Raw genomic sequence first — 123918 nt, 5'->3', positions numbered from 1 at the left:
GGGGGAAGACTGCATTATATCATAATCTAGCTAGCCAAATGATAGAGCCAGAGATGGTGGGCTTATTATTCTGAAGCCTCTTCTCTCTGTGTCTCCTGGGAAGGATCATGTCCCATACCCAATTTGATTTTTTTTGTTTTTCCTCTTTAAAGACTTATTAATCACAGGGGCGCCTGGGTGGCACAGTGGTTAAGCGTTTGCCTTCGGCTCAGGGCGTGATCCCGGCGTTACGGGATCAAGCCCCACGTCAGGCTCCACCACTATGAGCCTGCTTCTTCCTCTCCCGCTCCCCCTGCTTGTGTTCCCTCTCTCGCTGGCTGTCTCTATCTCTGTCAAATAAATAAATAAAATCTTTAAAAAAAATAAAGACTTATTAATCACAAAGTTCTATTCCCGTTCTTGCATGAATGAACACTTTCCTCGCCCCAGTAAACTTGTCAGTATTCTCAGAACAGCCAGTAAGTGTTGAAAACATGATGTTAACCATTGAAAGGAAATGGCTTTTGTTTGCCTATCATGCAGGACTCTGATAATGATGAATCCTGGGGCATAAACTCATCTAGTGAAAAGTCTACTTAAATGTATAAAATACATTGTGTAATATTATCTTTTCAAAGGGCTGTCTTACAAAAATAAAAAATAAAAAAAAATAAAGGGCGAGGCACCTGGGCCGCTCAGCCGGTTGGGCGTCTGACTCTTGATTTTAGCTCAGGTCGTGGTCTCAGGGTGGTGAGATGGAGGCCCGTATTGGGCTCTGTGCTGGAGGCTGTTTGGGATTCTCTCTCCCTCTTTCTCTGCCCCTCCCCCTGCCTCCCTCTCTAAAAGAAATTAAAAAAATAAAATAAAAGGATGTCTTACAAGGCATGTTTCTTGACTTTTCTGCAAAGCCGCTGGTGTGAGATAATCTTTTTGTCAGTGAAATGAATGTGGGTTTCCTATACTCAGCAAAGCTGTGCTCTATGTTAAGACTTGATCTTCAGAGATCGTTTCTCTTTTGTTTGGTAGTAGAGAAGCTGAGAACCCCACTATTCAAAGAGAGGCAGTGCTGCCTTGTCTCCTGAGCCAGCACGTCGTGCCGCACGTAAGCAGCGGCAACTGGCCCCTCATCCGTATTCCTTTCCTTAGGAGGAAAACGGGAACCTGGTAGGTGCTTTCTTTCATCTTGTTTGCAAAGAGTGTCCAGTGAGTCTTGGTATCCTAGGTGGTGGGTTTATATGACTGTTTAACAAATAATTAAGTATCTCCTTATTTGATCTATTTGAACTTGCTTTCTGAATTTAGAAGCTTTAATGTTTTATTCAAGGAATATGTGTATATATTCTGTTAATAGATAATTCAATTATTGCAAATAATCCGGAAATCCCTCCTTGCTAACTCCCATTTCCCATCCTCTTTTCCAGGTTGGGTTGCTGTTATCAAAATTATACGTGTACCCCTTCAAGTTTGCATACACGTGTTTACATACATACATGTTTCTGCAAAATTTGTAGTATTTGTGCATTTTACTTTTTTTTACATACATGGACTTTAGTGTACCTACTGTCTGCAGATTTCTTTCTTCACTTAATAACATATCTTAGAAAGTTTTCCATGTCAGTAAAAATAGAGAAATCTAATGGTTTTCTGTAACATGGATGTGCCATAGTATATTCAATAATTACTCTATTTAATGTCTATTTAAAGACATTAAGGTCATTTCCAAGATTTTGTATCCCAAATAATATGGCCACAAGCATCTTTATATGTGATTTGGGCACATATGTGAATGTTTCTTTAGCGTTCATACAGAAAAATGGAATGGTTTTGTCAAAAATTCTGGAACTTTCAAAATTTTTTGGCTTATTTATTTATTTAGTTTCAGAGGTAGAATTTAGTGATTCATCAGTTGCATATAACACCTAGTACTCATTACATCAAGTGTACTCCTTAATGCCCATCACCCAATTACCCCACACCCCCACCCATCTCCCTTCCAGCAACCCTCAGTTTGTTTCCTATAGTTAAGCCTCTTATAGTTTACCCCCTTCTCGATTTTCATCTTATTTTATTTTTCCTTCCCTTCCCCTGTGTTCATCTGTTTTGTTCCTTAAATTCCACATATGAGTGAAATCATATGATAATTGTGTTTCTCTGACTAACTTATTTCACTTAGCATGAGTTGGAACACCTAGTTCCAACTACGTCATTGTGAATGGCAAGATTTCATTCTTTTTGATGGCTGAGTAATATTCGTGTGTGTGTGTGTGTGTGTGTGTGTGTATACACCATATCTTCTTTAGCCACTGATCTGTTGATGGACATCTGGGCTCTTTCCATATTTTAGCTATTGTGGATATTGCTGCTATAAACATTGGGGTGCATGTACCCTTTCGAATCACTGTGTTTGCATCCTTTGGATAAATACCTAGAAGTGCAATTGCTGGGTCGTAGGGTAGCTCTATTTTTAACTTTCTGAGGAAACTCCATACTGTTTTCCAGGGTGGCTGCACCAGCTTACATTCCCACCAACAGTGTAAGAGGGTTCCCCTTTCTCCACATCCTTGCCAACATCTTGGCATTTTAATAGATACTTTTCATTTTAATAGATACTCTTCAATTTCTCTCCAAGTGACCAGATCATTACAGGAGAAAGGCCATATCCCACTATTTTTGCCATCATTTATATTAAGAAACTTTTATCTCAAAGGTGAAAATGATATTTTATTTGCACTTCTCCAATTAACAGTGAAATTAAACTTTTTATATTTTTATTTCTCTAAATTACTTCTTTAAATCTTTTCTCATTTTCCTATTGGACTGCTTATCTTTTTCTTATTGATTTATTGGCATTCCTTATATTTTCTGCATACTCTTCCTTTATCTGTCATATTCATTGCAATAATTTTCTGAGTATTTCTTTCAACGTTGTTTGCAGGGGTTTTTTTTTGTTTTGTTTTGTTTTTTCTGGATGCCTCATTCCCTCACTTGTTCATTAGTCAGGTTCTTGTATTCCTTGAGTCTGGTGGCTCTTTTTTTTTTTTTTTAAGATTTTTATTTATTCATTTGACAGAGAGAGAGACAGCCAGCGAGAGAGGGAAAACAAGCAGGGGGAGTGGGAGAGGAAGAAGCAGGCTTCTGGGATCATGCCCTGAGCCGAAGGCAGACGCCTAATGACTGAGCCACCCAGGCACCCCTGGTGGCTCTTTTTGAAGGTGTAGCTTTCCTCCAGTGTTTGATGTATTGTGACTGTGAGCAATTCTGTGTAGATGCTCTTGTTTGTTAACTGCGATGTGTGCGTTATCTGCTTCCTAGCCTGCATAGGACAGGGTGAGAGGTAGGAGAGAGCGGCACTGCATGCTGCTTGCCGTGTTCATACTTGAGCGTGCCTACGGCATGCCCAGGGAGGAGCAAAGGTGTGTTACCTTGATAGTTAGACTCTTAGGCAGAAGTGCTCCTCATACTTAATGGGGGCTGTGAGTTGCCCAAGGCGAGAGTCTGCTTCTCTCCCCAAGCATACATGCTCATTGCTCATCCATAAGCACAGAGAGCTCTGTTGTTTGCTGTCTGATCTGGTGGATCCATCAAGGTGGGAGGCATGGGCGGAACAAGGGAAGATGGAAGGAGAGGAAGGAGGAAGGATTCCATACGTTTGGTGGCTCTTACTGTGAAAGCTATGGACTCTGGGAAACAAACTGAGGGTTTTGGAGGGGAGGGGGTAGGGGGATGGGTAACCCGGTGATGGGTATTAAGGAGGGGACGAATTGCATGGAGCACTGGGTATTATACGCAAACAATGAATCATGATGGAACACTAAAAAACAAAACAAAACAAAAACCAAAAAAACCCTGTTAGTGATTGTGGGACCCTCCTTCTCTACCCGCCTGGTAGGTTCTTGCTTCACCTTTTGCAGGTGCCCTCTCCTGTGTGCATTTTGGTTGTGGTTTTCTTCTTCAATCCAATCCTATCTGTATTCCCTGTTTTAGTGACTTTTTTCCTGATTTCTGGTCCACTAATGGTCCATCTTATTTTTCAGAGTGGACAAGACCTTCTAAGAATTCAGGGTGAAAGGTTGCCATGTGAAATCTGTCAGCTGTCTTGAATTAGAAGATCAGAAGTCATCCTACCTGATTTATATGGCATTATTCTGTCAGATACTTCTGAAATGGTAAATGCTTCTCTCGCACACAAGAGAATGGGGGAAGATGGGAGGGTTTGGCTCATTAATGTAAATATTCTCATCTAGCCGCCCTTGCGCTAGACTATTTACATAAACAAAACAGTGTAGATAGAAGGAAGGAACCCAGACAGTGTTAAAAAAAAAAACAACAACCCAAGCCTATCTTCAGATTTATCTCTGACAGTATTGTCTACTGGAATTTCCCCAAAGGCCCTATCCTGATTTATGAGCTGCACGTGTCCATTGTTTTTGAATATAATTTACATATTCATATCCTAGTCAGTGTTCAAGTTGCAACACATCTACAGCCCTCACTAATAAGTCCCCTGGGAACAAAAGTGTCCTCCAACAAACCTGGCGGAGTGAAGTGGAAACGAACAGACCATAAAGCTCCCAGAGCAGCCTTGGCTTTGTGGCTTGTGGCTGGGGGCAATATTTTTGTAAGTTGCTCATGCCCATGACAAGTATGTGCCCTTGCAACTTTTCCTCGACTAGGCCTTGCCTCTGGTGACCAGGGAAAATCCTGCTCATGGACGGTGGGCCTCGGCAAGCAGCCCTTCCTCTCTTCTTTCCCTCGTCCTCCTTTTCCAGAGCCCTGGCTCTGTGTTCCCTCCTCTCACCTATGAGCAAGGGACAAGATGAAAAAGGACCAACTCTGTATCTCAGTGAATTTCAATGTGTTATTTGATCGTGGGTGACACTGGGTTTTGCCCCTCCCTACCAATCTACACAATCCTTTGGGAAAATACAGTTCACGTGTCACAGAGGGGCCACTACAAGGAAAAGTAGAACTGGCATCTACATTTATATTAGAAGAGAAGGTAGGTGACTGCAAGATAGTTCCCATTAATTTATCTGGAAATTTTCTCCTGTGCATGTTGGTATCTGTGTTCTTACGTGATGAGAAAGAGAATATGAACATGAACAAGGCTGACTTTACTTCAGGACTGTAGTTTGAGAGATATTTGAATAAGTTGAAGCAGAGAATAAAAGTTTATTTTATTTAATGTAGTCAGAAGAGGTTAACTGACTTTGTTCTTAGATGACCAGTTTGAGGAAATTGAATATATCCTGAGAGATCCCATTTATCAGGCTTTCAATGGCTCAGAGAATTTTACATCCTTGGTGAAATGACAAGACATAACACACTAACCTTGAAACTGCAGGGAGAAAAAGTCAAGAGGACCTCTAATTTATTGAAGGAAGTAAAGATTTAGATTCAAATTGGACATATTTTCCTTTATCAAACTGCCCTGAATTCAGAAGGAATACAGATTTGTGGAAAGTGCAGATATTTGATGGAAATGAATTCACAGTATTAAAGGAAAGTCTCAGGTTTTTAAAATGCATATGAATTACCCTTTATGTTTCTGTTGCTGCTTTTGGAATGGAAACTTCAAGATATTCAGAACTACTGAACATTAGCTCCCAGCGTCTGACTGTTTGGGGGTTAAAAGTGTATTGTATCCACTGGGAAGGAGTCATAATCCTGAAGTTTTGGAGACAAAGATATACATATTAGGCTGAACTACAAATATATTCCTTAGGTTTGATAACAACTAGCCTATTGATACCAGTTCCATAATTAACAGGGATGAAATTGAACTCACACTAGTAACAGGCCTTTAAATGTTTTATGGGAAACAAAATTTATTAAAATATGTTTTGAGGGAAAAATATGTTTTGAAGGGCACCTGGGTGGTTCAGTTGGTTACATGACTGACTCTTGGTTTCAGCTCAGGTTGTGATCTCAGGGTCCTGGGCTCTACCCTGCGTTGGGCTCCGTGCTCAACAGGGAGTCTGCTTGTCCCTCTCCCTCTGCCCCTCCCCTGCTCCTGCACTCTCGCTCTCTCTCAAATAAATAAATCTCTAAAAACTAAAGATTAAAAAAACAAAATATGTTTTGGTTCGTTTTGGTATTAGAACTAAAAAGCCCATATTCCTGGCTAACAAATGGATTATCAGTAACACTTGCAAGCCGTTCACATCCATCTGTGGCCCATCAGTGGGCAAAGAAAGTGCCCAGCTGGATGGGGTCTCTTCGGAGGGATTCTGACTCATGGCTGCTCGCCACAACAGTTTCAGGACTACTAAATGCCCAAGGATGATTGTGCAAGAGCTGGTATCATTTGCCCAGACTTTTCCCCATATAAATGGAATGATGCTCTCTTTCATCTCTGTGCCTGAGGTTTGTTTCCATCAGCCTTCTGTAAGGAGCCCGCATCGGGGGAATGACCGGCTCATCCCAGCAAAGGCTGTCCGTGATCCAATGCAATCCCTGCATGCTTTGTGCTCGGTGTTTTGCCTGTGGCATTTCAGCTCCCTGACTTGGATTTTTCCTTGGTCTTTTTGGGATGGTTGCATGACGCATTGCTGGTAATGAAACTTAAATCTTTGTTCTGGATAAATGCCATCCTTAAATATACGCTTTTCAGCTTGGATTAGTGCCACACTTATTTTATAAACATTTGTCTGCCCTAAAATGTAATTTTGGTTTTTTGTCCAAGATCTGTGACAGATTCTAATCCCCCTTGCCCCCGGCTTTGTTTTCCATCTTTATATATGGGACACTCCTCTCCAGTTGAGATATCTTTGGCATACTTTTCTATCTTCCTGGCTCTCTTGCCTCTAAGCCATTTGTGACTGCTTAGAAGCATGCAGACTTTTTTTTTCCAGCTCTAATGGATTAAGCCATAGTTCATGTTCTAAAAAAAAATCCTTAGGAGTGGTTTTATGCTGTGCAATCTTCAGACGTTAATTTGCAGCCCTTTGACATTCTATAGTCAGGCAAAGCCTGGGGGAGAGAGGGGAGAGGTTGGCCTCTAAACTGTTTACATAATGAAACTAGCTTAAAACTTTTTATGGAATTTTTTTTATTATGAAAGTAATACAGTACCTATTACAGGAAAAACTAGAAATAGAGAAAAAGAAAAAGAACCCAGTATCCAGAGAAAACGTGTATTCATTCTGAGTGTCTTTTTTTTTCTATTCACTTAAATTGCACAGCAGTTGGGGCTACAACTCAGATTTGTATCCGCTTTTACATTTCATATTACAACATAAATATTTCCTTATGGTAATACTAACTTCATAAACATGTGTAATGGCTTCAAGACATGTAATCATAGAGACATGCCATAATTCAACAGCTCTTATATTATCATTTCCAAATTTTCAAGAGTATATATAATGATGTAATGGACATCTTTGTTCATATGGCTTTTAAGCTACCCTATGACCCAGCAACTGCACTATTGGGTATTTACCTCAAAGATACAGATATAGTGAAAAGAAGGGGCACATGCACCCCAGTGTTCATAGCAACAATGTCCACAATAGCTAAACTGTGGAAGGAGCCGAGATGACCTTCAACAGACGAATGAATAAAGAAGATGTGGTCCATATATACAATGGACTATTACTCAGCCATCAGAAAGGATGAATACCCACCATTTGCATCAACATGGATGGAACTAGAGGGGATTATGCTAAGTAAAATAAGTCAAGCAGAGAAAGACAATTATCATACGGTTTCACTTATATGTGGAACATAAAGAATAGCATGGAGGACATTAGGAGAAGGAAAAATGAAGGAGGGGAATCAGAGGGAGAGATGAACCATAAGAAACTATGGACTCCAGGAAACAATCTGACGGTTTCAGAGGGGAAGGGGGTGGAGGGATGGGCTAGCCCGATGTTGGGTATTAAGAAGGGCACGTATTGCATGGAGCACTGGGTGTTATACGAAAACAATGAATCATGGAACACTACATCAAAAACTAATGATGTAATGTATGGTGACTAACATAATAAAAAAAAATTTAAAAAAATCTCAGGAAAAAAAAAAAAAGCATGTGACCTTTCTTCCATTAAAAAAAACAAAACAAAACACAACTATGTTCCTAGGCTGATAGCTTGCTGCCTAGAACTAAAAACTCCAGAAAAAGTCTCCCCAACATGAAATTCAAATATTTAAAAGAGGAAAACAGGGAAATCTGAATAAACCTCTTACAGACCCACAGTACATTTAACAAAAGAAACTGACATAGGTGACATACATTGACTAAAGTATAGACTTTTCCCAGATGTCTTTTTTTCTGTTCTAGGGTGCAATCCAGGACATAGCTTTTAGGATTCAACTTTAAAACATGGTGATAGTAGTTTATTCAGAAAAAAAGCTGAGTTGTATATTTTCTGGGTCGCTGCCTAATGCATAATAAACGTCTTCCTGACTGACTCATAAAATGTAGCCTTGTGGATGGGATTCTTGAGTCACAATTCCCTTCCCCTCTCCCCCCGTTTTCCTCCTTTATTATTATTTTTAAAAGATTTTATTTATTCATTTATTTGAGAAACAGAGAGCAGGAGCAGAGGGAGAGGGACAAGCAGACTCGGTGCTGAGCACGGAGCCCAACACAGGGCTCGATCTCACGACCCCAAGATATGACCTGAGCCAAAAACAAGAGCCGGACCCACAACCAACTGAGCCACCCAGGTGCCCCTGTTTTCCTCCTTTAAATATTTGGATATGATTATCATGTTCCTTTTACATTTCTTTTTCTTCAGTCTGATCCCTCTGAGTCCCTTGAGTTTTTCTCCTATGATCTGGTTCCTCATATGATCTCGCTCCTTGTGTGATCTTCGGCGAGGCTTCACAGCTCTGATTGCTTGCAGCTTCTCAGAATCTAACTGGTCGTTTTCCGTCTAGCACTGAATCGAAACTCAAGCAGTCTCACCGACACAAAACACGGTAAGGTCGCGAATACATCCGTCTTCAGCCCTTGGCTTCCTGACACAGCCCATGGTCACGATCCCTCCTTTAGCAGCTAGATCACTTTGTTGCCTCATGCTGAATGTATTCCAATAAAATGTTAATACCAAATAAAAAGTTGCTAATAACGTGAGGAAATGCTTATGGTATCATATGAGTTTGAATATTGCCTGTTCAGGTAAAATAAAATGCATGGGTTATTGATCTTAACCCCTGCATTCTCAATGGGAGGGATTAGTGGAAAGATCTCTACATTACAATGGTTTGTGGCTCTCCAAAGCTCAGTCTTACCCAATAAAATTTTATTCTTATCTCTTTTAGGGAGAGATTAAATCAAATTAAAATATTTTCCTTAGGGGAGGTGATAATGAAAGCTATACAGTTGTTATCTTCAACGAAATACAGATTTCCCCAACCTGGTAAACTAATTTCAAATCTAGGGAGGCCTAAATGTATAAATATCTTTCTATGAATTGACCCAAACCACCAATAAACAAAAAACTATTAAACAAAGCAGCACCTTGGTCATAGACAAAATTAGTGGCTTGGTACTGTTATTAACAGACCAAAGATTCCTCCTCATAGATAACATGGTATCAGTTTTGAATATAAACATACAGTATAATGAAAGACTTTGCTCTAATAAAATGAAGACAGATTTGGGTATTATCTTGGTTTATCAAATTAATGACCCAACTTAAATAGTAAATGAGATCAGTCTGGAAAAACTATTAATATATCTTTCCCAGTCCTTAATGATCTTTGCATTCTCTCTCAATGCTTATAAATAACCACCACCATCATCATCATCACTAATTTTTATTGAGCAACTGGTATGTGTAGATTTAATGCTTAATGTCTTGCATTTATTACCACTTATAATCTTCACAAAAAATCCTGTGGAATAAGTATTAATAACCTCATTTTACAGAAAAGGAAACTGAGACTCATGGAAGATAAGTTGATTTTCAACTTTATATTTCTCTTAAAAGGTGAAGCTGGCCTTCAAGCTCTGCTTGATTCCAAAACTCATGTGAACAGTGCCTTTCATTTATATTGTCATATTTTTATTTTCATAGTCACTAATAGGTTCTCGACTCCGTCTAATTGGTATCAATTTCCCCCTGTTTTAAAACTTTGGGTATTATCTTATCCATCTCCACTTCAATTTCTTGGGAACTACTAACTACTTCCGTGATCACAGCTTGCCCGTTCCTTCAGCACACTGGCATGGTAGAGATTTGGGCCTGGAGAATTAATTTTACTCAATGGAACCAGCTTACCATTGCTAGCGCAACTACTACTAGCGTTTAGTATAGAAAGAGTTTGGGAACCATCCAGATTAGGTAATGAAATCCCTTGGGGCTGAGCTTTTGCTAAAGAAAAAAAGCCCCCTTTACTAATCCTGGCTCTGAGGGAATTCTTCTGGGTGAATGCATGTTCTAAGTTTCAGAGTTAGTACGGCTGCGAATTTTATGAATCACTTGGCTCTTTCCTATATGAAGCTCTGGTCAGGTTTTCCTAAATTTTGCCCAGGGATTGACCTGGCCATGGTCAACGTGTGAGGTAGATAGGTTCTGGGGACAAGAAGACTCCTTTAAGGCAGCTGAAGTTGACAGGCTGGTGGCATTCAGCATGGCTCTTGCAGAATGTGGAGGCTTCTGACAACCTCTGGGTCACCAACTCCATTATGGTGGTCTTCTCTTACAACCGGGGCCTTCTTGGTCAGCCAGCTTCAATGCCTCTCAGTGCATCTTCAACATAGGAACATAGGAAAACTTTAACACATTTTGATGGATTCACATGTTCTGATAGAAAGGGCAATAGGTCTTTGATTTCTTAATTGGGGAAAAAATACAAAAGAACTACAGAAGGTGAACATTAATGTGCTGAACTCCAAAAACAAATAAATGGAAACTTTTCATCCTATTTGCTTTAGTTTCTTTTTCTTTTTAAAGAAATAAAATATGGCAATAAAGCTGGACTGTCTTCTGCTCACATCTCCAGTTCCATTTACCTCCTTTCCTCTCCAGAAGCAAGGACTTTCACAAATCTGTCATGCATAAATGTACATACATATATATCCACAAACAATATATAATTGTTTTCCATAAAGTGTACAGAAATGGTCTCGGGGCGCCTGGGTGGCACAGCGGTTAAGCGTCTGCCTTCGGCTCAGGGCGTGATCCCGGCATTCTGGGATCGAGCCCCACATCAGGCTCCTCCGCTAGGAGCCTGCTTCTTCCTCTCCCACTCCCCCTGCTTGTGTTCCCTCTCTCGCTGGCTGTCTCTATCTTTGTCAAATAAATAAATAAAATCTTTAAAAAAAAAAATGGTCTCATATGGTACACAGTGTTATACAACTTTCCCATTATATTGTTGAATTTTATATTCATTATATTGTTAAAATTTATTTTTGCTGATATATAAAATATATAATTCAGTCACGAATTGTCTTATGATATTTTATTATTTATATCAGTACTTATCTATTTTCCTTCTGATGAACAGTTAGGATGTTTTCGATATTTTATGATTGCAAACAGAGGTCTTTTCTAGAGCATAGGGGCAGGACTTCACCTGAGGTATTAACCTACAGTTAATATGACTGGGTTGCCAACTTCCAGGTTCCAATTTTTACAGAACAATTCTCCAAAGTGGTTGAATCAAATAGTATCTGGGTTAGCAGTTTTGACAATTCCTGTTTTTCTTTATCCTAGCCAACAGGAATATGTCAGACTTTCAGCTTTTGTCCTGTTGAGAAATGTTAAACGGAAGCTCAGTGTTACTTTGTTTCATTTTCCCTGTACTGGTATTTCATATGTTAATCATCCATTCATGTTATTCTGTGAATACAAGGAAGGAACGCTCGTCCCTCTCAATAAAGTGGACTTTATTATACTAAAGCTTTAGTTTTGACTTAATCAAATTAATCAGGCTTCTATGATTTTTGCTTTTTGTATTTTGTTCAGGAGTTCTCTCTTTTTCAAAGGTCATACAGATACTGTGATTTTTCAATCAATCTGGAATTTATTTTTTGAATGCTGTTAAATGGAGATTCAATGGTGTTGTTATGGCTATGAACATTTCCATATGGAAATTAAGTTGTCTCAGTTCCATTTATTAAATACCCTTCCCCCAGTGATTTATAATGCTTCATCTACTTTATACATCTACTTTATACTGAGCCTATTTCTGGGCTCTTTATTCTATTCCATTGATCTGTTTGTCCATCTCTGGGCTGTTACTCTTGCTGTCTTACTTTACAGTATGCCTATATAGCTTCTAAGGTAAGTTCTTTGTTCCAGAATTATTTGGGCTACACCTTGGCTTTTGTTTTTCCATATGCAGTTTAGAAATGGACAAATTTCAATGAAAATGCCTATTGAGATTTTGATTAGAACTGCATAGAATTTATAGGTTAAGTTGATAAAAAATATTGTACCAGATATCATCGACTTCTTCCTTCAAATTCACCCTTTTAAAATAAGTAAAACAGGGTGCCTGGGTGGCTCAGTTGGTTAAGTGTCAGCTTTCAGCTCAAATCATGATCCCAGGATCCTGGGATTGAGCCCTGTATCAGGCTCCTAGCTCAGCGGGGGAGCCTAGCCTGCTTCTCCCTTACCCTCTGCCATTCCCCGCCCCCCAATTTGTGCTCTCTGGTTCTCTCTATCTCTCTGTCAAATAAATAAATAAAATCTTTAAAAAAATAAAACAAATAAAATAAGTAAAACATTACAATAAATTTGAATTCCTTTCTCTCTTACTGTCTTCCTTTGGAAGGCTGACTTTTACTCAACTACCATTCCATTATAAGTTATAGATACCTTATAATAATATATGCTAGCCCTATATATAGGTTATTAAATAAATGAATACAATATCCAAAGAGTTAAGGAACAGAATAATATCCACAACGAAGAACAAGGAATTGTGAAATGAAAACAATTTAGATGTGAATCCTGAACATAAGAAAATCTTGACATAGAAAAAAAAGACTCAGAAATCCTGGAAATGTCAGTACATTCTTTGAAATTTAAAATACAGATCAATACATAGAATAAGCTCTAGACTGGGAACTCTTCAGAGATAATTGATGAATTGGGGTATAGTATGGGAGAAATCATGGAAAGCTATAGAGCTAAAGAGATAAAAAATATGAATGTGATGACATGGAAGGCAGGCAAAAAGGTTCCCACACAAATGAAATAAGATATAAAGAAGTACAAAATAAAGGAAACGTCATATGGCAGAAAATCAATATTAGACACAATAGTAACAGAATGTTAGAACTATAGAAAAATATGAGTATTAAGACTGTAAGAGCAGACAGGGTTCTGAGCAGGATGAAATAAACTCACAACTAGACATATTAAGGATGTAAAGGGAAATTGTTACCAATTAATAGAAAAGTAAAACCCAGTTAGACTGACAAAAGACATTTCATTAGTAGCAGTAGATGCCAGAAGACAGTAACACTTTTAAAGTTATGAAGGAATATTTCTGTGGACCTAGAATTCTATACCCAGTCAAGCTATTGCACAAGAGGAGAGAAAATAAAGATATTTTCAGAAAACTAAAAGGTATGAGCACTAACCTTTCATAGACCCTTGGAGAAAGTTACTAAAGGATGTACTTCAGCAAAAAGACATGGAAATTCATAATGAAGACATGGGATGTAAGAAATGAGGCAAAGCTAGTAAAATTTATTGGTAAATCTAATAAAATAATTTGCGGGAGTTAAGAAGATGAAACTAATCTAAGAAAGCTGTGGATTTCAGTGAGGAGATAAAACAAGGAAGGCCTTTTTCTTCTTCAAGATGTGGATGGGTGACAATCACTTGGAACAAGGCCATAGACATGCCACTTTAACAAGCCACAGTCCTGAGTGTGGTCTCAGCTTCCAGTAGCCTTCGTTCATGAGGTGAGCCCAGCTCTGGTCTCTTGTCAGGCATGGGGTACTTTTAATTCCCATCACCCTTCAGGAGTTGAAATTCCTTGTCTTAGCTCAGACTGCGATGTTAAAACACCATAGGGTAGTGGCCTAAACAACAGACATTTACTTCTCAGAGTTCTGGAGTCCAAGATCAAGGTGCCGGCAGATTTTGCTCCTGGAGAAGCCTGGCTTTCTGTCTTCGGAAGGCTGCCAGCTCATTGTATGCTCACGTGACCTCTTTGTGTGCTCCTGGAGAGACCGAGCACTGGTTTCTCTTCTACTTGTAGGGGCACTAATCCCATTATGGGAACTCCGCCTTCATGGCCTCAGCTAAACCTAATCGCCTCTCAAAGAGTCCATGCCTAATCCTATCACGTGGGGATTAGGGTCCTAACATATGAATTTTGAGGGGATACATTCAATCCTTAACATCCCTAAAGGGGTAGAATTCTAACCTTCTCTGTCCATTTCCGAATCCAGAGGTTTAGGGCTTCAGCCCCTGTTCATTGCTCTCTCATTCATGGAAATGTTTACATTGTTTGTGAGCATACCTTAGCTTACTTAAAAAAATTTTTTAAACTGTTTTTACTGTCTTTGAAGGAGAAGGGAGAATCTCAAGCCAAAATGCATACTATTATGCATGTTTCATTGACAGAAGCCCCCCTCCCCAAAGTTTCCAGAAGACTATCTGTGGTCAACTCAGTGTCACTATCACCTGCTCTCACCCACAGATTGCCTGCATCATGAAGGAGAGGCCAGAAATGACATTCCCCAGAGTTGCCTTCTCTCTCTGATCCCAGGGCAGTGTCAGTCAATGAAAGGCATTGGCATGAGACTGGAAGGCAGAGGAGTGGGGGCGGCCATGCTCACTGGAGGCAGGCGTGGGGTTCTCAGTAGCTGCAGGGTATTCCCCCATGAACGAACCTCCTGGAGACAGTAGTCAGCTGAAATAGCCGACAGTAGCCTCTAGAGAATCTCTTGCTTCAGAGTTGCTGGCCAAGCTGGACGGTAGAAATTTCTCAAAGGTTTCTGATATTTGTAGCAGTTTCCAAGTAAGCTCTTCAGACCCTCTCATGATGGTGATGCAGGCTGAGATCATTGAAAAATAGCCTCCTTGACCTTTGCTCCCTTGTCCTGCGAACAGATGGGAAGGCCTCAAATGTCCTGTTTTAAAGTCTTTAGTACTTAGATTAGATCAAGGAATGTTGTAGCCAGCCCTGGAGACAGCCCCAGTGATTGCGTTCTCCTGGTATTCATGTTGGTGGAGTCCTTGCCAGCCTGAATCAGGGATGGCTCTGTGTGACCCGTGCAGTCAGGTGGGAGGGATGGTGTGTGACTTCTGAGACCAGGCCATAAAAGGCGTTGTGGCTTCTGCCTTGGTCTTCTGGAAGACTTGCTCTGGGGAAAGCCAGTATTCAAGTCATAAGGACACTCAAACAGCCGTCTGGAAAGGACTGTCTGATGAGGAACTGAGCCGCCCTACCAGCAACCAGCAGCAATCTGCCCACCGTGTGAGTGAGCCGCCTGGGGGTAGATCCTCCAGTTCCAGGTGAGTCTTCAGATGACTTAAACCCCAGTCAGCCTCCTAAGAGACCCCAAGCTAGTATTTCCCAGTTGAGCCACTTCCAAATTCCTGGCCCTTGGGAACTGTGACAAATAATAAATGGTTATTGTTATTATAAGCCACTAAGGTTTTTTTTGGGGGGGTGATTATGCAGAAAGAGGTAACTTATACAAATAGCTTCTATTTTCCTGACCAAGCCCTTATTTAAAAACTTTTCAGTCGTATGCTTCCTAAATTGTCTTTTGTGCCTATGCAGTCACTGAATAATGGAGTTAGACTCACGGCCATTTTTTGGCCTGGATTTTGACCAGCCCACGCAGCTTGTGTGTGTGTGTGTGTGTGTGTGTGTGTTTTAAGTAGGCTCCATGCCCAACGTGGGGCTTGAACTCACAACCCTGAGACCAAGAGCTGCATGCTGTATTGACGGATCCTGCTAGGCGTCTCGGCTTGTGTTTTTCAAACTGGTTGCCAGTTTCCAGCTCGAAGTGTCGTTTGTATCGCCCCAGATTAGCAGCATGCCAATTGCCTATTCTTCCTGCAGCAAGAAGATGGCAGGTTTGAGGGTGGACAGACCGGACTGGTTGAGTCCCATCTTTACTATTTGATGGCTGTATAATCTTGAGCAAATTTCTAAAGCTTTCTAAATTTTCATTTGTTTGACTTTTAAATATGAATAATAGTACCTAACACACAAATTTAAAAACAGGTTACATTTTAAGACTGTTTTAAGAATTTATAATGTAGTGTCTGGCACATGGTGATCATTTACTAATAGTTTTGATGATGATGATGATGATGATGATGATGATGATGATGATGACAATGAAGTATATACACTCTGGTGTTTGACAGTCAAGGCCTCCCACAAGTACTTTCCTCTTTCAGTGATCTATTGTTATATAATATACCAGCTCCAAATTTGTATCTAGCAGCAAGGACCATTTTATTGTCTCTCACGATTCTGTGGGTTGACTGGGATCACTTGAGTGGATCTTCTGCTCCATGTGGTATCAACTGCAGTCATCTGGGGGCTTGACTGGGTTGGAATATGCGAGATGGCTTGCTCACATGGCTAGTCTTCATACTGTCTGTTGGCTGGGAGCTCTGTTGGGGCTTTGATCAAAGAGCCTACACATGGCTTCTACAGATGGCTTGGGCTTCTCACAGCATGGTGTCTGGGTTCTAAGAGACAGTGTCTCAAGAGCAAAAGTTCCAAGAAGCAGGAAGCAAAAGCTACTGATTCTCTTACAGGTGAAGTCCCAAACTGGCACCTCATGTTTCTGCTACATCCTATTTGTTAATCAGTCACAGAACCAGCCCAGATTCAAGAATAGGAGAAGTAAAAGTCTACCTCTCCCTAGGAATAGTGACATAGAATTTGCCATCATCATATTTCCCAATTTCCTTTCCAAATATCTCCCAAAATTCCCCTAAGGGGATCCTAAGGAGTGTAAGTCCTAAGGAGCATTAGCGTTTCCAAAATATCTCTGGTTGTTCTTTTCCTCTCTGTTCAGAGCAAGCCCATTCCTCTCCATAAAGCTTTCCCTCAGACACTTCTACGCTCTCGGGGACCCTTAGAACTGACTGTCAAGATCAGGCATTGATTAGTGTCTCCTGTACAGTTTTATGACAACACATGTACCTGTTACTTGACACTTCCAGACGTGAATACTAATGTTGTTCATAGCTTCCCAGTGAGTGGGTTTTTCTACTTTGTGGTTTTCTTCGTCAGCTTGGTACGAGTCTTACCATTATTCAGTGCTTAGTAAGTATTGTCTTATGTGAATGATACACAGTGTGGAGACAGTGGTGGAAGGAACGGACATTTACTGACCACTTAGAGTCAAGCGTGCTAGGTGTACATGCATCACTTCATCCGTGTTCCCTGACTAGCCTGTAAGGTGAGCATTATCATTCCCATCCGACAGACGAGGAACCCAAGTACTAACCTCACTTCACACCGAGGAAGTGGGAGAACCAGAACCCAATGCAAGTCTGTTTGACGCCAAGGCTTGCCTTCAGCTTTCATTGGTATTGGCCTGCCTACAACTCCCTCAAAATGAAGCTATCTGGGAAAAGAGGGGGAAACTATGTAACTACGGACTATGGTTTTGAGAGCATTTGAACCATAAATCCCCACGGCAAGGGCATGTTCTCAGCAGCCTCTCTGCGTGCAGGCATTTACCAGGCTAAACATTAACCCACACCAGCTCTGCGTGTTCTCTCCGTTTGCAAACCCTCACGGCTCCCAGTGGCTTTGGTCCTAGACCCTCTCCGTTATTATTCCCTTTTAAGCAGCTTCTGGACATCATGGTGACATGTTTGGAAACACCGCAGCGTATCTGTGGTGATTCAGTGTCACTGAAATGCCTGGACCCTCCGCTTCCACCGGCCTCGTGCTCCAGCAGTACCTGGGAGCCCCTGCTTCTGCCTCTGCTTGAGGAATCTCGAGAGAGTGCTTCGGGCTCCTTCTCCGCAGCCTCGCAGCCTCAGAGGGGAGAAAAAATGCTGGCCACGCATTTCCAGAGGGTTTCAGGGGATCAAAGAGAGAAAAGCAAACACTGAGGGAAAATGTGCTATTTATTCTTGGAACAAAGTTACATTGGCAGCATTCTCCTCGCCAGTAATGCTAGTTTTCCTGAAAGGATTACACACGCATTTGCTTCCTCCCATAGGATTTAACCACCACTCAGCTCCTGACCTGCAACTTCTATCTCCCGCCCCCTCCCAACCATGCTTTCAGTTTTCTCACAGGCTGGGCAAAAATTAAAGAGATTAAAATCATCCATGAGAGAAAGTGGGTTAGTGCAGCTGCTGTAAATGCCCGCGTCAGCAATCCAAGTCAGCAGCTCCAATAAACTTGGCCATGTGAGTGGTGTCCTGGGCCACAGATGGGAGGATCCCAGAGACTGTAGGCCTCCCTCCGGGAAAGGAATCAGGAGGCTTCGTCTGAATGAGGAGGGCTGCCCAGTGGAGGTGTCTTTCTTTGGGAGAGCAAGTTTATTCTTACTGTTTTTCATGGACAATTCTGCTTTTAATTGAGCGATGAAACAAATTCATTGAAGGTTATGTGGCAGAATAATTTATTGAGATATTCTTTTATACATTGTTCTTTTTGCTGTACTCTTCTCTCCTCTGCCTCAAGAAGGTAGGAAGACCCGGGGTGTGCCCTTGTTTTGGGGGGCCCTTGTCCTTGAAAACAGACTTTCCAATAGGAGAAGACATGCTTATTCCAGTTTTTGTTTAGCTATGTTCTTTGAGGGGAATCAGTGTTGTTCTGTGCTGGGCGTGGGGGTGGGAGGATGGGGGAATACGGTGGGGGGGAGTACGGTGGGGGGAGGGGTGGCTGTGAGTTTATGAGGCTGTGCAACCTAACTGGAAGCTAAGGGAGTCCCTGAACAGGAAGCAAAAGATGGGATCACTGGGGTGTTCATGAAGTGTGAACCCACGATGGGTGCTGCTTGGGGCAGGAGGGGTGAGGGGGGTATAGAAATAACTAGACATTCAGGGCTGTGGCCTTGAGAACATCTGTGGGAAAAAATTCCAAAGCCCAGGCCTCAACAGACAGAACCTGCCTCCTGGTTCCATGCAGGCTTGGGCGATAAACCTAGATGTGGGGACGAGTATAGACCGAGTCTGGAGGGCCCTCTTTGCATCCTCCTTATGGTCTAAGTTACCAGGGACCTTCCCCTGACCCTGGGGAGGTGGCATGCCCCAATAACTGAGATTACATATCCCCATGGAGAGAGTAGGAAGCTCAGAGTAAATCAAATTCAATGTAAAGAAATAAAAGAAGTGTGTGATGTCTCTTGCACCCTAATCATGTAGTAGCTCCTACTAGGTGCTAGGCACTGTGCCAGACTCTGGAGTCAGATGGACGAGCACCTACTGTGCTGGCAGGCCTGGGATTCCGGTGCAGCAACGGCGCAGAGCTCACGATGGAGATGTGGCCCCGATGCTGCAGGTTCTTGGGCGGGAGCACTGCCTCACTCTGGGGGCAGGGAAGCCTTCTCAGAATGGCTCACCTTTGTTCTAAGTCTTAAAAGATGAGCTGGAATTCCTCGGGGGAAGATGGGGGTGGAGTCGAGAACATTTTGTACAAAGGTACAGAAGCGTGAAACAGCAATGACATGTTTGGGAGATTGTGAAGAGGCTGATACGGTGGAAGCATGACAGGTTGTTACTGGATGAGTGGGAGAAGCAGGCAGGGGCCGCCCCGGAGGGCTTGGCATCCCAGCCTAAGCAATCTAGACTTCATCCTGGAAGAGGTGGGAGACCGCGCAAGGATTTTAGTGACAAGGATAGATGAGTTCGTGATGAAGCAAAGACAGCTAAGGAAGGTCACAAAGGAGGAAGGATCACAAAGGTAGGAGGGGGCAAAGGAGGTGGACAAGCACGGAAGTGAGAGGGGAAGAGTGTGCAGACGATGGAAGGGGCCAACAGTGGGCAATCCTGCAGGAAGGTCAGCAACATCAGCTCAGGGGCAGCCCCTGGAGTATGACATTTGGGGGCTATTGGTGACGTGCGTGAGGGCAGTTTCAGTGGAGGGCTGGGGACAGACCAGATGTCAGTGAGTTGAGGACTGAATGGAGGTTAGGAAAGTAATGATAGTAAACACACCCCTTTGATTGAGACATTCGGTTATGAAAAGAAACATATGGAAAAGTATCAATGCATGGGTACATAAGGTAGAAGGCTTATCTAATAATAATTTGTTTAAATGATGGGGCAGTTCAGGCATGTTCAGGGTTGAAGGGAAGGAGGCAGTGGGAAGATCAAAAACAAGGGAAGAGGAAGTTGCGTGAGGAAGAAAGTTCTGGCAAGCGAAGACCCCTGACCTGACCAAACTTCCCATGTGCCCAGGGGGTTGAGGTCACACATCTGTGTGGAAGCTCTGTCACCCTGCACATCTCGTCACAGTGCTTCTGAGAAGTGCAGTAAACCATTAAAAATAAAGCAAATGGATCGTATGGTAAATAACATTAATCAAACTCGCTAATTTAAAGAATGCTAGGTGTGGACTTTCAAGTGAAGCAAATGAATCAAGCCTTTCATTTATTATCTCTTCTTCTGTTAGGACCATAATCTTAGACTCCTGTTCACACCCGAAGTAGATCCCAAACTCCATCTGCTGTGCCCAGTCATGGAGGGCTAATGGGTCGCTGGTGGCAGATACCAGTTAATAATGGAAATCACTCTGATTTAAGCACCGGGGTAATGAACAACTGCCATCCCTTTTGTTCGATTAGATCTAGCACACCCGTGCATAAGGACACCATGTTCCAGAACCTGCTACCATGAAATTTATGACCAGAGAATGGATAAAATGGACGTGCTGTGGGCTGTGCAGAAGTTTGGGGCCCCCTCAACCATCCATCTGGCTAGTGCACTCTTTTAGGGGAAATGAATAGTTGGGTACGTTTTGTCGTCTGTCCTGTATTTGCCCATTTATCTTGCAGACCAACTCACTCTAATTTGTCTCTGAATTTCTCAAGCTCACACCTTTCAGTTACAGGAAACAAGTCTTGGAGGAATTTGGAACCACTGAAGGCGGTCTCGTAAGGGAGCACTGAAAAGAGGACTCAGTGTCCAGTTTAGTTATGCTGGTAGGTTGAGTACTTTCATTGAAATTTTTAAAAAATTTACTTATTTGAGAGAGAGAAAGAGAGCGCACATGAGCGGGAGAGGCAGAAGGAGAGGGAGAGAGAAACTCAAGTCGACTCCGAGCTGAGCACAGAGCCGGATGCCAGGCTCAACTTCATGACCCTGAGACCATGACCTGAGCCGAAACAAAGAGTCAGATGCTTAACCGACTGAGCCACCCAGGTGCCCCTTTAATTTAAATTTTATATTTTGTTCGGAACTCTAGTGTTTTCTATTCCTCTAAAAATGTGACTTTTTATTTGTCACATCTGAAGTATAATTTTTTAGTAAGTCACAAGAATAAAATTATAGTAAGATGTCTCCTTTTTATAACGAGTCCATGGTATTTTCAATAGAAAAGTAGAAAGATATTTATCTTCTAAATAACTTTTTAGGGTCATATATATTGTGGCCAAAAGATCTAACTTGCGTTTTCTTAGAGATTAACTATTAGCAATTTCATTAGGCATGCTTCATAGTTCCATCTTTTCACGTTTTTATAATTGAAACCTCTCACTTTCACAGGGGCTTCCTATTGCTTAGAGAGAGAGTGTTTGTATGGATGATTTATTAAAGTTCCGTTCATGTTTATTTAACCCCGTTGGCCGAGATGAAGAAAGGAAAGGAGGTGTCAGCCCGCGCGTGAGCATCTCCCTATGGGAAATGATGGGGGAAGAAAGACGCAAAATTTATACTAAGCTATGTTTATAGTTTAACTGGTGGGTATGTTTTGATTCAAGACCCATCATTGATCAGAGGTAAGGCTGTATTGGGCAGCAGCAACTGGCTAGAGAAATATTTTGATTTCTCCTCCAGTACTCTGAGTAAGATAAGCAGTTGAGCCAAGAGCATTTAGACTTCAACTCTCTGACTGGGGCCTGGGAGGAAATAATTCAATGAGAGATAAGCCTCCACTTTGAAACAGAAGAGAGACCATGCTTTTGAGCACATATTTTAAGAAAGGTGGGGGAGGTGATTAGCACGCTGGCGGAACTCATCTGTACGGCTTATATTCCCTGGGTTATTTCGTTCTATTAAAATTTATTTGAAACCCCTAACTGGTGTGCCCAGCATCCCCTCACATTCCTGGGTACAGGTAAACTTCACTTGGAGAAAAGGGAGAGGAAGCCTGGGAGCGTGGATATTATAATTTGGTTGTCTACATCTGGAAACTAGAATTTCAGAGAGGACATAACCGTCAACATTGGTTGATTTGGTGATTAAAGGTCTCCATTAGACCTTGTACAAAGTTGGTGAAAGGTTGGCCTATACATGTTCGGTACTGCATTCTCCGACCTTCCGTGTCTGGGAGGTGTTAGTAGCTAATACTATCAAAGGAGTGGTTACATCGCACAGGCTGTCATGGGATGAATGAATTCAAAGGCCAACTGGTTAAATGACAGTCCGTGGGCCTTCACAGAAATCCCATTACTTCGCCAGGGAACGTAATGGCAAAAGCGAGACTCTGAGTTCAAAAGAAAAGAAAGAAAGAAAGAAAGAAAGAAAGAAAGGAAGGAAGGAAGGAAGAGAAATTGTCCTGCTTCTCCAAACTAACATTTTAAACAAGTACACATTTTCTTTTCAAGCTCACTTTTGTGAGATGAGTAAATATGAAATGACCATAGGGCAAAGAATTAAAAAAAAAAATCTCGGCCTCCCAATTTTCCCGCAGTGACATCATTAATGGTGACGCATTGGTGTCTCTTGTCTGCACATCCATTAGCCTCTCATTGGGCCATGAGGCAATTTCCTTTGTCTTTCATTGTTCGGTTTACATGACTGCCTTGCTCCGATGCTCCCAGAGATCATTTACTACTTCTGGAATTCATAAGCGCTGGGCTTTTGAAGGCTTCTTGTAAATAGCCATGCTGTAGCAGAAGGGGCAAGGACTCTGGCTTCAGTCATTTGTACTTTCTTGGGATGGAACCAGATTTCCTACCCTTGACCATGTGGGGATGACCTCACTCACTCGAGGTGGAGATAAATCTAGGGATTTTTGTCCGTTTGGCATTGTCTTAACATGCTTCGGACAAGGGAGTGATTTCCATATTTTCTTTTCCTGATGACTTTTAGAAACCATCCACTACTCTACTGAGCTCCTTACTGTTTTGTAAACCTCTCCTCTGTTAGGACCTAGATTTTGTCTCCACATTTCCTACAGAAGTGGTTCTTGAAACTGACTGCATATTTTAATTAACTGTAGAAGTTAAAAAGAAAAAAAAAAAAGTCCCACCCCCAGAGATTCTGATTCAATTGGTCTGGTCTGAAGCCCAGCTTGTTATTTTAAAACACTCTCCGAGTGAGGACTGAGTGTCAAGTGTAGGTTGTCTACAGTGTCTGAACAATTTCCTGTGAAGGGCAGGTAGTCTCCAGGAAATGACAGTTAACTGAACTGCATTGATAAATGGGCTTCCTGGGGCCAATCGGTTTGGGGTGAGGACATATCTGGACATACTTCAGTGCAGCTCATTTTGGGGTAGAACCATAGGGGCCTGAAGGTCTCACCTTAGGTCAGCTGGTAGCTTGGCTTTATTTTGGTGTCTGCCTTTGGGTGTTGGGCCTTAGTTTCCTTATCAATAAAACTGGGATAATCAAAGTCTGAGGTCATATTTTTGTTTGAGGCAACACCAGTAGTAAGAATTTGTCACAATGAACTTTGTGTAAAACGGTCATATTGCTGTCATAGAAACATGGATGGGAGTTTGGGAAGTGGCCGCAGCAGGAACGTGTCTGCGGGCCTGGTCAAACAGAAGCGAATTCATGGGGCTCAGCGAGGACGTAGACATAGGGACCCTCCTACACAATCCTGGCATCACGATGTTGCTGAAGGAATGCCACGGCCCCCCCTCACTGATGGTTAAAATGACCACCTCTCCTCTGACCGAAGGGACCTTGTCTTGGTTGTGCTGTAGCCCACAACATCGGTGTGTGGGGTGGTGAGCACCAGCGCCGTGGGGACCCTGCATCCTCCGCAGGGAAGACCAGGCCTGCTGGCAGCCACATCAGCAAGGCGGCTGGAGCCCAGCTCATAGCCCTTGGGCCTGGACCACACCGTGGTTACTTCAGGTCCTGGTTTCCCGGGATGGGAAAACCTTTTTCTTTCTCTAACTCCCACCCCTGGCTGGAGCTAGGGCTGCACACTGTACCTTGCACACGGACTCCCTCCTGCCTCGCCCCTGCCTGGCTAGGCCTCTGAATCTCAACCCTGCCTGTGTCCTCATCCACCTCCACCCTTCAGGCCAGTCCAGCAGACCCTCGGGGACCAGGGGCAGCAGCTCTGCAAGGCAGCCATGAGGCGTCTGCCCTGGCCTGGCACTGGGACTTGAAGCCCCTTCCTTGAGTCTGATCTTAAGTCTGAAACGCTGTGCTGTGTCATGCTCTTCTTCTTCTTTTTAAAAGATTTTATGTATTGATTTGAAAGAGAGAGAGAGAGAGAGCACGAGTGCTGTGAGGGGCAGAGGGAGAAGCAATCCCGATGCGGGGCTCGATCCCGGAACCCCAGGATCATGATCTGAGCCAACAGACGCTTCACTGACTGAGCCACCAGGGTGCCCGGCTGTGATGCTCTTCTTTCATTATGTCCCCCTAGAGATGGAAAATAGAGCTCTTCTTTTATGATAGCTGTGCTATTAGTGAAGTTCTGGATCTTCTCAGCTCGGGATAAATAGCCCCAGTTACTTTCAATTTCTCTTCATCTGTAAGTTATGTCCCCTCACCTCCTCTCAGGCTAAGGGGTGTCAAGCCACACACACGGGACCTTAATAAGAAGACAATCACGGACAACTATTTTACAGGTGGGAAAACGAGACATAGAGAGTTTTGATGCCATGTAACCATACAATGAATGGGACTTGAAGTAAGGACTCTCTTTTCCCTGGAAGGGGCAGGGTGGGGGGCAGGGGCGGTGGGGGATGGGGACAGCGACAGTAGAGGAGCTGTAGGGACAAAAAGAGCTTCCCTTCATTATGCCTCAGTCTTCTCATTTATAAAAGAAGAAAACAGGAGCACTTCATCTGTCAAGATGCCGTGAGGATGAAAAGAAATGCATGTGAAAAGGCCAGGCACAGGGTCTGGCCACTGAGAGGCTAGTCCACATAAAATGCATGCACATGCAGATGCCCACGTGTGGCCACAAAGCCCACAGCTTCCAGAATCCATTTCCAAGGCTCGGCCATAGCCCATGGGCTGCCTGACATAGCTTCTGGGTGCATCTGTTTCTGTAGGACCCTGGGGCAGTCACTCCAAAATGATTCCTTCAAAGCTGGTCTCTATGCAAGGACGTATGTTCTGGAGAACGACCCACGGAAGATGCCCAAGAGGGCTCTGGAGCCTCCTACATTGAGCTGCACAACCAGAGGCAGGGGGGTGCCTTGGATGACAGCTCTCATCCCTCGATATCCCTCTATACCTGTGGTGCTGAAAACCAGCTGGGGTGCAGGGGCTCCACAGTACCTTCTTCATTATAGTGAAATGAGGTGATCCCAAGCAGGGTATTTAGCCCAAGGCCTTGTGTGCACTAAGTAGTCAACCTATGTTAGCCGTTCTTAACAGCAGTAGTTTTAAGTCCAAAGCTAGGTTCATGGGGTCAGAGCATTTCCAAATGTCCTTCCTCCAGTTTAGGGGGACAAATGGCATTAGGGCCAGAGTATGGTAAGTCTATGCCATCTCTTGGCATCAGTGTACTTAATTATTTATTCGTATATTTGGCACATATTTATTGAACACCAATTATGTGTGTGGCTCTGTGCTCAGCACACAATCCTTGGATACCTCGTGTTCATGCATGGCTGTGCACGGGGCCACCGTACATAATATTAAAACCAGGACAACCCACCGGTCAATACCGCCTTCCATCTGCCTGCTGATAAAGCTGGAGAGTTAGGAGAAGCTCTGACCGTGGCACCTCGCAAGCCAGGGGGTGGAATATGGAGTTACTCAGGTGTGTATTTTACAGATAAGGAGACTGAAGCCTGAGAGGGGAGTACGTGCCAAAGTTCAGAGCGTAATTTAGGGGCCATCTGAGGCTAGACTCTGCTTTTCTTTTTTTTTTTTAAAGATTTTTTAAATTTTATTTGACAGAGATAGAGATAGCCAGCGAGAGAGGGAACACAAGCAGGGGGAGTTGGAGAGGAAGAAGCAGGCCCATAGCAGAGGAGCCTGATGTGGGGCTCGATCCCAGTATGCTGGGATCACGCCCTGAGCTGAACGCAGACGCTTAACCGCTGTGCCACCCAGGCGCCCCAAGACTCTGCTTTTCTGATTAAGTTTAGGAAACAAAGGCCCTTTCCAGCAGACTACTCGCCTCTTATGAGAGTGAGATAACTAGTCTTTACGTTTTCATTTACACATGGGTATTCTTTTCCTCTCTGAAGAGGTGCATTTCAAGGTTAAAAGAAGTAGCTCTCGAATAAGTCTAGAACAGTGGTTCTCAACTCTGTATTAGATCATCTAGAAAGCATTTCAAAAATACTGATGTTGGAGCCCTACCCCAAACCAATTAAATAAGCATCTGTGGGGGTGCAGCAGGGGCCTCATATTGGTTTTTAAAGCTCCCTAGGTGTTTCTAATACATAGGAGGGGCTTCACAGTCTAATATACAGTCATTCCAGGATACGGTCAGTGGTCTAAAGAGCAATGCTTCCAAAATTCTAGTGCATATTTGAATCTTTGGAGATCTTGTGAAAATGCAGATTCTGATTCGGTAGGTCAAGTGGGACCAGCAAGTCCCTATTTCTAATAAGCTCCCAGTTGATGTTAATACTAGCCAGTCTCTGGAACACACTTGGGTAGCAGCACCAGAAGGCAACTTGGATTCTGTTCATCCACTGGTCATTGGTTATTCCAGCCTGAGGTCTGGAAGTTACGTTCCTTCATCCTCTCCTCATCTGCCCCCAGCTGCTCTTGTCACCAGGTCCTGTCAATTCCACCCCACTGGCTCTTTGCGGCTCCTATCTTTTCTTAACGGACTGAGTCAACATTCTCTTCCCTGTTTCCCCACCACCGCTCCCCATTCTGGCCATGTTCTCTGCCAGACGGCCTCCTCATGGGGCTTTCTCGTTCCTTCTTGCCTCTGCCCATGCTGTTTCTACTCCATAGAACGCCCTTCCAGTCCCTGATCTCTCTCTTAAGAGACCACCACAGCCCTGGACCTCCTCTGTGCTTGTACTCATCACGGACAACGACTGTCTAGCAACAACATGCCCTTCTGGTTCACTGCTGTGTTTCCAGCGCCCAGCTCAACACCTATCAGGCTCTCAATATATAGTTGTTGAATTTAACAAACAAAACCTCAACGCTGAACGAGCAAGGCCAAACAAAGACCTGAGCTGCTCTCCTGATCAAAATGAACATTCCTTAGAGATTATGTATCAGGCTTTAAACATCCCACTGGGAAAAAAAGTTGATCAAATTTAACAGAGTTAAGTACTTATATCCTGTCTGGGTTGGGTGGTTTAATAGGGGCTCAAAGCTGGCGACGGGACAGGAATGAGAGGATGGATGCTGGCAAGAGCTTGGAGATCTGCTTTCAACTCTGGACTCGTCCCAGCAGCGGGAAAAGGCTAGAGCTCTGGGACAGGGTGGAGACGGCCGATGGGGAATCTTCCGGGGCCCTGGAAAGGGTTGGAAGCGCCCGGAGGCAGGCAGGAGTTGGAGAGCGTGAACAAACTTGGCGTGGAGGGAGGCGCCACACGCCGCAGCCGTTCAGGTTTCGAGTCTTTCCAGCGCCCACATGGGCCGCGGGCTTGGGGAAGGGGGCGGGGGAGAGGGAGGGCAGGTCCGGAGCCGAGGGGGTGGAGGAGGGGGGAGACCGAAGGAAATGAGACAACCTTTTCCTCCCACTGACTCGGGCTCCTCCAGCGTCTGCGGGGCTCGGTGCGACCTCCCGTAAGCGCCGAAGCCAGGACCCCGCGCCCCGCGCCAGCCCCGGCGGCTCTTCCACTGGGATTTCTCTCCGAGGCGTCAGTGCCGGCCCAAGTCCCGGGCGCGGCTTTGCCGCTTCCTCCCCTCGGCGATCGGCTCCGGGTGCCCCGGCTCGGCCCGGCGCGCCCCGAGCGCAGCCCCCGGAAGTGCGCGCCGGCGGCCCCGGCGAAGGTAAGCGGCGCCCGAGAGCGCGCCCTGGGCGCAGGGGCGCCGGGCATCCCTAGCCGACTTGGGCCTCCCCCGAGCGCCCTCTCTTCGGAAACGCCCAGAGCACTTCTGACCTGATGCCGCTGCTTTGTTCCTGACCCCCTGCCCAGGTGTTGTAGGCTGGGTCCTCCAGGGAACTCTGCTTCCCAGCGCTTTCTTTTTTGCCTCTTCCTATTTTCCAGTTGCTTCCCCCGCCCCCAGCTTCTTTTTCTCGATCCGCAAACTTAGTTCTCTGCCTCTGCAGCCTGGCTTGGGAGAGCGGGTCCTGCCCAAATCTCGGCGCTTCTCTCCTCCTCCGCCTCGGGAGCCTGGGCTGAGCGGGCCGGCCCGCGGCAGTGACTGCCTTTGACCCCGGGCCTGCCGGGTGCGGACCTACCCGAAATTTCTGTGGCGCGCGTTGAACTTACGGATAGCGCTCCTTTCGGAGGCACCCAGCTCGCCGTGCGCTTTTGGCGACCCCCAGGACCCCGAAATCAGAGCGCATTGGGGGAGTGGAAAGGCTGTTGGCGCCCCCTAAAGCCTCAGTGGGACGCTTTGCTGGTGGAGAGGGGCGCAGTCAGCTCCTTGCCGCTCTGTCCTGGTTCCCCAGGATTAGAAGGATCCCGGGCACGAGTGAGGCGGGGAGGTAATGAGAATGGCTCTCTGAGGGAGAGGCGGGCCAACCACACGTGCTAGCTTCCCATTTTGCTCTTAATAACTGCCTGAGTTCTCACATCAAGCCTCTGAGTAGGGACTCCTCCCCCTGTTTTACAAACGGGCAAAATGAGAGGCAGAGAGGTTAAGTCAGGTGTCCAGGGCCACACAGCTGGGAAGGGGCCTAGCCAGGATCTGGGTACCAGCTGGTTTATACCACACATCCCATGTCCAGCCCTATAGAGGGTTCCTGGATCCAGAGTGAGCAGGAACCCATCATCTCCCACTGGCTCATACCACGGAGAATCAGGCTTTTTTCTTTTTTGAGCAAATGTATCTTGATTCTATTCAAATCCAAACGATTTATTTACTACTTGCTATCTTCACAGTTCAGTGGCAAGCCCTGACATTTCACCTTTGAACCTCATGCTTTCATTCTTTTCTCATCATCCAGTCTCTCAAAATATATATATAATTCTGCCCCAGAAGGCCGGCCTGAGCTTTTTTCGGAACAGGCAGTTCAGCTCAATGGCTAAAAGCCCAGGCCCTGGAGCCGGACCACCAGCATGTGCATCTGGCTGAGGCCTCCTGTACCTTTCCTTCTGCGGCTGGAGGTCCTCATCTGTAAAGTAGGGATGGGAGGATTTAAAGCAGTTGTTCTCAACTGGGATTTCCATTTTTGCCTCCCAAGTGACATCTGGTAATGTCTGGAAACATTTTTGGCTGTCACCATGTAAGGGGGGAGGACGCTGTTCATCTGGTAGGCAGGGGCCAGGGATGCTGCTATTCAGCCTATAGTGCACGGGACGGCCCCCCACAGCAAAGAATTATGCAGCCCCACATGGCAGTAGTGCTGCGATGCAGAAACCCTGGCGTAATGTATCAGTTCATGACGGGTGCTGTTATTCCCAGCTCTCATCCTCTTATCTGCTCCAGTTTGGCCGATTATACCAGCCTCTGTCTCCAAATCTCCTCTCAGTCCAGTGCCAGAATTCTTCTGTTCAAACCACAGCAGGCCATGCGACTGGATTGTCTTAATACCGTCGTTGGCTCCCTGGGGCTGACAGAAGGGATGGGAAGCTGTGTATGTTTTACAAGCCCCAAAGCTAGATCCTGCGCACACTCAGGTTTGAGCATTGCCGTCTTGCAGGGTAACATCCTACCTCTGATGTTGGATGTGGCTGTTCATGGTAGGGCCTCACCTTACCTTCCCAGCCTCGCCTTAGTTCACATCTTGAGATGCCTGTCATACCATCCAACTTACTCTTTTGGTATTCTAGGTCCTGACTTTTTGGAATGCCCTTCCTCCTCCTTCACAAATTCCCCATCGTTCTTTGAGACTAGATCTCCAGTTCCCTGCAGAGTGAGAGTGAAGCACTCTTCAGTTCTCACAGCAATTCTGTTGCTCCCTGCTGCCCCAGCTCGGGCCCTCCTCTGCCTTTTTCTTCCAATATCTCTTCCCTATGGTGGTGATTGCAGGGGGATCCCTTGCTCATCCTCACACTGGTCTCTGGGTACCTCGAACCTAGCACAATGCTGGACTCATCGTGGTGGTTAAGCTTGTGGGCTTTGGAGCCAGGCTGCATGTGTTCAAATCCCAGCTCTGCCACTTATTAACTCTGTGATGTTGAGCAAGCTGATTCAGTCTCTCAAAGCCTTTTTGGTAAAATAGGAAGAAATCATCTGTCCTCCCTGCAGACTGGTGTAGCGAACTAATGGGATAATACTGACTGCCACTCCATGCCAGGACAGGGTTCAAGTTTAGCATTTTATGTTTTTACTCATTTAATCTTCACAATGAACCTTTAAAGTTTGAACTGGTATTTCCCTGTTTTCTCAACAAAGAAACAGAGTCAGAGAGCGGCTAAGTGGTTTGCGCAAAGTCACACAGCTAATGCGTGGTAGGGCCAGGATTCATACTGACATCTGGACTGTATAGAGTAAGCTCTCAGTAAACAGGAGCTGAAGTTTGTGGTGTGCATTGATAAGAGCCGAAGTCCATCGGATTTCCTACCTCACCACCCCTGTGATCTAAGACTGTGCCATGATTTTCATGGCTCCTGTTCTTTTCCTCTCCTCCTTGCCCAGAGCCCAGACTCAGAGGGACAGCACATTGGGGTCAGTCCTCCGTCACAGCGCCAGGTCAGTACCAGTGAACCTGATGCTAAATGGAGCCTTAAGTGTGCTGTAGGTTAGGGTCAGAACAGCACTAAGGGGGCGCCTGGGTGGCTCAGCCATTAAGCGTCTGCCTTCGGCTCAGGTCATGATCCCAGGGTGCTGGGATCAAGCCCCGCATTGGGCTCCCTGCTCTGTGGGAAGCCTGCTTCTCCCTCTCACATGCCCCTTGCTTGTGTTCCCTCTCTCGCTGGCTGTCTCTCTCTGTCAGATAAATAAATAAAATCTTAAAAAAAAAAGAACAGCACTAAGTCTTTGGGAAGGAGGGCATGGAGTCAGTACCCCTGCCTGGGGGAGAGAGATGCTGACTTGGGGTCAGGAACTGTCTGACTCCAGCTTTGTCCTTTCCAAGCCCGTGCCCCTTGCAGTGTGCACCTAGCGCATAAGTATTGGTGACATCCATCAATGAATGTGTGATGTGTGGGTGAATGGCACCAGCTGGGTCTCCCACCTTATCTTGATCAGATGCAGAGTATGCTTTCTCTGCAAGTGTTATACGGACCATTTATATAGTGAAGGTAAAACCTGCTAAGAGAATTTAATGACCCATATGGGGTTTTGGAGAACCAGGTTTGGAACTGGTCACTGACCTCCTATTTGAGTTGTGTGTGATACTAGATACCAAGTTTACAGGTGATCGCTTCACCAACTTGGAATCTTTTATCTCCCTGAATGCAGCACTGCCTTTGAAAGCTGAGCCCCTTCCTTGCTGTTCCCTTGGCCACTTGTTCGATAGGCCAGATGGCCTTGTACAAGTACCTGCATGTTTGTGTATTCTGGCTTCTTCCACAGCTGACCCACACAGCTCTGGTCCCCCTGAGTTTGCTTGTTTTGGCAGGTTGTCCCCCAAACTTCAGCGGGATGAGGTTACCTGGTATGTGCAAGGCCTTGCATTTTGTTAGGGGTCACAGAAATACTCTAATAAGGTTGCTTTTGAGAATGGAGCAGGGTGAGAACCTCCCTGTCCATCAACACGTTAGAGACCACTCAGATCCCCTGTAGCACTGTCTTCCCTCCTTCAGACACCACACTCTTACTGCCTCCTGACATTAGCCCCTCTCTTGGGTCACCAGCTGGCTGATCTGAGAAACAGAGTCCCCTGGGTGCTAATGACGGCAGTAAGTCAGACCCAGGATTTTGGGGGCACCACCTGCATTTTCACTGAGGTGCAGAACATCACAGCCTGCCTGCCATCGTGAGCAGCACCTCCTTACTGACCAGCAGGCAGATTCTTCAGGAAGCTGGCTCTTGCTTGGGTGTCTGGTTCTAGGAAAAGATACCTCCCCCTGTTTAGGTCTTGGGCTGTGTTCCCTGTGAAATCTACCTCCACTGTTGGCCTCTAGGTGAAAATCTGTTTGGTGCTATAAGGGGCATTTGGTTTAGACTAAACTACATGGGATCTTAAGTGTCAGGGTGGGTTTGGACTACACGTGGGGTGAGTGGCTGGTGCTGGCCGCCAGAGACACAAACACAAAGGGGACATGTTCCTTATCATCATGGTCATAGTCCATGATGTGTGAGGGACACATGAAGAGTGTGTCAAGTGCAGAAGACATAAGAGCAGAGAATTGGGGGCCGAAAGGCAACAGCCAATATGGAGTCAGGAGGGGTTTCAGAGAGAAGAGGATATTGGAGTTGGGTCTTAATGGAGAAGTAGGAGCTTGCTGGGTTTGGGGGGACTAGTGAGCATGGGTGTGACAGACAGGAAACTGCATGTACATGGTACAAAACCAGGGAAGGGCCTCACAGAGGCCAAGATATGTGAAAATGGGTGCTGGTGCCTTGGGCAGGGGGTGTGACTAACTTTTCAGCATCCAGGAGTCTCTTCCTGTTTGTTGGGAGACAATGGAGTGGGCATTTTGAGCTCAGGTATACTGAGCTCTTTGAATGACAGCTCTCCCTCCTGTCTCTACTGGCCTGTTTCCTCCAGGGCAATGGGACCAGAGCCCGGGGGCCGTGGGAGGGACACTGTCTCCAGTAAGGGAAGAAACCGCAGTCACAAACAAAGCTGCAAAGTTGTGGGTTGTTTTGTTTTCTTTTCAAAGCCCTGGCTGATGAACTGTGTGGAGGGCCCCTCCTGTGTCTGGGCTTTTGAACGTTACCTTTAGAGCATCCAAAAGTCTGAAACAATCACTACATTGCTCTGGACTTAGAGAGGGAGGGAGGAGGAAAGGAGAGAGAGAGGTGGTGGGGGTTTGTTGATCAGCTCTGTTTTATATAAAATCTAGCACGTGGCCTTGTAAATCAACCACCTGGGCTGCCACGTCCTGGGGGGAACTGTCTTCACACTTGCAGTGGTTTTTGATGCCAAAGCCTTTTGCAGAAGGCTCACCACAGGTGATGGGTACATATGCTTGCTGACTGGACCATGGATATAGGTGTTTCTGTAGGTCATCCTAAGATTTCCCTCATTTACTCACCACTCAGTGACCCCCTGGCACGTAGGAGGCACTTAGTAAGTGAGAAACGAGTGAATGAATGTCCTAGCATGCAAGTCCCCTCCCGACCCGCAAGATGCTCATGCCTGAATGGAGAGACAGACAAGAAACCCAACAACGGCGCAGTGTGCTAGTGCCATGACACAGGAGACCTAGGGCAGAGGCAGGCTCCATCACGGGCTCAGGGGAAGGTGCCAGACGGAGGGGTGGGCCCTTCTGAGGAGCAGCATCCCTCCAGGGCAAGTGGCTAGTAGGCGATGATGATAGTAGCCCCCAGGGTAGGTGCCGGAACCGCCTTAAGGACTTGACTTGCCTTCGCAGCAGTGCTCCTCACAACCACCTTCTGAGGTGGGTGCTGGAGGAGGAATCAGGATCCCACCCACCACTGACAGGCAGACCTGGGATCCGATCAGGCCCCCAGACTCCGAGCCCTTCGCCACTGCCCCCAGACAGTTTTGGGCCAGTCAGATGATCATCGAAGATGCTTTTAGGAAATACAGTTTGCAAGAAGGCAAGTCCAGGTATGTGGGTTGTGGGGGGTGCGTTGGGGGTGGAAATGGCTATGACTTCCTGATTTTCCCCCCTTTCCTCTCTCCTGCCTGGTGTCTGAGGCCTTGCCTTGTTGGGAGTTTGAAGCAGTTGTGAGCTCTCTGTTCTGGGGCTCAGCACCTCTGTCCTCCTCCTCTCGCCTCGTCTTTGATCATCCGGGCAGCTTGCACTTTGTCCTCTAAGGTGAGAGGAGGCGGAAATGCTGCTCAGCAGAGAAGTAACCATAAACTTGTGTGGGAAAGAAGGCTTTTTACAAAACACCTGCTGTAACGTAAGCCTCTCCCCTTTGCCCTGTGCCCTCCTGTCTGTGTCATTCTGACGGTCAGTAGCTGCAGGGAACCAGATGTCAGGGATCTTGCTTCTGCACAGGGACCCCTGATCAAAAGGGCTGCCTAAAGCTGTTTTCTCCCAGGCACCTCCACAAACACAGCTGATGTGTCCTTTTATTTGCTCACCTTTTTGGGACAGCACAGGCCACGGAAGTCCATGGGAAAGGGTAGGAAGGGTCTCTTACTGGAAGACACGTGCATTATTTTCCAGAAGCTCCTATCCTCGTGCCACTTGGGTGAGCGCCCTCTGACAGCTGCTCCCTTCCTTGCTTCGGTGAGATGAGATGGTGAACCTGTGGGTGGGCAGAATGAGCATCGGAAGGGGAGTCAGCACTGACACTTTTCTGCTGTGTGGACCTGGTTCCCTCCTCTCTCAGTGGGTCAGTTATGTGGGGCAGGGACGGTTGGTCTGGAAATTCTCCAGCATTAGACCCTGCTCCATGTTGAAGGGTGCACTGTGAGGATGTTGCAGAAATAGGGAAAACAGTGACTTGGACATTTAGAGTCTGGAAAAGACGCCCATGAAAGTGAAGGGTGTCCCTGAGGATGTAGGCTTGCATGCCCACAGAGACAGCTTTGTGGCTTTGTGTCTGCTCAGCTGAGGCTGTCAGTGTTTGCTGACACCCTCTGCACCAGGCACAGTGCTTGGCCCTGGGGACACGGAGAAGAACAAGGTACTCTTTTTGCTCAAGAACCCCAGCAGTCCAGCGTGGACACAGGACACTCAGAGATAGGATCCCGGCATTTTGCTATCCATCTCTCTCATTAAAGCAAGTTCTCTGAATGCAAGGCATATGTCTTGTTGAGTCCCAAATCACTGGAGGCTACCCTGAGCTCTGGCAAACAGTAGGTGCTCCATCAATGACTGTTGCGCCACTTTAAACTTCTGAGCTAGACGCACTCACTGAGTGTGGTAGGCATCCAGAGGAGGGGCACCTACACTCAGCTTGGATAACAGGTGAGTCCAAGAGGACATGCATCCAGGAGGCTGAGATGGAGAGAAGGGGACATCATAGAGGGACCAGGAAGAAGTGAGAAGAGAAGGGGACATCATAGAGGGACCAGGAAGAAGTACCGCCCAGCCAGGTGAACAGGCAGGGTGTGCTCCAAGAAAGCCAGAGAGCGAGGGTGGATGGAAGGGCGGGACGCAGATCTGTAAATGGGCAAAGGGACCACATCAGGAAGAGTCTTGCTGAAGAATTTGGATTTTATTCTGTATGCACTGGGGAGCTACTATAGGATTTCACACAGAGGAGAGACTGGGTCCGAGTTTCATTGTAAAAATAGACCTCTCTGGCAGTAGAGCAGATATTGGAGAGGAATAAGATAGGCGGCAGGAAGACCAGTTAGGCCACCATTGTAGTTTTAAGGATGGGAAAAGCCCAGGATTTGGAGTCAGACAGACCTCCGTCTGCATCGCCGCCCCACATCTTTGCGTCTTTGTGTAACAGCCCATTTATTAAACCTCTCTGAGCCTCCATCTTCTTATCTGAAGACAGGGACTCCCAATTCCTCCCTCACGGATGGGTGGTGTTCAGAATTAAGTAGATAAAGTATGTCAAGTGTCTACTACCGTGACTGATCCATAATCAGTAGGCGATAATAGTGGTGAAAATTATTTTTAGCAGTATTGTTATTTATTGTCATCCAGGTGAGAAATAATGAGGCTCTAAGGACATTGGCCATAAGGGTGGGGAATTGGGCACAGGCTCAAGAAATACTTTGGCAATAAATTTGACAGAGTTTGGTGACTGATTGCGCGGGGGAGTAAGGGAAGGGCGGGAGTCTAGAATGACTCTGGGATTTTGGCCTAGACAACCAAGAGGAAAGATAGTGGGGCTATTCATTAGGAGACTTAATGGTGAGGAGGAGGAGGGGGGAAGAAGAGGAGGAAGTCAGGGAGGAGGGGGGCGGAGGAGGAGGAGGTAGATGGGGGATGGGAGGAGCAGCATTTTCAGGAAAAGATGATGAGCTCAGTTTCAGACAAACTGAACTTGAAGCACCTTAGGGATGGCCAGGGAGACTTGTCTAGTGGGCACATGGTTTGTAGGTTTGACATTCAGGAGAGAAGTCTTAAAGGAGGTTCAAGGGCAAACTTTTTTTTTTTTTAAAGATTTTATTTATTTGACAGAGATAGAGACAGCCAGCGAGAGAGGGAACACAAGCAGGGGGAGTGGGAGAGGGAGAAGCAGGCTAATAGCAGAGGAGCCTGATGTGGGGCTTGATCTCATAATGCTGGGATCACGCCCTGAGCCGAAGGCAGATGCTTAACCGCTGTGCCATCCAGGCGAAGGGCAAACTTTTAACAAGAGGTAATTAAGTCATGGTATGGCTCAGTTGCCCAAGGAGAGAGAGAGCATGAGAAAGGGAATTACAATGGCTAATGCTTATGAGTCTATACTGTGTGTTCTAAGTACTTTATGTGCCTTAATCCCCTCAACAACCATTGCCAGGGAAGACTATGGTTGTACCTGCTTTATAAATAATAAATGGAGGCACAGGGACAGTAAGTTACTTGCCCAAGGTCATACAGCAGTAAGTAATAGACCTGGGATATCAGCCCAGGCAGTCATATCTCGGCCTGTGCTCTCTGTCTGTACCAGACTGCCTCCCAGAGTGGGTGGCCTCCAAGGGAGGGAAAAGGGAGGACCTAGTGAAAGTGACAGGGAGGGGATGGGAAGAGAGGCAGGAGGAGATGGGAGACTGCCATGTGAAAAAGGACAGTGTCCAGGAGGGAGGAATCAATAACATCAAATGATGTGGAAATCCACTAAGAAAAGAAGTGGGATATTCTTGGATTTGGGAATTAGGGAGCTATTGGTGACTTGGTGAGGGGAGTTTGAAAGATGAGGTGGCTTAGGGAACAAATGTGAGGTGAGGAGGTGGTGATACCAAGTATAGGCAATTCTTTTCAGAAGCTTGGCTTTGGAAGTAACAGGAGAGAGGTTTTGGATAGAGGGAGTGTTTCAGAGATGGAGAGACCTGTTACTATATACAAGGGGAGGGATGGAGCCAGAGTGGGCCCCACAGAGTGGCCACTAATGCACTAATCACACTGGGAGAAGTATCTCTATGTTATTTTTCTTTTCCACACAGATTTTTACTATTTCTCCCCATGTTCTGGACAGCTTCTATGTGGATGGTTGGATATCACTGAAGAAGCTCCTGATAGGTGTTTCAGATCTTTAGCTTTTGTTAGGGGGAGTAGAGAAAATGTTTTTCACAGTGCCCAGTGTGAGTCATCATGTGTGGTTAAGTCCAGATCATATCGGATTCACATGAATACATCATCTACTGAATTTGTCTTTGAAATATTCTGAGAGAGCACAGTGTGCTGGGGCTCCACATTGCCTGTCTCTTGGCCATTTCAAAGCTGGTGCCCCTCTCCATCCCCACACATGCTGGGAAAGGAGACTGTGGATGAAGGTGAATCTGCAGAAGGAGACAGTTGCTTGGGTCTTATAGGAATTGGAAGACACATTATAAGGTGATTTGCTGGGGTGACAACCCTACACTTAGAATGACCCTAGATGATTTGGCTACTGCCATTGAAGTTCTTAGTAATGGACAAGACTGACATCTCCTTATAAATGCTTTGTTACCAGGCTTAAAGGACACAGGTCCAACAGGCCCTGAGAAGATAACATTTATCTAGAGCCAAAGACAATCTCTGTGTTTTAATACACAGGATTTTTTTGTTGTTCAGACCAGAGGTAGATGCCACAGAGGTTAAAAGCTTGATGGAAACAAGAAATTCAGCTCTGCCTTAGTTCACAGTGCTGACATCCCAGAGGCTCAAGGCTAGAATTAGGGTTCAGCTGCCAACTTCATAAATTTGCCTTGGTTGAAATGGCGTCTTTGCTCTTCTTGGATACATCTCAGAGAAATGCACTTACCTTCACAGAAGGCCTTTATGGATGGGGCTTTCAGAGAGACACTGTCCAGAATCAGAAAGGCCACACAGGAAATGGCCTTGGGATATTTTTTTCCCCACATGAAGCAAGAAGCTCAGCTGAATTATTTGCTTGATCTTGAGCTTTGGATTTCAAGAAAAGTGAACAGGATGTCTTTCAAGAGTCACATTTCAACCTTGAAGGTTCCCTTGGTACTAGAGGACATGGTGTGAGTGATCCAGGGAAGGATCATTCCAGCCTAACCCCCTCCCCATCCTGTCCCACCCGGGTCTCACCCTTTGGCTGGGTATGGGTATGATGAACAGACAGGACACTCTCCTTAGAGACAGAGGGAAAAAGCTCCCAGAGTCTTGCCCATCTTTCCTCAATAGACAAGGAGTAGAGGATGTCCTTCAGGAGGGTATGGCCAGGATAGCATATAGTTCAGTGCAAACATGGACTCAGTAATATAATTCTACATATGGCTTTCTTCCAATTGCCAGAATCTGAATTTACTGATATGGGAAGGGGCCATGTACACGTTGAACACTGATTCCAAGAATGAAGGTTTATATACATGTGCCAAATATCCACAGAGCTAGCAGTGCTGCTGTTGCCCATCCAGCCTTCTAGGCCATGGGAGTACCTGAAGGGTCTGAGAGGCAGGATCCTGCATGTTCAGAAAGTAACAGCTTTGATGCCTTCAGTTCTTTCATTTGTATTTGATTAATTAGCAAAATCATTTTTTTTCATTCGTCTAATCATTTGCTCATTCAACAAACTGAACAACTACTGTGTGGCCGGCTCCAGGCTACATGATGGTAATGTGGTGGTGAACCCAACAAGTCTTAGTTGCCGCCTTCTTAGAGCTCACAATTGTTAGGGAATAGACATTAAAGAGATAAAGACACAAAGAAATGCATTATTATAAACCTTGGTAAATGCTGTGCTGGGAAAGAACAGGGTGCTCCAGGAGAGAGAGAGAGAGGAGACAGTTTAGCGTGGGGGTGTCTAGTGAGGAAGATCCATAGTGCATACAATGTGCCATTTATTGGTGGGATATCATTTCCAAGGAAGGAGTGCCTTTGGATAGGGCTGAGGGGACAATGCTAGAAGGCTTCATAAAGGAAGGAATATTGAAGGATAGGTCGAAGTTTTCTAAATGGAAGGGGAATAGAGGTATTCTGGGGGAAGGGCACCTGATGTGTTTGGAGGATGCTCATTCAGTGAGGATGGAGATTAGGTTGCAGGGGGGAATAGTGAGAGGTGAGCCAGGAAAATAGGGAAGGGCCAACTCACACAACATAGATTTTCTCTTGGAGGCAGTTCACTGTAGGGAGTGGTGACTTACCGAGGGGAGTGTTCTTGAACAAGTTACCTTACCAAGGGTCCAGCAAAATTATTCTGTAAAAGACCAGAGAATAAATATTTTAAGTTTTGCAGGTCATACAATCTGTGCTATAACTACTCACCTCTGCCAGTAGAGTGAGTGCAAAACAGCCATAGACAGGACATAAACGAGTGGTGTGGCTTTATTCCAATAAAACTTTATACACAAAAACAGGCAGTGGCCTGGATTTGCCTGTGAGCTGCAGTTTACCAATCCCTGCTCTGGAATGATCATTCTGGTGGTTCACTGGAGGTTGGACTGGAGGATGGGGAGAGAATGGAGGTAGGGAGGCCAGTTAGGAGCCATTGCTTTAATTCAGGGCAACTAGATGAAAGAAATGGTTTGTGACATGCTTCGAGGTAAAAGCGACAGGACTACATGACCCATTTGATGGGAACATGTCTCATCATTTCTTTAATGCTCAATGGACTAATTCTTCCAGTGAAGAAAAAAAAAATCTCAGACATTCTGTGTGCATGACTCAGAACCACCCACATGTCCTGGGAGGTCACCTGCTGTTCACAAGACACCATGCTGGGTACATTACATAGATGACCTCATTGTTAAGCATAATTCTTAAGAATATTAAATTGTATTTCCTATTTTCCAAACTGAAGTTTAGAAATCCAAAGTTGTTCGCCCAGAGTCACAGAGCTGGTACATGGTAGGGCTGAGATTGAACCCAGGTCTAGTGTCAAAGCCCGTGCCCTTCCTAAATGTAGTCTCTCCCCTCCTTGCTAGGTGTGGCGTGAAGCCCTACTCCCTAAGTCTCCCAGCTCCCTCCTCTCCGTTCCTTCTGTCCCTGTGAAGACCCATTCCACCCTTTAAGGCTCTCAATTAGCCTCTGGCACAGCAAGGACTGGATGTGTGTTTTAGCTGCAGAAACTGTTAGGTGTGAGCTGCTTTTTCTGTGTTTGACAAAGGACATGCAGCAAAACTCAAACCCAGACTTGCAGTTCTAGCCTGATGATTTGTGCATGTTCCTGTATGGAGAAGACGGTATGGCATTAGGTTATGGATGAGGAAATCCCTGAATTTAAGTACCTTGATAAGAAGTTGTGGTCCATATATACAATGGAATATTACTCAGCTATCAAAAAGAATGATTTCTCAACATTTGCTGCAACATGGACGGCACTGGAGGAGATAATGCTAAGTGAAATAAGTCAAGCAGAGAAAGACAATTATCATATGGTTTCTCTCATCTATGGAACATAAGAACTAGGAAGATCGGTAGGAGAAGAAAGGGATAAAGAAAGGGGAGTAATCAGAGGGGGAATGAAGCATGAGACACTATGGACTCTGAGAAACAAACTGAGGGCTTCAGAGGGGAGGGGATGGGAGAATGGGATAGGCTGGTGATGGGTAGTAAGGAGGGCACGTATTGCATGGTGCACTGGGTGTTATACGCAACTAATGAATCATCGAACTTTACATCAAAAACCAGGGATGTACTGTATGGTGACTAACATAATATAATAAAAATAATAGTAAAAAAATAAAGTCATGATTGTTTACTCTAAAAAAAAAGAATATTGTCTGATTCATTGCCTGATGTAGATACTCAGGAGACGTTTGTCACATTGAGGTGATAGTATCAGATAAGGGACACCTTGTAGGTTTAAACCCTAGAGGTCAAGGTTAGCCTCTGAAAGGACAAACCTGACAAAGTGTGGTCAAGGAAATCAATTCAGTCACCAGCTCCATCAGGTTGTCTAGAAACCCCACAGATCATTAATTTAGTATCTGTCCAGATTCAGCTAGAGACAGTCTCTGCCTTGAATATTTTAAACAGGACTTTGGAGACAGAGAGATATCTAAGAACAACTGAATTATGTCATGGATACAGCAGTCTTTTAGTGAGACCTAGTGACCGGAATTGGGTCACATGGTAAGTGGAATGGCAAAAGACCACCATGATTAACATGGACCAATCGCATGACCCAGGCCTTGGACCCCGGTGGATAGACACGATCTAAAGTGGGAATCCTGCAGCAAGGAGGAGAGGCAAGTGCCTTCTGGGGATAAACACAGGTGTCTGCTGCAAGTGTTGATCCATTTTGACCACCGGCCTGTATTACTTTGCTAGGGCTGCCATAACCAAGCACTACAAACTGAATGGCCTAGAACAACAGAAATGTATTGTCTCACAATTCTGGAGGCCAGAAACTGTATCAGCAGGGCCATGCTTCTTCTGAAACCGCCAGCGAAGTATTTGTTCCAGGTTTCTCCCTGGCTTCCGGTAGTCAGGTAACTTCTGGTAGCATTTTGTCTTCTACCTGTGTCTTCACATCTTCTTCCCTTTGTGTGTATCTGTGTCCAAATTTCCCCTTTTTATGAGGACACCAGTCATACTGGATGAGGGCCCACTCTAAGGGTCTCATCTTAACTTGGTTAAACCTGCAAAGACCCTATTTCCAAATAAAGTCCTATTCTGAAGTAGTGAGGTTAAGACTTCACCATCTCTCTCTTTTTTTTTTTTTTTTTTTTTTTTTTTTTTTTTGACGAACACAGTTCAATCCATAACACAGCCCAGGAGTTCAGAACTGCTTCCCAAGGTCAAGGTGACTGATCCTACTCCAAGGTATCTTCACCTGTGATCATCTTTCTGTCCACTTCCTCTATGTGCTGCTGGGGACATGGATTCTGTGTCTAGTTACTCCTCATTTATCACATTTCAGATGGTTTCCTGTCCTGACGTCTCAGTCTCTGCACTTGGCAGTGTTCTCTAGGCTGTATTCAACTGCATTTGTCCTCTTAGGCTCTGCTTTCCCTACTTTGCCCTTTGCTCATTCGTTTACTGGTTCATATGATGTAAATATTGAGTTCCTGTTGCATTCCAGGCATGACACTAGGCTCCAAAGATGTAAAGATGAAAAAGGTGACAGACAGTTTCTGCTTTCAGGGAGTTCTCGTGGGAGGCCACACAAGCAAATGGAGTGAAACAACTGCAAAGGGAAGTATGTGTGCAGATTCTGAATACTGTGCTGTCCCCAGCATAGCATCTTCTTTGGCTCCCTAGTGCCAACAGGAAAGAGTCCAAGCTCCCTAGCAGAGCACACCAGGCCCGTTCAATAGCATCATCTCTTGCTGTTCCTTTCCTTTCACTTTGTGCTTCATTCCTTTTGATCCTCCTGCTGTTCCCCTTCTCTGTGCCCCCATCCTCTCTTTGCTCCTTGTGCTCCCCTGGGGAACAATACTCCCCTCCCCCAGAGAAACAGTGACTGAGGCTTGTGTATCTCTGTAACCCCTAGCCTCTAGCATCATGCTTGCGTTACTAGGTGCTTAATCAATGAATGAGTGAGTGAATGACTCAATGAATGATTCCTATTCTGTGCTTTGCTTTGCTTACTTCCAGCTGCACTTTTCCTTTGGACTCCTTCCCCCTGCAAGTCATATGTCTGACCACCTCTTCTACCATAGGTCCAGAGACCTCACTGCTCCTGACCTTCTTTCCTTTATGCCGACACCTCAGCTCTGCTGGCCCTGAAGGTCAGTGCCCACAGGTAGCTACCTCTTCACTGTCATCTCTCTGGTCTGCCCTGCCTCAAACAAAGAAAGGCCTGTTTCCTTGCCCTTAGGAAGATGGTTCTTCTAGGACAAGCAAAACTGCCTCCATGGCCTTTTCTGTGTCTCCATTTCCAAAACATCTCCCTTTCCCAGTATTAGGAGTGAGGGATATGCCATTTCTGCTACATTGATTAATTCAACAATCATCTTTTTGAGCCCCAAGTTTGTACCTGGGGCTCTGTGGAAGCACTCCTACTCTCATCTAGTTTCTGCCCTTCTAATGAAGAAGATCTGTTTCTTTAATCCCTTCCTACTGAATATATTGGGTTTCTCCTATGTATGGACTGACAGGGATTTAAAAAAATTTTTTAGCATTAAAACTCTTTAAATGAAATCTTACATGGCATATCAATGAGTGAAACAGAAAAAAACCAATATTTTGTCGTATATGTTATTTTATTTGATAATTGTAGCTTATAATGTACAGGTAATGAATGAAAACAATGAGACTGTTACGATGAATGAACATGAAAATTTGAAATGGAAGGTTTGGAATGACGGTTGAAGCCTCAAAGCATCCTCACTATTAATGCATCCCTGTATTTCGTATTAGCTGTACGGCCTTGAGAAAATTGTGACTGCCTGCCATTGGAAGTAATAACACTTTTAAACAGGATACCTTGCAGATTCAGGATATTCTGATTAAGATGACCCAGAACCTTGAAAGAGGAATATAGGAAACCGGTTTTAATGTTGACTCCCTAACACTATACGACAACTGTTTGCATTCCTTAATTATAAAGGATCTAATTGAAAGGAATAGATAAACAGGTTCTTCAACCAATTTATATCTTTGTTTGACAGAAAATACTTCCCCAAAACATATTGTATCATTATGAAATATTGTTATTAAAATTGTTCTCAGAAGCTTCAGTGCCTGTTTCTCTCTAGTATCACTTAAAGCCTTTAACAAAACAAAAAGGACAAAAAAGAAAGAAAAAGGAAAGGATTAATTTGGCGTGTTGAGCCCAAACTTCATTTATCACTTTCGCTTTGCCAGCTATAGGAGGAATGGTAATAGCGTGGCCCCACATTGCTGATTTGGAATTTTATTTTAAGATTTTATTTATTTATTTGAGATAGAGCGAGAGTGAGAAAGTACAAGCAGGGCAGAGGGGCTGAGGGAGAAGCAGATTCCCCGCTGAGCAGGGAGCCCGATGTGAGCCTCCATTCCCGGACCCTGAGATCAGGACCTAAGCTGAACGCAGATGCTTAACCGACTGAGCCACCCAGGTGCCCTTGAGTTGGAATTTTAAAAGGCTGCCAAGCACTCTGAGAATAAAACAAGCACTAAAGCTACCAGCGATCCCTGGTGCAGCATGTTGTGTGGTCACTCGTTACTGCGTGGTGTATTATTATATCTTTGTATGAGCGTGCACTCAATGGATACTCCTGACGCTCACCTGGCATTTAATTGAGTATGGCCCCCGTGAGCCAGGGTGGTGGTAGCGTCCTTGCATGCATGATTTTACGGCATGAGAAGACTTGCTTGGGTCTGAATTGTTAAAAGACATTTTTGGAACCATGGCTTTCCTAATTAATTACATGTGTTCCAACATACACATGGTTTTGGCAGGAGAACCTTTATTCTGAAGTGGGCATATTAACCTGCAACTTATGGGGTCTGTGATGGCTCACTTTGGCATATCACACACTTGACTGCTTATGGTTTAAAAAACATTTTTAAAAATATAATTGGACTCAAACATTTGTAGAACCTTTGAAACACATCGGTTGAGCTCTAGTGTATTGGAGTAAGGCATGAGACCGTTGGGATTTCAGGGAGGCTGCGGAGCTGGCTGGGGCAAGCCCTCCTTGTTGCAGTCGGATAGATGTCTGCCCAGCTCAGGAGTTTTCACCTTCCTGATGCTCAGCATTTGTCTGTGGGGACTTGAATTCACATAGAGCAGGTCGTCACTTGTGGCTGTGGAACTAGCTCCCCCTGGCGAAGAGCCATCAGGAGGGTCTCAGGTATAAGCTGCCCATGTCCCCAAGGATCAACACCGTTCTTGCCAAGGAAGGCTGGCACACCCCCTTCCTCAAATTTCTCTTTCCTGCAGCTCCTTGAGGGACTACACTGGACTTCCAGACTCCCTGTCATCAGGGTGTTTGCTCCACCCTTCTGACTTATGCTCTGGTTTTAATAATTGTAGTGGACAGAGAAGTCAGCTTGGGGCCAGGAGACCCAGACAGACCAAAGTTAGATAACTAGGAATGCTTCCTGTTCCCATTTGCGTGCTCCTCGATGCGGCATCGTTACTGTGAGTCCCCACCTTTGTGGATGCTTCAGAGAGACCGGACTTGGGGGACCCCACCGGCGGTGGACCAAAGTCCCTGCTTGAGGAATACTGGTTGGGAATGCAATGGCAAGTGGATCGCCTTTAATGGCCTTGATTAAGAAGCCACAAGTCTGCCAGCCTGTCCGCCCTACTTGCAATTCTCAAGAGAAAGCCACACAGAATTTGGTCAGAATTACTCAAGCACATGTGGTGTGGCTGACCCACAGGGCTGGAATTCTTTTCATGCCCAGTGTGGTACGCATGTAGTGATTCTGTCTGTCCACTTCCTGCCAGTCCCCATGACCACTTCTTCTTTCTCCAGTGGACACTGGGAGGCTGGTTTCCTCCAGAGTTCAGTCATGGGCCTTCTGCTCTCCATTTGCTACGCTCAGTCAGGGCACACATCAGCTGAGGCCTTCCACACACCTGCAGTTAACACTCCAGGATCACAGCATGCCTCCAGCCTTCTTTTCCAATGGGATCCCCCCCAAACTTCTTCACGTGTCCTGCAGTCTGGCCAAACTCAATATTCCTGGGTCTTCCTGTGCCTCCTCCATGAAGGAGAGTATGATGTAAGGCCCCTCTTTTCAAAGCGCGTATAGCCTAGTGCAAAATATAAAAAGCACACACTTTTGGTATATGCAAAAGATTGGCACGCAGGGTTATAGGAGTCCAAAAGAGGGAGCAATTATGTATGCAGGGGCAGATCAAAGAATGTTCTCGCAGGAGGTGATGTGATGTCGATCTTCAAGGATGGGTAGGACTCAGAAATGCAATAATGTGGAGAAGTACCTTCAGCAGAGTGAAACCCAGAGGTAGAAGGAGTTGGGAAGTATACAAGGAAGGGAGTGATTCTGTTTGCTCGGATGTTGGGCTGTATTGGAAAGAATGTGACTCAGTAGGCAGTGATTTTAGGACAGACGAGTGGCATTATTAGAACACTGTTTCCTAGTGCTCAGCCTGGCACCAGTATATGACGTTGGGTAGGGGGTGGGGGCTGGTGGAGAAAAAGGAGGCTTTTCTGAGTTAGGCAAGTGGCAGAGGGCATGGAGAGACACAAGGGATAGGAGGTAGCATTTTCAGGGCAAGGGAGAGGAAGGGACCATGATAGCCCCCAAGTCTGACCCTGAGTGATTGGGAGGCTCAGGCGATTGTGCACACTGTAGAGAAAAGAGGAAACGGGTGGGCGGGGGAATGAATTTAGGACCCGCTGGGCTGGAGAGATCTCTGGCAAATCCAAGTGCAGACTCCCATTTCCCCTCGTCCAACGCAGCATTCCGGACTTCCCTTTGAGGTCAGGCTCTCAGCCCCACTCCTCCTGGTTAGGTCTAGCCCCGCTTTGGCACCCAGGCTTATCTGATCTGAGGCACTAAATACTGACCCTCTGATGGGCTGACCTAGGCCTGATGATGAGCACCTTGGTGTCCATCTCTAGCCCCTCACAGGACCAGGCTTTGCTTGTCTTCTTCTCAAATGCCTGTCCTCTTTCTTATGTTCTTATTCACATCGGCCCTCCTGGGACAGAAGCCCCTCCCCCAGGCTGGTGCCAGGGCCCTGGTATCCTGGTCAGACCAAGCCAGTCTCTACAGATAACTTCCTGGGTTTTCTCTTTGTCTCACCAGCCTAGGGGACACCTTGCTGCTTCCAGTCAGTGACCATTTTTAAGGCCCATAGGACTGGCTCAACTCTGCTGTCCGCAAGGCCCAGTCCTCAGGGTGTGTGTTGTCCTTAGGGCTGGGTCCTGGCCCTCTTTCCACTCCCAGGTGCTACTTCAGGTGCAACACCACACCTCACCAAGTGACTTCTAGGAAATTTGAGGTGTCCAGCAGGTGCACAGCACACTCTGTACCTTGCACCCACCTGGGACCTTTGATGAAAGCATCTTGCATCCTGCCTCCCAGGGTTTGAAAATCCTTCTGGATTCTCACCCCTCCCTCTGTTCTACCCTGGTTATCCTCCCACAACTGGACATCTGGCCTTCATGCTACCGGGAGGTCTCCACGCTACGGGTGCTGATGTTTCCTGTCTTGGTGGTTTGCCGGTGGTCTCATCTGAGTTCTGGCAGTGCCATCATCCAGTTTCATGGGATCTTTCTCTGTGTGTATGGTTTGGGGCCTACAGAAATAAACTGAAACTGGGGAGGGAGCTGGGAGCATCCTGAGCCTCTGTGACTGATTTAGCCAAACATCTTCAATCACTTTCTTCTCATTCCGAAGACTTCACATAATTAAAACCATTCCTGGCCAACACTAAATAAATTTTGCACATGCTGCTTGAATTACTGTGCAGTCTTACCCGAGTGTGCCTTTCTCAGAGATTAATATTTCACTGAAACTATTCCTCTGGGTAGGCTGAAGCCAGCAGCTGTAGAAATTCAACATTTGCCTTATACAATGAAACTTTAGGACAGGGCTGCTTTTCACATTTCTCAGATATGTAGCTCATTTGGAGGGGAAAAAAAAGCATTCTTGGCAGAGTCCATGTGGCATGAGCCAGATATCCCAGCTTGTATTGCTATATATTTAGATATAAAGTGATGAGAAAATGTCCTTTAAATGCTTATCATATAACATTGGTACACAGAAATTAGAATGACCATTTATTGAGTACCTACTATGTGCCAGGCATTGACATGCTCTGTACCCTCACAAACACCCCAGGAGTGGACCAGACCTGGGCCTATTTGCCTTGTGATCCCTGTTCTGCCCTGGATAGCAGGGGCTGACCTGGAGGCTGCCTTTCTCAGACTCCAGGGTGCTCTGGCTTCCTGCTGGGTTTGGCCAATGGAGGCATCAGTGGGAGGTTAAAGGATAGAGGAAAGGAGGAGTCCAAAGTATTTCTTCCCTCTCTCTCTTCCTCAGGCATCTCCTCTAATAGTGCCCACATTTCTATGGTTCCAGATTCTTCCTGGTGACCTGGCTCCCAGGTAACACTTCCTCCTCCCTTTGTCCCTTCAACCGTCTGCTGCCATGGTTGCTGATCTCTTGGTTGCCTCATCCTTACTCCAACTAATTTCACCTTTTTAAAATGATGTCAATTTGAGAAGTTCTTTAAACTCTTGACTTTATCATCTATCATGTCAGGCTTCATTCCTCAGCTTCTCCATCACCTTCCACCTGTACTTCTATCTTTATCATTGCAATCCATTCCCTGCATTCAATTCCTTGTTGCAAATACTTGAAACAGTTTCTATTTCTCTGCTTAGATGTTGATTGATGGATTGAGGTAGGAATCAGCCTCATTTTAATGATGAGGAAACAGAGGGTCAGGGAAGTCAGCTAACTTGCCCCGTCTTAAAGATAGGGGATGATGGAGCTTGGGTTTAAATTCAGCTTGGGTTTAATTCTGATCAGTTCTGAAGCTTGTGAGCTTTCTCTGACATTAGCCTGTGTTGTTTACTGGCGCCACATGAAACAAATCTAATTTCTCCTGCATAATCCCTTCGTATTCTAGAAGAAGAAAACTCTCACCATCATCTTCTCCTTCCCTTCAACTGTTGCTCATAAGAAAGAATTTTGAATTTCCCCTGATGTCCTGGTTGAGTCTTTTAAATTTGTGCTTCTTAAACTTTAATGTGAAGATTATGATTCAGGATGACTCTGGAGGCAATTTCAGATTTATATGCCATCGTTATAAATAATACAGAGATCCTATGTTCCATTTAACCAGTTTTCCTAAGTGATAACATTTTGCAGGACTGTAGTACAATATCACAACCAGGATGTTGACACTGATGGAGTCAAGATGCAGAACATTCCCATCACCACCAAGATCCCTCTGTTGCCCTTTTATAGCTGTACTCACTTCCCTTCTGACCTCACCCCCTCCTTAACCCCTAAAACCACCAATTGGTTCCCCGTTTCTATAGTCTGACATTTCAAGAATGTTATATAAATGAAATCATACAATACGGAACCTTCTGAGATTGAGTTTTTTTCACTTGGCATAATTTTTTGAAGATTCATTCAGGTTGTTGCATGAGTTAAAAGTTTGTTGTTGTTGTTGTTGTTCTGATTAGTATTCCATGTCATTGATGTACCACAATTTGTTTAAACATTAACCCATTGAAGGAAATTTGGGTTGTTTCCAATTTGGGGCTATTATAAATAAAGCTGCTATAAATAAATATGTGGGTTTTCTGTGAACCTAAGTCTTCATGTCTTTGAGATAAATTCCCAGGACCAATGCAATTGCTGGGTTGTATGATAATTGCATGTCTAGTTTTTGAAGAAACTGCCAAATTGCTTTCCATAGTGGCTGTTTCATTTTACATTCCCATGAGCAATGTATGAGTGATCCATTTTTCCACATCCTTGTCAACATTTGGTGGTGTCACTATTTTTGAAGGTTCTTTATATATTCTAGATACTATTCCTTTTGGCAGATAAGTGATTTGCAGATATTCCCCCCACCCCTGCCTCTATAGTTTGTTTTTTCATCCTCTTAACACAGAAAAAAAATGTTTTTAATTTTGATGATGTCCAAATTATCAATTTTCCCTGTTTTGGAATGTGATTTTGGTGTCAAGCCTAAGAATTCTTTTCCTAGTCCTTGATCCCAAAGATTTCCTTTATAAGAAGTCTGAGGTCTCAGAGAGATTCTTTGATTCCAGGGGTGAGAGAAGTAGAAGATAGAAGGTTCTGATGGGAGAGTGGGATTTCTGAGTGTGAGCCAGTCACCCACAGTCATTCAACATTGGCTCTGTGCTTTAACTGTGGGAGGCCCTGGGAACAGAGAGCAGAAGGAAGACATGGTCCCTGCCCTTAAGGAGCACGCAGCCCAGATTTCAGAGGTGGCACCTTTCCAGGTGACAACAAGGTCCAGGATGTGTCCCTGGAAATGGTTTGCTACAGTGGGTTGGAGGGGAAGTTTGGTGAGCAAAGGAAGCCAAGTGGCTGGCAGGCTAGCATGTTGGATGTGTCACCCACCAGTGTTTATCATTCCTGTAGAGAAAAGGACGTTTCTTTCTACTCAGTGATTTCTCTGAGACCATGTGTATCCTCTTCCCATCCTGTGGTCTGGGAGCTCTTTTTCCATTCAAGCCTTTGCCTCTCACATGCCATGTGACCACATCAGGATCAGCTCTTGCATGGTTTTCACTAGTGTAGAGGGGAGGGTGAGTGGGTCTCAAAAACCTAATTCCATGTCTTGGCGCCTGAGTCTCTAAAGAACTATCGATCCTGTGCTTCAAGTTTCCTTTTAGTTTTTGCCCTTAATTTCTTCACCAGGAAAATGGACATAAGAAGGTGCCACAGGGGCGCCTGGGTGGCTCAGTCGTTAAGCGTCTGCCTTCGGCTCAGGGCGTGATCCTGGTGTTCTGGGATCGAGCCCCACATCGGGCTCCTCCGCTGGGAGCCTGCTTCTTCCTCTCCCACTCCCCCTGCTTGTGTTCCCTCTCTCGCTGGCTGTCTCTCTGTCAAATGAATAAATAAAATCTTAAAAAAAAAAAAAGGTGCCACAAATCCTTTGTGAGGCTGAGGCAGCTGGGATACGTATCTGTAAGATGTAGAGAAGCAAGCAGAAGTCAGATGCTGCAGGAATCAGCAGGAAGTGCGTGCAGACAAATGACTGTCTGTGTATGCATGGAGCAGGGGACCACTTAGCGCTCCAGGAGCTCCAGGACGGATTTCATTCCTTCTACACACTTTGCAACGAAGCTGGCAACATAAAGAAGCTGTGTGGGATCCTATCTTTCAGAGGTCCCTGCTGGCTTCCCTAGCTGGGTTGAACGTAGCTTGAGGCCTTGAGACTCTGGCTGTGGGAATCCACACATCAGCACTTCTTGGTTTTTTTTGCCTACACAGAGCTGTGTGAGACTTCATTTCATGGCCCATCAGGGCACTGCTATCTGGGAGCCAAATTCCCTCCCTTCCTGTTCCAGAGAGACTGGCCTGAAAACTTCACTGATGAAGGGCCACGTGGACACATCCCACTCTAGCTGTCTTGTGGGCTTTGGCTGCAGGGGGGAGGAGGAAGCATGCATCTCTGATCTTTTACCCCTTGCTTCCCTTTCTGCTATGAACTTAGGGGTTTGGTTTCTCTGGCTGGGCTGGTTCGCATTCCATATGAAACTCTGGCAGCAGGCTTTATCCTCTCAGGAGATGCTATCGCATCTTTTCAGAGGTCCAGGTAAACCTCGCCTGGGCTTCTCTGCTAGGTTCACGACGACACTAAGTCTAAGGCATGACGTGATCTCCTGTGCATGTGATGGCTTTCTGATTTTTTTTTTTTTTTGGTGCCATTTCTCTTTTCTTTCAGAGCCTGAGAAGCCAACTGGGGCCAACCAAGTTTCAGAACCTCTACTGCTTGAAACCAACATCACCAGGGATGAACTGTTTTTGCCAGATAATCCTTTGTTCCTGACAGCACATCTCTCCCCAGGTAGCTAAGGGGATAATGAGTTTTTACCACCCTCTGCACACTGTGTGATGAGATAGTCCCCTGCACAGGGGCTTATGCACCAGGGGCTACTCACTGCTGCTACTGAAGTATAAGATGAAATCTGTCATCCTTGGGCACATTTCATTTTATACATTCAGTGATTACACTCAGTATAAATGAGTGGACTCAGGGTTCCAGAGAATATGATTTTGCAGCACTGGGAATGAGGTTACCTCTAAAATGGAAGCCAGTGAGAATAATGTCCGATGCATATAATTAGCCATTCTGTCTAAGAGATGGTGCTGATAGACAGGCTGTCATCTTCATCAAGAGACCAGCATGTGTTTAGGGAGACAAAATTATGGGAGGTAAGTGATGGACAGAAGCTGTGTTTTTTCAATTGTGTTGCAGCTTGTCAGTTATTAGTTGAAGGAGCTTTGAGTCAGGGATGAGAGAAAGCTGTCAGAGAGTAAGATTTATAAGAATTGGTGGGTTCTGTCCAAAAAGAGTGCACTATGATGCTGGTTGGCTGGCCCTGGAGTGTCCTCTAAACACAACGTCCCCTAGAGTAGTGTGGGGCTAATCCAATGGATTATCACCAGGAGAAAGCCCTGGCTTTGCAAGTATGCAGCTCTGTAGTTGTAATTTTGTCCTTGCCAAGATCCCCAGGATCCAGTTGTCTAGAAGAGGACCTGATTTAGCTCTGGCGCCAGCTGACTCGCCAGTTATGAGTTAATAAACTTCAATTGGTTGATGTGTTCTCTTGAGAGGCTTGGTTAATGTGAGCTGTTCTCTTGGTTCCTGGGAACATTGAGTTACTGGTCACTTGGACTCGTGTCCTGATCAAGGCCTGCCAAGCAGACCCTCTCCCTGACACCGTCCTAACGTACAGGTGATGCATATGAGCTTCACAAGCACTGAGAACCACTCACACAGGTAAATGAAGTAATGATGTTTGTTTTAGAATAGGGTTTCTCAACCTTGATGCATTCACATTTTGGACCAGATAGTTCTTCGTTGTGAGGGACTATCCTGTGTGCTGTAGGATGCTTAGCATATCCTTCCCACCTACCCACCAGATGCCAGTACTAACCCCCACTGCAACTGTGACAATCAAAAATGTTACTACACATAGCCTAATGTCTCCCGTGGGGGACACACTGCCCAAAGTTGAGAACCACTGATTCTAGGAGCTAGCCAGTAGTAAGCGACTTCCTTGAGGAACAGACCACAAATTGTGGTCTTGGGGATGGATGAATGCTTCATGCCCCTTACTTTTATATTGGTAGGTGTATTGATCAGGGTTCTCCAGAGAAACAGAAGCAGTAGGGTATATATCCTACCACTAGGATATATATGTGTGATTATGGAGGCTGAGAAGTCCCAGGATCTGCCATCTGCAAGCTGAACACTCAGGAGAGCCTATGGGATCGTTCAGTTCGAGTCCAAAGGCCTGAGAATGAAGGGAGCGAATGGTGACAGTCCAAACTGAGGCTGGAGAAGATGGGATGAGATGTCTCAACGCCAAGCAGTAAGACAGGAAAAGGGGGGCAAATTCCTCCTCCCTCCACCTTTCATTCCGTTAGGCCCTGAGCAGACTGGACCATGCTCACCCACATTGCGGAGGGTGGTCTACTTTTGTGAGTCCACTGATTCAAATGCTAACCTCATCTGGAAACATGCTCACAGACACACCCAGAAATAATGTTTAATCTGGGCACCCCAGGGCCTGTCAGATTGACTCATAAAATTAATCATCACAGTAGGAGATGCAGAAAGGTTTTAATGATAGGGCAGATCACCAGTGGGAGGTGTCCGGAGCTACTTGGACTCTTCCATCTCTATTAAGGGAGAGTCGGGGAGAAGGGTTTGGATTTAGAATTTGGCTCTGGGGTTCATCACTCTTCTAACTTCAGCAGTCCATGTCTCATTGGCAGCTGTCCTGAGCAGAATTTCCTCTGCCAAGCCCTGCCCTCTGTCTCGGTGTCCTCACTAAGGTGCCCTGTAACCACCTGGAGAACCTGGCAGGGCCAGTGAGGACTCACCCTCATACCCTAGGTCAGATTTATAAAGGAGGCACTAAGTGCCTCCTGGGCTCGTGCTGTTATAGTATCTTAGTGTTCAGGCTGAAGGGGATCACAGAGGTCAGGTAGCACAATTTTCAAACTCTACTGGGTATTTTATAAAACGGGAATTTGATTCCAAAGGTCTCGGGTGGTGTCCAAGATTATGTAGATCCAACAAGCTTCTGAGTGATGTCAATGCTGCTGGTCCTTGAACCATACTTTAAGTAGTAAGACTTTAGGCCAGAGGTCTGCAAACTATGGCCCATGGACCAAACTGGATCCACCACCTATGTTTGCAAATAAAGTTCTGTTGGAATATAGCCACACTTGTTCATTTACATATTGTCTATGCTGGCTTTCATACCACAATGGCCAAATTGAGTAGTTGAGACAGACTCCATGGCCCCTGAAGACTGAAAGATACTCCCTGGCCCTTATAGTAAAGAGAACTGACCCCTGCTCTAGGCTGACTTGTAGCCATGTGGAGGGACCATGGAGGATCTTCCCGGTCGCTCCTTTGGATGGGCCATCCAGAGGTTGTCTTTCCTTACCCTTGGCCTGTCTTTTTCATCGCTCTTCTTCTCACCTTTAACTCCTGCAACCCTCTCCATTAGTGCCAGGGGCGTGAGGAGACTTGTAGGAATAATTTCTGTGTCTCAGTGAAGTTTCTACCTTGTATGTGATCCTCTCATTGTCCTGACAAAGTGTTCTGCCTGGCGCCCCACTCAGAGCCAGTCAGCCCTGGTATCCGTTGGTCTTCTGGGTGGCTCATGTTCAGAAACACCCTCAGAGACTGTTTAGAAACACCCTCAGAGACTTAATGCCTACAGAACTCATGCCTGAATGCTCTATTTGTTTCTCAGCCAGTCAGCCTTTCCTGAGAACCTTCTTTCATCAGGCACCATGCCAGATTTTTAGGTAACAGGGATACGTCAGATGCCTTTTCAGTCTAGGAGAAAACCTGTAAACTGATCATTCCAATTCCAATATCATGGGTGCAATATTAGAAGAATATTTGGATACTTTGATAGCCAAAGAAAAGGGTCTCAGTGATGTGGAGCTTCACTGCAGTGGACTTCTCATTTTTTCCCCCTCAATCATGAATTTTTATTGAATTTTACACAAACACATTTTTGCATCCAATGGTGTGATATGTTTTTCCTCTTAATTTCTAAATATGATAGATTACAATTATTTACTATCCAATTTTAAAAGTGAAATAACATTTTTTACTTAAAAGTAAGCTACATTTATAGTGTGATATAAATTGGAATTTTATTGACTTCAATTTTAAGGTCAGTATAAAATAATTCTACTACCATTCCTGTTAACTTAAAACCAAAATTTGTTTGCAGGATTCTCTAAATGGAGTAACACTTTCAGAATTCACTGTTGTACCTCATTAACACCTTATTTTTATTATTATTTTAAAACTGTGCTAAAATACATACAACACAAATTTACCAGCTTAACCATTTTAAACTTAGAGTTCAGTGGCATTAAGTGAATTTACACTGTTGTGCAACCATCCATTTCCAGAATACTTTTCATCTTGCAAAACTGAAACTTTGTACCCTGTACCCACTAAACAATAACTTCCAATTCCTCCCTTCCCCAGCTGCTGACAACCACCATTCTATTCTCTGTCTCTATGAATGTGACTACTTTAGGTGATTCGTATATGTGGAATCATACAGTATTTCAGTTCATTACAGTTCTTTTGTGACTGGCTTATTTTACTTAGCGTAATTTCCTCAAGGTTCATCCATGTTGTAGCATGTGTCACAAATTTCTTCCTTTTAAGGCTGTGAGTAATACTCCATTGTGTGTGTGTGTGTGTATGTATGTGTGTGTGTATATATACACACACCACATTTTGTTTATCCATTCATCTGTGGATGGATACGTCAATTGCTTCTACCATTAGGCTACTGAGAATAATGCTTCATAACAATTGGTGTACAAATATCTGTTTGAGTCCCTGCTTTCCATTCTTTTGAATATGTATGCAGATACAGAATTGCTTGATCTTATGGTAATTCTAGTTTTCATTTTTTGAGGAACTGCCACCCTGTTTTCCTTAGTGACTTGACCATTTTACTCTCCCATCAATAATATGAGGGTTCCAATTTCTCTAAATCATCTCCGACACTTGTTATTTTCTTTCTTTCTTTTCCTTTCCTTTTCTCTTTCTTTCTCCCCCCTTCCTTTCCTCCCTGCCTTCTTTTTTTCGCCATCCTAATGGGTATGAGGAGGTATCTCATTGTGGTTTTGATTTGCAGTTCCTTAGTGATTAGTAATGTTGAACATCTTTTCATAAGCTTATTGATCGTTTGTGTATCTTCTTCAGAGAAATGTCTGTTCAGGTCCATTGTCTATTTTTTTAATCAGGTTGTTTGTTTTTTGTTGTTGTTGAGTTTCTAAGAGCTCTTTTTATAATCTGGATATTAACCCCCAATCAGATATATAATTTGCAAATATTTTCTTCCATTTTGTGGGTTGCCTTTTCACTTTGTTGACTGTGCCCTTTGATGCACAGAAGTTTTAAGTTTTGATCTAGTCCAATTTATTTTAACTTTTGTTGCCTGTGCTTTTGGTGTCATATATAAAAAAATCATTGTCAAATCCAATAACATAAAGCTTTTCTCCTGTGTTTTCTTCTAAGAGTTTTATAATTTTAGCTCTTGCATTTAGGTCTTTGACCCATTTCTAGTTAAATTTTAATATGGTATTAGGTAAGGGTTCAACTTCATTCTTTTGCATGTGGATGCTCACTTTTCTTAACACCATTTGTTGAAAAGACTGTTCTTTCTTCATCGAATGGTCTTGGCACGCTTGTTGAAAATCATTTGACAAGGGCTAAGGGTTTATTTCTGAGCTCTCTGGTCTATTCCATTGGTCCATATGCCTGTCTTTATGTCAGTACCACACTGTTTTGCTTATTGGAGCTTTGTAATAAATTTTGAAATCAGAAAGTGTGAGACTTCCAACTTAGTTCTTTTTAAAGATTCTTTTGGGTATTTGAGATTCCTTGAGATTCTATATGAACTTTAGTACGGATTTTTCTGTTTCTGAAAAATTTCATTGGGATTTTGAGATTGCTATAGGACTTTTGAATTCTCTTTTAAAGGAAACATTTGCCAGACAGATAAGCGAAGGAGGGGGCATTTTTGGCAAAAGGAATAGCATGATCGAATACATGAAAAGATAAAAGAACTTGGTGTGTTTGCGCAACTAAAAGTAAGCTGGTAATGTTGAGGCATTAGGCGTACCTACATTTCTGTGTATATGTGTATGGGTGTAGGCTTGAGTAGGAGATGAATTAGGAGCTAAGGTAGGGGTCAGATATTATGGAAGTGGCTGTGTATTGTGCTAAGAAGTGTAATGGGGATTAGCTGAAGGGCTGGGCTATGGAATGAATTAGATTTGTACTTTATAAAGATGACCCTGTTGGTGAGAGTGTGTGCTAGATTGAGCAGGAAGGTGTGAGCAGAAGGATTAGGTGTGGACTGTTGCAAAACATTGAGAAATGAAAGAGTGAAATATGTGCTATAGAATTAGTGGGGATAATAGGAGGGAATGGATCTGAAATAGCTTTGCACCACCACATACTCAGACATTTTCCACGGACTTCACTCTCTTCCTGGGTCCTGAAGTCCTCACATCTGCAGAATAGTCTCTGAACTCAGAGTGGTGGTTCCAACTCTTCACCTGTATCATATAGTTGTGACCTTTTAAGAACTCAGATGTTTGTTGAAAAAGGCCCAGGGCTCTGGCCCAGAAGTGCAGAGTCCCTCAGCAGTAGCCAGCCCCTTCTCGGAGCACCTGAAACTCTGACTCCTCATCCTGCTACTCGTGGGCTTCTGGCTGCTCCAAGGACCTTGTGGTCATTTCTCTCTTACCTGTGGGTTGGGCTTGCTTTCCTTGCTTTGGTTTTCCCCGAGCCCATCGGAATCCACCAGGATGTGAGTTGTCATCTCTGTTGCAACCCAGTCCCTTCACCTGTGGAACTGCAGCTCCCCAAGCCCTCTGGTGTGGTCCATGTTATTGAGACCATAACCCACCTGAGAACCTGTTTCTTCTCCAAGTACTGGAGTCTTCTGCTTCTTTAGGTTTCCCCAACCGGACATCCCTCCACCCACTGTGACTCAGTTCCCTGTCCTCAGCTTAGAGCAGCATTGAATAGGAGTTGTCAGGGCCTTTGCCACTTCTTCCTCCCTTCATCTCAGCGAGAGCATCACTGAGTGAACTGGGTAATGGTAATGCCAGGTCTGAGCCGTAGCAGCAGCAGCTGGGGAGAGGATGTGCTCCATCAGCCAGAGGCTGAGCTGCCTAACACTGAGATCCCCAGTCCCTACTGTGAACCCTGGTGGGGCAGTTCTGCTGGTAGGCAGGCTATGGCAGTGTGTGTGTGTGTGTGTGTGTGGTTGCCCATCGTGGTCACAGGTGGAGGCATGGAACTGGGGGCAGACAGTGGGCTTAAGCTCCCAAGCTCTTGTGGGCATTTAAGAACTGGAACCACTTTGGCAGTTCTGGGACTGCCAGCTCTGACCCATTGCCAAAGACACACAATTGGTGACCTGTGGGATGAGGCAAACTGATCAAAGTACACCAGTACTGTCAGTGCTGGAGAAAGCAGAGCCAGGCAAAGACTGGGCTGCCACTTGGGGGAGTGACTGAAGTGATGATGGGCTGTGCCTCCAAGATGAGCCAGACAGAATGCAATAAAAAGTTCCAGGGAAGGTGAGGGGAAAGTGTTAAAAGGGAACTGGGGAGGAGATGGAGAAGAGAAAGGAGAAAGTCCAGGAAAAACAGAAAAGGAAGGAGTTGCTGCTTCCTTGAAAGTCAAGAAGCTGGCTAGAACAAAGGGGACAAGACCCCGGGTCCCTGGCTGGGAAGTCTGGCTGGCATTTAGGAGACTAGTTCTTTGTTCTTGAGTCCAGTCTACCTGGAACATGGCCTCAGGAAAGGAGAATGTGTTCTCATCACTCACTTTGTGTTCCCAAACAGAAGAGAAGAGAGGAAGGTGCCACCTTGATCCAGCTGAAGCATTTTCGGGAGGCTTCCTCTGGATGCCACGTCGAGGCCGCCCTTCTGCCATAGCACGGAACTGGTGATTACTGAGTGCGTGGACATGGCTTTGCTCAGCAACATCCTAGCGGCCTATTCCTTTGTCTCAGGTAGTTGTCCAATCTTGGCTGGGTCAAGGGCTGAGGGCTGAGGCTCTCTCCTGGGTGGCCATCAGTGGCCTTATTCCCAGGAGAGAAATGCTACTTAGTCATAGCGGAGGGATTTGTCTGTGCTGAATTTTGAGATGAAAGATCTTCTGGTTTGAAGGTTAAGCTTGACATTCTCTAATTTGGCAATGGGTGGTGGTGGTGGTGGTGGGGACTCTAAAAGCTTTATGTTGCTAAAAATGTTTGGTTTCCTTGGGCTCAGTGAGTGAATGAAGTAGCCTGGGGCTACTTTGTATTATGCATTTGACTCCCTGTGAGAGAGGCTCTTGGAGTATCCTCAGCCTGCTCATTTCTGTGCAGTGGTTCTCAGTCCCACCCAGGTGTGTGTGCCTCTGTGTGTGTGTGTGTGTGTGTGTGTGTGTGTGTGTGTGTGTGGTCTGTGTTTGTGGGACTGTATGAGGTGTGTGATAACCTCCAGGGAGACATGAAGACACAAAGCATGTGAGTCTCAGAGAGGCTGATATTTGTCCTTTCCTTAATTCAAAGTTAAACTCTTAGGAAGATGGCTTACTGTCTCCTCAAGATACTTTCTTGAGAACAGATGCTGTTCATGTAAGAGGAGCCGTTTAAAAATACATGAAAATACACCTCAATCAAGGTGAAATTTAAAAAATACTTGAAAATGCTCAATGACCAAACCAATTTTCTGCTGCTTGAATGAGTTTTACCTTTTTTTTTTTTTTGATAGTTTGCTTTCACTATGTTTTGTTTTGCCTCTTGTCTCAGGATGTTGTATAAAAAGGAAGGGGCTGAGGTTCTGATTAGAATTCCTCTAATCAGAGGACTGATTTTACTTTCTGGTTCTCTAGCCAGGGTTGATATGTGGTGACCTCTGAGTTCAGATATAAAACCTGACATTTCTATTTACAGTGGTAAATCTGAGCCAGGGTTAAGGATAAAGGAAGCTCATGGCTTCTCTCTGAGAGAGGATCTTAGATGACATACAACCTGATTTTAGAAAGGAGGACTTCTCAGGGGCGGCAAGATGCAGCATGTGGTCTGCACAGGCCTCAAGGCCAGGCTTCTCCCTTCCTGGGTCAGCAAAGGCCTGGGTCATCGGTCAGCTCCTCACCTCCCAGGGAAGTCTGGTGCCTGGGGCCTCCTTCCCCGGGCACCACACATCAGAGGAATCTCAGCTTTGTTCTTTCTTCAAGGCTGTACTGGCATCATGTTTCACAAACAATTGAATGACGATCCTCTCAACTCTCTAGTGAAGATGTCCCCCAAATGAAGTGGGTGGTGGCAGGGAGGGCCTGGAGGTTCCAAGGCCTCCAAGAACATTTGCAAATCAACTATTGCAAGAACATATCTTGGGTGAGAGCATACAGGCTCCTGGACTTTGGAGTTCTGCTTGGCACAGGAAGTACCTGGCAGTTTTCCATTTCGGCCAGCATGACCCTGAGTTGTGACCATTGAACGTGGTAATTCATTGAATGGTCTGGTGTTTACTGTGTGTCTTGTGATCTTGCTAGGGCTGAAAGAGCACATGACCCTGTTTTTCTCCCCCCCTCCAACCTTTCTCCTTTCCACCCCATATTCTGGAATTAAATATTGGTTGGGACACAGGAAGACAATGCTCCTTTTAAATAAATATGAGCTGAAATAAAAAGAGAATGCAAGGAAATGGAAAGTAAAGTGGCTAAAATAAAATGGGTTAGATCCAGTAAATAGACCTGCTGGCTGAAAATGAATTCTGAGTGTGATGGGCAACAACCCCTGGCTGTAAAGAAAATGAGTTAAGAGAATTTACAATATGAAGGTGAATATAACAGATACAAAAATAATTGCTTTAAAAGAAGAAAATGGAACAAGTGGATTGAAGGCAATAAAAAGTATGTTAGAAGAAAATTGTAAAAAAATGTCCTAATCTTGTAGCTCGCTCATGTTTTCATTCAGCTATATCTGGTCTTCAGCTACACAGGGGCCCCTGATCCCTCCTAATTTCTTCCAGAGCATCAGTTGCCTCTTATTTTGTCCATGTGGCCCATCATTTCAGCACCATATTTGCTAATGCACACAACTCCCTTCTTCTTTGTCCAGCTCCTGATTAAAACAAGAGGCAAAACACTGACTCTAGGTAAATCCCACTTTCTCCCCTTTCGCCCTCTGCACTGAAATAACCAAATGCTGCTGCGGTTTTGCAGATTGAAGCCATTAGAAATTCATGGTATAAAACCTCAGCTGAGCCTTTCAAGTAGTACTTCAGTCTCTATTTGCTTTTGGAAACATCTTGTTCCCATGCTTCACAATAGCCATTTCAAACTTTGACAATTCAAATGATTTTAAATACCTGTTTATCCAAATGTACCCTAAAATTAAATGGCAAATGAAAACTAAGAGAAAAATGCAGCATTAATGAAGAAGGGTTAAAGTTTATAACATATAAAGAGCTTTTACCAATCAATAAAAGATCAGATGTCCCAAAGAATAGTAGACAAAGAACAAGAATCAGCAGTTTGCCAAGGAAAAATTACAATCTCTGAGAAAACATACATGGCCCGAATTCTAGCAATTAAACAAATGCCAAATAAAAACAATGAAATTAACATTTTTATTTTATAAATTTCTCAAAGATTTGAGTGGTTATGCATATAATTTCAGTTTTGGAGAAAGTGTGGGGAACTGAGTACTTACCGTGTTATGGGATTGTAAATTGCTATAACCTCTCTAGAGAGTGATTTGGGAACATCTGTCAAAAGCCTTAAAAACATGTATACCATTTAGCCAGAAGTTCCATATTTAGGAATTTATCCTAAGGAAATAACTAGGGATAAGGGCAGAAATTTCACTATGAGGACAATTGATCTTAAAACTGTTTATATAATAAAAAATCAGAAAAATGGGGGACTATTAATTGAAGTAGAAAGATATTTATGATGTGTTTTTAAGTGAATAAAGCCTGTTAGCATATAGCATATGCAGTATAGGGCCATTTATGTTTGTATATTCACATGTATACGTAAGTACATTTTATTGCAAAGTATATCTGGATGCTGGGATTTTATGAGTATGTCTGTGTATTTTTAAATTTCTTTTGCTTAGCTGTATGTTTAAGTATTTTATACTTCATTGATACCACTTTTGTAATAAATAATATTATTTTATTGGAATTTAAAATTTAGAATTAGGGCACTTGGATGGCTCAGTGGTTAAGTATCTGCCTTCAGTTCAGGCCATGATCCCAAGGTCCTGAATCAAGCCCCACGTTGGGAAATCCCTGCTCAGTGGGGAGTCTGCTTCTCCCTCTCTCCTCTGCCCCACCCCTCTGCTTGTGCTCACTCACTCTCTCAAATAAATAAATAAAAATCTTTAAAAAAATAAAATTTAGAATCATACACATATTTTAAAAATTACCAGTCGCTTATTGTTTTCTGACTTCTAGACCTGTGTATCTAAATGCCCTGAACATTACAATTTGGGTATGCCACAAGCATTTCAAATTCAACCTGGCCTGCAATGGAATATTGTCCTTCTCTGTCAGTTGTTCCTTCTTTCATGTACCATGTAGGGCATCACCTACACCAGAAGTATGATTTCTAGCCTTTGATGTATCTTACTCACTGCACATATTCAATTGCTTAGGGTCAGTCCACATGCCTCTCAATGTTTCTCAGATGTGTCCCCTCCATTTTATTCCCACCATCATTGAATTAATTGATCCAAGCCCCATTCCATTTTTGCTTATCTTGCCATAATAGCATTTTCCATGGTCTATCTGCCTCCCATCTTGCTTCATAGCAAAGATTGTGTTTTGTAGCAAAATGATTTTTCCAAACTGCAGGTCTGATGATGTAATTCTTTTTTATTTTTTAGAATACTTTAGTGAATCCCCATTATGTCTGGGATGAAATCCAAACACTTTTGTATGGTTTAATAATTAGGATTGCTTTCAGCTGAAAATAATAGAAAACCTCAACTTGGTGGCCTAAACACATAGGAGTTATCTTACCTTCATAAGAAGAAGTCTGGAGGTAGGCGGTGCATTGGATCAAAGATGTAGGGACCAGCATCTATGTGATTCTCACGTCCTTTCTTTTATGCTTGTCATCAAATGGCTGCAAAGTGGCTGCTGTTGCTCTTGCCCTCATTCAAGATGGTTGAAAAAAGGAAGGACGATCCAGTATATCTCATATTTCATTGGCCAAAACTGTGTTACATGACCATCTAGCTGAAAAAAAAAATGACAAAGCTTTTTCAACCTTTAGACCAGTGGTTCATAACCGGGGATGATTTTGTCCTATGGGGGACTTCAGGAAATATCTGGAAAAATTTTTGGTTGTCACAACTGGGGTGGGGGGTGCTGCTATTGGCATCTAGTGGTAGAGAAACATCCTACAATGCATGAGAAACCCCTACAACAAAGAATTAATGGCCCAAGAGGTCAATAGTGCTAAGGCTGGAAAACATGCTGTAGAGGCAAGCAAGGAAAAAGAGATTTGGGGATAGTGTGAGTTCTTCAATCTGCAGTTTCTTATGTGGCTTCTCAGGGCTTTTAGTGTCTGAATTTGACTTCTTGGGGGCTCTCGTTTAGTTGTAGAGTTCCCTGATCAAGATCTCACTCCAATTATTCTAAACCACTTGCTGCTCCTTTTCTCACCTTTGCTTTTTGCAGCCATTTCCTTTTCCAAGAATTCTTTCGTTTGGTTGTGGACTGGCTAACTCCCTCACAGTCCTTGGGGTCTGCCATCTTCTCTCCTCACTTCCCCACCCTGGCTTAGATGCCCGCCTATGCACTCCTCACACACGTTTTGCTCCCTGTATCTCAGTACTGGGATTGGAGCAGTTAACATTTCTTGTTTCAACTCTGTGCAGGCAACCCCTTGGGATCATAATATAATAATTTATGATGAGGATAATAATCTCATTAATAGTAATAACCTCATAAATAACTTCTAATAAGGTTGTTAGAAAGATTAAATGGAATGATTGCTCTTTAATTTAATGTTTTGAATTGATAATACATTCTCCTGATCACTCTTCCATTTCATTTCTTCCTTAAAAGTCACTTTCTTAGTTAGAATCCCCCTGGTCACTATCCACCTGCCTACTCGAGTCCCTCCAGCACACATCTGACACTTCATATCCTCCTTCCTATTTTTACTGTTTTCTTCTCCTTATCACCTTATTACCATCTAACATACAAACTGTTTTATTTGTTTATCTTGTTTATTTACTATTTCTCCCAGTAAAATATAAGCTCCCAGGACCACTGAGACTTTTGTTTTTTTCCTCAGCCTCTAGAATAGTGTCTGGCACCTATTAGGTGCTCAACTAATCAGTGACTAAACATGGCTCAATGATCAAACGATATAAAAAGACAAACAGTGAGAAGTCTTAACCTCAGAGCCCCCTCCATCCAGTCCCCATGTTTGAGCCATCATCAAGCCTTTCTGCAACCTTCCAGAGTTCTTTGTGCACAGGTCAGAAAAGATGAACATTCAGTCTCATCCTCGCCCCTTTTATACACAGGTAGCACATCATACATACTCTTTTGTACTTTGCTTTTTTTCACCAAACAATGTTATCATGAATATGTGTTATATCAGTGTATAGAGAGCTTCCTCCTTTCAAATGACTATATACTGTTCCTTTGTACAGATGAACCATAATTTAACCAGTCCTCTGTTGGCCAGTGGGAGTGGTTCAACTTTTTCAAATAGGGCAACAGAGTTGCAATAAAAATAACTGTGGGCACACATACATGTTCAAGCACATTTGTAGAATAAGTTCCCAAAAGTGGAATCGTTGGGTCAAAGTGTGTATAAATTATTAGTTAAGGTCAGTATCACCAAAGTGCCGCTTAAGGAGTTTTACCCATTTACTCTTTTTAAGATGCATAAGAAGGTCCTGCAACACTATTTTCAAACTGTTGGATTTTCGACAATCTGATAAGTGAAAAATAATATCTAAATGTCATTTAATTTCTGTTTCTTTAGGTCACAGGTCAGCAAATGTTTTCTGTAAAGGGTCAGATAATAAATATTTTTGGCTCTGTGGGCCATACAGTCTCTGTTCTAACTATTGAACTCCTGTGTTGTTAGCATGAAAGCAGACATAGAGCATAGATGAATGGGCACCGCTGTGTGCCAACAACAAAACACATGGTGGTCAGGTTTGGCTTAGGAGCCATAGTGTGCCAAGTCCCGCTTTGGGTGAGCAGCTTTTCATACACTGAAGGTCCATTTGTATTTCTTTTTCTGTGAACTCTCCATAATCTTTTGTCCATTTTGTTTATTAGTTGTTGGGTCTTTTTTCTTAATGCTCTTTCTAGGTGTTCTTTATATACTAGCCCCTTGTCTCTGTGGCATATTTCAAATATTTTTCATAATTTTGGCATTTGTCTTTTAACTTTGTTTACAGTAATTTTTTTTAATGCAGATATTTTGGGGGATCATTTATTTTTTTCATTTAACCAATATTCTTTGTTTTTTTAAAATTTAAATTCAATTAGCCAACATAGAGTACAACATTACTTTCAGATGCAGTGTTCAGTAATTCATCAGTTGTGTATAACACCCAGTGCTCGTCACATCACATGCTCTCCTTAATGCCCATCACCCAATATCCTTTGAATGTGTAACTGTAAGTACAGCGGTATGAATTATGTAGTAGTCAGCCAGAATTTGAATCACATTTCCTATGAGATTGGCTTGGGGGAGGTGGTCTCTTAGCAGTGAGGGAGCCTAACCCAGCATAACTCAATTGATAGTCACAAATTTGGGGTTTGGAGAAAGTACTATAGTTTCTGTTTCATGTTATTCCCCTTTATACTGTGAAAGTTGAGAACCTTTGTGTCTTTAGCCCCAAAGGCACTGTAGACTATCAATAAATTTTTGTGGAATAAAGAAACCATTTATTGACCTATCAGAACAAATTTTAAAAGTTGGACTATACTCTCCTGGAGAGTAGTACTTTCATACGTAGATACATCAGCTGATGGCAAGAAAATTTAATGTACTAATTTTGAAAAGCCACTGGCAATATGTATCAAGAGGTATAAAAATATGTATCCCCTCTAACACAAAGATTCCTTTTTTGAGAATGCATTGTAATGTAACACATGAAATAAAAAAGCAGAAAAGAAAGTAGCATTACAAGCAAAAGTACTCTGACTACACATTTGTCCAAACCCATACAATGTACAACACCTAGAGTGAACCCTAGTGTAAACTATGGACCTTATGTGATTATGATGTGTCAGTGTAGGTTCCTGAGTTATAACAAATGTATTGCTCTGGTAGGGATGTTAATAATGAGAGAGGCTATGGGTATGTGGAAGTGGGGGTTATGGGAAATCGCTGTACTTCCCTCAATTTTGCTGTGAACCTAAAACTGCTCTTAAAAATAGTCTTAAAAACAAACAAAAGAAGTATGCAGATAAAAATATATAAATTATATAAATACAACCAAGTAAATATAAATAAATATGTACACATTTATATGATAGCAAGAAAGAACAGAAGAAAATTCACTTCACTATACCACACAATGTGTAGTTATATTCAGGTTATGGGATTATGGTGATTTTATAAATTTTTTTCATCCCTTACTCTTTTAATGTTGTACCATTATACACACACACACACACACACACACACTTATATGTATACACACATACATACACATACATACTATATACATATTTATCCACATCTAATGAATTTATTAACTGGACTTTTAGAAATTGTGTATTCATGATTTAATTCAATAAATATTTGTGAAATACACACAATGAGCAAGGCAATGCACTGGATGTTCTGGAAATCCAAAGTGAATCAGGTGGATTCTGCCCTCAAATTCCTCACTGTTGTATGGGAAAGATACTATATAGCTAATTATAATACAACTATATAAAGTGCTGCCCAGATCAGAGGGGCTAGTTAATCACACTCTTCCTCCCTTCCAGACTCAAGGAGTCAGAAAAGCATCAGAATAGGGTATCAACTGCAGCAATGGTTAAGCCAGAGCAGAGAATATTCAGGGGCTTGTACGTAGCTCCCCTTAGTCCTAGGACCATAGGTCTTTCCTGCTGTAGATGAAGAAAGGTGAGCAGGGTGGGTTAGGATGATGGGTAAGGAAATGGAAGGCCTCTTTTGGGGGTACTTATGGCCTGGACAGGTGGTAAGGGAAGATGAAAGAGGCGAAAGAGAGGGAGTATACTCCAGAGCCAGCCTAGTGGGGCAGCGATTCTCCCACACCCCCTCTTCCTGAGGAAGAACAAGTCAGGGATGCAAGAAGGAGGGCAGCTTTCTCCAGCATTTCAGAGAGGGCAGAAGTGTTACTGGGAGTTTTTGCTTTTCTATGGGGAGGGGCAGAATCCCATAAAGAGAAATCCTTGCAATGCTCTAAGAGTTTGGAGAAGAAATTATGCTGAATACTCCCTGATTCTACAAAAGCCCCACTACTATCTTTAAAACCTAAAATTTGTTAAACATTTTTCTTTCCATTGGGGAACCTGGGTGGCTCAGTTGGTTAAGCAGTTGCCGTCAGCTCAGGTCATGATCCCAGGGTCCTGGGACTGAGTCCCGAGTCAGACTCCCTGCTTGGCGGGGAGTCTGCTTCTCCCTCTCCTTCTGCCTCTGCCTTGTCCCTTGTTCCTGCTCTAAATAAATAAATAAATAAATAAATAAATAAAATCTTTTTTAAAAAAGGGGATTGCAAGTTTTGAGGCCAAGAGTCGAGGCAGAGGAACCAGTTACACTTGCACGGAGACCAGCTGATCTGGCCTAGGCTGATGCTGCTCTTCTCCTATAGAGGCTGCTGGGCATGATCTGGCCTCGAAGGGTGCAAATGAAATTAGCCCCAGGACCTCCACATAGAGCCTCTTCCTGCCCATGAAAACAATGACCCTGCAGGAAGCAAGATACTGCAATACATTTATTTTTATTTACTGAGGGAAAACAACCGACAATAGCCCTCCCCACTCTATTTCCTGGGCAATTAACAGCTGTCTGGATCTGGCCAAGACCAGGGTGGATCATTGGCCAAGAGGAAGTGACCTGGAGCAGAGACTAGAAAAAACAACCACGATAGAGCTACAGTTTCGATTTTTGCAGAAGCATGATGAAGAAAAACAAAACAAATTATATCAGCTGTGAAAATCAGCTGTGAGTCACCTCCTCAGGAACCAGTGAGGCCCAGTAACCCCCCTTGCCCTCTCTCATTGCTTTTACTGGCTTTTCTGGGAATCCATGTCTGAGAAAGCTGTAGGCAAAAGAGTATATTTTCTGGTTGGAGTAGCAGGATAGGATGCATTAGTTAAGCTAGAGGAAGAATAGTAGTTCCCAAGATAAAGTTCAGTAACCATCTTCAAAGTTAACCTATGTAATGGGGGGGTGGTGAGGGCAGGGTGCAAAAAACATGGAGATGCATTCACAGGGAAAAAAGGATGGGATGAGAAAGGAAGGAAGGGAAGAGGAGGAAAACAGATTAGATGGATGGAGGGATGGATGGGAGGGAGGGAGAGAACATGTAAGGAAGGAAGAAAGGGAAAAGGAGGAAGGAAGAAAATAAATAGACTTATCATTTATTGAATGCCTATCTTTGCCAAGATCTTGGATAATCCCTTTATGCTGGTCATCTGTAATACCTTTAACCTTTACCACAATTCAGCAGGGTAGGTAAGTAGTGTTTAAAAGATGACTGAGGGGCGCCTGGGTGGCACAGCGGTTAAGCGTCTGCCTTCGGCTCAGGGCGTGATCCCGGCGTTGTGGGATCGAGCCCCACATCAGGCTCCTCTGCTATGAGCCTGCTTCTTCCTCTCCCACTCCCCCTGCTTGTGTTCTCTCTCTCTCTGGCTGTCTCTATCTCTGTCAAATAAATAAATAAAATCTTAAAAAAAAAAATAAAAGATGACTGAGATGAGACTTCAAATCGATGCTGGTCTGCCTGATGGTTTTCCACCCTGGTAAAGCATGGATTTGGGTGTCTTTTCTAGAAAGCCTTCTCAGATCCCCATTACTGATCTTTAGCTTTTCCACTCACCTTTGTGTTTCTGGAGATCCCTCTTCATGCCTCTATAGAAACTCTTCCCTTTAGTACGGGAATGGGTAGGTTTGCTTGCCTGCTAGACTAACTCCTCAAGGCAAGGACTTATTTATCTACAGGTTGCAAATTTGTAGCCTTAAATAATACACCCCCAATTCTCTCACTCTCCAGCTCTTATTAACCATCACTATACCCTCTTTTTATGAGGAGGTCTTTTTTAGATTCCACATATTAGTGACATATACAGTATATGTCTTGCTTTGTTTGACTTAACCTCAATTAGCATAATGTACTTAAGGTCACAACACATTTTCTTTATCCATTCATCTGTTGATGGACACTTAGGTTGTTTCCGTGTCTTGGTTATTGTGAATAATGCTGTTGCGAACATGGGAGTGCAGATATCTCTTAAACACAGTGATTTCATCTCCCTGTTTCCTTGATCATCTTAATAGATGCAGGAAAAGCTTTTGACAAAATACAACATCCTTTCATGACAAAATCCTCAACAAACTCGGTATAAAAGGAATATACCTCAATATAATAAAGGCCATATACGACGAGCCCACAGCTAACATCATGCTCATTGGTAAAACATTGAAAGCTTCTCAACTGCATACAAAAACTCCACCATTTTATTCCCTTTATAGTTTTGATGTCACCATTTACCTCTTTTTATATATTGCATTCATTAACAGATTGTAATAGTTATTTTTAGTACTATTTTCCTTTAACCTTTATACTATAGTTTAGTGGTTAACACACCATTCTAGTACAGATTTAGAGTTTTCTAAATCAGACTGCATACTTACCTTTCCCAGTGTGTTGTACACTTTCAGATGTTTTCATGCCACTAATTAGCATCTTTTCACTTCTGCTTGATCCTTTCAGCATTTCTCGTAAGGCAGGATCCCTTTAACCTTTGTTTCACTGAGAAAGTCTTTATTTCTCCTTTCTATCTGAAGAATAACTGCCATATAGAGTATTCTTGGCTGGTAATTTTTTCTTCAACATTTTGACTATGTCATTCCACTCTTTCCTAGCCTGTGGGGTTTCTGCTGAGAAATCCACTGATAGCCTAATGGGGGTTCCTTTATAAGTTATCATCTTTTTTTCTCTAGATACATTTAGGATTCTTTTTCTTTGATTTTTGACAGTTTTCATTATAATGTGGCTTGGAGGTCTTTTTGCATTGAGATAATAGGGTGATCTATTGGTTTTGTGAACTTTGATGTCAAAGTCTGTCCTCAGTTATGAGATGTTCTTATCTATTATATTTTAAACTTTCTGGCCCCTTGCTCCTCTCTTCTCCTTCTGGAACCCTGATTATGCTAGCATTTGTACATTTGACTGAATCCCATAGATCACAAAGGCTTTCTTTGCTCTTTGTCATTCTTTTTTTCTCAGTTTGCCTTGCACTGGGTTATTTGAAAAGCACTGTCTTCTAGGTCACTTATTTCGTCTTCCATTTGATCTACTCTGATACAGATTCTCTCTATTGCATTTTTCACTTCAACCATTGAATTCTTCAGCTCCAGAATTTTTGCCTGGTTCTTTTTTATGGTCTCTATGTGTTGCTAAAGTTCTCATTTTGTTAATGTGTTTTTTTCCCTGATTTCATTGAATTGTCTTCTGTGTTTCTTTGTAGCTCATTGTTTCCTCAAAACAGTTACTTTGAATTCTTTATATGCTAGATTGTAAGATTTCATGCGTTTGAAATGTTTATTGAAGGATTATTATCTTTTGATGATGACATGTTTTCTTGATTCTTCATGTTCCTTGTAATTCTGTGTTGCTGCTTTGCCTTTGAACTAAAGACACCTCCTCAACTCTTCACTAGTTGCCTTCAGATGGGGTATTTTGTTCGTTGGTCCTGCTGTACCTGGGATTCTCTCTGACCTTGTATTTATATACCTGCTCTACACTTCTTGCTCCCTCTTGTGGCAGAATTCTTAAGCTTTTATGCCTTTTCTGGATATTACAGCTCACCTGACTGGCTGCTGGAAACCTCTCTTTTGTTTTCCAGAAGGTGGTGCTACAGCTCAAGTTTGTGGGTTCTCTCTTGCCTACAGATCCAGGTCTGTTTTTCTGAGAGCACTACATTTTACCTAATTTGTTTTTGCTGCCAATCTTGGAGCCTGAGTAAGGAGCCACTTTAGAGTGGAAGAAGGTATGGGTTTAGCACTTGGGGTGTTAGGGGTGTCTGCCAGCTGGTAGGAAGATCCGTGGCTGAGGTTCTCCCAGAGGTTTGTGGGTGGACTTCCTCCAGACATCCTGAGCTCAGACAGCATGAACTGTGTCCCTTTATAATGCTCTTTGATATTCTTACTTGCCTCTTTCCCAGTTTCTTCCTTCCACTCAATCATGGAGGTCCTGCTTCAGTACTCTGGATGTTGCTGGAAGGAAATGGGTTTGCTGTGCAGCATCCAGCAAAGCTGGGGTAGCTAGGCACTCACACACTTCTCTCCTTTCCCCCCACAGGGTGGTGCCATGGAATAGTTCAGTTCTGTGCTGTGTCAACTTGGGGGGCACTGCTGGAAGAGTTCCTTCAAATTTGTTTTGTTTGCTTGTTTCCTTCAGTGATGTGCTGGAATTCTGTTTCATCCATGGGTGTTTGCCCAAGTCAATACTTTTCAAAATTTTCCCAAAACACAGCTGTGAAAGGTCAGGGTTGGGGTTGCTAGTTCCACAGTCCAAACCGAAGTCTGTCTGCGGTCTGTCTATTATTGGATGATCTGGTGGGCTGGTGGGCGAAACTCCTCCTGGGGTTTTTTGGCCTATGCTGTTGGATCATAAGACTCCCACAGAGACACTTTTGTTTGTGGATGGCTGCTTAATTAGCAGTTTAAAAAAAAGGGACACAAAAAGTTAGGATATCTTACACCGCCATGATATTGATATCACCCCCCTTTCACCACATTTACATTGTTTGTTAACTACTCTTGTATCTGCTATTAGTGTCTTCTATTTTCTTCTCTCCTCTCCTCTATGTACCTATAATTTATATCTATTGCATTCACATCACTGTCATTTTGGTAGAAGTTTCAGAGGGAAAGAGATATCATAAATACATGCATTCGATATGCTGTGTTTAGACTGATAGAACCTTTTTTGGGGTACAATTTAGAATGCATAAAACTTCAAAATGTCCATGCCCTTTGATGCAGTTGTCCTGTTTCTATATAACTAACCTGTAGAAATAATTCTACGTGTATATAAAGAGATGTGTACAAGGATACAAGCACGTTGACACTAGCATTGCTCATAATAGTGAAAAATTGTAAACCATTTATGTCATAGTAATAAGGAAATGGTTAAATAAACTTTGACATGTCTATGCTACAGAAGACTATGCAGCAGTCAAAAAGAATGCTGTTGGCATATCTGGAAATCTCACTAACAAATATCCTTAAATTTAAAAAACAGATTAAAAATTAAATTAAAAATTAAAAATAAATAAATTAAAAAACAGATATGTATTATATATGATCCCACTTATATTCTTTAAAAACTCACAAAACAATATATGTTTTGATTCATACTAACCAGTGAATAGAGATTATGGAAAACGAATTTGCTGATGGTAACTCAAGATTAAGTCCTGTCAGACTGACCATGCCTTGGGACCCAAGGCCAGGTACGCCCCTATGTTCTCGTACTTACCCACAAAGGGAAGGCTGTTCACCCAAAGACTCTCATCCTACTGAGCACATCATACAGGGGTCATCACCGGGCCCACGAAACATACTGCACATTCACAGAATGATTATTTTCTTTTCTCGCCAAGGAAAACCTCAAATTTCTTCCCCACAAGTCACCTGATGAGGTCATCACAAAATACCTACATGGGTTTTCCATCCGTGATTGTATGAGTTATCGATTGCTGCATAGCAAATTACCTCAAAACTTAGTGACTTGAAACAACACATATTTATTATCTTGTTGTTTCTGTGGGTCACGCCAGGGCTGCACCAGGAGGGCATGATTCACTTCCAAACTCACGCACATGGCCATTTGCACGAGTCAGTTCTTTGCAGGCAGTTGGTCAGAGGCTACTCTTAGTTCCTTGCTATGTGGGCCCCTCTGTAGAGCAGCTCAAAACATGGCAGCTGGCCTCGTCAGAGCAAGTGAGTGAAAAAAGCCAGAGAGAAGGCATAGGCAAGTTGGAAGTCAGTCTTCTGAAACCTAACCTTAGACTCACTCATCATTTTTCCCATATTGTTTTTTAGAAATAGATCACTGGGTCCAGCCCACTATATCCAGCCCTCAAAGGGAGGGGCTTATGTAAGAGGCTGAATACTAAGAAATACTAAGAGGTGGAGGGCATCTCAGGAGCTGACTACTGTGTTGACTTAGGCCTGTGATGGTATAGTTACAATACAGGAGGCACTGGTCCTTGGTTTTATTTATGAATTTGTCATCAAAAATAAATAAATAAAAGAAGCTGCTTACATCTGTGATTAAAAGGGTCTTCAAGGGTTGCAGGAGCAAATTCAGAAGCCAAGAATCTTCCGCTATAGGCAAAAATAGGCTTTAAACACATATACACCTCCTAAGCAAATGACATCCAAGTCGTTGGTTGCTTATAATACATCCTAAACAATAATTGTCTTTCTTTTTATCTTCTCATGTTGAAATTATTTCAAATTTAAAGTTGCAGGAATATAGGGAAAAAATCCCATATGCCCTATACCCAGATTCACCATTTGTTGGTAATTACGTTTTGAATACACTATACAGATTGTCACATGGGAAGGCAATATTTGTAACTATCGGAGCTTTGAGGTGTGATGAGAGCTGTGCAAGGGGGGCGGGAGCCCTATTTGCTCTCCGCATATAGGGTCGTCATCTCTCACATGCCTCTTCCTCCTTCTCCTGCAGAAAATCCCGAGCGAGCAGCTCTGTACTTTGTCTCCGGCGTGTGCATCGGGCTGGTGCTCACCCTGGCTGCCTTGGTGATGAGGATCTCTTGCCACACGGACTGCCGGCAGCGTCCCCAGAAGAAGTTCCTGCAGGACCGAGACAGCAGCTGCGAGAGCAGCGACAGCGAGGATGGCAGCTCAGACACGGCGTCTGACATCTCGGTCAGGAGACACCGCCGCTTCGAAAGGACTTTGAACAAGAACGTGTTCACCTCGGCCGAGGAGCTGGAGCGCGCCCAGCGGCTGGAGGAGCGGGAGCGCATTATCAGGGAGATCTGGATGAATGGCCAGCCTGAGGTTCCCGGGACCAGGAGCTTGAACCGCTACTACTAGCGGCAGGAGCCGAAGCCCGCACTCTGCGGGAAACCGCCGGCAAGGGCCAGGGTCCGCAGGGAGGGTGGGCACAGAGCTGAATGCAGTTCTGCGGGAGTCCTGGGGGCAGGGATAAGCAGGCCACGCCCATTTTCTAGCCAGGAGGACTGAGCTTTCCTTTTCCACTAAATTTATGGAAAAGTAGAAAAACCAAGTCAGTTCATCAACCTTTCCAGGTCGTGGAATGGTGCTGAAAAATCCTCTCCAACAATGTGGATGGAGACTAGAGAAACGGGACTGTGGTTTCTCTTGATTTCTGAGGATCTCAGAAGTTTCTGCAGACTTCATTGCTATGTGTTATTCCTTTACAAAAGGAAGATTATCATGGCATGAGGGCTAGGAATAGCAGGGTGAACTTAACCCAGTAAATGCAATTTTCTAAATGACCCGATGCTATGGAGGTGATTCTCATCCAGATAGCATGATTTATGATTATTATTTAAGGCTGATTTTTAAAAATCTTGTGTTGCAATGGCAACCTCGTCCATTTTAACTGGCACCTCAGGGATTAAAATCCTATTTTTTAGTATAGTTCCCACCTCATTCATGAAAATTGGTAGAATTAATGTATTATGTGAGATGTGTCAGTGAGCTAGAAAATATCAATAACCTCAAAGGATGAAGGGTTTTATTTTAAATAGTTTATAAAATATATATTAATGTGCATATTTGAAGATGCTGCATAAGAATAAAAGCTGTGTTCTCCCCCTTTTTGGAGAGTAGAAATTTTGTTATGACTCTAGATAATTATGATTTTAAACATTTTGTTAAAAAAAACAAGTTTGGATTTCCAAGAAAAGAATGGGAATGGGAGATGAGGAATAAAGCCAAAGTTAGGATGACATAAAAAAAATAAATGCTACATAAAATCTTTTTTGTTTCATGTCCATCTCTGTGGTTATACTTACTTTAAATGGCAGACCTTTTACATAGGTGGCTACGGTCTTTTGCCAGGCCCTTTCAACAACTGGAGAACTGGGAGAAATGGAAAAACTAAAGAATAAAGAAAATGGCCCTGTGTGACTTAGTAGGGACCTTTCATTTACTCTGTGTTGCATGTTAACAGTTACAATGTAGCTGAGTGGTTGTTAAGTAGGGGATAGACTTGCCCAAGGCTAGAAGTTAGACGGTGGCCCCCTATGGAGAAGGGAAGTAAGTAGGGAAGGAAGAGAGCAAGGCTGAACCACATTTAGAAATGGGTTACAGAGAAGGAAGTAGCATCCTCCAGCCTTCTATCTCTGTCAGCTACCTTTTCTTCACATGCAGTGGGTTCCTTAGTCAGCCTGTCTGGACGCTCCTGAGCCTTCCTACTGGGAGCATCTCCATTGGCGTCCATCGGTGTCATCACCATGCCTGAAAGGACGGTCAGGAGACTTCCTCTGCTGGGATCTCTATTGCTTTAGCAACCCACTATCTGTGATAAGGGCTTGGAAGGCTGTCTTAATAAGCGAACAATCACAAATCTCTGTTTGCCCAGGGGGCAATACACTTGGCTTGAAACCTTGGTGGCTGGTCTTATTTTACCATTTTGGGTTGCCTCATTGGCTAGTAATTACTGCCAAAAATCTTGTTAAATCAGTGTCTTTGAATCTGGGTTCCCACCCTTGTGATTTCAGTCCCTAGGCAATAATTGGATGAATGGCCAGCCCGAGGTGATTAATATCATCTTGGTCTTAGAAAAGTGAAACAATAAGGTGTTGCCTTCATCCCCAGGATTCATCCAAAGCTGATAACAGGGAAGGATATGACCCTTGTTAGGCAGGGGCTAAGGGGGCTGCAGTGATGGAGGTGTTTGGGAAGTTGCCAGGTCATCTGGCTTTCTCACCCCAGTATCCTAATGCCCTTCTACCAAGTCCATAAAGTTCCCATTTTTAGGGTGGTGGTGGCTTTCCCTAAGGCACAAAATACTAGATAATAGTTTAACCCACTGCTTCACTTCCATATACCAAGGATTCCAGCTTTCCAGCCAAAGATAGGGAGACCTCCACTGTTACATTCCTTATCTTGACCCAAGCACTTCCACATTTAGGTCTGTCACTCTGCTTCCAGTTTCTGCATTAGGTCACTTCATTTGCAACAGAATAATACCCAAATTAAGAGCATTTATTAGTTCATATAACTGGGAATAGTAGGGTCGGATTAGGTTTCATGGATGACGGGGTCTAGATGCTGAAATGCTATAAAAAGTTTGCTCTTTCTCAGCTCTCATCTCTGCTTCTCTCTGTTGCTGGTCTCATTTTCTTCTACTTCATTTGAAACAATGACCTATGTATACTGCTACAGTGCTTTGGATTAATTGCTACTAACCAAGCTCCCATACACCTCACAGGTTGTGTGTGTGTGTGTGTGTGTGTGTGTGTGTGTGTGTATGTGTGTGTGTATGTGTGTTGGACAGTTTCACAGTTTACTTAGCTCAGAAGACAGCATGGAAAGGATGCTTCTGATCCAACTTCCCTGGTCTGGTTCCTCAGAGAAGCACTGACTGACAGTTAAACATCTGAGAAGATGTTTGAAGTACAGTTACCCTAGGAAGTACAGTTACCCTAGAAGTACAGTTATCCTAGCTCCCACCAACTTCCTTGAAGGGCCTCTTCCAGCACTGTGAGGCACAGGTGGTCACCATCCACTCATGGCATATCTGAACCCCCTGAGCTGAACCTTCACTACTGGCAGGGAGTGCACCCTAGGCACTTTTAGACTTAACATCATTCCAATATAAGGACACGAAGGAAAGAGACCTCGTTTCAAGGTCCAAAATTAAAATCACAGGGAAGGACTATTTGGCCTGGCTTGTATAGTGCGAACTTCTAGGAGTTTCACCATTTCAGATTTTACATTTAAGTCTTTTTAAAAAGGATTTATTTACCTACTTTAGAGAGAGAGAGAGGAGCAAAGGGAGAGGGAGAGAGAATCCCAAGCAGACTCTGTGATAAGCGCAGAATCCGATGCAGGGCTGATGCCACGACCCTGAAATCGCTACCAGAGCTGAAACCAAGAGTTGAATGCTCAACCAACTGGGCCACCCAGGCACCCATACGTTTAAGTCTTTAATCTATTTTGAGTTAATTTTTGTGAGTGGTGGATGATGGGGTTCAATTTCCTTCCTTTGCATGTAAATATCCAATTTTCCTAGCACTATTTATTGAAGAGACAATCCTTTTCCTATTGAGTATTCTTGGCTCCCTTGTTAAATATTGCTTACCTATATATGTGTGGGCTTACTTCTAGACTCTCAATTCTGTTCCATTGATCTATGTGTCTGTTTTTGTGCCAATACCAGACTGTCTTGATTACTATAGATTTGTAATACGACTTGAAACCAAGAAGTGTGATGCTTCCAGCTTTCTACTTCTTGCTCAAGCCTAATTTGACTATTTGGGGTCTTTTGTGGTTCCATATAAATTTTGGGATTTTTTTTCTATTTCTATAAAAAATGCCTTTGGAATTTTGATAGGGATTGCACTAAATCTATGATTGGCTTTGGGGAGTACAGACATTTTAACAATATTAATTTTTCTAATCCATGAACATGGGATATCTTTCCATTTATTTGTGTCTTCTTCAATAGCTTTCATTAAAGTCTTACAGTTTTCCAGGAATAGATCTTTCACCTACTTGGTTAAGTTTATTCCTAAGTTTTTAATGTATTCAACGCTATTGTAAATGGGATTGTTTCCTTTACTTCTTTTTCAGATGGTTCATTATTAGTGTAGGGAAATACAACAGATTTTTGTATTTTAAATCCCGCAACTCTGCTGAATTTATTAGTTCTAAGAGCTTTTTGGTGGAGTCTTCTTGGTTTTCAATATATAAGATCATGCAACCTGCAAACAAAAACAATTTCTTGTTTCTTATTTGGATGCCTTTTATTTCTTTTTCTTTCCTAATTTCTCTGGTTAGGATTTCTAGTACTATGTTGAATAGGAGTGGTGAGAATTTGGCACCCTTGTCTTGTTCCTGATCTTAGAGGAAGAGTTTTTGACCTTTCACTGTTGAGTATGTTATTAGCTGTGGGCTTGTCATATGTGCCCTTTATTAAGTATTTATTGAGAATTGTTACCATAAAAAGATACTTTTAAGGTCTTATGCTTTAATTGGACTTATTCTATAGTCATTGAGGATATCCATCCATCTCCCTTTGCAATAATTCATTTTAGACTCAAAGTTAACTTGTTTCTGCCTTTCCTCTCTTGATGCTAAGTATTTTCACATTTATTTATGTTTCTCATGGTACTTTTTCCCTTTTATCCTAATATTTTATTTACATGTATACATTTCTAGTATTCACTGTGTTGAAGTAAAATGGCAGTACTTCCTGCCTGTTGCCATAGCTTTCACAGCTTCAGCATCATTCTTATCAGAGTGGCTGTTCTGATAAAAACAGCTATACTTACTCTTCTAATCGCCGTGGACAGAGCAAAATTAGCCTCATTTATTATGTCTTTCCTCATATTCTCAACCTATATTGAGATAGCACATATTAAAAAATGGACTCCTCTTAAAAATTGTGGTAAAAAAATTGTGGTCAAAAAGGGGTGTCAATCTTCTAATTGCCTGCCAGCCCAAATCAGTCTTTATAGATCAGGATACATTCTTTCTTTGCCCTAAATATTGGATTTAATATTTAACAAATTTAGTACTGGTAAATATTAGGCTTCAGGGTAAGAGTCTCCCCAGATCTTGCTTGAGAATCTGCATCATGACCTCACTTTATCCTAATTGTAGATTTGAAAATTCACAAATTTTTAAGTTTTAAATATATGACTTGCTCTTTCACCCTGGGATAAGACTATCTTCCTTACATTTTCCAGATAGAATCAAATCTTCCCTTGTGTCCCCTCTGTTGCTTGCACACTCACACTCTATGTGATTTTTCTGCACCTGCCTCTGTGCCCTAGTCTTTAAGCCCCTGACAGCTGTACGATACCTTACTCACCTCTGTATTCTCAGTGTGCATGCAGGACCTGGATCATTGTAGCTTCTCATTAGCTTTGAATAATAAAATAACACAAAGCCTCAGAGAATGGGAAATAGGGCTAATTGCAGTTTGCTGTTCTACAGAGCTTCAAAGCCTTAACTGTTTGCAACAAAGATGATTTTTCTTAAGTTTATGAAGGTCTGCTTTATCTGCCTTCATTTATTCTTTCCTCTACTGTTAACCATTTTCTTGTCTCTTGCCAATTTAGAATCTCTCCCATTTTCTTTTACATTAACTCAGATGTGACCAGGTGGTAGGGCTCTCAAGACACTTTCCACATTTAATCCAGCACTGAGAGTCGTACAAAATTTTCACAGGTTTATAAGGAATGGGCATTCCTTCTTGAAATTGCAATGGCTATTCTTAACCTCACTGATGACCAATTTTCCAGTCCCTCAGGCTTGAACCAAATAAAGGGAAATTTTTATATTAGGCTTAACCACTGGGAGTGTGCCTCTTGTGCCTCCAAAATCGTTACATCATCTATCCTTTATTATTCCCACTTTCAAGATCATCTTGGCCTCACTTGATCTGAGGGACTTGACCCTCAGATGCATTTTAAAATCTCCTTTCTGTAGGAAAAACCATCATTCAGTCCCTGAGAGAGGGAACTGTCACATGAAAGTCTCTTTCCCTAGCTCTCTGTTCATTTTTGTTTTCTTTCTTTCAGCAGTAGGCAGAGATCAGGGCCTAAGAGTGGCATCAATGGAATTAAAAATGACCTTCCCTTCCAAGCTTCCATCCGAGGAACACAAGGAACTTCTGAGACTCGAAGAAGAAAGATCTCTCTGGCTCAAGGCCAGGCCCCATATTTGGGAGTTTGTTCAGATTAAGAATTGTGCAACCAGCTCCACATAGTCAAAAAGACCAGGTGATGAACCAGAATTTGTCCTTCGTGCTCCCTCAAATTTGTGTTTTTATCCATAGTCTCTGGTTTTTTTCATGGAGAATATTTGATGCTTTAGACTGTGCTATGACACAAAGTCTCGTGTATGTCCTCAGAATGGAAAAACTGTTATCACTCAGGATAATATGTAGATATACCCTAATGAATTCCTTGAATGGGAAGAATACATTTCTGAACCAGGAACTTGTGATAGGAAGGAGAGATACATAAACAGAAAGGTATTTTCTTTTTAGGATATTAGTGTTATTTTGCAGAATTGGACTTTTGCATATCCAGGACTCAAGTGTATGTTCCTACCTTTTTGAATACTTCTCCAGGTAAGCAATTCATCAGTGGGTATTGAGGAATGACCGGGATATCTGTAAGTGACAGAGGCAAGATAAAGTAGAATTGATTTAGCTGAATGGAATGAGTACTTTATAAGAGATTGTAAAGCAGAATTTTGCAAACTTCGGCTCATGGGCCATATCCAGCCTACCACCTGTTTTTGTACCACTCGCAAGTTAAGAATGGTTTTTACATCTTAAAATAGTTACATTTTAAGTTGTTAGTTACGAAAGTGCCTACATAATAGCCTCCATGTTGCCTTGACCCACAAAGTCAAAAATATTTACCATTTGGCTTTTTATGGAAAAAGTTTGCTGACACTCTTGTAGACGAATGGTCTAGAAATATTGATAAAGAATAGGATAAATGCAGAATTCTATCCTCTCCTCAACTTGTGGCAGGCTGAGTAATGACTCCTGAAAGATATCCATGTCCAAATGCTTGGAACCCATGAGTATGTTACCTTACATGACAAAAGGGACTTTATAAATGTTATTAAATTAAGGAACTAACTGAGATAGGATATTATTCTGTATTATCTGGGTAAACCCAATGTCACAGGGTCCTTATGAGAGAGTCAGAGAGGATTATGTGATAATAGAAGCAGAGTTTTCAGTGATACAACCATGAACCGAAAAAACATGAGAAGCCTCTGGATGCCGGAGAAAGAACAGATTCTCCATGGGAATCTTCAGATGGAACCAGCCCTGCTGACACCTTGATTTTAGTCCTAAGACCCATTTTGGAATTCTGAACTTCAGAACTTATAAGAAATAAATATGTGTTGTTTGAAGCCACTGCATTTGTGGTAGTTTGTTACAGCAGCAATAGGAACAACAGGAAATGATCTGTTTATCAACCCTGTGCTCCTTGGGTTGTAGAAGAATCATAGGCTTCACCATAGAGTCTCAGAAAATATAGGAAATTCCTATAGACAAGCTGGGTATGAGGGAGAGGGGAAGTTGAAGAGGAAGTTTAGCACATAGAACATGTAGCTGATTGCAGATTGATGGTTTTAGAGAACATTTGGCAAAGGCACCCAAGGAAGAGCTCAATTATAATTAGTTAGGGAAGGAAGAACTGCCAAAGGGAATGTGACTGAAAGTCAGGGAGAGGTAAATGATTGGCAGACCTGGGAGATGAGACACAGTTGCACTAGCTAGCCTCAAGTTTCAAATGGCCTCCACCCAGGTATCTATCTGAAATCTAATGATGTCTCCATTGGCAGAAGAAGATAAAGGACCGAGGCCCTTAAAATGATGTGGGTGTGTTTTTATGTCAGCCATATAAGCTCTGTGACTTCTTTTCCAATCAAAACATTTATCTCCACCTGCCTCTTACGTTCAGATCAATTCTCCTCCCTCCAAGAATCCATCTGTTCATTATGTTTTCTGTAATTTGCACACCGTGGTATCCTTGGCAACCAGTCATTTGTCGTAGATACAGCCCTTAGAGTTCAAAATTGGGTCCTTATTTCAAAAACTATTCACTAAACAAAAAACTATTCACTAAACACACCAATATCTGTTAAGATAACTGTTCTCAAATTATGTTCTGCAGTTCACCAATTACCACTCCTTGGACCTAAGGGTCCATAGAACACACTTTGGGAAGCACCTCCTTTAAATCAATAAAACTGAATGCAAAGCACAGATTAAAAAAAATTTGGAGCTCCTGCTTGTATTCCAGGCCTTCAAAGAGCCACCAGTACATAGAATTTCTGAAGCTTTCTCAGAAATTTGGGTCCATACTGAAATCGACCCTACTATTCAAAAATTTTTATGAACCATGTGAATATAAAAGCATGAAAATCCAAAGCTACTTTTGAAGGGTCTCCCAAAATATCTTAGTTTTTAAACTTTTCTGAACCACCTTGCATGTGAGTGCAGTGACCCACGATGTCCCCTTTCCCAAGACGCCTGCAGCTCACAATCACCATTTCCTTCTAGGTGAAGGGGACCATTGGCAAGATTTCTCTAGGGACCAGGAAGGCAGCAGGTGCTGCTAAAGGTGCCCTTGACATACAGGATGCCCAACTCTGCCTTTTTGCCTAACCTAAAAGTGTAGAAAATTATAAGAATGCTGATTTCCTTGGCTGGATTTGAAACGAAGCCCCAAGGATCAACCTTGACATATTGCAATAAAGAGGCAGGCAATTTGTTCATTGAGTTTAACTGCTCTAACATACTCAGTGCTTAAAGGGTATTTGGCAGGTAATTTCTTGTTTAATTGTCTCTCTCCTCCTAGATTCTGGGTTTTATGAGGTCAATAAATCTGTCTTTTCAGTATCCCTAGCACAATGCCATTCCTTAGTATGTGCTCAGTAAATATGCATTGAACGAAGGACTGAATGTTAAGTTTTTAGCATCCAAAAGCTCTTTTGAAATTCAGAGGCAATTTTGATGTTATTGCTATTGCTATATCAGGTGGCAATACTAATTGTGTTGATGTTATTTTCTGCCAGGCTCTTTGAACTGCCAATAAGGGAAAATTTATTCTTTAGTAAAAATGAACAAATAAATAAAATAACCTCTGATTATATCTGAAGATTTTATTAATGTGAGGAAAACCTATGAAAGAGCAGAATGTTTATAAAGCACTTTTTTTTTTTTTAACCACTGAGATTTCTTGGCATAGAGTCTGGACTTTCCACTGGTATCATTTCAGCTCGTGTTTACTGAGTACTTATTATGTTCAAGACACCAAGAGAATTGTGTCCTCTATCTTAGTCTTCAGAGGAGGTAAGAAAGTACACAATGGCTGCTTTGCAAAGTATAATATGATAGAAGTAAGACTGAAAGACAAAGTGCTAGAACTTTCCAGCTGCTGGGGAAAATAGCCATGGAGCTGCCTCTATTTCTCTGAAGCATTCAGTCTTAGGGAGAATGAAGACTCAATGACACAAGAAGGAGAACTGAATTCACAAGTTAGATACATGTCCATTAGCCATCTTTCCTTAAAGCAGAACGCCTCCTAGCTTTTGGGGAACAGCATATACACATAGTGTTTGCTTTCTTCTGTGGGAAGGGCAGCCTTATCAGTACATTCCAGTTACCAGTAATACTTAACGCCACATCTTGTTGGTGCTTCATGCACCAGCATACTGGGTTATTTCTTGTTTATCAAAGACTTTTGTGGATACATAAGATGTTTTCATATATGAGAGAATATTATAAGCCAGAAATAAATCATCCAAGTTTAGCAGAAACTGCCCATCTAATCCAGCCTCCTGTCTGTTCAAAATCATTTAAAATGACTACATAACAAATACTTTCTGAACATCCACAGAGGTCCTGGAGTTGGGCCTAAAAGTGGTGAGGATACTGACAAAGGAGAGGAGGGACAGCATCCGGGTTGTAGACAACAGCCAGAGAGAGCTTCAGAGGCAGAATGAGGGGCAAGTGGTAGGGATTCAGTCCTAAAAGGTAGGTTAGATCTAGTTTCCGGAGTGTTGGACTTTGAGAACTGGCTAATAAGACTGGCCATTTGTCTTTAGGCAATGGAAAGGAGAAAGCAAGGAACGATTTATGAACCAAAAGGTTATATGATCAACACATGCTTCAAAAAAAATGAATCTGGGGGGCGCCTGGGTGGCTCAGTCATTAAGCATCTGCCTTCGGCTCAGGTCATGATCCCAGCATTCTGATCAAGCCCCACATCAGGATCCCTGCTCAAAGGGAAGCCTGCTTTTCCCTCTCCCCCTGCTTGTGTTCCCTCTCTTGCTGCCTCTCTCTCTGTCAAATAAATAAATAAAATCTTAAAAACAAAACAAAAAAATGAATCTGCATTGGAGAAGGTAGAGTCTTGTGGAAAGGGGTTTAGGTAGAGGACTAATAGCTTGGTTACAGAATCAAGAAGATCTAATAACTGATTGAGTGTTGATGGGGGACAAGGGAGAAAAAGATGAAGTCCAAGGGGGTCTGAGGGTTGAAATCTGAATGATATAAACTTGTGATATCAATTAAATAGTAAGATTAATAGCATTTAAAGAATACAATTTAGTTTAAATAATGTTTTTACATAATCACCTCTTTTAAAAGAAAAAGTGAGTCAGTGGGGAAAACTTGTTTTTGGGGGAGTAGATTATAGTTGACATCTGTTGCTTTTGCCTATCCAGCATATTTTCTCCTTTTTCTCACTTTTTCTATAAAAGACTACAGTTCATGTGACTGAAGCCAATCAATTGCTTCCAAGGACTTAGATCAATAGTTAGCGTATCTCTACATTTCAGTCATGTGATTGGTTACAGGATGGTCAGTGTCCCAAGTTAGCCCAATGAAATTCAATTGTAGGATTTTTGATGGAATTATTGGGAAAGAGAAGTTCTTTCTTTCTCTAGGTTTACTAAGGCAGTGAAAGTAAGCCTGGTGCTTATGGTTAACTAAAATGAACATATTCTAAAAGAGATACCCCGACTTAGAAAGAAGGGAGTGAACACATACACACACATAAAAAAGAGAGAAAAACAGAGACAGAGACAGAGAAACAGACAGAGAGAGGAAGGGAAGGGAAAAAAAGACAAGAGGATGAGATTCAATTATCAACAACACTGAGTTCCTGGATCTAGCTCAGGACTCTTATAGCTACATAAGGAAATATATTCCTCTTTTCCCCGTTTCAGCTTTCAGTTGGATTTCTGTCATTTGCAATACAAAAGACCCTGGTGAATGCAGTGCAAACATATAGAATCTCAAGTTCCAGAGTGGTATCTTGGTGGACTGTAACTCCGAAGAGAAGCCATAACCAGGGATACATATTTGAAACTCACTTGTGTGAAAGCAATGTTAAATCTCTGGGAGTGACTGAGGTCCCCAAGAGAAAGAATGTAAAGAAAGATGGGAGGGAACAGAGGGAGGAACAATGCTTAGCCATAGGAACTGAGACACACAACTGGAGAGAAAAAAAAGAAATGGTCCTCAGGGTTAGGTAGAAATTAAGCAGAATGAAGATTGTCACTGGGCTGGCAACTAGCAGTCATTGGCTATCATTAAGTAGGGATCTGTAAGGTCATGGGTCTTAAAAATGGTTATGAGAGGATAAGATTTGGATTTCCCGGGGCGCCTGGGTGGCACAGCGGTTAAGCGTCTGCCTTCAGCTCAGGGCGTGATCCCGGAGTTCTGGGATCGAGTCCCACATCAGGCTCTTCCGCTATGAGCCTGCTTCTTCCTCTCCCACTCCCCCTGCTTGTGTTCCCGCTCTCGCTGGCTGTCTCTCTCTCTGTCGAATAAATAAATAAAATCTTTAAAAAAAAAAAAAAAGATTTGGATTTCCCCCTATATAGTACTTTACTTTATCCTCCATCGCATCTGTAGAAATTTCAGTTAGACGTTATGTGTCTTACCCACCTTTAATAACGCTCTGTGCCTGACAGCCAGTGGGTGCCCAATAAATGAATGAATAAAAAGAAAATGGGCCGATGTATGTATAAAGTGTTTTTATTTAGGAAATGGATTTTTGTCAGGGAAAACATGTTATTTACAATGTGCTTCAAGTTGAGGTCTGAGAATGTGTATCCAGCATAACAGCACCCACAATTTAAGGCTAGTACATAGGATAAATCAGCCTAGGTAGCTGCAGAACCCTATGATATAGTACATGGGTCACAAATACCAGAGTCTTGAGTCATAAACTCAAACATACAAAGCAAAGATTGCAAAAGGATGGAAACATCTTGCATTTATGACAAGAAAATAGAAGAAGATAATTGATCTTACATCATTAGGCTCTTAATGATGGGCAAAGCCCATCCCTAGGTTCATTCTCTATTTTACATTTCCCTCCTTGCTCTAGAAAAGGAAGGGATTTTTGGAACAGGATGGAAAACAGGCCTAATCATGCATGTTAACACCAACCAACTGGCAGTGATAGTTTGGACTGCTAAGAGGATTGTATGGCTCCATGGAAAAGAGTTGATGGTGCTGATTGATTATTAATGTCTGCCATGGGCAAGAGAAGGGAGAAAATCTCTATTTCACTCAGATCTCTGCTCAAATGACACCTCAGAGGGGCCTTCCTTGATCATACTATCAAATATTATCTTCTTATTTTTCTTTATAACACTTAGCACAATCCAATATTACATCATTTTTACATGTTGGACTGTCCATCTTCTCTTCACTGGATTACAAGATCCACAAGGATTTTGTGGCTGTGTTCCCAGCTCCTAGAACAGCCTCCTCAACATTTATTGAATGAATGAATGGTTTTCATGCTCTGTGTTAGTCAAACTGGACTAAGATAAGCTTCATTTTTGGGACTGGAGAACTCAGAGATAGTATCATATACAGACAGTTGCACCCCTTTCAAATTTTTTACTGTCTCTTAGTGAAAGGAAAGGAGAGTAGAATCCCTATAACCCATGTGTACAAGCACAGACATCCACTGAAAGTTAAGTTTTCGGAAAAGATAAACAAGCATAACCTTCCTTTCTTCCCCTTCTCAGAGCTGTATTTGGAACACAAGGCTGGGACCACCCACAGAGCTGGGGATTTGGGCGGACATATGTGTGTGTTCTATGCTGGCTCTTCCACCTTAATGGAAGAGCTGCTTAAAAGAAACAGTCACAACCTTGAGCGAGAGTTAGAGCAATGAATCATAACATTGTAGTGACATTAATTTAAGATTCAAAGGGCTTGGGAAGCACAACTGTCAAACAGTGGGATGAGCGTAGCCAGGCTTGAAAGCCTTAGTTGTGAATGAGTGAGCACGCATTTACCAAACAGCAGGATGGAAATACACAAAGGGAGACCTTGCTTAAGTTATTTCACTGCTTGGGATGTGGGCCCAGGGCGTTAGAATCCCTGAACCAAGTGAATGTTCGATCTCCCTGGGGGAATCATTCGTGGAAAGGAAGGTGGGACTGATCCCTCTCCAGTGGAATGGGTGTCACGTGGTCAGGATCGGGGAGGCAGAGTGAGGCATCGGAGCCACGGAAGAGCAATGAACGCTAACCTTAGGGGTCAGGGTAGAGGTGGGAGCCAGAAACAAGGTCAGCAAGGGGAAATCAAGGCAAATATGAAGGGAATGAGAGGTTCCAGGGGCAGGTTGGTGCCTGCAGTGAATAGTAACTATGGATTATTATGAGGACTGGGGAAAGGCCAGAGAAGGGGCAATGTAGTCAGAGTGAATGTTACGGGATTGCTGTATGGGAGAAAATGGACACATGTGTTTGATTTATTCATAATTTATGTCTGTATAAAACTTCCAAAAAATTTAAGGCAGCTTTCAAGAATAGACACAATTGCACCACAGCTGTTAAAATAAAAGAGAGAAATATTTTTTAAAAAGGAGAAGTAACAGGAAACAAATTTACTAAATGCTGAGGACAAATCTGGTTTTTTTTTTTTTTTTTAAAGATTTTATTTATTTATTTGACAGAGATAGAGACAGCCAGCGAGAGAGGGAACACAAGCAGGGGGAGTGGGAGAGGAAGAAGCAGGCTCACAGCAGAAGAGCCTGATGCGGGGCTCAATCCCATAATGCCGGGATCACGCCCTGAGCTGAAGGCAGACGCCCAACCGCTGTGCCACTCAGGCGCCCCAATCTGGTTGTTTCAATTGGACTTTGACTTTAGCTCTGAATGTCCTAGTAGCCAAGGAAAAGAAGAGGACAATTTTCATAACTGGCAGTCAAAGAAAAGAAAGCAGGATTAAATTCCAGTTTTCTCTTTTATTCAAAATGAAGAGAACAGAATCTGCCTGTAGGAACAGATGGAGTACCAAGTGAAAGGGAGCGGGAGAAACTAAGGATGAGGTGGACAGGACCACACCATGTCGGCTGCTTGCGGCTTGGGCCCCTTTCTCCCTCTCATGCTGGCTCCACACCCCCGCTGACTTCTGGCCATAAGATTCTCACCCACTGTCTGTCTTCTTTCCACCTGCCTAGCTGCTTGGGGCACCAGGGAATGAATGCAAACCTCTCACCCCATTTTTGCTATGTTCTGAAAAAGCCCACCCCCTCTTTCACTTTCTGGCTTTTACTATTACTTTGGGTGAGGCTTCAGATGCCACAGACAGTGGAACAGTTTCCCACCTCCTGCTGACATTGAAACAGACTTCGGTCCTTACCAACTCATTCCGTGGAGGGGGTAGAGCTCTTCCACACCCTATCGCATCCCTCTTTTATTCCCACAGGGGGCACCCAGCCTGCCTCCCACCTTCGCTGTCCTCTGAGTCCCTTCAGGTCTGACTGGCTGCCTGAGCTCTCATGCATCAGTGCCGGGGAGGGGGAGGGAGCCAACTGCACCTGAAGGATAAAGAAGGAGTGTTGGACCTTGCCCTCCCTTCTGTGCTCCCTGAGTCACAACCCCAAACCCTGATCTTATTCTCACCACCCCTGATCATAACACTCCTTACACTTTATTGTAATTGCTTGTTTAGTCTCCAGCCTGTCTGCTGCTTGCCTCCCCCTATCCCAAATACCAGAAGCCAAGAAGGGAGAGGCTCAGCCTCTGCTTGTCTGGTTTCCTGTGGCAGGCGTAGCACTTAGCCGATGCTCACAAAGTGAGCGTTCAAAAAACATTTCATTTATTTAACAAATGTTTATTAAGCAACTGCTACACAAGTGGCACTCTTCTAAGAATCTGGGATACGCCAGTAAGCAGACAGACACATCACCTTTCCTTGTAGATCTTACATTCTCATGGGTTTTAGTAAGTGAATGACTAATATTATGGAGGCAATAAGGATCTGTCAGTTAAAGAGCCAGGAAAGGGTTCAGGACATTCCGATAGTGGTTCTCAAACTGGAATGTGCCTGAGAGCGCATTGATAAACACGGAGATTCCCAGCCCAGCTCCAGGGAGTGCAAGGCTGGCGTGCAGCAGGGGCTCTCTCCTGTGGGTGGTCTCAGACCACACTTAGAGCCATCTTGCCTGGCCTCCTGGTGGTAGAAACTTGAGAGCAGAATATTGATGAATGGGGTCAGGTTCCACGGTGGTCGGGCCAAAAGCGACATTCTCGACAGAGCACCAAATTGTGGAACAGTTTAAAAAAATAACAAAAGCAGGTGAGGCTGTCTTTTATCACAGGTGAAAGACTGGCCGACTTCTGCCCTAAATCAGCACAGCACGTCCGTCCTGCTCTGAGGCATTAATTAAAGTGCACCTGCACCACCCCCTTTGCTGGCGTAAAGAACCCAGGTATCGGAGAAGGCTCTGGGAGGACACGGGAAGAGGCCTATGCTATATTTTACTGAGAGGCCAGGGTGCCCCTACAAGCTTCTGGCTCAAACTGTCTGCCTTTTACTCATATATGAATATAGACATACTCATACAGTGAGTAAAGGGCAAATCTGTTTTCTTGCTGTTCACATTCTTTGGAATTTGGGTGGGCAGCCCAAAGGCACCATTTTCCCCTGGGCTTTCTCTACCTCACACAATTTCCCTGTCTCACCCTAATTCCTTCCTTCAGTTCTTGGAAAGAAGGCACGTTGGCGTTCTGGGGCTGAAGGACAGAAGCATCCCCTGGGGCCCCAGGCAGCCCCCACCTCAGCTTCTGCAGGCCTGATGCCAGCACCTGGAACCTCAGCCTAAACTAGCCAGGACAAAACCGTGCTCCAGAGCCCCAGGGATCTGTAGGGCACCAAATGCCTCTAAAGCTCGCAAGGCAAGCCCCCGGGTGGGCTACACTCTCCTGGCCTCTAGGTCCTGCACACCTCCTACTTTCTTTTCTCTCACTTCCAAACTTTCCTACACCGCCTTGTGGATGCCTCATTATAAGGTAAAAAAAGAAGATTATCTTATATTATCCACCTCTTTCCTGAGGGTTTCCTCCAGATCTTGTTTTAATGGAAACCTGACTTCTATGTATGCGTCACTTCTCCCTGCGGCCCTCTGGGTTGGAGGCTGCTTGTTCCCCCAAGTTCCATGAAGTGCAGGACAGGGAAGAAGTCCTAGCATCTTCCAGATATATGCCATCTGCTGTGTACCAGTCTGGAGAAACCCAACTGCTTTTCTTTCTGTTCTAACATATAGGCCCCTTGATGAAAACAAAAATCATCCAGTGTGCAGAACGGCGCTTCTACGGAGCATCGTTTCCCGGTGCTGTCCTGCCATCTCTGAGATCGCCACTAGTTCTCTCTCTCTCAGTTCTCCAAGTTCAGCATTTCAAACATTTACCAGACTGGCCAACCTGCCTCCCTTCACTCCCAGCAGTTGAGTTTATGCCGTACTGTGAGGTAGGGCCCTGGAGTCCAGCAGGAGCCAGCAGAGATCAGACGTAGGATCTGCCTGGCTCTGAACCTGGGCCCCTCTGCTTCTTGGCTACATAGCACCAGGTTAAAAAAAAAAAAATTCTTCTCTGTGCTTCAGCTTCCTTCTGTAAAATGAGGGTGATAACATTTACTTTGTAGAGCTATTATGAGAGTCAAATGAGTTAATGCATAGGAAAATAAGAACAGAATCTAGAATATGATACAAACTCAAGAAATATTGCTGATAGTCTCCTTTAATATTTCTAGGACTCCTCCTTTCACTAAGAGTGTAGGCTTCCAGACAGAACCTTCAAGGTGGAGGGCAGAGATGGGTCATGTTCGCAGAAGAGGAGGAAGCTTTATGGATGCCTGCACTTATCATAAGAGCAGGCAATGTGACATCTCAAGTCCAAGTCAAAGGACATTTGCACAGAAGTTTGTGTAGCTTATAACCTCTCTCCCCATTGCCCAATCCCCTCCCAGTTTAATCTTTGCCTATCACTAACAACTCATATCTCTTTATTTAAAAAAAGTCTATTTTTATTAAGTTTTTAATTTTAATTCCAGTATAGTTAACAACTCATATCCCTTAATAAGGGGAAGAGGCACTTAAGAAAAAGCCAGAGTTGTGTCTATAAATGCGATCTCTGCCCTGATTCAGAATTGTTTGCCCTCAGGGGTGTAATTTTGGCATTTTGTGGCATAGAGAACCTGTTCATGAGCACTGGAATATCCTTGTGGTGGATCCAGGGGATTCTAATGTCTTGGTAATGGCAGTATTAGAAAAATCTATCTGAGTCACAAGAGGAGAACATGGTGCATAGCAAATAAGCCATCACAGAGGCTCTGTTCTAAGTGGTGGATGGGGTTATCAAGCGCAGAAGATTTGGCTCTCGATACCTAACATAGTTCACCTTCACCCCAAGTGCATTTGCATTTGTTATAAATCTACCTAACATTTACAGTTTGTTTTCATAATAAAAGACTTAGGCTTCCTCTTCTATATGCCCAGATGCCCTTTACATTGAAGTGCAATAAATTCCAAACACTCCAACTTGGCCTCAGGGAAGACCACAGTGAACCACAGTTAGGCACAGATCGTGGATGTGGGGATGGTGCCGGCCCTACCACACACACAAGCTGATGTTCCCACTGGCAGACTCACACAGAACACCTGAAATCAAACAAGCCCAACTTTCCCAAGATGAGAAATAGCCCAAAATACCAGATCTGCAAAGGGAGTCCCTAATCTCTTCATAAAAAACAATCAGAAAAAACAAGAATAAGGAAAAAGTCTTATTTGAAAAATCCCTCCTTACCACTTTTCACATAATCTCAGATAATTTGCCATTGCTCTGCCTCTTGTCATGGGCAGTGTAGAACCACTTTCTTTCCTCTGTCTCTTCAGGCCAGGTTTATTCCAACTTCCAACAGTATCAGAAGGTTCCAGGACCTAATCTCCATCCCCAGGAGTTCTGAATCCCATTAGTGAGAAAGATCTTCAGGTCTGCCTCAGGTACAGCAGGACAGATACTGAGAACCTATGGTCACAAGGCAGTTTGGTTTTCATTGAGGTGACCTTCATCAGGGTTTGCCCAGGACTATCTTGGACTTAGTACTGAAACCCCTCAATCTGAGACATACCAGGACAGTTAGTCACCCTATGATACCTGGGAACTTTATAAAAAACACTGATGTTGAAGGCCCCTCTCCAGACAACATCTTTTAATTGACCTGGGATGGGGCTGTGCATCAATGTTGTTCAAACGTTCCACAAAGTGGTTCTGATGCTCAGTGAAGGTTGACAACCACACCTCTAAGAGATAATCAGTCAGTTTGGATCAGGCCAGTGAAAAAAGGCTTCTCTTAGGCCATGATGTGTCGTCTAATAGAGTTCTAGCCTGACCCAATTTTTCAGAGGCCTTTGAGAATATGGTACTTACGGTTTAGCACTCTCCCAATCCTCAAACAATAAAAAAGTGCCAAACAGGGAAATGAAAATATCCAACAAAGTCAAATATCTAAAATCATCATAAGGATACACCTGACATTGCTCTTCAATTCCCCCGACAATTAGATGAGGACAATTTCTAAGAGACCATGTATCTTACACCATATCATCCGGTTCCTCAAGAATCCAATGCCAATGAATTAAAAATTCAAACTGAAAAGGCCACCACTCAGGCTCAGCTGATGCCCCAGTGGTGAGCACCTGCCATTGCTGACTATAACATATCCAGCTAACAACCACATTCTTCTTATATTCAGATAGCCTTTCATACATGCAAAACTGAATCTGGAAACCCTTGGCAAAATCTGAGGATGCTTTTCAAAAAGAAAAATCAAATTAAATTAAAAAAAAAAAACAAATGAACCAAACCAAACAAAAAAATTAAGAGCAAAAAAATATTAAAAAATTATTTAGTACTTCTCAATAAACTTTGCTGCAGCATGGGTGAATTTTCTCTCTGTAATTTTCAGCTTACCCTCTTAGAAACCCAGTAGGAACTGGCATGAGGCCTTGGGAAAGGAGTCCACTTTGGCCTGCCTCATCAAGACAGCAGGATATCTCTACCCAATGACCAAGGCTGGATTTTGACATGAGGGTTTGGACTCCAGTAATGAGGAAGTATTCCTTGACCTGGCATTGTTCTCACTGCACTCCTGGATGCTTCCTCATCAAGGCTAGGAGAGAACACGGCCACCATGTTCCTGACCCTGGGTCCCAGCCCTTTTTTTTTTTTTATAATGATTTTTTATTATATTATGTTAGTCACCATACAGTACATCCCCGGTTTTCGATGTAAGGCTCGATGATTCATTAGTTGTGTATAACACCCAGTGCACCATGCAATATGTGCCCTTCTTACTACCCATCACCGGCCTATCCCATTCCCCCACCCCCCGCCCCTCTATAGCCCTCAGTTTGTTTCTCATAGTCCATAGTCTCTCATGTTTCATTCCCCCTTCTGATTACCCCCCCTTTCTTTATCCCTTTCTTCCCCTACTGATCATTCTAGTTCTTATGTTCCATAGATGAGAGAAATCATATGATAGTTGTCTTTCTCTGCTTGACTTATTTCACTTAGCATTATCTCCTCCAGTGCCGTCCATGTTGTAGCAAATGTTGAGAACTCGTTCTTTCTGATTGCTGAGTAATATTCCATTGTATATATGGACCACAACTTCTTAATCCAGTCATCTGTTGAAGGGCATCTCGGCTCCTTCCAGAAATGGACCCTCAGCTCTTTGGGCAACTAATATTTGATAAAGCAGGAAAAAACATCCGGTGGGAAAAAGACAGTCTCTTCAATAAATGGTGCTGGGAAAATTGGACAGCTACATGCAAAAGAATGAAACTTGACCACTATCTCACACCATACACAAAAATAAACTCCAAATGGATGAAAGACCTCGATGTGAGACAGGAATCCATCAAAATCCTAGAGGAGAACATAGGCAGCAACCTCTACGACATCAGCCAAAGCAACCTTTTTCATGACACATCCCCAAAGGCAAGAGAAACAAAAGATAAAATGAATTTATGGGACTTCATCAAGATTAAAAGTTTCTGCACAGCCAAGGAAACAGTCAGAAAAACTAAGAGGCAGCCCACGGAATGGGAGAAGATATTTGCAAATGACACTACAGATAAAGGACTGGTATCCAAGATCTACAAAGAACTTCTCAAACTCAATACACAAGAAACAAATAAACAAATCAAAAAATGGGCAGAAGATATGAACAGACACTTTTCCAATGAAGACATACAAATGGCTAACAGACACATGAAAAAATGTTCAAAATCATTAGCCATCAAGGAAATTCAAATCAAAACCACACTGAGATACCACCTTATGCCAGTTAGAATGGCAAAAATAGACAAGGCAAGAAACAACAATTGTTGGAGAGGATGTGGAGAAAGTGGATCCTTCCTACATTGTTGGTGGGAATGCAAGTTGGTACAGCCACTCTGGAAAACAGTGTGGAGGTCCCTTAAAAAGTTAAAAATTGAGCTACCCTATGATCCAGCCATTGCACTACTGGGTGTTTACCCCAAAGATACAGACGTAGTGAAGAGAAGGGCCATATGCACACCAATGTTCATAGCAGCAATGTCCAGCCCTTTTAAAATATTAATAGTGGAGACTCATCCACAAGAAGGGACTGATTGCAAGTGTATATAACGAGACTAGAAAATCATTATGTTAAGGCAAGAGATGAGGATGGGTTATGACAGATACCTGCAGATTTGAATTGATATAAGACTAGTTATCAGTAATAAGTTGCTATTTAAAGTAGCAGAACTGTTAGAGCTCTGGTATTCACAACAAAATTGTGTGGATCTAACCAGAGTTACCTGAAGAGTGGAGAAAATATGGATTCTGTGGCCACAACTGTATAGATCTCAAATCAGTAATCTGGTATTAGAATGTAGAACTCTCCATTTTTCAAATTTTTGCTCACGCTTGGTCAATGAGCTAACTCTGTAGGCCTTTTTACTTCATCTGCCATGTCTCTGAGAAAATTAGAAGACTACAGACTGATGTTCTAATCTGACATGATTCTAAAAAAAAGGTGAGAACCTTGGGGGTCTTCAGTTTTCAGATAAAAGATCCATTGAAGACTGGCTACTACTATTGTTCTTCTGAATTTCTCTTTTTCCAGCTCTTCATTCATCTAATGAGCCCCTCTGGCCTTACCAGGCAAGCCCCGTATCTGGTACCCATCACCTGCCAGGCATAGCAGCTGAAGGTGCCTTATTATCAGGTGATCATATCAGTGATCTTTTGAAAGTGAAAGGGGGCACTATTAATAATCACTCCAGCCAATAGGCATAGACTGGGACTGTCTGAGACAAATCCTGATGGGTGTCAATCCCGTTATTTCTTACTAAGCTCCTACCACAACATGGTAGACCCTTGTTCCTTGAATCTGTTGATTAGTGACAAAATCTGTCTGAAACTTCTTCCTCCTCCACCTACTACAAAAGCTTTGGACATTCTGCTGTTTGATTGAAGGTTTGTAGCCTTACATCTAACCCTAGTCTTCTTTTAAATTCTCTTTATTACAACATATTTCCCTCATACACAAAAGTACATAGAATTACAGGATAAATAGCACCCAACCTTATCAGATTCCCGATAGAAAGAGGTAGGACTCCTCATATTCCCTTCCCCTTGCCATCCCTCCTTCCTTCACCAGAAAACCACCATCCTGAATTAACTTTCCTAAATTTATTATTCATCTGCATGTTTTTTCACTTTACCACAGAGGCATGAAACCACAAATAATGTCTGGCATTGTTCTCCCTATTTTATTTATTTATTTATTTATTTATTTATTTATTTATTTATTTATTGAGAGAGCACAAGCACATGCACAAGCAGGGGGCGGGGAGGAGCAGAAGGAGAGGGGCGAGAATCTTAAGCAGGCTGCATGCCTAGTACGGAGCCTGATGTGGACCCTGAGTTTATAACCTGAGCCGAAATCAAGAGTCAGACACTTAACCGATTGAGCCAGCCAGGAGCCCCTATTCTGCCTATTTTAAAACTGTATGTATTATTCTACAATTTGCCTGTTCTCACTAACATTATGTTTATAGAAACATCTCACTCTACTTCATCTACTTTAAACACTGTGTGAAAGTCCATTCTAACAGACCACGATTTAGGTATCTATTCTCCTATTCATGTACATTTATGCACATGCAAGTTTTTTGCTGTTACAAATAATGCTGCTATAAAAATTCTTCCATATATTTTCTTTTGGAAAACGTATGAGAGTTTTTCTAAGGTATATTCCTAGAGGTTGAATTTGGGGTCATAGTTCTGTGCCTCTTCAACTTTAGCAGATATTGCTAAATTTTTCTTTAAAATGATTGTACCAGCTTACACTCTCAGAATCTGCCCAGAAAAGCTCCCCTTTCACCCCAACCTTGCCAACACATGGTATTATCAACTGTATTACTTCTATCACTCTGGTATATTAAATAGCACTTGGTTATTTTAAATTGCATGTCCCCGATTATTAGTGATGTTGAACATGTTTTCATATATTTATTAGCCATTTAGGGTTCCTTTTCTATGAAATACTCATATTCCTTGCCCTTTCCCCCCACTGGTTGTTTTACTTGCTGAGTTGTGGTAGTTCTTTATAAATTCTGGGTATAATCCTTCGTTGGTTATATGCTTTGTAAATCTCCTTGTCTGTGGCTTGAATTTTAATTTTGTTTTTGGTGTCTCCTGTTGAACATAAACTTTTATTTTACTGGAGCCAGTTTTATCAGTCTTTCCCCTTATGATTTATGCTTTATTTGTGTCTTATTTAAGATTCCCTCCCTACCTTGAGAGCAAAAATATATTCTCTTATATTTTCTTCTAAAAGTTGAAAAATTTTGTTCTTCATGCTTTCCTCATGTTAGAATTGATTTTTATTGTTAAGATGAGTTAGAGATCTAACCTCATTCCTTCCCCCCCAGGGATAACCAATTGTCCTGGTATCATTTATTAACTAGTCCATTCTTTCTCCCCCTTCTCTGAAAGGCTGTCTATGTTACTTATTAGGAATGTCTTTTCCTCTTATTTTATCCCATTGATCTATTTGTCTAACCCTACACCATTATCACAGTCTTAATTAACATAGCTTTATAATCAGTTTTGAGATCTGGTAGATAAATATCCTTAGGTTTTTCCTCTTCAGAATTGTCTTTGCCTTTCTTGTTAGAGCCTGGAATATTTGCTATCTGGCCTTTTGCAGAAATAGTTTGCCAACCCTTAGTCTAGCAAGGCTGTTATTTGGCCAGGGAGGAAAGGATGGCGCTTGCACAGAAGCCCCAAGTGTGGGCAGTGAGTTCTCTCCCATGACTCTCTGCTACTTTATTCTCCAGGGCTCCACTGAGGCTGGTGGGGCTTGGAGGGCGTGGGGTCAGAGCCACTTTAAGCCATTTGAAGGCTCTAGCCCCTCCTCTCTACTACATCAAACTTTACTAAAATGTACTTCAGTTGACCCTTGAACAGGGGGTAGGGGTGCTGACTCCTCACACAGTAGAAAATCCACATACACTTCTCGACTCCCCAAAAACTTAACCCCATATAGCCTACTGCTGACCAGAAGCCTTACTGATAATGTAGTCAATTAACACATATTCTGTATGTTATATAGATTATATGCTGTATTCTTACAATAAAGTAAGCTAGAGGAAAGAAAATGTTACTAAAAAAATCATAGAGAAAAGAATGTACATTTATAGTACTGTACTGTACAAAACCCATGTATAAGTGGACTTATGCCATTCAAATTTGTGTTGTACAAGAGTCAACTGTACATTCCTCAGTAAATGTAATTTATGTACAATTATAAAAGTTAAGTTGGAAAGCAGATTTCTAGTCAACAGGATGATACATTTCGTAGATACTAAAATTAAAGATGTATTCTTTAGAGAGGTGTCCTGGCTTAGAGATCCAGAATTGAGGTCAGGAACCAGATGCTTGGGTTCAAATCCTGGCCCTACTACTTACTAGTGGAGTGACTACTATGTGCCTCAGTCTCGTCAGCTGCAGCACGGAGATGGAAATAGTACCACAGGGAGGCTGAGCAACAACACATGAGTTAGTATGAGAGAAGTGAGCGCTCAGAACGGAGCCTGGGGCATACCCAGAACTAGATAGGTGTTTGCTGATATTACTGTTTCATTTTGTAGCTTTCATATTTCATAGGCTATGTCATTTTAAGTTGATTCTAAAGCACTTTTAAAGAGAATAAGCACTTGAAAATCCATTAGGCCTCAAGCACTATCTCTACAGCCCCTAGTGATTTAGATAAGCTCCACCCATCTTTAGGGAGCAGCCAGTCCCTGCTACTCTGGGTGTGCTTTTTTCTCAGGCTTACCTTTTGTTTGGCCTACCTTTATTTGCCATCAGAGAAGCAAGACCTCGAAGGCTAAATTTAGGGTTGAGCCCTTTGGGAGAAAGGACCAGGAAAACCACAAACCCTGTTTTGGTTCTAAACCTTAGCCTGGGACTTCATGAAGTTAGCTTAATTCATCAGGATACAGTGTGAAAGGGGTCATATGATGAGGGTAGAGGAGAACCTGCCTTTGTTGGGCCTCTTCTTCATACTGGTTGTGGTGTGGGTTGCATAGGTCCAAAATCCTGGGTGCTAGCCAAGACATCATTACTCAAAAATGTTTATTCACAAGATCTATTCTATAGTAAAATAATGCAATTGTCCACACCAGCCCTGAATGTAGAAATCCTCTACATCTAACTAGCTTGAACTTCTTAGGGTGGATTCCCTGAGTCCTTTGTTAACCATTCTGTTCTCAGATGGGGCTATGTGTTAATATCTTTCCGCAAATCAGACAGCCTGGACTGAAGAGAACTTTGCAAGAATCTCCAGGAGCTTAGTTGCTATGTTGTTCTGTTTCCCTTTTCTGTCTGTTATATTTAGGCAGATTTCAGACCACTAATAACCCTGGTTGGCATGATTTTATATCAAACCATTTTATAAGTTCTTATTCTCATTCCCCGTCCCCCCATATCTGAGCATTACTATGTAATGAATATTGTCTTTGTAAGTTGGTGAGAGACCTCCCTCTACTGGGCAGACACACAACTGCTGCCCAGACTTACAATGAGTAATACTAATCTTCACATTATATACTGAAAAACAAAATAACTTTTCTCTTGGTTAAAAAAAAAGTTTAATAATGCAGTTGATCTTGACCTAGTTTGACCTAAGATGAATTGTCATCAAGTCTCTGTTTCTTCTGCTTTCCTCCGTCCTTTACCCAAAGCGGCTGAATGAGTGCTGCTGTGACCTGCCGTGGTAATGGCTGAAACAACACCAGGCTGTTGGCAGCTTTTTCACTGCAGCGGTGTGAAAAACTGATGCAGAGCCAGCAGGCAAAACCAGAGTACTTTTAACTTGGTCCTGTATTGGAGAAGTTTACTTTAAAGCCAATTCTATTGAAGATTCAGGCTATTCACCATTTTGACACAGAAAGGTACTAAGTTCTGAGGCTTCCTAATGCAGGGCAGTGTTTCTAATGCCTTGTCTGGGTAGAAATTCTGTAGCCTTTCTGCAACTGGTTCTCATAGCTTCCCCCCCCACTCCACCCCTGCAAATCCTTCATTCATTCTTATTTTTCTTTTTTTAAGATTTTATTTATTGATTGATTTGTTGATTTCACACAGGCAGAGGGGCAGAGGCAGAGGGGAGAGAATCCCAAGCAGACTCTGTGCCAACTGTGGGCCCAATGAGGGGCTCAATCCCACAACCCTGAGATCATGACCTGAGCTGAAACCAAGAGTCGGATGCTCAACTGACAGAGCCACCAGGCACCCCGCTTTGTTCATTCTTAATAAACAGGTACTGGCTGGGCAGATGGGGCAGCATGTTCATGGGGTGAGAGATAGGAGTAAGCAGGGTCTATTGTGACTGGTTTCCATGAACTCAGAAAAACTAGAACACTGGGAGGCAGATGTAATGGTGCTGGAGTGGTGAGCTACGGAGAGATTGAATAGGTCTGTGATGCCGACTTGCCGACTTTAGACTTTATCCTGAGACAAAGGGTCACAATCTTAAAAGCCTTCAGGGGTAGGTAGATCTGAAAGTCACTGAAACAGCTGAGTAGGGACAGGAGAGAAACTGACCCATTCAGAGAGGACAACTACAATTTTTCCAGCCAAAAGTTGCCATGTGCAAATGATTTTTCCCCCAAGTTAATCTGTACTTAAAAAGTTCAGCAATTAATTTTTAAAAACTCTTAATTTAGGCTACCTTGTGAAACAAATTAGTAAGATCATGGAACAGAAAAATGATGAGAGTCTGGACCAAGATTAAGTCAATGAGAATAAACCCATCTCTGTTGTTTTGTCCCTGGAGTCATCATTATCTGGCTGGTTCTCTTTATAGCAAATTCTCAGAATGATGAGGGTTGAGTTCCTAGTCTGGTAAAAAGCTATTCAGCTTCTCCACAATATGCCTTGTCTAATTCATAGAAGTAAGTCTAGTGTTTATGACAGACCCATTTATTAGCTGACCATGGACCAGTGACTGTGCTTACAGTAGGTGCTTACTTCACACTAAATAAATAAATGGATGCAAGAACGTTTCAGTTCCTCTCACAGAAAATACAATTCCCTGGATTGGAAGAAATGCTATGTCCTCCATAATTGATAGCAGATAGCTTTATTATAGGGTTATAAAATAAAAACTTACCGTTTCCAGCTCATGGTTGACTTCGTTATATGCCAAAATAGGGTGCTGAAGCCTATTATTTTTATGTGAAAAGTGTAGATGCTAAGGGGAAATTTCAGGATATGTAGCCTTTGTAGGCCCTTAAGAATAGACTTTTAGTACTAGAGTACTAAGTACTACAGTTGTAAGTACTAAGAGCACTAAAGAAAGTAAATCTTCCAAGGAAAGTGAGGGAGATTATCCTCCAAAAAAGGAGGTTCCATTGTTACACCAGGGCCACTTGTGGGGACACTTTTCTTCAATCACTCATTCAACATCCTTTATGAAGAAAATACTCTTTATAGGGTGTTGGGAGTAGAGCAGTGAAAAAGACATCGCTTTGGCTCTCATAAGCAGATAATCACAACACAGAGTTGACAAGTGCATGGAAGGGAAGGTGCAGGGTGTTTGGGGAACACTTAGGAACATGGGATGGGGATCCTGAGGGTGTTTTGTGGAAGTGATGCCTGTATGGATAATTATTAGATGAGTGGAAGTAATCCAGGAGAAGATACATCTTTGGGGGCTGGGGGGGATGGGCAGGGGAGAGTACCAAGAAGAGCTTACTCAAAGCCCAGGAGGAGAGAACAAGCTTAGTATGTCACTAGAAGGGAAAGAAATTTATTCTAGCTGGAGTTTAGAGTGTGAAAGTGAAGTGGTAATATCTCAGTCTGGAGCCATAATTAGAGGATAGACAGGGCCTTATCTTTCACGTAAGAACAAAGGGAAACCATAGAATTTTAATCAAGAAACTCATCAAGGGATTCGCATGATCACACTTACATTTTAGAAAGGTCACTTTGAGGGAAGGAGAAGGATTGAACTGGAGCAGACTTGAAGCAGAGGGATCAATTAGGAGCCTGTTGCCATAATCCAGGAGAGAGGTGACAGTGGCCTGGAGTGGAAGAAGGGCAGTGTGGCCGGAGAAAACAACGTAGAAGTGAGAGGTCCTTAAGAGTCTTCTCTCTCTCATACATGCACAAGTCCCTCAAGAACTGATTAGTGATGGTGGGCTAAGAAGAAATTGGGGATGAAGTTGGCTGTGTTGGGCCCACTAAGATAAGAGACACGAGGGGGAGTAGGCTGGAGGTGGGGAGCAGTGGGTGAATATGGTTTGGGATATTGGGTTGATTTTTTGTATACCCAAATGGAAGTATTCAGTAAAAACTCTCCTAAAAGGGTCTTAAAGTAGGAGATTTGGGAGACGTCACCATTTTGATGATAACAGAAGCTGTATAAGGGGTGCTCTCTCATTGGTTGTCATGGGGACCAGCACGCGGACAGGTAGTCAAAATTTTGGCTAAGGTCAAAGACAAAAAGGCCACATTTGTGTGTAAAATGGTCAAACATTTTAGGTTGACTTAAAATGTAAATACATTCACATGGCAATCTTCAATATAAAATTATGGCTTTTAGGGGCACCTGGCTGGCTCAGTCTGTGGAGCATGTGACACTTGATCTCCGGGTCATGAGTTCAAGCCCCACACTGGGTGTGGAGCTTACTTAAAAAAAATAAATAAATAAATGATGGCTTTTAAAAAATTAGATTCAGTGATTAGAATTCTACCCGGTCTTTTTGCTTAGATCACACTTCGAATGCACCACCTGGGATTTCCAGTTTCAGTTTCTATAAAGTGGAATGAGAACCAAGAGTTGCTTGCAAAAACCTTTGTATGTATTCTCTCTAGATGTTCACTTTTCCTTTTGGTTATTTATGGTTGTCTCAGTCAAACTAATTTATTTTTTAAAGCCATTTTTCTTTATTGACTCTTTCTAAAGCATTAAACTTTTTCTTTTTGAAATCACATTTTGTCAAATTATGGAATATTTCATTACAGTGGATATAAAATAACAAGTGGAGTTAGGTGAGGAACAAAGATGCCCGGTAAGTTCACAACTCAATGGGTGGGGGCATTTTACAAAGTAATGGGGCAGTGTGAGCATGGGTCAGATCGTTTTACAAAGAGAATGGGGAATATTGGTCTAGCTATTGATTCGTTGAGAATGTTTAAGAGAGCTATAATATAAATCTTATGAATATAAATATAGTGACATTTATTTTTAAGTCCTAAGTTCTGTTTTGCAAAATCAACTTTTAAGATAAAACGTTTACCTCTCCATCGATCAGAATGGCTGTTCTTGTCTTTCTGCTTCATTACAGGAGCAATAAGGCATACACAAGTCAATCTTTTTTTTAAATTTTTCAAATAAAATATAGAATTTCATATTAAAACAATGATCTTAAGGTTACACCAAGTCTTGGTGACCAAGAACAAAGTTCATAGTCAATAGGAACTTGCCTTTCCTACTGTTTCTGAAATGTTTTGAACTTTTCCAAACCTGATCTTATGCACGGATAGTGACTTGATTGCTGCATTTTTAAAAATCACTCCTGTGAGCTTCACACCATCGGCCTCTTTTAACAGTTTGTGTTCAACCTGGTGGGCTGATCATCATCAAGGTGGCATTGTCTCTCCCTTACTGGCTGCCCAGGAGTGTTTCAGACAAGAAGGCTTTATTTCCCAGTCAGCTAAAAATTCACTGGGTTCCTCATTCTGCCTCTCTGAGCTCCTCTTTCTTTGTTTTCTCTACATGAATTACAAGGGATAAAACAAGGTGTGCAGAGCACTGCTATGTGGGCAAAATAAAATTCCTACCCCAATGACAGACCTCCCTACTGATTTATTTATTTTGTCTCCATAGAGGAGAGAAACAGCTTCCCTTTTGAATTCAATATTTCTCATCCCCCAGACTCTATTGGTCACTACCTATTCAATTCTCTCTTCCAAATGTGTCTTCCCAACTTTGCCCTTCCCTCATTCTTTCACCTGGATTACAGCCTCGGGCTCCTAGTTGACCTTCTTCCCATTAGATTCAGCCCATCTTTCATCAGTCATCTACACTGTTGCCAAAGTGATATTTCAAAAAATGCAAAAATGTGTATATCATCTGTATATGTAAAACTCCACTCAGCCACGCATTCCCTGCAGGACAAAGTCTGTGGATTCCCTGCAGTCCAAAGTCCCGCACCCCTGCGTGTTCCAGACTCCTTGAGTTCTCCAATGCCACTGCACTGTGTGTGTCCCCTCGGTCTAGAGACCTTTCCCACTTGGAAGCATGGCAAACTCTACTCATCCTTTAAAACCCATGTGTTACTTTCTCCCAGTAGCTGCCCTGTGCCACCTCTCTTTTTCCCTCCTTCCTTGGTGTCTCTTTGGAAAACTGGTCTGCCTCCAATGTGCAGACATTATCAGAAAGTCTGTTTCCCCATATAGCCATGAACTCCTTGGCCATTGTTTCATTCATCTTGGCTTCTAGCAAAGTGCTAGCTGCACTGAAGAAACCAAAAATGTCTTAATAGTTGGTGTATAAGCTATCCAGCAAACAGGCAAATGAATGCTCCTAGCAGAGTTCCCTTTTCTCCTTTGTACTACTGGGGAAAACAGCAGTCCTGAGTAAGGGATAGTTCACCGCATCTGGCTCTAGTGGAATTAGAGGTGGCATAGAATAGATCTCCATGAGGAATAAAATAAGCTAGTTGGATACCCCAGGTCTCTCACACTTTTGGGTAGTAGAAAAGAAGGATAGCTGGTCTGTATGAACACTGGGCTTCCCTTACCCCACGATCTCCCTGGAAGGAAACTCCACCAGTAGGCTTGTAACATGGGATTTTTCTGGCATGCTTTGTGGAAACCACCTCCCATAAGGTCAGCTAAACTGTGTATAACAGTAAATGTCACTTAAAAATGCCTCCGATTTTAATACGCACTCACAGCATTATGTGGCGGCCTTAGGGAGAGAGGCTTTTGGGCAAGGGTTAGGGCTTCATGAGTCAGGAATTTGGAATGTGGGTTTTATTATCCATGTAGTAAAACCTGTCATTGCTGGGGTGTCGTTGTCTATGAAGTAGACCTCCATTTACCGTGAGGCTTGTGGAGAGGGAAGCTACCCTCTAGCTCCATAACAACGAATGTGACACTGAGCCAGTGATTCTGATTATATTAGTTAGGATTCCGGATCGCTGATGGAATAGGCTAGTTCAATGAGCTAAAGTACAGAAGAATTTATAAGAATGTAAATGTGTCTCACGGAAGCCAAGAATACGAACACAGTCACCAGGAGAACGGGACCCAAAAGGACTCTGGTTTCTTTCTTACACTTTTTTTGCCTCTAAGCAGTTTTAATGTTTTCTACTCTCTACCTTTGGTGGATCAGCCATCTCTCCTTGCAAATGAGAAAGGTTTTCATTTTAGTGGTTAAAAATCGTATTTTAAAAAGTACCATACAGTCAAATTGACGTTTTTCTTTATGACTTTTGCAAATTTGAATACACATATACATTTGTGTAACCACTAACACCATCAGAACACGAGCATCTTCACGGCCCTCAAAACTGCCTCATCTCTTGCTTTGCAGCCATGCCCTCCTTCCACCCACAATAACCCCCGGCAACCTCTATCACTGTCATTTATCTTTTCAAGAATGTTGTATAAATAGAATCCTACAGTATGCAACTTTTTGGCCTGGCTTCCCTCCATTGGCATGATGTCTTTGAGATGAACTGGAGTGGAGGTGTTCATCAGTAGTTTCTTCCTTTTTACAGCTGCCCAGCATTCCATTGCACGGATGTACCAGGGTTTGTTTATCCACCCATCTACTGAAGAGTGAGATAATGTCCACACCTACCTCCTTAGCTGCCTGGAAAAGATGAGCCAACGTTCATGGTTTCAAGTCCAGAAACCCCTGCGAGGCACTCGGAGGCCTGGCACCGGTTAGATTGCCATCCCTGGAGACATCGACCAGGAGTGGGGATAAGGTGTTAGGATCAGCCACTTGGGTCTGCACTGAGCCTCCCGGGGCATCATCTCTGGCCAGGAGTGCAGTCACGGAGAGCAGGACAGCTGCCACAGAAACCCTGGGGATGGAAAGGGAAAGGAATGAGTGGGGGAGAAATAGGGCATTTCTAACTTGTTCTCCCATGAACTTGTTCTTCGTCTTTTCCCTGATACATTGGTCTAAAAGGTATGGTTCCCCAACCTTAATTCATAAGCTCTCAGAGTGCACTGCAAACTCTGTGCGGTGGGAACAATTACGTCCCTTCATCATCTGGGTGGTGACAGACAGGTAGTGATTCGCTACAGGGTGCGTGGCCCAGCCCATTCACCTTCTCTGCACTGGACCTCCTCTCTCAGCACTGTGACTTGTTGGCTGTCCTCAGCAATGGTGAGGATTCAAACCGAAGATTAAAGAAATAGAGTTTAAGCCCAACCTGGGGCAGACGTTTTGCTTCCAAGTCATGTTCTCAACTCTCATTTGTCTTTTCTTTCTTTGAAAGATAAAGGCTTCTTTTTCTGGCTTTCCTATTTATGGCATCTTTCTAATCAGTGCTGTACGGCTTTCAAAATAACATTTACTCTAGTGGGTGCACAATAACGGCTGTGATGGGCTACGGGCTGAAACCAGGCTTCCGCTCAGCTTTGTCTGACACCCGCATATCACATGCATCAAACAGAGCTGCCTCTGCTTAAATCCCTAAAGCCAAGGAAATGAAAAGAGAAAGCCAAATAGTAGTGGTTCTCCCTCTCAGAGGTGCCTTGGCCTTTGTTCCTGAGGAGGGGGAGAAATAAAGGAGGGGGACCTCATGCGTAAATGCAGCGGGGGGGGGGGGGGGGGGGCTCTGGACCTCCTATCCCTTCAATCAGAGCAATGCTCCTGTTATCTCTGTTGTATGCAAGGCCTTTGTGTAGATTTTCTTAGAAGAAAGGATTCTAATGCTAGGAAAAAAAATCTGACAACCACCCCCCAGCCAAATACAGAGACACCGAGAGCCCTCCCACATGTATGTGCCAGCGGTCTTGCTCCCCTTTCATCTGTGTTGCTTTTCTCTTGAGGACTTTTCTTATTTGGAAGTTGATTCTCCAGGAGCTACCTAGTACAGAATCTAGTTATCCCTTTTTGGTGGATTCAGGAAGATTTTCTCTTTTTTTACCACTTTTTAATAAGTTATTGATGTAACCAATGTTCACTGTAGAAAATTATAAAATGTATAAAAGAAAAAAAGAGGTGACTAACAATTATCCTTCAGTTCCACCACCCAGAGACAGCTGCTTTTACCATCCATTTCAACACCAAATCCTATCACCGTACATTTAATGCATTTGGAAAATCTATCCCTTTATTCCATTTCTACTGCCACCGCTCTAGTTCAATTCCTTAACCAGTCTCTTAATCTCTTAAAAATAGTAATCCAATTTATCACTTTTTTTGGTTAAAGCCTTTCAGTGGCCTCCATGGACAAGTGAAACACTATTCCTATGAGCCGCCTGCTCTGGCTCTGGGAACTTCTTTCCCTCGGGAACTCCACCCCATTTGCTCTGAGGGGCTCATGTCAGTCCCCAAGGACGACTCCTGCATAGTAAGTCTGAGTAAGTCCTTCAGGTGTCTAGCAAGGGTGGGCACATTAAGAAAGTGCTAAAGCAGGGGCGCCTGGGTGGCACAGCGGTTAAGCGTCTGCCTTCGGCTCAGGGCGTGATCCCGGCATTGCGGGATCGAGCCCCACATCAGGCTCCTCCGCTATGAGCCTGCTTCTTCCTCTCCCACTCCCCCTGCCTGTGTTCCCTCTCTCGCTGGCTGTCTCTATCTCTGTCAAAAATAAATAAATAAAATCTTTAAAAAAAAAAGAAAGAAAGAAAGTGCTAAAGCAAGCATCAGAGGGGTGTCCCAGGTGACAATGAGGTTTTATAGAGATACTCATTCTTCCACCTCTGATGTTGGGTCTGTTATTACCCTCACAACCAACTTACAAGCTTATTTTCTAGTACGATGATGAATTTGGCTATAGGATCTCTGTGGTAGACTTCACAGCCCACATGACCTCTATATAATAAATACCCCGGACCATCAGCTACAGCAACAGCATGAGAAGAGTTGGCCTTTGGTGAAGGGTTTTACTGACTGCTATGGACTGAATTATGTCCCCACCCCACCCCCAAATTCATACACTGAAGGCTTAACCCCAATGTGATGGTATTTGGAGATGGGGCCTTTGGAGGTGGTTAGGGTCAGATGAGGTCATGAGGATGGGGCTCCCATGATGGGATTAGTGTCCTTATAAGAAAAGACACAAAGGAGAAGGCTGCTGTTTACAAGCTCGGAAGAGAAGCTCTCACCAGAAACCAACCAAAATGACATCTTGATCTTAGGCTTCCAGCCTCCAGAACTATACAAAAAATAAATTTCTGTTGTTTAAGCCACCCAGTCTATGGTATTTTGTTTTGGTAGCCCAAAATGACAAAGACACTGGGCTAGCTCTGTTCCTTAATCATTGATACTCTCTCCTCCTTGACACATTTCCATCCCAAGTCTCCTGAAGAAGAGGAAGGGCTTATAGAGACCTAACTTGTCATGGATCATCAGTCATATTAATCAAGTCTATACACTGTCTCCTCACAAAGAAACAAAGTTAAATGAAGCAAGCTAGATGAAACAGTAGTAAAAAGGAAACAAAACAGAGTACACCCAAAAAGTTCTAATCAGAAAACTGAACACAATAAAAGAAAAAAGAAAAAGAAACAAAGGTTAGAAGCATAAATCTCCTGGCTGAAATCTCTTACTTGGGGGCAAAGGAGATTTTTTGAGCAGTTAGTGTCTATGACTTGGGACCCCCAATGGAAGACTTCTGTGATAAATAATTAAGGAACCAAAAGTGATACCTGAAGCTTCTTCCTTTTCTGACAATATGTACTGGCAACTCCTACTCCTGTAAGTTCATGGTTCTAAACTGCCTGACAAGGAATAGATTAACCCTTTAGCAGGTAACTTGTCTTGGGACCAGTCTTCACTCACATTTCACACATCAGTCTACTTTTGTATGAATATGTAGCCATCTAAACATTTGTGAAGTAATATATATCATTACAAATGATTTTCACATGCATTACATAATTCCAATTCCTAAATTCAAGCACAAATTAGTCACATCTCAGGAATCTCCAGTCTTGAATCTCTAATATCAAGATTTTCAATAATGTGAATTTAAATGCTAACATGGGTCATCTTTGAGCATCCTACTTTCTCTTCCTATACGAAAAGACTCCATTCTCCCCTAAACTGACCTGAGGTGTTTATTTGACAAAATGCTCAGTGTGAGCACAGTGGGTTGATAAATATTTCTTGTGTGAATAAGTGAATGAATAAACACATGAATATTGCTACATTTATTTTATTTTATTTTTAGAGAGAGAGCATGCACACATCCATGCATATGGGGGGTAGTAGAGGCAGAGGGAGAGAGAGATGGGGAGGGGAGAATCTTAAGCAGACTCCACACCCAATTTGGAGCCCAGGGCAAAGCTTGATCTCAAGATCCTGAGATCATGACCTGAGCCGAAATCAAGAGTCAAACACTTAACTGACTGAGCCACCTGGGAGCCCCGAATATTTCTACATTTAAATTAATAGCTTAATGCATTTTCCTTTTTGTCTGTGGCTTCTCAGTTAGTTCTCCCTTAGATTCATCCCCTTTGTCTACATCTCCTTCATATCCCACTTGTCTGTGTTGAAATCACAGCAAGCAATGAATTGCCCACTGAACGTGACAAGCACTTTCCCTCTTTAGCATTCGCACTCAAGCTTCTCCCTCTATCTGGAATGCCCTTCTCTCCCACACCCTTGTCTGACAATGAACTCCACTCATCCATCACTGCCCAGTCAAAATACCATGTCTAACTTGTGGATTTCTCACTCATCCTCCCAGTCAGTATTAATTGCTTGCCTCCACTGCACTTTATAGATGCTTCTACTGTAGAATTTACAACACCAAATTATAACTTCTTTTATGGATGTTTATCTTTTTCCTAGACTTGTGAATCCCAACTCAGACTACATGACAAAATCACCTGGAGAAATTTTATTGAATCAGAATCTCTGGAAAGGAGCCTGGAGACCTTTATTTTTATTTAACAAGGACCTGAGTTGCAATCTTTTGCAACTCTTTGGGCTGGCTTTAGGACATCTTAGCTTAGGCTATATGGTCCTTAAATAAAGGGTTGTATTTTACTCAGCTTTGTATCTGAAGCTTAGCATAGTGTTGGTCTATAGGAGTCACTCAGTAACATGTTTATTGACCCAAAATGAATTGATTGGAATTTCCTGCCTGCAGCCCTCAAATTCCTGAATTTAACAGGGGAAGGGGAAAGATATAAAGGGGGAAAATTGCTATTAGTGAAATTTCCACCAGCTGTTTAGAAGATATTTGAGAGCAAAGCAGTCTTCCTAATGATTGTCTATGTGACTCATAAATAAGGTCCTTACATAAAGGAGGGAGTCTCTCCCCACCCCCTAAACTTAGTAGAAGCTCACTCTGACTTTGGTTACAGGTTGTACGAACTAGCTAGGGGAATCATCTCCATTATGGATGTGCATGTCAGCTTCCTCTCATTTTATTTATTTATTTATTTTGGTTACCATATAGAGTCTCACCAAGTTTTAAATTGATCACCAGAGGGCAAGATGGCTTATTGCTGCTGATCAGGTTATAAAAAGCAGTAAGACATCAGAAAGTGAGTTCTGTCTTGCCACACTTCAAAGAATTTAAACTAAGAGCTTTCAATAGTTCTTTGCTGCCTTCTTTGTTCAAGAGCAGCTAAGTTTCAAGACCAACAGCAAAGAATTTATTGCTCTAATAAAATGAAACAGTAAAAAACAGCTTGAGAGTATTGGCAACTCCTGAGATCCCCTTATCAGAATAGCTTAAAATCACTTTGAGAATATTAGTATTAGGACCACAAATAACCATCAAATCTTCATATCTACTCAGATTATTTAATTGCTTCTCTTGGACAAAATATTGAATTTTTTGCTTCATCACACATTGTAAATATTATCAAGTTCCTTAAAGGAAGGGTATATGTCTCATTTCCATTTCTACCTATCTTAGAGCTTTGCCCAATGCAGCTGACCAACAAATGGTGAACTTGTTATATAATACCCTTTGCTTTTATTTTTCATTTTATTTTTTTAATTGTAAAGGTAATACAAACTTCTAAAAAAAACCCCTCGAATGTGTATAAATATATCAAGTAAAAAGTTAAAGTCCATAAATAAAGAGAGAAGGCTGGAATGACCCTGTGGTGTCATTAACAAAAGGATTTTTGTAGCCATGAGACGTTTGCCATGATTAGCTTGCTATTCACAGCTATATTATATATTAGCTACCAGTCCAAAACAAATAAAATGAACACACAGTCCCCCCAGTCCCCTTTGGCTTAGAAGGAGATATACATCTTTTTTTCTGCCATAGTCTTCCTTTCCTCTCCCTTCAGAAGTTAGTCTTTCTTTTCTGTCTCTCTATTGTTCAACATCTGACTTTTGGGAAAGGTGCAAGTCTCACCTTCCATACTGATTGGTCATTTTGAACATTATATGGTTGGAAGAATGTAAATAGGAATTCCAGGAACCAGGAGCTAAAGTCAATGTGGGGCTGAGGAGATGAAGCAGGGCTTGGGCACAGAGCAGGCAGAGACAGAGGGAGAAGGCGGCAAGAGTGAGAGTATCCAGGAGTGAATCCAATCCTAGATTTCAACAGTTACATCTCTTATGTGAGGCAATTTGGCTCCTGACTGCCCCCTATGATGCTGCACGCCCCCATATACATATCTGAAAGCTTCCGCCATAGCATCTGTAAGAAGTTCTCAGGTTATTTTTATATCTGCTTCTCAGCCTCTGTATTTTTTTCATTTAAGTCCCTAAGGCCTGAATAATACCTAGAATGTAGGAAAGAACTTTACAGGCATTGGTCGAATAAGGCATTGTCTGAAAAATGGTTGGAATGGGTAGTCTATGAAAGTGCTCATAACCTAGATATATTATGTGAGATTAGATCACACGTATCCTTTTTTTTTTTTTAAAGATTTTATTTATTTATGTGACAGAGAGACAGCCAGCGAGAGAGGGAACACAGCAGGTGAGTGAGAGAGGAAGAAGCAGGCTCCCAGCAGAGGAGCCCGATGTGGGACTCGATCCCCAAACGCCGGGATCACGCCCTGAGCCGAAGGCAGACGCTTTAACGACTGCGCTACCCAGGCGCCCCAGATCACACATATCCTAATACACAAAATGTTGTTTTATTGGGTAGCTGGGATGCTTAGTGGTTAAGGAGAACATAGTTTAGAGTCTACACATGACCAAAATTCTCCCCAACACCTGTTACAGGCACTAAAACAATTTTGAACCAAGGATTTAATAGAAACCTGAGGACAATAAGTCATTTGATCATTTGATGTCTCATTTGAATCCCAATTTCATCCCTTATTAGCTACATGACCTTGGGCAAGTTACTTCCCATCTCTGAGCCGCAGTTTCCACATCTGTAAAGTGGGGCTATAAAGTAACCTACATCATAGAGGCTGCAGTGAGGTGTAAGTGAGTTGTGACATGTGTTAAGAATAGAGACTGTTTTAAGGACACCAACCACATGCCCATGGTTCATCATCCAAGGTACACCCCATTGCCACCAACTTCTCCCAAGATGCCATCCTATCTGCTTCACTTTCTTCCTTGCCAACCTCTCCAGTTTTGATAACTTCCCCCTTCTAATCATTTTTACTATGTTCCGTGTATGATTAAAATAACAGCAAACCTTTATAGAGCACTTAACTTAGATACTAAGTGCTTTCCATGAATCCTTTTAATCTTTCTCACAATCTTATGATTTAGATACCCTTATTAGCTCCAATTTGCAGATGAAGAAACTGAATCAGGGACTAGGCAACTTGTCCAAGATCACATAACTTGTGACTGATAGAAATTCCAATAAACTCTGCCTGTCTTCATTATCCTTACTCTCTAGGATGGCAAAGAAATTTTCTTCTCTATTCTCTTCACATGGTACTCCTTGCCCTCCCACCAGGATCCTCTGCTTCTTGGGTTCTACCTCTCTGGGGGGGACACTGCCTGGATCCATCCATCCAAAGGCTACTTACTGCTTGGTAATACCCAGTTGGATCTGGCCCCTGGAACCTACCCATCCCTTGAGATGGGTTGAGTTTCAGGTCCTGGGTTTGATAGTCTTTCTAGTTGTGCTTAGATAACAAGGTGGATCAGAAACAGGAAGCCCTCTCTAACCTACTCTTATCCGTACAGATTATACCCTTTCTCTGATTCTCCCCTTTCTGCAGAATCTGTGCTCTGCCTTTTCAAAACTGACCCCCACATTTGTATCTTGTATGTTTGATGCTTTCTCCACTTATATACCATAATATATACTGCAGAGCCATGACATATTTTTTTTGTTTCATTCCATTCAGAGCCATCTCCTCAAAACAGGAGCCAGCTGGACCTGGAATCTCTATTCTAACTTTGTGATTTGGGGCATGTTATGTAACTTTTCTATGCCTCACCAATTATATCTATATAATGATAGAAATACCTACCTCATAAAGTTGTCATGATGGTTAAATGAGATAATGTGCTTGTAAAAGGCTCTGCTTAGCATAGAGTTAGTGGTCTCAGCATTGTCTGCCACTCCTGGCACCAACCCACTGAGTTGGGTGACAGGCAAGGCTATACATGCTGGGTACACCGTGACATGTACTGAATGCTGGGCGGCAGCTTGAATTGTGGGCCAGGTTGAGATGCGTCTCTGCTCCAGAAACTTCCTTGTCAGGCTGTGTTTGGAACTATGGCTGTTATTCTGACTTCAGCCCCTCTTTGAGAGTCAGGGAGAACATTTCAGCTTCTCAAGCTTTTTGGCTTGTGTTTTCCATATTAAACTGATCCCTTCAGAACGTAAGGTAATGGTGGAGTGGTACTGTCATTTAATACAAAGTTGATTATGCTACCATCGATTTCTAACATGGGTGGGATTGCATCCCAATCAGAAGCTATTGTCCCCCACAAACCCCGATTGAATGTGCACCTGTGTGCTTCTCACGGGCTGTGTCTCATGGCTGAGAGACTTCAAAGCTGTGGGTGAGGGCACTGTCGGGGGGCCTGATGCCAGTCAGCTTGGAGGCGTTCACAATCACGTACTGAAGCATCTCTCTGCATGAAAGGAAGATGCCGCTCACAAAACCGCTCCTTGTTGTGATCTGGGGCGCCATGAATAGCCAATGATTGCATTCTCCTGGAGGTTCTCGCCGGGTGGTTTTAGTCAGACAGGGAGGGTGAGAGTACACAAGGAGAAGAAGGCAGAGGAGTTCAGGTCTGCAGTAATGCAGAACTTAGTCACGCCCATTGGGGAGGGACCTTCCGCATCTGCTTCTAAGGGCTAAAGATGAAGTAACTTTTTAACCTCACCATACAATGACAAGATTGTACTCTGCATCTTTGGGTTCTTCCCCTGAACCTTTTTTTGAGGGGGCTGAAAGCACACCTTGCACAGTTTGGCTTCATTGCCCAAGTTGTGGTTCTCGGAACAATAATGAGATAAATGAGTAGCAAGGGGCTGAGTAGTAAGAAAGGAATGCTCAGGGAGAACAGCCTGGTCAGTGGTTCTCAGATGTGGGTGCTCATAAGAATAACTAAGAGAGTATATTACAAAGATACATTCATCCGTCTCACCCCAAACCTGTTGAATCAAAATTGTTTGGGGCAAGGGGGTGGTGCCTGAAAATCTGAATTTTAAATATAAATGTAACACTGAGGATAATATAAGCTTTCAATCCTTACATAGTCATTGCTGTGTGGCAAGCATTGTCCAAAGTGTTCATATTCATTAACTCATTTACCATTCACAACGATCCTGCGAACAGGGTGCATTATTCTCATTCCCAGTAGCAGATGAAGAAACAGAAGGCAAGTCACCCCCTTAAGGTCACATGGCTAATAAATGACTCAGCTGGGCAAGCTGGGGACTCAGGTGAGTCCTAGGCACAATACTGAAGGAAGCACTCACTGTTGGGATCATGCAAGTGCCTCTTAGGAAGTAAGGGCCTCCTTAACTGTGCTCTGGGAGCCTCACTGGCTTTACTGGAGTTTTGGCCTTGGAGCTGGGATTGAACCCAAGGAGTGTCTCTTCATAGCACAGACTCCTACCTGCAGTACATGCAAATGTCACAGAGAAGGATCTAGCAATGGAGATGTCTCGCCCTTGACCTCCGTGTGACAGCCAAGAATCTCCCTTCAGGAGAAGGGAGTACAGGAAATGCAGTTGGTGGACAGTTTCCAAAGCTGCATTTTAGTATCTGTCATAGCTTTCATGGCAAGGCTGTGTTTTCCCAGGGCTGGGGGCTAATTTTTGCTGGACCATTCCTGCTCAACAATAGGAATGAAGGGGCACCTGGGTGGCACAGCGGTTGAGCGTCTGCCTTCGGCTCAGGGCGTGATCCCGGCGTTATGGGATCGAGCCCCACATCAGGCTCCTCCACTATGAGCCTGCTTCTTCCTCTCCCACTCCCCGTGCCTGTGTTCCCTCTCTCGCTGGCTGTCTCTATCTCTGTCAAATAAATAAATAAAATATTAAAAAAAAAAACACAATAGAAATGAAGCTCGTTCTGTCTTCTCCTGCTCCCTCTTTCTTCCTCCACATTGGTTCCACCAATAAGTAAATTAAATTATTCCTGCATGGCTAATTTTATCAGGGTGTCTACTTCTTGGAGAATCTGGACATACCACATCTCTCTCTCTTCTACAACAGTAGCTTTGAAATATTTTTGACTGAGACCCACAGTAAGGAAAAAATGTTTCATCTTGTCACAGTGTGCATGCACGTGTGTGTGTGTCCATATATATGCAAATATACAACACATATATATGGAAAAAAGCTTCAAAAGCAGTACTTACCTTTCCTATATGCAATGTATGATTCTATTCTATGTCATTTTTTAAAAAAGAGAATTTGGTTACAACCCACACAATTGCATTCAAGACCAAACACATACCAGAAATGCCATTTACATTCACCCACTGGTAGCATTTGCTGTGATCACATGGTAGTAGCATTGACATTTGATTGCCCCATCACTGGCCAGTGCAGGAGGCTTCTTGCCCTGTATTGACCTTCCCAATGGTCTGTTTCTTGTATTTTCCTGTGAAATGTAGTCCTGATTTTTTAAATATATATTATGACCTCAAGGAATTGGATACCAAATCAAAAGATTTATATATTTGTTCCAAAGTCAGGAGGATCTGGAAGTCAGGATGCTCTTTTCAGAATACCTTAGATTTGATCAATTTAAGGTCATGATCCACATAGTGTGTGTATGTGTGTGTATTTGCTTATTTAATAAAAACACATTTCTTATGTCCCCACAAATACCAGTTCCTTAATTGTTCCTTTGATACTTGCTAGGGATGATTATTAGCAATTTGAGACAGGTTCCTGAGATTAATAAATATTTATTGGATAGTAAATTAAGATTAAGAAATTCTAACCATTTAATTTTTGTTGAACTGGGCAAAAGCTGATTTTTAAAAAAATTTTAGCTCAAAAAATGTTGTTTGTCTTCAGGAGCATGCTTTGAGAGGCATGGATTCATATATTGTGCACTGTGTTCCTAGCCCATGTGGTCCACCTGCACATTCTGCTCATGCATTTTAAAGACATCTCAGTGCTGTTTGGTTTAATTCTATTTTGAGATATCTATCCTAGAGAAATAATCAGAGTTACAGAAAATTATTTATGTATAAGGGTGGTCATTATGGCATTATTCATAATAATGTAAAATAGGGACCAACATTAATTTCCAACAGGGATGGTTCAATAAACCATGATATATCCATAAAAATATGTCATAAAGCACCACTGGTTGGTATCTTGGTGATACTCAGAGCTGAGTAACTGGCAGTCCCTTTAGAGCAAGAAGTCTCCAGTTTGTCATGTTCTCCACTCTTCCCTACTGTGTAATACCCACTTTACTACTTCCTGCCTGACATTGGTAGGCATTGAAGTTTTGACCCTTGGCTGACATGATACTGTCCAAATTCCTTTGTGTGATATAGTAAGCTGATAATGGCTCCCCAAAAGATGTTCATGCTCTAATCTCTGGGATATTCATTTTGTTTGTTTGTCAGTTTGTTTTGAGAGAGAGAGAAAGTGAGAGTGTGCTCGTGAGTTGGGGAGGGTGCAGAGGGAGAGGGAGAGAGAGAATCTTAATGTGGGGCTTGATCTCAGCACCCTGAGATCATGACTTGGGATGGAATCGAGAGTCCAGTGCTCAAGTGACTGAGCCACCTAAGCGCCCCATTCTCTGAGACATTTGAATATGTTAATTTACGTGGCAAGAGAGACTTTGGAGATATAATTAAGTGGGTAGGGCCAGTGCAATCACAGGTGACCTTGTAAATGCAGGCAGAAGGATCAGAGTCAGAGAGGAGATGTGGACAGAAGCAGAGGCTGGAGTGATGCACTTTGTTGATGGAGGGAGAGGCCACAGATCAAGGATTAGGTGGCCTCTAGTAGCTGGAAAAAGCAAGGAAACAGATTCTCCTCTAGAATCTCCAGGAGGAACATAGCTCTGCTGACACCTTGATTTTAGCCGGTAAGACCCATTTTGGACTTCCGACGTCTAGAACGGTAAGATAACAAATGTGTGTTGTTTCAAGCCACTAAGTTTGTGCTAATTTGTTAGAGCAGCAATAGCAAATTAATGCACATAGCATTCAAGTTTGTTCAGTACGTGATTTCAACCCTACACTTAATTCTTATTTCCTTCTTCTCTGCTTCATTCTCTATACAGCATAGAATCTCTCCACACCAAATAACCCCAGGACACCATGTTTCTGCACCTCCATATCTTTGTGTCATTCTTTGTACCTAAAATCCCTTTCTCCTCTTTCTGTCAAGCTTCCAGATCAGAAAAGGGGAAGCCTTCCTTAGTATTGGTAACTAGTAAAGGCATTTCTACCTCCTATAATATAAACAAGCTGAGGTTGGTGGAAGACACCAAGGACCATTCATTAAGTTTCCTACTACAGAAAGCAGAGCTTATTAGGCCCAATTACATATCTTAATTTGGAAGGATTAGGTCTGGAGATGTAAGCATATTGCGGAACAGAATGGGAGTTCTTGGCATGGAAGTACTTTTGGCATTGTAGAGCAACCGCCCCAGGAAGCCAATAGGGTGCAAGGCGTAAAGACAAGCATGAGCATGGCAAATGGAAAGATGGCCAGTGGCAGGACTTCCCAGATACATAGCTTCCTTGTGCCTTTCTGTGCTTCCTAAGTTTTAGTATTTAGCATGCCATGCATTTGTAGTTAAAATACAGTGTTAACTTAAAAAAGAGTTGGGACTGCAATCAGCCTGTTTCAGTTTTACCTATAGAACTGCCAGGCTCAATAGGAAGTGGCTATCTGCAGTGGAACAGATAGAATTGCTCCACCTGACGCCACTTACATCTGCACTGACCCAAGAAGACAGGGAGCACCTTCCTCCACCAGTCCTTCCAGGGCTGCTGAGCACCACTCAATGGGAGTCTTGGCTGGCCTCATTGCCAAGTCTGTTGAGCTAATTTGTTTTCCAAGATCAAAATGCCACCAGTATGACCTATTAATGTTGCTAAGACCCCTACAACAATTCACCAGTCTTTAGGTATGGTATGGACCACTTACGCCTAGGGAGAACACAGATCAAGCCTTGCAATTAGTTCCCAGCATTTTGCCAGAATGGCCTCTATTGCTGCAGGGAGACATTTTCACTTTCAGATCAGATGTCCATTCATGACTCCAGACAGCTTCCTCTTTCACAGGCCGCAATGCCATCTGAGGCTCTCTACCCACCCCATCTCCAACAATTCCTATAACCCTTAAGTATGGCCCATTCCAGCACAACAGAGCTTTCCTTGAAAGCCGCAGGTCTTCTGTGGCACCTCTTCCCACAGCACTGCGTTGGGGAGGCAGGAAGCTGTCAGAGTCCTTACTCCTGTCACTGCTCCTCTGCCCAGTTTGTGTGCTGGGGGCAGCCTGTCGAACAGTCACAACTAGAGAACATTTTAAGTCACAACATCTTAACATTTAAGATGCCAGCTACTAGTATTATTAGTCCACCTAGTGAGTCTCTGAAGGGCTAGGAGACAGTCTTGTAACTCTATCCTTCAACAGCCTTCCAGTTGGCTTCTATGGACTTATGTTTCAGGATTTCTTCACCATAATTAGCCCTTGACATACATTTAGCCTGCTGTTTGGAGGGAAAGATTCTGTCTAAGGATAGGTGGAGATGCGGGGGTGGAGGGGAATACATTGTTACAAGTGCCTCAAAAATCACCCCTTGCTTTTCAGAGATAAAGCAGCATGGATTTTCTGACACTCACCTAGAGCTTTCCAATCAAGACACAGACAGTGGAGGAAAGAGGCCACATTTTCCTCCCTTTATTTATTTATTTATTTATTTATTTATTTATTTATTTATTTTTATGTTGCCAGCTGGTTTGCTCTATTTCTGATCACAAAGCTTGTGTGCGCTGCCCCCTCCAATTCTATTCCTCTAAGATCTTGAGATAGATTGATTTTCAATTCTAGTTGATGAAATTTTGTTTTTTCCCCCCTTGTGTCCTCACAGGCCTTTAAGTGAAAAGTGGAAACAGGACTGCATTTGAGCGTATCATGCTAAATTGAAACTCCTAGATGTAACTTTTAAAAGGCTCTTTTGTTCCCTTTAAATTTTCCTCCCAGCGTTTGTCTATTTAGCTAAGCCCACTTTATGGATTGTAGAGCAAAGCTAAGTGGAAGTAGTTATTATGACGGAGAATGAGGAGCTTCATTCACTACTTATCTTTCATTTAAGAAAAAAAAATTTTTTTGAATGGGAAGCCCAGAAGCCCTTAGCTTTTACATTTATGTACTTGCTGGATTTTGGTGCCAATTTTTCTTTCCTTTGGATGAGAGATAGGTAATTTGTAGTTCATTGTGCATTTATAATGCAGTGCCTGATGTCTCATTAGCAAACAAAACAATAAATTGCATCACATGTCAGCTAATGACATATCCTTCCCATAGTGTGTGACAATTCTCGAGTACTGAGAACTTGTTTTATTTTATTTTATTTTTTTTTAAAGATTTTATTTATTTATTCGACAGAGATAGAGACAGCCAGCGAGAGAGGGAACACAAGCAGGGGGAGTGGGAGAGGAAGAAGCAGGCTCATAGCGGAGGAGCCTGATGTGGGGCTCGATTGCACAATGCCAGGATCACGCCCTGAGCCGAAGGCAGACGCCTAACCGTTGTGCCACCCAGCGCCCCTGCGAACTTGTTTTAAAATTTGAGGTGTTTTCGTTTGAAATCTAGCTTCCAGTCTATTTCTCTATTCCCCTTCAGTCTTGATCTCTGAAGTAAAAATCTGCTCTTGCTGCCACATTCCCACACCCCAGTCACTCCTTCACTCACTGGATTCTGGACCATCATCACCCCATGACAGCTCATCTCAGAGGTCACTATTGAATTCTTAATGGTCAAATTCAACATCCAAAATTTTCAGCCCTTTGCTCACCTGATTGTAACATCTGATTTCATATCCAATTTCATAGGGAAAATATATGTGAACGACCTTGAACTTGCTCAACTTACTATCCCAAAATTAAGCCTTTCTTGCTCAAAGTTCAAACTGAGGGCTTCAGAGGGGAGGGGGTGGGGGATTGGGATAGGCTGGTGATGGGTATTAAGGAGGGCACATATTGCATGGTGCACTGGGTGTTATAAGCAAATAATGAATCATGGAACATTGCATCAAAAACTGGGGATGTACTGTATGGTGACTAATGTAACAAAATAAAAATTATATATAAAAAAAGTTCCATTCTTGATACTATTCCCTTCTCTAGAATGTTACTCAATCAATAGCTCCTCTCTTGTATATCAGTGTTCCTCCATCTACTGGCTCCTTCCAAATCAACCTATGAACACATTCAAGTTCATCTCATTTCACACACACACACACACACACACACACACACACACACACACACACTTCAACCTTTATCCTGTATCCTCCTTCAATTATTAGACCTTTTCTTGAACAACCAAGACATAAACAGTTTCCACTTGCAATCTCCAAATTCTCACCTATTAATTTCTCTTCAAAGTTTCAAATGATTATTTTTGTATCTAATATGATTATGTTTTTTTCTCACCTGATTCTTGGAGTTTTTTTAAATTCAATTTTGCTAATGTTTTATCTGACATTTTGCATGTCACAATAACTTACCCTTATGTTCTCTTCTGTGAGTTTTATAGTTTCAGCTTCTACATTCAGGTTTTTGGCTTTCAGTTTACTCTTAAGTCAAAGTTGGAAATTTATATTTTCCTAGATAGTGATTCTGAAAGTATTGTCCCCAGACCAGTAGCATCAGCACCTCCAGGAACTTTTTAGAAATGCAATGTGTCAGGCCTCAACCCCAGACCACTGAATCAGAAACTCTGGGAGGGGGGCCCAATAATCTGTGTTTAACAGTCTTCCAGGAGATTTAAATACGTCCTCAAGTTTGAAAATCATTATTCTAGAAATGCATCCTTTTCATACATACTTTTAAGTTAATTGGTATAAAACGTTACTTGTTCTTTTTTTGCTAATATTCTTTGACTATGAAATTACATCTCTCTCATTGCTAATATTAGTTTTTTTCTCTCTTCCTTGATGTTGGTCATATTTACCAAATGTTTGAATATATTATTGTTTTAAAGAACCAAATTTTGTTTTATTGATCATCTTTTCTGTTTTTTTATTTTGATTTAATTAATATTTGCTTATATCTTCACTGATTCCTTTACTCTGTTTTATTTTGTGGTCCTTTATCTAACTTCTTGAGTCGAATGCCTTATTTGTTAATTTTTAATCTTCTGTATTTGCTGATACAGTGCACTGTATCCTTTGTGTACACTTTGGCCTTAATCCCATAAATCTAACTTGTAATATTCTCATATTATTGTTTCTCACTTCTGAATAGTTTGTCATTTTAATTTTGATTTACTTTTTTATATAGGAATTTCTTTGAAAGGTTTTAAAAAATTTGAAGAAAGTTTTATTTTTCTGAAACAATATATAACATATTATATATATACTATATATATTTGTATAAATGTACATTTGTTTTGTTGTTAATTATCTAATATGATCAGAGAATTTGGCCCTTTTGGGATTTACTGAGATTTTCTTATGCCTAACAATTGATCATTTTTGTGAATATTTAGTGTGTTTGTAAAGAATGTGTATTAAGTTGAAAGATCTTTCTCTCTCTCTGTATATATACATATAAATATATACATATATATCTATGTGTGTATATGTATATGTATATATACATATATGTGTGTGTCTACACACATACCCATTTGTAAGATTTAGTTTTTTAAATAGACTTTAGTTTTTAGTTTGGTTTTGGATTTAAAGAAAAATTGAGGATAGTGCAGAGAGTTCTCATATACTCTGCACCCAGTTTCTCCTATTATTACCATCTAATATCATTATGATATGTTTGTTATTAGTGAACCAATATTGATACATTATTATTAATTAAAATCCTGTTTCATACTATTAAAAACAATAAAAAGTCTCCTATATAATTTTTCAAAAACAAACTATAGTTCCAAAATCTATCCAATTTATAGTATCAATTGAGATTCTGCTCAGCTGAGTGTATACAGTGGCTTAAACAAATTAGGGGCAATAGTGAACAATACTGTGTTATATACATGAAAGTTGCTAAGAAAGTAGATCTTAAATATTTTCATCACAAAAATATAAATGATAATTATGCAATGTGATGGAAGCGTTAACTAATCCTATTGTGGTTATTATTATGCAATACATATGTGTGTCAAATCATCACTTTGTAACCCTAAACTTACACAATGTTATATGTCAATTATACCATCTCAATAAAAGAGGGAAAAAATAAACATGGGTCATAAAAACCATAAAATCAATCAAAAAAAAAAAAAAAAGAAAAATATTTTTAAAAAACAAAATCCCAAACCAGTAAAAGGAAGGAAATAATAAAGATCAGAACAGAAATAAACAAAATAGAAACTAAAAAAAAAAAAAATCAGTAGAACAGATCCATGAAACCAGAAGCTCGTTCTTTGAAAAGATCTAACTGATAAACCTTTAGCCATATTTATCCCCCCCCAAAAAAGAGAGGGGACTCAAACAAAATCAGAAATGGAAGAAGAGAAATAACAACCAACAGTACAGAAATACAAAAGATTATAAGAACGTATTATGAAAAATTATATGCCAACGAATTGGACAACCTAGAAGAACTGGATTAATTCTTAGAAACATATAACCTCCCAAAGTTGAATCAGGAAGAAATAGAAAACCTGAACAGACCAATTACCAGCAATGAAATTGAATCAGTAATCAAAAAACTCCTCCCAAAACAAAAATCCAGACCATCTGGCCTCACAGGTGAAACATTTAAAAAAGAGTTAATACCTATTCTTCTCAAACTATTCAAAAAAATACAAGAGGAAAGAAAATTTCCAAATACATTCTGAGGCCTGCATTATTCTGATAAAGACACCACAAAAAAAGAGAAGTATAGGCTAATGAATATCTCTGATGACCACAGATCAAAAACTCTTCAACCAAATATTAGCAAACTGAATCCAACAATACATTAAAAAAATCATTCACCATGATCAAGTGGGATTTACTCCTGGGATGCAAGTATGGTTCAATATTCACAAATCAATCAATGTGATACATGACATCAATAAGAGAAAGGATAAAAATCATATGACCATTTCAATAGATGCAGAAATAGCATTTGACAAGTACAATATCCATTCATGATAAAAACTCTCAAAAAGTGGGTTTAGAGGGAACATACTTCAAGATCATAAAGGCCATATATGAAAAACCCACACCTAACATCATCCTCAATGGTGAAAAACTGAGAGCTTTTCCCCTAAGGTCAGGAACA

At 42.7% G+C, this 123918-nt stretch overlaps 1 protein-coding gene across 7 annotated transcripts; it reads left to right on the top strand.

The window, feature by feature from the left end:
* The first annotated feature begins 27607 nt into the window (after positions 1 to 27607).
* EVA1A (eva-1 homolog A, regulator of programmed cell death) lies at positions 27608 to 75293 on the top strand. 7 transcript variants are annotated; one of them, XM_057309219.1, is made up of 5 exons: positions 27678 to 27777; positions 27930 to 28163; positions 51714 to 51836; positions 58913 to 59082; positions 74008 to 75293. In XM_057309219.1, the coding sequence occupies exons 4-5, from the start codon at positions 59037 to 59039 to the stop codon at positions 74379 to 74381; spliced, it is 420 nt and encodes a 139-aa protein (XP_057165202.1). In that variant the 5' UTR covers positions 27678 to 27777; positions 27930 to 28163; positions 51714 to 51836; positions 58913 to 59036; the 3' UTR covers positions 74382 to 75293. The 7 variants fall into 7 exon arrangements, with proteins under 7 accessions (XP_057165201.1, XP_057165200.1, XP_057165204.1 ...); XM_057309217.1 differs by lacking the exon at positions 74008 to 75293 and having other exon boundaries at positions 27620 to 27777; positions 58913 to 59038; XM_044391944.3 differs by lacking the exon at positions 27678 to 27777 and having other exon boundaries at positions 27862 to 28163.
* Positions 75294 to 123918: the final 48625 nt, after the last annotated feature.

The sequence above is a fragment of the Ursus arctos genome, unplaced genomic scaffold (genome assembly GCF_023065955.2).
Source record: "Ursus arctos isolate Adak ecotype North America unplaced genomic scaffold, UrsArc2.0 scaffold_8, whole genome shotgun sequence".
NCBI classification, from domain to species: domain Eukaryota; kingdom Metazoa; phylum Chordata; class Mammalia; order Carnivora; family Ursidae; genus Ursus; species Ursus arctos.
This window is presented reverse-complemented; position numbering and strand designations above follow the sequence as displayed.

Bases quoted from the DNA above. Each gene is read 5' to 3' on its own strand.
- EVA1A (XM_057309217.1), top strand. From the start codon at position 27,663: ATGGGGAATCTTCCGGGGCCCTGGAAAGGGTTGGAAGCGCCCGGAGGC. The intron at 28,164-51,713 runs GTAAGCGGCGCC...CTTTTCTTTCAG, and splicing joins CGCCGGCGGCCCCGGCGAAG to AGCCTGAGAAGCCAACTGGG. The intron at 51,837-58,912 runs GTAGCTAAGGGG...GTTCCCAAACAG, and splicing joins GACAGCACATCTCTCCCCAG to AAGAGAAGAGAGGAAGGTGC.